Here is a 141,351-nt window from a genome sequence, read left to right as displayed (position 1 = left end):
TGCATGTCAGTCACCTGCTCCTGATGTCCGTAGGGACAGGCACGAAGCGTGCCCTGGGATGGAGGGATCAGAATGTTGCTTCCTTTGGGAAGAATATAGCATTTTTTCTCAGTTACCAGGGGTCCCGAGGTCAGGGGTCAGAGCATCCTGGGTTACAGAGCCCACCAGTGTGGGCCAATCTGACCCTTCATTAAATAGCTTGGGAATTTTCCTTCTCTGGCTCAAAGCTTATCCACATAAAGTCTCCAATTTATCCCTGAAGCAGGCTGTCCCTGCACCCTCTGTCTTGTGGTAAGCCAACCCACTGGCCTGTGCTGGGTCTGTGCTGGTCTTTCATGGACCCTGGCCCAATGGGTGCCTGGTGCTGGTGATCAGGTTGTCTCACCAGGAGGCTCCAGGGTCTGTGTCTGCTTGGGACTGCTCCTCTTAGGTTGGCTGAGTTTTGGAGAAAGATCCTCCAGGGTCTTGCCCAGAGTGGCAGCCAGAGCCCTAGGATTGTCAGAAGGCTCATTTCAGTTCTTCATGCATTTGCCCATAGACCCTCTGCTGGCCTCTGCCTGTCCCACTCTACAAAATGTCTGGTTTCTCAGACGTGGGACCTGCTGACCGGGGGTGGGGGGAGCTGAGGGGTGCAGAGCTAGGAGGGTGGAACAGTCTGCTGGCTGCTGGGGCACCTCAGGCCTCTGTTCTCAGGCCTTCTGGGCTCTCAGTGCATGGGTTGGGCTGTGGTGGGCCAGCCCACATCCCCCATTGCTACTGGCTGCCAGCTCCCTTCCTTGCTGGCTCTGGGCCCCTGACCCTGCAAGCTTTGTCTCGATACTACATTGGTGGGAAGCTGGGGGCCAGGCCAGTGTTTGCGTCCTACCTCTGTTCCTTACTTGGAAGCAGAATCCCTGCATAGCTTTTAAAAGTCTTCTTTAAACAAAGAGTCTATTTGTCGCTTTTTATTAAAGGGGTGTGGGGCAGGTGCCCAGGTGGGCTGTGCATCCAGGTGGGCCTGGGATGGATCCAGGATCAGCCGATTTATAACCCGTGTGACCTTGGGCGGCCCCACGCCTCTCTGAACCCTGCTTCCTTATCTGTTTACAGGGAGTGAAATTCCCACCTGGCAAGGTTGTTGTGGGGCACAGATGAGGTAATGCGCCATAAAGTGCCCGCTGAGCTCTTGGCACAGGGCTGGTGCAGTGGAGAGTGGCCTTTGTGTTGCTGTTTGTGTAGGTATCTTATCTGTGAGCATGCCTGGGCGGCTGTGGGGCCATCTCCGTGACTTTTCCCGGGCAGAGAGGCCTTGGGCTCCGTGGACTCGGCTGTGGATCTGGGTCACATATTCCAGTCTGAGTTCCAGGGCTCCAGCTTCCTTATCTGTCCTCCCGAGACTGACTTGCAGGGGGCTGGGTGGGTCCCCAGGAATGCGATCCATCTCTCTGGCCCCCCCGGGGGACTTGATCTTCCGCCTGTGATAGGCCACCTGCAGTCTGGAGAGGCTGCCCGCAGGGCTGGGCTGTCAGCACCAGGAGGGGCTGCCTGTCCCCGCAAGACCAGGCCTGTGCTGGGAGCCACATCCGGAATTCAGGGAGCAGCTTCCTCGAGGCGCGTGTCTGCTCTTGTCCAGGAATGTCCTGCTGCCTCAAAGTTGGTGCTCTCCAGGCTTCTTTTGCAGAGTCCCTGTTTTGTGACACCAGGAGAGAAATAGTGTGAATGTGTCCCTCGCCTAACCCTGGGGAAGCAGCCCCAACAGCAGCCCCATGTTCCTGGAAGGAGGTGCTGCCACAGGGACACGAAGGCTCCAGGTCCTGGGGGCCTCCCCTAACGGGGCTGACTCTAGACTCACTGTTTTCAGGAAATGGGCATGACACCCTATCCCAACCAACCGAGTGGCAGAACGAGGCCCACAAACAATAGTGAGATCCAGGCCCTGTCAGCCCAGCCCCAGAATGGGGGTGGAGAGGGTCACCACCTCCAGCTGCGGACATGGTCATTCTGTAGAACATGCCAATACGGAACAGGAAGAGCTGCTGTGGGTGCAAAGCACTCATGGGGTCACCAGGTGTCCGTGGCCAACGCCAAAGTCTCCTGGTCTCTGTGGAGCTCAGATCTTTCTCCTGTTTTTACTTCCTTCCTGGTCCCGGGACCCAGAAAGATACTCACCTATCCCATGAGGGCAGTTGGTGGACCAGAAGGTGGTCTGCTGGGAACTTAGGGAGGTGGGACCAGTGGAAAGTGATTCAATAGCTCTGGAGGCCCCAGTGTCCCCCTGTTGCCATGGACTATAGTGGTTGGAGCTGTGCCCTGAGATACTGTGCCGAGCAAAGAGACCACAGGACTCAGGGCCCAAGCTCCACTTGGTCGTCTTGCCTTGCAAATAGACGAAAGACAGATTAGGACTTCTAGCTCAGATTTGGGCATGGCACACAGGCCCTTCTGTTCCTGGGCCTCAGTTTTCCTCACTTCTTAATGAAGTGGTCTGCAAAGGTCCTTTCTTCAGGAGACCAGCAGTCTCTCTCCCACTTTCACGCACCCTAGGGATAGCAGCCTCCAGGCTGATTCTGGCTCCCCCTCTGCCCTACCCAGACTCTGGCCAACAGCAGGCCAGTCTGAAACTGTGTATCTGCCCTGCCTCCCACTCGGCTTTTCCCAGAATCTCTGCCCCACCCAGGCACGAGGTCCCTCAGGTGAGAGTCATTTAGGGAATTTTTTAAGGGCTGATTTGGAGGTCTTCTATCTGGAGGAGATGAGGCTCCCAAAGCATGACCTTCCGACCAACGTCACTGAGCACTCATGAGGAACGCATGTTCTAGGCTGTACACACCCTCCAGGTGATTCTGATGCACCCAGGTTTGAGAACCAGACGCTGTAGACGGCTGCATGAGGCCAGGTGGTCACATGTCCAGGCAGCTGAGTCAGCACGGCTGGTCAGGTGGAGGCCCACACTGGGAAGGCCCAATGTGCATGCCTTGTCCCTAAGCCCTGAGACCAGGCTTGCAAGGCCAGGAACTGCTGCCCTTTTCACTCATGGCCTAGTGCTAACAAGCAGCAGTGCTGGCCTCAACTAATCAGCGGCCAGGGAATTCAGAATACAGAGGAATGAACCCAGGTCTCAGTGGAGCTTGTGTTTCTAAGCTTAGTAGATTGCAATAGAACATTTATCTAAGGTGAAATTCAAAGCATTTTTGTGTTAAAAACCCATAGCCAAGGCAAAAGCACAAAGCAAGTGGGCAGAAGATCTGCAAGGACAATGATAAGGAGCCAGTGTAAGGCATCCACATCTGCTTATCCTAAGGGTCAAAACTTTTTTTAAAAAAACTTTTTTTTTTAAGTTTTTTAAAAATTTGTTTTTTAAAGCCAACATGGGGACCTTAGTGAGCAAAGAGGTGGAGGCCAAAGGCAAATGCATTCCTCCCAACAGAGGAAAGGCAGCTAGCCCACACCTAAAAGCAGGTGTGATGTCCCAGGAGCAGGCGGGGCCTCTGAGGCAGCAGGCAGGGAAGGCAGCTGCTCCCTTTTCATTGTCCACTTGGAAGCTGCAGCTGCCTAATGAACAGAATGGGCACAAGATTCCTGCAGGACATCAGGGAGATAGAATGGAGTCCTGTTGTCCAGCTCAGAATGTGGCAGGTGTGGCTCATGTGAAGGTCCCAGAGGACCATGCACAATTTGGTGTTCCTGCAACCCTGCATACATCAGAAAGAATGCCATGGTCTGCCCAGTGCAAAGGCGATCAAAGCAGCTGTGGGTAGTGGATGTCCCTATCACACAGGGACATGCGAGGAGAAGTCAGAGTGGGTGGGTGAGCTCCTCTTCCTTTCTGCCCACATCTTACTCATGCCCTTCTTATCAGAGCGTGATACATGGCAAACTGTGTGAAGTGTACAATGCATACCAGTGACACAAGCCCCACAGCACCTCTGGAATCATGTGAGACTCTGGGGCCTCAGCACCTGGCTTCTGAGCAGCTGACCCCCAGGTCCCTCCGACACACACCTGCTTGTCTCCATCACGTGGCTGTGCTTGTCCTTAAAGACAGGAGGCTCTAGCCCTCCTTCCCTCAGCACAGGGAGAGGCTCAACTTTGCTGCAGGAATCTGCTGCTGGTTCTGTTTCAGGGGATGGAGGGATAACTTGCCATTCACTGATGTTAGTGGTTTCCAGTTTTGATCCTTAGGATAAGCAGATGTGGATGCCTTACACGTGTCCTGAGCAGACCTATGAATACATTTCCCTGGGTGTCCTGGGAGCAGAGCTGCCGTGTTCTGGGAAGTTGCCCAGGTGAGTATGTAGATTTTCAGCACCCTTACCAAAAATGTATGATTGTGTTTATATATTTAAAATTAAAAACTTTCCCATTAAGAAAATTCCAACTGGGCATAATGGTGTATATCTATCATCCCAACAGCTCTGGAGGCTGAGGCAGGAGGATTGCAATTTCAAAGCCAGCTTTAGCAACTTAGTGAGCCCCTAAGCAACTTAGTGAGACCCTGTTTTAAATTAAAAAATAGAAAGGGCTGGGGATGTAGCAGAGTGGTAAAGCATCTCTGGGTTCAATTTCCCAGTAACACCCTCCCCACACACACAAAAGAAAACTCCAGGTTTGAATGCCCTCACTGGTGATATTTATCAACATATTTGAGAAACAAATAATTCTACCCTTCACGCTTACAGGAAGCTGCAAGCAGGAAACACTTTCCAATGTACTGCAAGAAGCCAGTCCACCCTTGATAACAGAGCCTGTTTTGCATGGCACGAGAAAGGAAAATAGCCACACAAAAAGATACCAGCAACCCTCAACAGTGTATGAATGAGATAATTCATCATGGCCAAGTTGTGTTTATTCTGGAGGCAAGAGTGGTTGAATATCAAAATCAACTAGTGTGTTAGTCAGCTTTCTGACACTGTGACAAAATACCAGAGAAATCAGTTTGCAGGAGGAAAAGTTTATTTTGGCTCATAGGTTTGGAGGTTTCATTCCATGGCCTCATGGTGCTGTTATCTCTGGGCCTGTAGTGAGGCAGCACATCATGGCAGGGGCCTATGGTGGAGCTGAGCTGGTCAGCTCAAGGTGGCCAGGAAGCAGAGAGAGAGGGAGGGGAGCTAGGGGCAAGGTGTCCCCTTCAAGGGCATGCCCCCAGTGACCTACTTCCTCAAGCTAGGCCCCACCTCTTGCAGTTTCCACCCCTTCCCCTAGTCTGGTCATTTATGAATCTATCAATGGACTAATCCACTGATGAGATCAGAGCTCTCACAATGCAGTAGGCTCCCACAGGCCCCACCTCTGAACAACGCAGCCTTGGGGACCAAGCCCTCAGCACACGAGCTTTCCAGGGACCTTTCGGTTCCAAACCACAACACTGAATAATCCTCAGTCTCAATAGGGGAATATCTTGTGGTCAGGTCACTAGATGAGAAATAGTGGTAAAATTCAATGTCCCTCAACTAGGAACACAGGGAAACCTCCCTAACCTGATAAATGTAACAAAACCTACAGCAACCCCCTGGAAAGCTTCTGCTCAGGTCTCTGTCCTGTCTTCACTCCTCATCATTCAGGGTCCCAGCCAAAGCAGAGTTAAGCAATGGAAGCAAGAGTCTAAGGATGGAAGGGAAGAAACACATTGTTACGGAAAAGCTCAGGAGCATCAGGATGAATTGCTAGAACTCCTTCGAGCCAGGAACATGGCTGGATACAAAACCATCCATAAAATCAGCTAACTCTTTCTAACATCAATGACAAACTGAAATTTAGAAGAGATGTCATTCGTAAGCAATGAAAATATGAACTGCATAGGAAAAACAGCAGGTGAAAGATTTTTATAAAGCAGCTGATCTGCAAGTATCGAGACTCAGCAGGATCCAGGTAAATGGCACCATAAGCAACTGTGTTTTACCCGGCTGGAGGCCCTGTGTGGTCGGGATGTTGGCTCTGTACAAAAGCAGTCGTAGATTTCATACAGCTCATCTAAATCGTCCGGGTTTTATTTAAATAATTAATTCAATTTTGTGGATCAGGTCAAACTGATTCTAAAATTTGTGTTGTGATGCGGAGAGCTGAGCAGAACCACGCTGCCTCTGAACACGAAGACGAGATCAAGTAGGGGTGTGGGGGGAGTCCTTACAACACCATGATGATCTCTGCTGCGTGACCCCGATGTTGGGGAGGGACACAGGTGGGAGAGACAGTGCAGCTCAGAGACAGGGGCCCCCCTGAAGTCACCGGGTCAGGACTGTGGGGCAGACAGGGAGATTTCCAGAGAACGGTCCTGGAACTCCCGCTATCCACACCCAAAGAGAGAACAGCATGGCTCTCTTTCACCTCCTACCCTCACCTTGTAAATTCCTAAATGTCAAGCAAAACTATAGTCACAGAAGGAGAATTTAGACTGACTTTGAGTTGGAGGTGGATTTCTTAAACAGTCTGTAAAATTGAGGACCATAAATAGCCTCAAAGTGCATTCACAGCCAAAAGGGTACCTGGTGTATCCACACCACGAAACGCACCATACAGAGCCTCAAAGAAGCCTGGGAGGGGATAGTTCATTTATTAGAAGTTAAGAAGCAGCAAATCAAATGTGCACGCTGCAGCCACAAAGGACTGTCAGCCACAGCACAGAGCAGGGCACCGATTCCCTGGGAGGAGAAGGCGCTGCCGAAGGAGAGCCTGACGCACCCTCTTCGCTCCCTCTCTGCACGTGGCCTCCGCTCTCTGCTGTGGGCTGATGGTTCACAGCTTTAGGACACAACTTCAAAACCCAAAAGGAGCTGGTTTTGCTTCATGCTGGGCTTGGGCCGCCTGGAACACCCGCCCCTCCTTCTCATCTCCTGCCCACTCTGGCTGGCCCCAGAGGCACACCTGTTTCCGCCCCACTGTTGACCAGCCAGTGTCCCGCCCCAGGAGCCCTCTCTCCTAGGGTCAAGCGTTTGCGCATCCCTCCCTTCCTCCCTTTGCGGTTTTCCATTGACTTTGGCTGCTGCACACAGACAAAGCCAGGCTCCTTGAATCCCTTTGCAAGAGCAAGGGTCTGAGTAAACAGGCAGCCCCGAGCAGCTGGTGGGTGCCCAGTGGGGCCTGCAGAGCAGGCAGATCTTCCCAGGAAGTGGGTGACCTCACCCACCTGGGAGCCTTCCTGAGACCTCCTGGGAGGACAGTCTCCACGTACAGGGAGCCACTGCCCAACATGAGAGCTGCCAGGAAAATATGCTGACCCAGCCTGGGCTTTGGGCCCAGCTTCAGTACGTATTGCTAACCTGGTTCCCGGCTCACCCGCCCCTGTACCCTGCAGGCTGACAGTGGGCAGAGTGGCCTGGGCCCTGTGTATGGATACTTCTTGGTGTTTCATTCCAGAAGCAAAGTGTTTGCTTAAATTCTAGCAGGAAAAAAAAGCAGTTCCGGGATGTCTTCTAGCAACACCCTTTGGGAGGAACTCATGCAGGGTGAAGGCTGGGCATGGCAGGAGGAACGAGCTTAATTCCAACCTTGTTGGTTCCTGCTAGGTGACCTCAGGCTGGATCCACGCCTCTCTGGACCTCAGTATCCTGTCTGTACAGGGAGAGGGTCTAACTGCCTCCCTAAGCACTTTCTGGGTCAAAAGCCTCAGAGGCGAGATCAGCTCTGGCAAAAGGAATGGGACCGATGACCTCCTATCTGTGTGGATGGGACACAGACCAAGCTAGAGCCCCTGTTGTGCAGAATAGGGGTGACCTGTGGTCAGACTTGGGGCTTTGCTCTTTGGAAGCCTGTTCTAGATATTGTGGGCCTAAGATGAGGGTGTCCATGGAAGGCCCCTTTGAGTGAGAGTTGGTTGGGGGTTGGCCTGTCTCTCTATGCAGAGTCTGTGGAGGGTGTTCCCAGTGCAGTGTACAGGTGGGGCCCTCTCTTCTCAGGGCCTCTCTGGTAGGGCTCCCACTGGACCTTGAGCTCTCCTCCTGCCCCACTCTGATCCACAGCAGAAGCTGTGCAATTCAAACCCCCAAAGTGTCAAGGAGTGTATGAGTCTTCTGTTGCTGCGTAACAAATAGCCCCAAGCTCATTGACTTAGAATGACAAGGTTACCTTATGGCTTCTGTGGGTTCTGGAATTGGGGGCAGCTCATGGGGCATTTCTGCTCTGAGTGGTTGTGGTTTGTGCCCTCTGGAGGCCTGGCTGGGCAGGGCTGGCATTGCCAGGGAGGCTCTGCTGGGGCTGGATGGATGACATCTGACTTAGGGGCAGGTTAAGCATCCTCACAGTGTGGCAATTGCCACAGAGCGGGTGACCTCAGAGGTGAGATCAGCTCTGGCAGAAGGAGTGGGACCCATGACCTCCCATCTGTGTGGCCTTGGTGTTGCACCGTGACTTCCTGGCATGGTCATGGGAGGGGACTGTGTTAGGATGTGGGCATAGGAGGCCAGAGCTCCTGAGGCCCCTGCCGGGTCTGGTACCATAAAAATGGACAGACTCTTACAGAGGGGGAGAGCAGAGTGACAAGGTATGTCATGTCCCAACTGTCTGTGAGGTCCGCCATTCGTTTTAGTCCCTGATGAGACTCTGATGGGGAGCCCTCTGTTCTTAGGGCATCCTATTCTAAGACTGAAGTCGTGGGCAGCCCTGAGGGGACCAAGCATTGTTCTTGACTTGGGAGGGAGGAATGGAGGTTGTGGGGTCTCGATGGACTGGGACTGAGGCACTTTCTCTGTGGGAGAGACAGGAGGGCTCCATGCTGGCAGGATCCCCATGTGGACAGCCACGAGGGAGCCAGAGTTGGTGTGGGCATCAAGCCCTGGCTGCAAGCATACCACTCAGTGTGGCACAATGACAGGACTGCCTGAGGGACCTCCCCCTGCTCCCAGAAGTCCTGGGGTCTGGGTAAGTGGGGCCTGACCCATGCTGAGCTCCAGGGCCCACCCATGAGGACAGAGGAAGCCAGAAAGTGTCTGACCTGGACTGATTGCCAACCAGGAAGGGTAGATCCCGAAGATGGATCTGGTTTGATTAGAGAGTTTTCTGGGCTGGTGTGAGACCCTGGCTCTTGGCCCCTTTGCCAGTTGGCTCAGAATCTGCACCTGGAAAGGAAATGGAAGTCAGGAACAATTGGGAGGAGGCCACAGAACCCATATTCCAGGGCTGGAGGGATCTAAGGCCACCTTCTTGTGAACTCGGATGTCTGAGCCTGGGCCTGAACCTGCTCCTGGGTCTGTGGATCCTGCTGCCGATCTCACCCGGGGAATGCTCGGCCACTTCCAAACAGACAAGAGAGCTGGAGAGGAGGCGAGAGTGACACCTGCCTGGCTCTTGTCATTAATCCAGGCTAGTTAAAGACGGTCATCTCTGGCCAAAGCCCTGTCTCCCCCGAGGACCGAGGCAATATGGAAGAAACTGCTGGCTAGGATCAGCAGCACCCAACACGTAGTGCTCAGCCCACTTGATTTCTAGGAAGAGGTGGTCTTGGTCACACAGTAGCTGGGCAGCTGTGCTTCTGGTGGGGTGCAGCTCACCGTGGCACCTCCTAGTCTCCTGGATAGTGTCCCTGTGAGGCTGCTCCCCCTTCTCCCCACCCCGCTGATCTCTGGGGTGTTCCAACCGGCCTTTGCCTCACGGCTCAACTGAATTTTAGGAGAAGCCATAGAGGATCCAGTTTGAGATCTTGGGTCAAAACTCTCTGTTTGACTCAGCACTGGCTCTGGAGGTGTGCAGAGGCTGCGGCTGTGTGAGCTAAGACGAGGGGAAAAACCCACCCAGCCTCAAGGCTTCCTTAGGACTGAATTTTCAAATACTGCTACATCCTGTGTTTTTTTTTTTTTTCCAGGAACTGCGACAGCCCCAGGGTGTAGATGAGGAGCCTGGGCTCAGAGTGGGGGAGAGAGACAGAATCCCCAGTGTGGGCCGGGAACTCTCACATCCTCTCTGCTCAGCATCATCTCCCCCCAGCCCCCTTGAGAGTTCCTGCCTACATTTCAGGGCTGGCAAAGCACTGGGTGCAAGGGATTGAACCCTCACACACCCCAGCCCTGCACACAGGGTCCCAGAATCCTCTCCAGGAAACCACAGCGGACGTTTATCTGAGCACTTGACGTGGAAGCTCACTGGCCTCATCACTTAGCGACTGGGAACTTCTGGATGTCATGGAGCATGCCCGTCAGGGTCCTCCAGAGCGACAGAACCAGTAGGTGAGACAGATTTATTATGAGGAATTACATGCAATTACAGAGGTCAGGAAGTCCCGCCATCTGCCCTCTACAAGCCGAGACCCAGGGAAGCCTGTGGTGTAAATTCCAGGCTGAGCACCAAGCTCTAAGACTCAGGGGGGCCTGTGGAGAGTCCCACCCCTGGGGATGAGGAATTGAGCTAAGATGTTGAGCTCAGTCTTGTTCTTTAGGGCTTCCAGGGGTTGGTACCCTGTGCTTTGCAGAGCCCACCAATGCTGTGCTAATCTCTTCTGGAAACATCCTCACAGATACACCAGACATTCAGGCAGCCTGTGATTCAGTTAAGTTGACACAGAAAATCACCTTGGAGTCCTGGATGTGGACCTCCTTCCTCCCCTCCTGGCCCCCTGGCCTCCTCATCTGTCCCCCTAGGCTCCCCTCTGTCTCTCTTTGCTCATTTTATAAAACATCTCATGACTCTTTCCAGGATTTACTGAAAAGAAGAAAGAAAGAAAACAGAAAATATTTCTCTTCTCAACAGTTCTGTAAGAAGTAAAAACGGTTGAAATCAACCACTCGAATATAATAAAATTGTTAACCACTGTTCATGTCAATCTTTCCTCCAGACTATAAGTTGAGAGAGAGGGGCTGGGGATGTGGCTCAAGTGGTAGCGCGCTCGCCTGGCATGTGTGCGGCCCGGGTTCGATCCTCAGCACCACATACCAACAAAGATGTTGTGTCCGCCGATAACTAAAAAATAAATATTAAAATTCTCTCTCTCTCTCTCTCTCTCTCACTCTTTCTTTAAAAAAGAAAAAAAATAAGTTGAGAGAGAATTTTGTAAAATTTGGTTCAGAAAAAGTGTATATTGGTATCCCCCCCCCCCAAAAAAAGATGTAGGCGACTAGGGGAGATGGAGTAATGGAGTATTAGTGTCCCAGTGACTTGTCAGGCCCCCCAAAAAAACTGAGAAGCAAGTATTATGAAAACTGATACAGACCAACAACAGTGAATAAATCATAATTTTGTTGTGAAACTAAAATGGAAATTATCCCATGAACTTAATTTCTGTCAAGTGAAAAACAAATTTAATTAAAAACTACTTAATTTCAGAGTTAGACAATTGACCCAGGATGAATTGTTGGATTGATAGTTTGCTTTGGAAAATACTTTCTTGTTGAACATTAATCAACAAAGATGAGAGCATAATAAATTATCTGCATTCAAAATGCCACTGGGCTTAGCAACTCAGGGAGACTCTGTCTCTAAATAAAATACAAAATAGGGCTGGGGATGTGGCTCAGGGATCGAGTGCCCCTGAGTTCAATCCCCGGCACCAAACAAAAAAGAGAGCCACGGGGTCTGCACATCCTCACTCTGCACGTGCACACACATATGTACCTGCACACGCATGTGCCAGACGTGTACATGAACAGGGATGGACACATGTATGCACAACTTCTGTCCTCTCCAGCTTGCTCTGGCTAACCTCTGGCTCTCACTGGACCAAGTCTCCTTCCTGGAGTGTCCAGGTCTGCTCTGTGACCTAAGTCCTCATTTGGGGCTGGATAGGATTTCCACATTCTTGCCAATATTCTCTAGTTTCCTCTGGAAGCCATTTTCCTATAAGAATCACAACCGCGTTGGTGTGAGGTTATCCGCAAAACATGCAAGTGCCCAGCACTGGGCCCAGTGACTGCTCAACAAGGCACCTGCCAATGTTGTCCCTCTGCTGCCCCTTACCAGGCAGAGATGTAGAACCCAAGATGCAGACCTGGTCTCGGTGTCCCCTGCCAGCTGCTAGGCCCTCAGCCCCTCTGCGCAGGCCTTGCTCATTGCCCAGTCAGTATTTCCAGGGACCACCCTCCCTTGAGGTCTCTAAGAGGTTCCTGCAGACTTGACAGGGGTGACACATCCCTTCCCCAGGCCTTTGGCCTGCTCCTCTGCTAGCTGCTGGGAGGTGTTGGAGGTACCTGGTGGGAAACTTGGGGGCCCCTCTGAGAACAGGTGTCCTAGAATTCTAAAGCCCCCTCACCTGCCCATCTGCTGCTAGCTCTCCCAGCAGAATTGGGGCTCCTGTAGCACAGGAGGGCTCTGGTCACTTCCTCTTCCTCTCGGTGTGCTCAGGCTGGGTGGGGAGGAGGCAGCCCTCCTCCAACCTGACGGCAGCCCCTGAATGCAGTCAGGCAAACTGTCTGTCCTCCATGCCTGGTTGGCACCATGCTCTGTCCCTGCCATGAGGACGCCACGGGGTTCAGGCAGTGTTCTTTGTCTGCTTAATGAGTGCGGCTGCCTGGGTAAGCCGGACCTTGAGTCTGGGCAGGCACGGACCTGTTTGGTTCACTGCTGGGTCCTTGGCCACACAGGACAGCTGGGCCCCCTGGTCTCCTAAAAACAGGGTCTCAGCCTCCCTGCCCTGGGCCAACAAGTAATGATTAACGTGGGCTGGCTCTGATCCCTTTGTTTCTCCGGGCTGGGGCCAGGGCTGGGGGTACAGGTGGCTGGGGCCACAGCCCCCACTCCTTTTCCACTGCCTGTCTTATCTCTCCCAGGCCTCTCTGGTTTCAGCCTCTTATTTATCCTGACTTTAGGTGGGTTTATCTCTGGCCCCTGGTGGGTCAGTATGCCTCCTGGGATGGGCTGAGAGGGATATAGCCCACGAGGGGGTTCACACCTCCCTAGAACCCACATTCCAGAGCCCTGGGGATGACATGTCCAGAAGATGCTGCTATGGCAGCTACTGTCCCAGCTGCGTGGCTCTGTCTCCTCGTTTTACTTCTTTGTAAGGGTGCAGTTGCCTAATGCACAGCAGATAAGCCTCCATCCATGGTCATTCAGGAAATGATGTGGGCAGGTGGAGATCAATGCCATCACATCCTGGGAAGGACATATCAGGCTGGGCAGTGGTCATGCTGCCCATCCACTGAGGGCACTTAACAGCTACACTTATTACTGGGGCTTTTGACTACAGAGACACTTTTTTTTCCCACCCCCAAAAAAGAAGTTTCTGGAGCTTCCTTACCCTTTTCTTCTCTGGCAGCCTCTGCCCAGAGCCTTGGCTGCAGTGGTGTTCTGGACAGATTGGCTGATATCCCAGGCCCCCAGGGCAGCAGGCTGGACCCTCTCTGGTGCTTCCTCCCTAACCCCCTGGCTCTGTTCTCTGTCTGGCTGTCCCAAGGCCCCAACCTGTCAGGAAGGTAAATGCCAATCCAGCAGGGCCTGGTGCTCAAAGCCACGGCCAGGAGCAATAGTGCCAGAAACAGGGCAGGAGCCACCGGAAGTCTGATTAGACTCTCCCTGAAGCTGGGAACGTAAATATTGGTGGAAGTCGGAGGACCGAGTGATCTCTGGTAAGATATGACATCACTTCAACACCTGTTCTGCACAGAGCCGGGGGTATGTCCTACACACTGGCACCCATGCATGAGACTGATAGGTACAATCGCAGGGCCCAGGGATAAGAGCATGCCGGGCAGGGTGTTTGCTAAGCTGGCAGCACCGGCCTCTGGGTCCTGGCCTGGGAACTCACCAGGCTCAGCTGTCCCGGCCCGACTGGCCTGGCCGGCAGACACCGGGTCAGTGACTGTTCTCCGGCCTCCCGGAACTTATCTTGAGTCAATAGAAACGCTGGGCAGCCATGGAGGCTATTGACCGGGGCGCACAGACAAGGGCCGCATTCAGGCCCACCGCCTGGTTTCCAATGAGCTCAGCTGCTCCACAGCTGGGGCCAGGGACAGACTCGCACCCCACCCGCCAGGCCTGTTCTCCCCACTGGTAAACAAGGGGGCAGGGGCCAGGGGGGCAGGCTCTGAGTGCCAGGGGAGCAGAACCTGAAGTCATGCCAAGTTGCCTGAGAAGGCCAGGAGCCCAGGTACAGGATAGAGGAAACTGTCAGGGCTCAGGGTGGACCCTGGCCATCCCCTGCTCTTCTGCACTATCCGGGACACAGTTACTGACCTCTGCCCTGGGGCACAGTGTTTCTAAAAATTACATTTGATGGTCAAAAAACTTGGGAGTCTTTGGAGTGAGGAAGAACAGAGGGAAACCCAGAGACTGGGCCCCAATATTTCTGGGGCTTCAAGGGATTCGGGGGGACCCTGTACCATGGTTAGTGGATGTCAGCCTTTCCTCTGGCACTGCTGAGTCCTGAGTTCTTGGGCAGCTTTGGACTGGATGAAGAAGCTGAGGACAGGCAGACATCAAGGACTGGAGGACCCGCTGCCCACTACCTGGCCAAGCATAGGCACATGCAGGAATTGCATGAGAGTCTTACGGAAGCTCAGCTCTGACAGGAGTCTGGGGGAGAGAGAGCCTGGGCTTCTGCATTTCTCATAGCCCCGAGGCTGCTGGTGCTGCTGAGCCCTGGCCCCCTTCAAGCAGCTGGCAGGAGAAAGTGAGGGTGGGAGGCCCCTGGCAGAAACAGGGATGTATGCATTCAGGGATGTGCAGTTTGTTCTGAAGAGTGTCAGGGCTGGAGATGGAAATGGGAGGGATGACCAGGAGGGAGGGACGCGCAAGGACAGGGGTGCCTTCCTGCAAGCCAGCCCTCGGGTCACATGTCAAGAGGTCTCTTTATGGCAGGACTCCCCAGGGCTGGCAGCACCCCACCCTGCTTCCTGAGCTTTTCCTTCCTGGAAAGCCCCTATGCTGGGATGAGTCGAGAATCCCCCATTCACGTCCACCCAGAGGCTCAGAATGTGACCTTATTTGGAAATAGGGTCTTTGCAGATGTAATTAGTTAAGAGCCTGGAGATGAGATCATCCTGGATTTAGAAGTCAGCCCTAAATCAAACGACAGGTGTCAGAAGCAGACACAGAGAGATGGCCACATAAACATGCAGAGATGGGGGTATGCCTACCAGCCCAGGGACATCAGGACTGCTGGCCACAGCAGATGCTGGAGAGTGACTGAAGCAGATCCCCTCATAGCCAGAACCTCACTGTCACCCTCCAGGACCATGAGAATATATTTCTTTAAGGCTCAGGTTTGTGGTCATTTATGACTGTGGCTCTTAGAATTTCACATGACCCCTTTCTCTGAGCGTGTCATGAAGCTCCTGCTCCTTAGATAGTCCTGGAGATGTTGCTGCCACCTTTCTGTACCACACCCCTGACTCGGCCCTGCATCCTTGTCAGGGACTGGGCTGGGGAGCAAGGCTGACAACGTCTTCTCTCCTCTTCTCTCCCATGGGACTTGTCACTTGCCTGAAGCTGCAGGTTTCCTGGCCTACCTCTGAGCTCATTGCAGCTGCCCCGGGCAGCTTCCATGCATCCCCCAGTGTCTGCATGCCTCTCACAGCTGCTCAGCATAATGACTTTCTCTGGTGCCACTTACCCTTGCTCAGCCTCCCTCTGTGCAGCTCCAAGTGCCAGGCCATTGATGCCACCCTGAACAAGGACAGATGACACTGAGTTCCATTCTCCATGGGACATGTGAGGTATGTTGTATGCAGATCCTTGGGTCAGTGGCAAGGTGGGACCCCACTGCCTGCAGGAGAATCTGCTCATCTCTGCCTTGTCACTTTCGCTGATCTTGAAGCCACCTCCCAGAGCAGCACTGCCTACACCGGCACTATTTAAGCTCGATTTTGGACAAGTAATCCCCTGCTCAGGCCTGAAGAGGACATTGACAGGTAGCCACAGACTGGAAATTTCCCAGGGTTGGCAGAGAAGATGGTTCCTCTCATGTAGCTGCAAGGGCTTGGGGCTGGGCCTGTAGTGGGAAGGAGGCATGGGATTGGGCAGCACCTGGCAGACCCTGGAGTACCCACTATGCCTGGGCCGTGCTGCAGGGATGGGCCAGCACTCATGAGGGAGCCAACCTCTGACCTCAGGGACAGGGTACAAGGGCTAATGCTCCCGGGGATCACGTGAGGGCATTCTGCAGAGAGAAGTCCCTGATGAAAGCTATATTCCTGAAAAACATGCTGAGTGACAGAAAGTGAGCCCCAGGCTTGAGGGCTAGAGATCAGGAGGGTCAGGGCCTGGTGAGGAGGCTATCTGAGTTTTTAGGTCTCTTCAAAACCTGCAGGAATCAGAGTCCTAGTGAGAGGGAGGGGCTTTCCGGGGCCACACTGAGGTGACATGGGCATTAGGGCCCAGGTGTGTGGTTGGCAGGTGTGGGCTGCCCCCACCTTCATCCTCAGGCAGTGCTCTGAGCCCTCTGTGTGTCCCGCTCTGCCACCTCTCCATGTGGAGGGGTCCCTGGTTGACCTGTGTGAGCCCTGTCCTCCCTGGACCCAAGAAAGCATAGAGACAAGGAAGACCCAGTTCTCCCAGCTCTGTGTTCCTGGGAAAACAGTTAACTTTGTGAGCTTCACTGTCCTCATTTGTGAAGGGGGCTAGCAACTCTCTCAGCAGCTGAGTTCTCTGAGGGTGACATCACCTATGTCTCTACCCATCAGGTACCTGTGGAGGGAGGGCCATGGAGCACGTGATCTGCTGTGCACATCAGCACTCAGGATGCACTGCAGGAGATGGCTGCTGGGCGGGGACGTGAGCCTCCTGGGTACCCAGGCCCTACAGACCTGCCCAGATCCAGGTTGCTGCCAGAGAGCCCAGGGAGGCTTGGCCAGGCTCAGCATCTGAGGAGCCCTGCAGATCACCCTGGAGCCTGATTGTGGTGATGTCCAAATTGGGCTGGCCTGTCCTTGTGACCTGTACCAGAGGACACAGGTGTCCCAGGAATCCCTAACTAGACTGGCCCAGGCCCTTTACACTCCCTTTGAGTAGCAAGCCCCCCCCCCACCTTGCAGTTGTGAAGCTCAGGGACCCTGAATCAGGTGTCCATTAGCACCTGCTGGCTCTAGCTGCCAGCCTGTGCCTAATTACTTAATTTGCACTAATTCTCATGCCATTAATACATGATACCTAAAATAACATTGCCTAGAAAACAGACTTGTCTGGGACACTATTTTCATCACTTTTTGAGAAAAAGAAAAAAAAAAAAAGAAAGAAAAGAGTCACGTTGTCTGCATTTCCAGCTGTTTCCATTTCTTCCCTCTTACTTGCTCTGGCGCTAAACTTAGAGACAGGAGTCCTGGGGGAACTTTAAAGGGACATTGGCCTCTCCAAAATCCTTTCTTCAGCAAGGGTTTCTGGGGTTAACAGCAGCTGTCCCCAAGAGAGAGGCAAGGTGAAGAGGTGGCAGTGTATTTCTAGCACCCTGGTCCTGCTCTGTGGCACACAGCTGCAGAGCTGTCCTGGATGCAGAGCTCAAGTGTGCCTGGCAGTGCGTGTGCGTCCTCATGGCGTGTTGTGGCATGTCTGGCCCAGGGGCCCCCAGGTCCGGTTGCATCTAAGACTTGCCTAATAAGCTGCACTGGTGGTGGGAGTTGCTGGGCCTGAGGGGCTAAGCCCCAGAAGTGCAGGGGCACAAACACATTAGGGGCCAACCTCAACCTGCAACACCATGAACACTTGGCTTCCTTGGCCTCTCTGTGGCCTTTTGGGGTCCCTATTGGAACCAGAGCAGCCAAGATTCTGATCACTCCCTCTCTTGGCTTATCTATGCCGGGCTCACTGCTCTCTCCTTCTGCTTCCTGAGATCTCTTCTAAACTAAATTACTTGAGCCCCAATTCTGGTCCTAGGCTCTGCTTTTTGGGGAACCCAACTACATTAGCTTATCTGTTTGCATGCATATACAGGTGAATGCAGGACAGGTATGGACCAGGTACCTGTGTGTCTGCATGCACATCATGTTTATAGGAACCTTCACACACATCGTGTTTATGGGAACCTGCTCAGGTGATACACAAAGTGTGCCCTAGAGGAAAAGATGTCCATAATGGGACCTGACATGTTACCTTCTATGGCAAACAAGGACCTTGCACATATGGTTAAGTATCTCAGATGGGAGAGTGCTCTGGAGAAGCCGGCCAGACCCTATACACAGGCCAGTGTATAAGTGGGAGACTGGGCAAGAGGGCCTGCAGACAGGAGCTGTGTGTCCAGGGCCCAGTGAGACTGGGCAGGGCAACACAGGAAGAGGGGCCCCTCAGAGCCTGTGGCTTGCTGCTATGCTTGAACACCTAATGCCTCTTTGTTAGCCTGTGAAGGTTGAGGCCCCTCTTGGTAGATGAGGATGAACGGGTCCATGCTCTGCCCTTCCTGTTTCCTTTGGTGGCATTTAAGAGAAAATCCAATTCAAACTACCTCAAGTGGATTGGAGTTTACAGGCTCTGAGATGGGAAGATTGGGAGCCAAAGCAGGTTTCAGGGTGGGTTTGATTCAGCCATCCAGTGTGATGCCATCCAACACTTGGCTTCACGGGCTTCCCAGGTCTCCCCAGGCTGCTGGCTGTATGCAGATATGGATTACCAGGGTAGGGGTCTGGGTGTAGGGATTGGGGGTGGCATGTGGGGTACCACCAGGAACCTAGGGGTCACTGGGGCCCAGGATGGGGATGGGCATTTGGGGTAGGGGACTATGGGCTCAGGGAGTTGGGGTGGGGGCCACAGCTAGGGGGATGGGAGCTTGGAGAATTAGGGGTCAGGGGTGGCAGGTAGAGGGGTATGGACATGGGCACACTGGATGGGGGTGTGGAAGCCCAAGGCAAGGGTGGTGGCAGGAGGCATGGGGAAAAGAGGTTAGGTGATATGAGGCACTGCCAAAGAGTGGCAGTCAGTGTATGAAGGCTATGTAGTGGGTGTGGGGCATGGGGTTACAGGGCAGGTATGAAGGGACACAGGTGGGGTGGCCCACCTCTCTGCATGCCTCACACATTCTATTTATTCTCTTTCTTTAATAGAGATTCTTGTCTGTGAAAGCACCACCCAGAAACCCAGCCTGGCCTCGCTGGAAAGGACAGTAGCAGTCACAGTGGGGACAACCCAGGGACAGTGACAATCTGGGCCCTATACCTGTGGCTGCCTGTTTCTTTGACTGCTGGTAGTAGGGTGCAGTGGGGTTCTGGGAGCCTTGGAGTGGAGGGACAGCTATGGGTGGTGTTCCCAAAGAGGGTGAGCCTGCCTGGGTCTGGGTTGGGCAGGTCGATTGTATTGTCTCCTGCTTCTGGGATCCACTTCAGGCTGCCCCCTACCCCAGCTCCCCATCCCTGAGTGTAGTGAAGAGCCACATTTCTGATCCCTTCTCTGTTGGTTGCTGTGAACCCGTGTGTGTGCACACGAGTGTGCACAAATATGTGTGTGTGCTTGCATGTGCAATCTGATGATGGGGTCCCGTGTGCACACGTGTAGATCCTGCAGTGTTCACACCCTTGTGGACTTGAGCTGCCGTGGGTGGATGGGCACCTGTGTGCCTCCCCTTGCGAGTGTGTGCGTGTGTACGTGTGTGAGTGTGAGAGAGAGGGGGTGGGGGGACGGGGCTAGGGCACGCGGAGTTGAGGAGGATTTTCCCGGAGGCCGGTGTTGATAAACTGCCAAACTGTCTCCATTGTCATGTCAACCAAATATTTTCAGCTTCCACGCCCAGAACCCTCCGGAGCGTGCTGTCTCCTCCCTGCTCGAAAACCCCGGGCCAGACTTCCAAACCGCTAGGCAGATTTCAAGGCCCTTTTTTTAGCTGCCGAATGAAAAAAAAAAAAATAAGCAAACACAAATCTGCTGATGGCGGCCGCCTCCTTTTCTGGAGAGTTTAATTTCTGAGCTTTGATCTGATACCAGGGCCCTGAGGACTTGTTATTTCTAAATAATGAGCCGAATGTTTGTGCTCCGAGCCTGAACTTTTCTGGTTGGGGAAAAATAAGACTTTCCATAGACGTTCTTTGATGCGGCCAGTGGCTTGGGGATGAAAGGCCTTTCAGAGGGCAGCGGTGGCGGGAGGGGTGGCCAGGGCCCTGTGGTGTAGCTCTGGGACAGTGTCCTCAGCAGGGCCCCACCCACTGGCCCCACCCTTGGGAGGGGCAGGCCCATCCCCACCCATGTGGCCCTGGCACTGGGGGCTAAGCCCAGCTTCACCTGCAGCATAGCCCACCATCCGTGGGGGCCTCCTTATCAGAGGCCCCGGGGGTCTGAGGCTCAAGGCAAGGATGGACATTGGAGCCCACTTCATGGAGTTGAGGCTCCAGGACAACCTCCTGCTGTCTTGGGTGGGACCCCTGCTGTGAAAATGTGTGGATGCAGCCGGTTCACACTCAGCCAACAGAACCACAGGGACAGGCTGCTCCGGGTGTCCTAAAGGTGCACTGGGGCACTTTTGGGAGACTTAGAGAAAGGTGCCCCCTGCTGGCAGATGCCGGCTGCAGGTGTATAGCAGCAGCCAGGAGAAGAGAGAAGGTGTCCCTGGGCCTCATCCAGTGTCCCTGGTTGCTCCCGTTGGGCCCATGGCTCTGTCTGAGTGGGTCCAGCAGCATGCTCCTGCAGAACTTGGGTTCATGTCCCTGCCCCTGGGCCATGAGCTGCACTATCCCTGGGAACTGACAAAGCAGATCAGGGTGCAGGCTGAGCCTGGTGCCCAGCCATCCCTTAGCCCCAGCAGTGACTTCAAGCCCCAGGAATGGCTGATTTCATACTAGGGATAGCATTTCCCCTGGGAAAGAGCCATGCATGCTGGACAGGCCTTGACATGAGAGGTCGAGAGGCAGCATCAGTGGTCCCCCAACACGGCTGTTTCTTAGAGCTTCTGCTCTGAACCTCGTTCCCTGAATCTGCTGGCAGATCATGGACAGGACACTAAAGGCTCTGCCCAGGCCAGGTTTGGACTAGCTGTGGCAAGTGCTCCTGCTAGTCCCCTGCTCTTCCCACCATCCATGTAGTGCTCCTGGGGAAAGCCCTACCCCTGAGATGCACACCTGGAGCACCCTGACCTGCCTTGAACTTTCTGCTTGAGGTCTCTCAGGTGGGACCTGGGATCTGGATCCTGTGTCACCCATCTGAGGCCATTCCTGGACCAATGTGGGATTAGGACATGCTTTTAAAAATTAAATAATTTTGTCCAATGTGGTATCCATACCAGTATCCCAGCGACTTGGGAGGTTGAGGCAGGATGATCCCAAGTTCAAGGCCAGCCTGGGCAACTTAGCAAGACCCTATCTCAAAATACAAAATAAAAAAGATTGGGGATATAGCTCAGTGATAGAGTACCCTGGTTCAATCCTTAAAATAAATAAGTTAGATAACTTAATTAACGAGTAATACACATCACAAGGTTTAAAATTCAAAGCAGGTGTGGAAATAGCAAGGCACCCTGTGGATAAACTAATGAAATCTAGATCATATTTGTTGCCAGTATGCCTATATTAGATCATTAATTTTGACAAATCTGCATACATGGGAAACAGGTGTGGGATACTGGAACTCGGTACTGTCTTCAAAATTGTTCTGAAACCTAAAAGTATTCTAAAATCACAGTTTCATTAGAAGGTTGGGGTGGAGGTCACAGAGGGCCCATGGACCAGTCTGAGGCTGGTGGCTTTGCTTTTGTTGCCACTACAAAGTGACTGTGACTTGAGCAAGTGATAGACATGGAGACACAGCTGGACCTGTTGCAATGGCACATTTGGAAGACGCAGCACGTAGACCAAGGGTGAGTACCGAGGTTGTAAAGAAAGGTCCGGTTCTGGCTTGTTTTGAAGGTGGAGTCAAGAGTATTTTGGACAGGTTGCCTGTAGGGGGAGAGTTCAGGCTGAACCCAGGTCCTCACCCAATGGTCTGGAGAGAGGGAGCTGCATAAGCCGAGGGGGCAGCAGGAGGGGCAGGTGTGAAGGGAGAGGGCAATTTCAAGGCAAAGACCTGTCTCTCGGATTCAAGTCTGGAGTGGAAAATTGTCCCTTGACAGCTTTGAGTGTTTCCCTAGGACTTTCTGGAAGGAAAACAGGCCCTGAGCTCCGATCTCCTTCTCTCAGCACTGTGGACTTCTGCTTCTTAGCATTATCCCCAGCCTCCCTGTGCCCCCTGCACTGTGCAATGCTGAGACTGAGTGTCCTTCCTGTCCCTGGACCCTGGCTGGAGTAACCCTCTGCTCTGATCTTCATCCTTCTGCTCTTTAGTAGTGCTAAGAGCTCTCTGGGCCTCTTTACTCAGCTTCCAGCAGCTTCCAGCAGCTCTGCCCGAGCCAATCATGGCTGTGCAGTTGCTTTTGAGGATGGGCAGATTGGCTGGCCCCTGTGTTTCCTGCTCTGCAAACCCTGGGCCTGGACAGCTCTCGGATACATTTGGAAAGATGTCTTTTCCTCAAACTTAGTTGATCAGGGCCCCCAAACAGGGCCCATTCTTTTTCAAGAGTTCCCTTTCATTTTATGGATCTATTAGGATTATTAAGAGTCATTTAGCAATTTTCTATTAATGAACTTCTAGGTCCTTACAAAGAATGCTTCAGTGCATGACCTTGTTCGTGGACCACTTTGCCCATGTGCAGTGGTACCTACGTTGCTGGGCAAAGGGCATATGTATTCACATTTTTAAATTGATATTGCCAATTTGCTGATCATAAAAATAGCACTCATGAACTCCTGTCAGCGGTGGGCAGTGCTGTTCACTGTCCTACTTTTTGCTCTTTATCAATCTGAGATAATAAAATTCGATCTGCATTTAGTTTCAGTTTGCACCTCTTGTTATGCACACGATTGGACAGCTCCCTCTGTTAATCAGCTGTTAATTCGTGAATGTTAAAATTTAAATTTGTTGATTTTAAGCCTCTGGGCATTGGTATCCCTTCCTGCACTTCCATGGGGGCTCCTGATCTTCCTCCTGAGGTCCTGGAGGCCCTCTTCCTCTTCCTGTGTTGGAAAATTAGCTTCCTGTTGAGTTTTTAATGTCCTTTCTTAGACAGTTGACTTTTAACTTTGGCTTGTAGTGTCTCCGTGTTTTCTTTGTAAGTGTTTAAGTATTCTGCACATTTCTTGCTCTGCTTATTCCTACATTTTTTTTTTTTTTTTTTTTTTGCTGATTTCACTGCTGCTGAAATTTGCTATCCAATTTCTCCAACTCTGGTAACTGAGGCCAGGACTACTAGAAATTCTAAGTAAACGGAACAGATGGCAGATGCTTGCTAAGCACCTACAGAACATTCCGGATGTTTTTGAATGGAGGTGCCTCTAGGAGTGTGGCAGGGATGTGGATAGAAGAGTCATCTTTGCTACTAGTTGTTCAATATCTGAAAAAAAGATGGAGACAGAAGAACGTACCTCAGAGGGCGATTGGTGGGTGACTCTGGGTGAGAGGTACGTGCTGGGTTATGAGCACAGACAGGTAGGATGGGCTTTGGTGCCTTCAGGGCCAGGCCTTTCAGGTGAGCAGCAGGCGGTATTGGAAGGGGGTCTCTCCCCAACAAAAACATAGGCAAAAGACATGAACAAGCAATTGCCAAGAGAAAAAACTTACAATGAACATATGAAAAAAAAAAAAAAGTCCTTCTACTGCTTAAAAAATGTTTGGTCCAGCAAAGTGGCACGAATTTCTTTCCATAGTAAATGAAGAAGATGTGACAAGAAGCACATCCCACGCCCCTGGAGATGACGTGTCTGTACCTCCTGGAGTTGCCCATTAACACAGCTGCAGTATGGTGACTTGTCCTGGAAGCCCCAGGTGAACTCTGCTATAAGGAACCCTTATGGACATAAGCAGGATTGAACACAGCAAGGAGTGAAGTCTGTTGTCCAGGAGCAGGAGATTGGGTGAATAAGGTGTGCACATCCCTGCAACAGAACTCCAGGTGGCTCTGCAAAATTGTTCAGAATCTTGATGACATCGATTACCTCCTGTTACACACAGACACACAAAAAACAGGAAAACAGACCAGTGTTGAAAAGTTAGTGGGACTATTTTGTTTCCTTGTTTATACATACACAAGAAGGACATGTACCTGTGTCATACCTGTGTCATGTAGATGGATGTCTGTACATGTGCATGTGTGGGTATTTATGTGACATAAGACATAAAAAAACAAAAACAAACAGAATCTATATCAGAGCCACACTTGTCCACATACCCAGACAACAATCAAACAATAACTTTGTTCCTGGCCAAGTTTAGAGCCTGGCCTGGTCCAGCCTGCACAGATAGCCAGCATGTGCTCCCTGCCCACTCTGCCCGTCGCCAATAGCGTGGGTGAGGGTGACCCAGCCCTTTCTTTCCTAGGGTGAATGAGAAGCAGCTGAGGCTGCTGCCCACCATGTACTGACCATGGGTGACAAGCAGTCCACTCCACCTGCTAGGGCAGGCTGGGTGGGGCAGGACCCTGGGGCTCCCCTGCGTCTTTCTTCCTGGCCAGATCATCTTACAGGGAAGGGTCCAGGCCTAGGCTCCTGAGACATGGTGGAAATTCTGACTTCTCTTTTGCTCCTGTGCTGGATATCCAGGTGCAGATGGGGCAGAGGCCTCTCCAGTCAATGGGGGCCCTGGAGTCAGCATCAGCTTCTGTCCTCTGGATTCTGGGCTGTGGTCAGACAGTCCATGTCCACTGTTGGGCTTACGCCTCCTCCATTTGCCACTGGGGTAGAGGAAACGGCGCCGTCTGTCACATGCTCACTCAGGTATTTGACCCATGGGCGTACTCTGGAGCCTGCCCCTCGTGCCCAGCATGGCGCTAAGCACTGGACATTTAATGAAGAACAAGGAAGGGGACAGAATGAGGTATGGGTCTGAGCAGGAAGAGCCTGCACCACAGGGGACCCATCAAAAGCTGCTGCACCCTTTATCTAAGGCCAGTGATGAAGCTCTGCAAACCAGGCAAGGCTTGGATGCTTCTGGCTCTAGCGCCCTCAGAGCTCTCACAGGCTTCTCCCCACAGCTTCTCTGTATGGGCCAGCTTGGGCTTCCTTATAGCATGGCGTCCCAGGAACCTGCGTCCTCCAGTGCCTATGTAAGACAAGGCCAGCACTAACGCCCTGAACCCCACATTACGTACATTGCTTCTGCCGTTGTTACAAGCCCACCCACAAATCCAGGGCAGGGAACGAGGGCCCACCTTTCCCAAACTGTCTATAGGAAGAGGCTCTGGTCGAGCAGCACTGCTATGCAGCTCAGGTACAGGTGGCTGCGGGGCCAGCAAGAGGGCAGAGCGGAGGCAGGTGTGGGGCCAATAGGATGGGGATGCAGGGCCCCGAGGGCCAGGCCATGCTGAAGACAAAGGAGTGCTTGTGAGGATCAGTCCTGATAAATTTCTTGTGCTGCTCACAGAAGTTGCCTCTGGCAGCCACCTGAGGAACATGCCTAGAGGTGATGTTGGGCGCAGGAAGACCATCCACACCACTGCTAGTAGAGGAGGGTGCGCTGTAGGTCCCAGGGCCATGGGCTTCCTGACATTCTTGGCCAGATCCAGATGGTGGATTCCTGGTGTGTGTCCCGCAAGACACACCCGCCAGGTCAGTCGGAATGTATTCAGTAAGACAATACCCACATGCAATTCAAGCAAAGACAAACATCTTGTGCAAAGCTCGGGGCACACAGATAAATGCAGGAGAATTCCTGAGGCTTCCCATCAGCCAATCAGATAGGGCTGCCCTGACTTACCACGCTGGGAAGTGACCTAATACCATTACAGCTTGTTACTGATTAATTTTGTTTGATGTGGGAGGCCGCACCAATTTTTAATAAGGGCTACTTGTAATTGCAGACCCACTGAAGCTTCCAGAATCACAAAGCACATTTCAGGGGATTGAAAAAAAAAAAAAAACACTGGATACGGGCTGGTCTACACAGCGCTGCCTCTGAAATCAGATGCCAGCTGCTGTGTATGGAAAACCTGCGGCTCCTATGAGAGAATGATGCAGAGCTAGGAGCCCTCAGGCCTGTGGTTTGCTCATAAATCCCAGCTTGGTGACTTTCTCACCTCCTGCCAAGGGGTGGGGATTTTAGCCTGTCTCTTAGAAAAGGCTGGAGAGAAGAAAATAAATATGGAGAAAACTACAAAGTCTCCAAAGCCTATGAGGCCCTGGTCCCTGCTGTCTGTGTCCTTTCAGAAGGAGCTGTGACTACAGCCCAGGCAGCCACATGGAGTGCCAGGTCCATGGCAACTGTTGACTGGAGTCTCCAGTTTCCTGTGGCACATAGTGGGTCTCCACTTCACCACTCTGGCTGCAGGTCTCACTTCTGGGCAGGGCCAATTCTGCAGGTGTATGGGGACTTGACCATCAGTGCCAGCCAAGTGATGGTCATCAACGTGGATGGACTAGACATGTCAGACAGATGGCTTCCCAATGCCTGGGGTGTCCAGGAAGTAGGTGCAAAGATGGAGACCAATCGGAGGGAGTGCATCTGCCAGAATGGCTGCAAGTCCCAGAAAAGCCAATCAAGCTGTCTCTGCCAGTATGGGGCTAGTGCATGAGACTGTCCTGAGGCAGGGGGTGAGAGGGTGGGGTGGGGTGGGTTTGGGTTTGATTTCCTACTGTGACTCAGTAATGCTTTCAAGGCCCCAGTTTCTTCAATCTCTGCCTTGGTCAGCCTTGTTCCAAAGTGTGCTTTCCCACATGCACACAAAATAGCTGCTGCAATTCCAGGCTTCATAACCAAACACCACCCTTCCCAAGGAGTGTCTGTCTCAGAAGTCCACATAGGGATTTGCCCTGATGGGTCCGCTTAAGTTACACACCCACCCTTTAGTGTGCACACGTAGCAGGGGAGAGAATTAAGCAATGGACACGTAGGTCATGGACCCCTGGGGAAGGGTGTGTGGGCAGCTTGGCCCAGAACGTGAGCTATGGGTACTGGCTGAGGTGGATGGTGGGAGGGCGCAGGAACTCTGCAGGCTGGATGCCACAGGAGAGCACTTGGGATTGATTTTACAGAAAATCCAGAGCTAGAAATGCTTTGGGGCAGGAGGGAGGGAGGGAGGGAGGTCCATGTCATTGAGATGGCCTGGGAGGAGGAGCCAGTGCCATGGGGTTGGACAGGGCAGCAGCTAGGAGGACACCAGCCACTTATGTGGTAGTGCTGTTGTGCCACCCAAGCTTCTATGTGCAGACTGAGGCACAGAACTGTAGAGCTCTAAGCCACACAGACAGCGCAAAGCAAGGCCTGGTCACAGGTCAGACCTTTTCCACGGGACACAAAGCACAGAGAGGTGGATAGGTTCTTGGCAGAAGGGGATGGTCCTGGAGGCTTGGGCAGGTTGGGGAGGGGAGGAGAAGGGGTGTGAGTAAAGGAGGGGGAGGGGAGGAGAAAATACAAGGGAGAGGGGAGAGGAAAGGGATGGGTAGGAAGAAGGGAGGGGGCAAAGGTGGGAAGAGAAGAGGAGGAAGTGGAGAGGGGAGGAGAGAGGGAGATCTGGGAAGGGGAGGGGAGAGAAGAGGGGAGAGGAGGGGGAGGGAAGAAAGGCCCTGCCCCAGAGCACTGGCTGGGCTCTCCAGTCTGGACTGGAACCACCCTGCGGGCTTCTGAAAGTTGTCAAAAATGATATCTGTGTTGTCTCCCCACCTTCTGGGTTTTTTGCCACCTTTCATTTGGGCTATTTTGTAGAGCTGAAGCTATTGCCAGGGAATCATGTCCCTGGAAATGCAGGCTAATTCTGTCTGGGGTCCTCGGCTGTGCACAGCTATGCACTTGCAGGATCCCCCCGCCCCCCATAGCCACAGTCTTACCTTGGAAAGTGGTCCTTGAATGTTCTCATAGTGGGTCTGGGGCCACGAGTTGTGGGGATGCAGAGCCTGGGAGGGCTTCAGGGAAAGGGGACTGGAGATGGCATGTCTGGGGCACCTGGGATGGGCTCATGCCTTGCCCTGCTTGTTTGTCCTTTCAGATATGCCCCACATGGTGGCCTCCCCAGATACAACCCCATACCCCACCCTCTATGGGCCCCTGGAAAGTTCACTCTTACTACAGAGTTAGTGGCTGGTGGTGACTTTCTATGAAGATTCTCAGACATCTCTGTGGACATAGTTTTAAAATCAGAGGGCATGAAATGGGTGGACCCACAGGATCTGTGGGTACAACTTCAAATAGCCTATCTTAAGTTCAAAATTTCTTCAACATTTCTATTTTTTAAATAGAATTTCATAGAAATTTTGCATTCCATGACAGAGGACATCTGTGTTTTAGTACAAAACGTGTATAAATGGGTTTCCCCTGGTAAGGGGACACCCTGGAGAGACCTGTTAGGATCAGTCTGTGCATTTCCAAACCCTGACTTGGCAGGAGAGCATGGCCTTATTGGGGTCTTTCTCTCTGAGGTCCTTTGGCTTCCATCCTGCTTGGCTACAACTAAGAGCCCTGACCTGGGGACCCTCTCAGCCGGAATGGGAGCAAATGTGGAGACTGCTCTTGGCCTCCATTTCTGCTCAGAGACTCAGGGAAAGGGAATGGACAGGTGGGCAAATGGGAATTGACCTGGGTCTGCGTCCTGTCTGAGTGCTGTGTCACAGTCTCTTCTGTGTCCACAGGACAGTTGTCTTCCAAGCCCACCACTTCCAGATAAGAGAGCTGCCGTAGTAGGAAGTCAGTCAGGAGCTTTGCTGGGTTAGCGGGCACCTAGTCTGGAGTCAGTGCCCCTCTGGCCTGGAGTCAGCACCCACCGGGCAGGGGTCATCCTTTGCGCAGTTCAGGAACTGGGGTGGAAGTGACAGGCAGAGTCTTGCGTGTCCAGGAGGGGTTGCTCACGCTTTGTGTTCCAGCCTAGGTCTGGTGCCTCCTGTTCCTACCAGACGTCTAGTGTTTCTCTGTCCTAGCAAAATGGACGGTCTTAGGATCACTGAGAAAACCAGCGTCCAGTGTTCCAAAAGGCCCTGGAGCACTGAAAAGAGCCCTGGAGGCCACCCCCTCAACAGCGGGAACCCTTCCTCCAGCCAGGCCAGTCACTGACCCCAGCCCCAATAGTTCATACGAAAGGGCGTGGCCTTGTAGGGGCGTGGCCCCCGAGAGGTGGGCGGGTCCCGAGCAGGTCTGGGACCCTGGGGTCGCGGCCAGGACTTGGTCAATGGGGCGTGACCCGGGTGTGGCCGGAGCGGTGGGCGGGTCCAGGATATGTGTCATGGGTGTGGTCTAGGCGGCCGCATTGCCCACCGCACGATCCCAGCCCCGCTACAGTGCCGCGGTGCGGCTCATCCCTGGCGTTCTGCTGCCGCCTAGTGGCGTGGTGCGGCCGCGCACCCTCTTGGCCTCACCTGCGGAGGGCAGGTGCGCGCATGCTCCTGGAGGGAGGCTGCGGACATCGCGGACGCGGGTCGCTCGCTTTAAACGAGAGGGTGGGATGAACAGGAAACTGCCGCCCTGCGAGTCCCGCCGGGCTTCAGCTTCCATGGTCAGACTGTGCAATGACTTCACCCTAGGTCAGGCACATCGCCACCTGGGTGGCCCCCACGCGGCACCTCGAGAGCCTGGCCCTCGTTTCGCAGTCTGATGACAGATTCACCAGGCTGCTTCCACGACAGTCCTCACGCGCAACCGCGACGTGAGGGTCGGCGCCCGGCTCAGCCGTGTACCAGGCTGCGCGTTTTAGCCTGGGTGAGGGCGAGGGACGTTGATTCATCAGTGTCATGCAATGCCGTGCAGCGCCAGACAGCTCTGCTTCCTGCCACCCAGGCGTGGTTAACCCGGAGGCTTGGGCGCAGAGAGTGGCTTAGCTGTGGGGTGGCCAGGGGCGCCTCTCAGTTAGCTCCAGTCTGGCCTTCTGCAAAGATTCTTCAGGGGCTGCGGGCTCTGGGCGGGGCATGGTGTGATTTGGAGGCCCCTCTGACTGCAGGAAGGCTGGTGGGGGCACAGGTACCTGGCCCCAGGTGAATGGTGTGGGTGCAGGGCCACAGAGCAGCTGTGCAAGTGGCCATGCACCCTCAGTGTGAGGCCTAGGGATTTACCGTGGGATCCAGGGAGGATAAGGGCCAACTGCCAGGTGTCAGACTGGAATCACCCACAGGTGCGATGGGAACTGGGCCAGGTGACTTCTTAAATGGCCCTGTTTTTGAGCCTGGTGTTACATTGCATGCATTATCTCAGTTACTTAGCACAATAACCCAGGGTGTTTCTTTCCTTATCTCACTTCAGGGCACAGCACCCTCGTGAGTGAGGCATTATTGCCCTATTTAAAGCATAAGGAACTGGCTCAGAGAGGTGATAGGGTCAGAGTTTCCACAATGGTAAGGAAGGACTCTGCAATGACTTCACCCTAGGTCAGGGTGTGGGTGTGTGAGCAATTTAAAAACTAAGGTCCAACTCACGTAACATAAAATTCACCATTTTGAAGTGAAACTCAGCGGATTTTATCCAGAACATTTTCATCACCTGAAAAAAAAAATACTGTGTACCCCTTATCATCGCTGGCACCATATCCTGCCAGGGAGTGCTGTGGTTGGTGACTCTACTGGTGACAGGTTGAGTTGACTGTGCCCTGTGTAGGCCCATGGTCTTTGAGGCAGGTCTGCACTGCAGCCTGTGGGTACTTAGCTCTTTTCATGGCTGATGATATTCTCCATGTGGATGCCACACTCTGCGTATTCACTGGTTTGTTGTAGACAGTTGGGTTGTTTGCCTTTTTTTTTTTTTTTTTTTTTAGCTATATGAGTAATGCTACTGTGAACATTTATGGACAAGTTCCTAGTTTCAATTTCCTGTGTACCTAGGAGTAGGATGGCTGGGTCATAAGTCTTTATTCAACCTTTTCGGAAAATGCCAAACTGTTTTCCAAGGCAGACGTGCCATTTTGCATTCCACAAGCCACACGTGATGTTCTCAGTTTCTCTACACCCTCATCAACCTGTATTATTTCCCCCTTTAAAAAAATTTTTTATAGCGGCTTCGTGGGTGTGTGCCAGTGTATCACTGTGGTTTTGATTTGCATATCCTGGAATATTGCTTCATGAGGTCGTTGGCCATTTGTTTTATCTTTTTTTGAACAAATGTCCAGGCAAATCCTTTGCTCATTTTAAAATTGAATTATTTGTCTTTGGATGGTTGAGTCCTAAGTCAGATTTTCAACCTCATTGTTTCTCTGATCGCTGCTGAACCTACCTGGGCACAAAGTTTTGTCTGCTCAACAAATATCCCCCTTCAGTAAAAAGCAGTTTTCTGGGCAGCATGTGAGTCATTGCAACCTGGGTGTGACAGCTTTGGTGTGAAAACTTAAGGACAGACAAGTCACAGGGAAGGAGGCAATGGCTCCCATCTCCCACCTGCCTCCCTTTTTCCTCCTGCAATCCTCACTCAGCATGTTCTGCCCTGTCCTACCCTTGCACTTCCCCATGAGATGAGTTGACCAAGTTACCCCCTGGCCATGTTACCAGGGCACCCTGAAGCCCCAGATGAACTTCCACAGCTTGAGGTTGCACCTGGCACCAGGGAGAGCCCAGCTGACAGCAGCACCCAAACTCTTGACCTAGGAGAGAGGCCACCAGAAGCAGGGCAGTGACTGTAGAGCATGGGGTTGGATGCAGCTCCCCTGTGACCTGGGTATGCATCTCCTGAATTCCAACCTGTGCCCAACCCAGTGACAGGGTGGACTTCCCAGGCTGCTTGGGGGCCCAGCTGAGATCAGGCATGTCATGGACCTAGGATATGGAGAGACTCAACACACAGAGAGGGTCCTGTTCTCTCAACCTGAGAAGTGAGAGATTATCCTCAAATTTTCTTTGGGGGAAGCTGGACCGGTTAGACAGACTCCTGCTGGGCCTATCTTTTGGGGGAACAGAGACTACGCCTGCCCCTTTCTGGCATCTCCTAGGCATGATGTGTTAGGTCCACGAAGGTGACTTAGGAACAAAGTACCAAGCAGCCCTCCCAGTGACAGCAACATCAGTCAGGCACCATCGAAACCGCCTGTCAATCAGCAGGGTCTCCTGGAAATCCTGGATCTCAGCCAGTTCCCCCGACCAACTCCAATGGGACAAGGGACTCTAAAAACTCCTTTTCCTGTCCCAAGCCTTCCCTTCCTGCCCTAAGCTCATAAAAATTGCAGTCTGGTCCATGGTTTCTCCTCAGACCCTCTTCCTGTCCACTCTGTCAGTCTGATAGAGTTCCGCCTGGGAGCTGAATCTCAATAAAGCCTCGTTCAGCAGCCTTTTAAGATCTGCCTCCTTTTTTTTTTTTTTTTAAATATTTATTATTTTTTAGTTCTCGGCGGACACAACATCTTTGTTGGTATGTGGTGCTGAGGATCGAACCCGGGCCGCACGCATGCCAGGCGAGCACGCTACCACTTGAACCACATCCCCAGCCCAAGATCTGCCTCCTTTTGGTTGCCGCCATTGCCTGACTTTACATGATGCACAAGCGTTGAGCTTAGCAAACACTCACATGGTTCTGTGATGGGCAGCTGGGAGGTGGCGGCAAGGCAGAGCTCAGGGTGGGATCCAATTTGTGTAACAGAAATTGGATGGAATCACAGGCCTTGGTCTGCAGGGCAATGAGAACAGTGTTGTGTGGAGTGCTTCTGGATTTGGGATTGTGAGTGGGAGGTGAGGCAGATTAAATTGTTTAAACACATTGGCCCTGACCTTTGTGGAGAGCCTCTATTTAGATCCTTGATTTCCGGCCTGGCTATGTTGCCTATCTGAACAGAGGGTGTTAGTACAGAAATGGATGGACGCTCTCCTGAGGACTGCACCCTGCAGCGGGAACCCCCCTAAACCCTCCCATAGCTGGGCTTGACCATGAGGAGTCAGAGTGCAGTTATCTGCAATTAGAGTTCCAACACTGGCCTGGGCTGACCCTGAGCCTCCAGAGTATGTGGGGTTAGGGCCATTATCTTGACATTATCATGACAAGAACTGACAGGAACAAGGGACTAATAAGGAAATTGCACCTTAAACTCTATTATCTAAAGAGCTTAAAACAAATGTGTCACTCTTCAGCCTAACAAAGAACTGTCACTGCAGGTGGGGCTGGAGTTCATCCATGGACATCTCCTCTGGCACTGGGCTCTGTCTGTCTCCGTTTCTCCTGACTAGACCAGAGTTCTTCAAAGGTACTGATGCACCTTGATCTTCTTCACAGCCTACCTTCTTGTATGCATTGAACATTTGGGACAGAACAATGGAATCCATGAATGTCAGAATGCAAATTAGGAGTCACAGCATCTGTACAGAGGGGAATCCAGGGTTTTGTCATTTGGGTGTATTGCTTTTTTTTTTTTTTTTGAGGGGGGGCTACCAGGAATTGAATTCAGGAGCACTCAACCACTGAGCCACATCCCCAGTCCTATTTTGTATTTTATTTAGAAACAGGGTCTCACTGAGTTGCTTAGTGCTTTGCTGTTGCTGAGGCTGGCCTTGAATTTGCTAATCTCCTGTCTCAGCCTCCTGAGCTGCTGGGAGCTGGGATTACAGGCATGCGCTGCTGCACTGTGCTGGGTGTATTGTTTTTAGGAAATAATCTTTGGTCTTTAATCAGTTGTATTTGTTGGAGTTGTTGAAGTTCCTTTGGGTTCCTCTTGGTGCAGATAGATGAAGGATAGGCCCCTGGGTCCTGGGCTTCCCTCCCGTCCACTGTGGGCTGAGAGACTTTGCTGTCTGTACCAGGAGCAAAAATCTACCCATAATCCAAGGTCAGGTCAAAGGTTTCGCATTCACTCACCTCACATCACTCAGGGCCTCAGCATGCGTACCTATAAAATGGGGACACATGCTTTCAGCAATATTGTGGTCTTAAGTGTCCCCAAAGCACTTTTGATAGAAGTGACTTAGAAGTCTTGATAAACTATAGCAAAGTCCTTTGAAATACAGAGCTCAGCTTTGAGAAACTAGAAAAAAAATCCAAGATAGAGATGAAAGCCCTGTCAGAGGTGTCTGAGCTGATGGATGGCTGTTCTCCTGGTCCGTGGAAAGAAGAGGCAAGGATTCCTGTAGGTGGAGCTGGACCTGCTGGCCCCTGCAGCCTCCTTCTCAGGCCCTCCAGGAGGCTGGATTCTGGTGGTTAGAATTTTCTGCTGAGAATTACAATGAGGAAACTGTGGCAGTGGATTTAGGTCAAGAATATACACCATGAGGTGAGGAACACTGAGGGGAGGAGTTGAGAAAGTGAGGTCACCACTGAACATTACCAGCCCCCCTGGGGTTTCTAGAAGAAGCGACCTCCATGAGGACATATCTCAACAAGGCCAGACAGGGCATCCAGATGAAACTACTACATGAGCTCTCAATGACAATACCCCCACCCACCCCCAGAAGAAAAGCACAATATTCAAGAAAATGCAGTGGCATGATTATATCTTCAAGAAATTTAGATAAAAGAATAGTCAAATATCCAATAGTAAGAAAAAAATTGAGACAATTAAGAATATGGAAAAAGGGAGTTTAAAAACAGGACCAAAGGATGATATGTTATGAGAAAAACCCATCCCCACCAAAGAAACTTCCTAAAATGAAAAATACAGTCATTGAAATTAAAACAATTTAGATATAACCAGAGAGAGAATTAATAACTGGAAGACTGATTTGAATAAGTTACCAAGGATAAAATAAATCGATGATAGCTATAGAGATAGATAGGTAGATGAAGATAGATGGTAAGTAGGTAGATGATAGGTAGGTAGACAGATAGATGATAGATAGGCTAAAATGCGGTGATACACGTGTGATTGGAGTTTCCACAAGAAAAAATTAGAGAAAGGAAACTTCAAAGAGATAATGGCTGAGGAATTTTCTGGAATAAATCCAAGAATATTTATAGAGACACAACACTGTCCAAAGTCTAACAAAGCAGAATTCACAATGCTTGGCATCCAGTTTAAGGTTAGCACTCATATAAAGCAGGAAAAGATGATCCGGAGTGAAGAGAATGATCAGTCAATCAAAGCCGCCCAGAACTGGCATGGACATTAAGTTAGCAGAGACACGAAGCACTTACTATAGCTGTTTTGTGTGCTCATAGAAATTAAGTAGGCATAGGGAAGGTTTACAAAGGGCCTAAGTTAAATTTCTAGAGGTGAAAATGATCAGATCTGAGATGAGAAGGACAGGATTTGCAGCAGATGAGGCTCTGCAGAAGACAGGTGGGTGAGCTCCAAGTCCAAACAGCAGAACTGCACCAAGTACAGCAAGCAATCAGCAAGTGGCTGCAGCATCCCTGAACCAGGGTTGACTTCTGGCACCTGATGTGCACACAACGGAGAACCCCAACTGGGAAGGTGGGCAGAGAAAGATTTTGAAGAAAGAACAGCTAAAAACATTCTGAATTTGATGTAGCAGTGACTACTGACTTCTGAAGAGGCCCAGTGAGCCCCAAGCTCAAGAAATGTGCAAAAAGCCACATACTACGGCACATCATAATCAAAGCATTTAGAAAAAATGATAAAAGGAGGACCTTATATCTAGCCAGAACAAGAAGAAGATGCTTCGAATACAAGGGGAATAAGGACAAAGACGGCTGTAGGTTTGCCATCAAAGGGCAGAAGGGACTCCCTAAACCTGGCAAGGTATCCACCTGCTTTTAAAATCCAGCAACAGCTAACACACTTCACAATGAAACACCAAATGTTTCCCCTCTTGTGGCCGGGATGTCAGCTCTTGTGGTCAGTGCTGTCTGAGTCCTCACTAGTGACACAAGTAGATACCCCAGAATGAAAATGGAGATAAACACCGAAAGCCCATAAAAATGGCCAAAATGCTACTCCGCACTGACAGGGACGTATGTGAGTGTGGACGAGCCTCAGAGCCCTAAGTTAGGAGCAGGAAGCCCTGCTCTGCAATGATGTTCCAGAAAGCAAAAACTGAAAGCTAGGACCCACAAGACCAGCCCCCACATCGGGGCCAGGCCCCCTGAGGGGCTCCAGGCAGCTTTTTGAGTTATGGAAATGTTCCACGTCTTTCTTCAGTTCTGGGTCATGGAGGGTATGCATTTTTCCAAACTCATAATAGTATACTTAAAAATTGTGTTTGTGCATTTCACTGTAGCATATTTCCCCTCAAAAAACAAAACAAAACAAAACAAAAAAAACCAAAAAATTGTATGTAAACAGCAAGCTCCCGCTGCTGATGGCATACCTGCTGAATTGTGTAGGGTGAAATGTACAGATTATGCAACACACTTGGAAATTCATGAAGAATTAGGTGGATTCCTGGGTAGCTGGAGGGACAGAACTGACACAGCCAACATGGCAAGATGTAGCAAGTGGCCCTGAATGGAGGGTCTGTTGGCATGCACTGTGAAATTCTTCTAACTTCCCTGCATGCTTGAAGTTTTCTAAATAACATCAGAGGGGAATACCAGGGATGGTAAAGGTCAGGACTGACTAGCAGGTTCAAGCATGGCCACTCCTTGCTTTTGAATCAGAACAGGGAGAGGGAGAGTAGGATATGCCTTTGGCTAGGGCTGAGCAAGGCAGATCACCCCTGGCAGAAAGAATTGATCCCTGCAAACGCAGGAAGATGCAAAGGGATTCCAGGAGGACCACGTGAGACACAGGAACCAGTGGTGAGTGAAAAATGGCCAACATCTGGGAACATCTGTTTGCGTTCTCTCACATAAAAGAACAAAAACAACAATGAGCAGGCGGGGAGGCTGGGCTGGAGTCTGTATCAGGCATGACCCTGGGTTGCCAACAGCACATCTCTGGCTAAGTTTAAATAGAATCTAGAAGTGGCAAAGCTTGGCCACATGTGGGCATCCCACGAGGCTCCCGCCTGGCTCAGGAGGGCGTACTGGCACTTTGAGACAGTACTTTTGTGATCTGGTTTGCTGTTGATTGTTTGACATCCCAGGTCCACACCTGGCACTGGTCAATCCACTGCCAAGAACCGGTGACAACAATTGAAACCGTAAACCTCACACATTCCCAAGGCCTCCCGGGGAGTGAGACGCCACAGATTCTGTTACATTGTCCTTGAAGAACTAGATCCCTTTAACTTGGAACCCAGGTCCCTCTGCATGGGTGACTGCTCCATCCTTTGCTACCCAGTCACTGACAGGAGCACCATTCTGGGAAGTTGGGGTCAGGCCCGTGCCTGGCATGTGGCTGGAGATGCTTCTTGGGTTTGCTCAGGTTTGCTCTTACCAAGTCCAAACCCAAACAGGGAGCTCCAGCAAGTGCCTGCACAGGTCACTGAGATTGTCCTTTCAGCCTCTCTCCTGTGAAGGCTATACATGTCCTTCCAAGCTCTGCTTTGCTTCGCCCTGTAGGGTCTACTGGGCTGCCCTGTGGAAGCTTTCTGTGGTCCTTGGAGAAACACTCCATGTGGCCTCCAAGAGAGCTGCTCTGTGTTCTGGGGTCTGGGCTAGAATGTCAGCCCATCGGGTGTCCCCTGTCCTCAGTCCCCTGTCTGCCCTGGTCAGCCCCAGTCACTGTGGGGTTATTTCAAAGCTTTGTAAGAGTTAGGGTTTATCATGGGGAAGTGTCTCTCTATCTCCAGGAAAAGAGATGAAGATTTGCTTTGATGTCTGAGTTGACACAAAACAGCCACACCAACTTTTCATATGTCAGTGTTTGTGATATATATATATATATATATTTTGTTTGCTTTTAACTTTTTGCGTTCCTGTGGTTATAGTGTATTTCTCCTCCTCCTCCTTCTCCTCCTCCTCCTCCTCCTTCTCCTCCTCCTCCTCCTCCTCCTCCTCCTCCTTCTTCTTCTTTTTTCTTTTTCCTTTTTTTTTTTTTTTGGCACTTGGGATTAAACCCAGGGGCACTTAACCACTGAGCCACATCCCCAGCCCTATTTTTTTGTATTTTATTTAGAGACAGGTTCTCACTGAATTGCTTAGCGCCTCACCTTTGCTGAGACTGGATTTGAACTCTCGATCCTCCAGTTTTAAGCCTCCTGAGTTGCTGGGATTACTGGGGTGTGCCACTGCACCCCACTAAAGTGCATTTTATGTAAGCAAGTTTTTTTTTTTCATTTTAGAGTCAGATTGGATGGTAATTTTCTTGGCTTTTCTCAGATTAAAGGTTGAATGAGTGACAAATGTGTGTCCCCACAGTGAGGTGAGGTGAGGTGGGGACAGAGCAGGCCACTCCAGTGCACCAGGGCTGGTTCCAGGCCCATGGGAGGGAAGGGGCTGCTGGCAGCCCTTATGGTGAGTGTCAGGGGCCCCGTGGGTGCTTGACGTCAGAGATTCCAACCTAGACAGGAGCACAGTCCACTCGGGCTTCCTGCAGGAGGCGGCCTTCCAGCTGAGCCTCAGAGCACAGGGGGCGCTGGCTGAGCTCCAGGAGAGAAGCACCTGGGAGCCGAGGGGCTCACAGCCTTCTCTGGCAGAAGAAATGCGAGAGGCTGACAAAGGGCCAGGAGGATGGGCTGGTGAGGCGGAGAGAGGACTGGGCCACTTTTATTTATTGAAGTCACAGAAATATTTTTTTAAAAATGAACAATTGTTTCAAAAATTCAAAGATGGGCCAAGAAGGGCTACAATGTTTTAAAATTTTATTTCAAAGCATTTTGTCAACCAAAGGTTGAAGAAGCTCAAGGTGTGCCAGGTGGTGACTGGTATGTGGGTCACCATGCAGTGATCACCACTGTTGTGCTGATCCCCACTTGGCAGCCTGAGATGCAGAACACACACATGGCTGCACTCCCGTTGTCCGTGTAGTAGAGGTGAGTTCTGGAGACCCAAGTCCAGATGCTGGAGACCCACCTGGATTCTTGAAGCAGGAAGCACCTTGGGCTCCCTGGGGAGATCAAAGCCTGTTCTGAGCAGCCGCAGGGGAGAGCTGGTGGCCAAAGGAGGTGCAGGGGGCCTAGGCCAGGGACATAGGACATATATGCTCCATTGGAGGTTTAGGCCTAATGAGGTTTGGGTCTGGCCTTGGTGTGCACTGTGGGCCTGAACCTTCTGTCTAGGGACTCAGCCCTCAGGGCTGACTCAGTACGAGATTTTCTCCAGTGCATCTGGAAAGTTCTCTCAGGCCCAGAGATCATGTGTATGGCACATCCTCAGTGTGTATCAGTATCAGCAGACACAGGACCAGTGCGCCCAGCCATAAATATTCCTCAGAATGCAGAAGAGGTGTCTGTATCCGCCTGAATGGAGGGACGATCAATCTTGATGTGATTATGGATGTATAAACAAACAAATGACATGATTTCTTCTGTGGTTTGCCACCATTGCATGAGCATAGTGGTTGCCCATAGCCCCTGCCCCAAATTACATCTCAATCAGTGTTAAAAGGCATCTGACATTTCCCTTTGATTTATGTACTAACCTTTACATTCAGCACAACCCGCGCTGATTGCTTCCAGGGCTGTGGTGGCAGCTCCCAGCGGCCTTCCCCCAGCTCTTCCCACCGGATCCACACTGAGTGGGGTCCTGGAGGACAGGAACTCACACATGGAGACCCCAGGCCATGAGCAAAGCCCCGGCACATCCCCTGGCAGGAACTCTCCTGGGGAGCTCTGGGAGCCCAGATTCTGTTGTTTTGTAAACTCATGTCTCAAGACAAATCAGATTGAAAAGGCACTGTGAGCAGCTGTGTGCAGCCACAGGCGGGGGGCCAGTTCCCAGAGACCCCTGTTTGTGCAGCCTGTCCACAGCTACCCTGACACAGCCCCACACCAACACACTCATAGAAAGCTGGTCACTCCTGCACACCCACAGCACATATGCACAATCCCATGGGCACACCTGCACACACACATGCTGGGTGGAGGCTGGTTCTTTTGATCACTGACACATGGCAGGCAGTGGCACCCGGGCTTTGATCGCCTGCAGGTTACACCCTATCCCCAGTAGCAGAAAGGCCAGACCCTGGTTCCAGACACTGCTGAGTACCAGGGGCTGTCAAGGATGCATAATCCAGGCCTATTTCAAAACCAATGGAGGGTTTGTGTTTGTGCAGCTTATGGGGAATTCTCACCCTTGGCTTGTGAGCCACAATCCACTCTGGTGGGGATAGCTGTGCTTTGAGTACATATATGACTGTCTCATTGATCATATTTATCTTATCATGGATATATTTCTTGGGCTAAAGCATTTATCTCATTGTCAGGCCAAGTGTTGAAACATTGGTATAAATCAAGACTCCTTCAGTTGAAAGTATCAGACTCTCAAGTCAAACTGTCATAAGCCCAATAGAGTATGGTTGGCACAGGTAGCTGGAGAATAGACAGCTTTAGGCATGGCTGGATCTGGGTGCTTTTCTCAAACCATCAAGGATCTTGTTTGTCCTTACCATCAGACCATGTGAGTTCCCTGTGCCAATCTCGGCAGCATGGGGAAATCAGTGCTCTATGGGTGCAATCGTGTACCCATTTAAGGACAAAGAACCGATATTGGCCTAACTGAGCCCTGTGGACACAGCAGGTGGGCTGACCTCAGAGGGCATCTAACTCTGGTCTCCTGGATACGTAGAGCCTCTTAAAAGGGTAACTTAAGATGGTCAGTACAGGAGGGAAGAAGGAGGCTGTCCTGTGTGGCTCACACCCACCCTCCCAACTCTGTCTTCTGCTCTGAGGAAGAGCCCACTGACCCAGGCAGGAGAGGACCCTGATGAATTTTCCCTGGTCCTTAGGCAGCCAGTGTGGACAGGCAGCTCAGCATCTAAGAGGAGAGCCAGGAAAAAGAGAAACAAATCTGAGCATATGGACCTGAAGTACCTCCAGGCCCACAGTTTGGCCAGAGGCCGAGGGAGGAGCCCACACCTCCCCTGGGGGCAGGAGGATGGCTGCTGTTCTGCCCCCTCGGAGGCCTCAGTTTCCCTGAATAGGCTGGGGACCCAAATCCACCACCACCTTTTGCTGGTAAGAGGGTCAGAAATTCTTTCAATGTGCTTTAAGCGTTGAGGATGGGACCTGAGAAGCTGTTGCTTCCAGGGGCCTGAGGGGACCCCTGGTTCTGGACTGGTCCTGATGGGAGCTGTAGGCAGAGTGAGGATGCCCCCCAGGTACAGCTGGGGTGCGGGGGGGGCAGCACAGCATGAGTCTGGCTGCCCAAAGCCAAGACCAGCCCTGTAGAGAGGAGGCCCTGGGCCTTTTGTGTCCAGGGAGGCCTGTGGTTCCTATAGCTGATCCATACTGACATAAGGAGTGTCCATACAGGACATCTGGGTTAGAAGGTTATCTGAAAGACCATCCACTCAGATGAGTTCATCAAAACAGAAGAGTGAGAAAAAATGTTCCCAGCTTTTCAGAAACTACAGACACACATGGCTCCCTGTATCCTGTGTCTGGGAAAGACAACTCACATCTTTGACGTGAACAATGGCTTTCTGGGAGCAGTGAATCCTGGAACATACCAGGTGCAGGGTGAGCTCCAGGTTGGGCTGGGAGGGTGAGCAGGAGGCACAGTCTGGGGCAGCATGTGCAGGGAGGGCCCCTGCTGGCCTTGGTCCTTCTGCCCCTGGGTAAGCATCTTCAGGAGATGAGGTATCTCCGAGTAAGGCTGTTGATGATGGTTTGTGCCCCTGACCACTCTCACCTTAACCCCAACCCTAACCCCAACCCTAACCCTTTTCCTAACCCTTAACCCTATTCCTAGCCTTAACTCTGAGGCTGAGAAGATGAGAAAGTTTTGTAGAGAAAGGGGCTACGTGGACAGGGGCATGATGTGTGACAGATCAGGCCACACTAGCAGCCTGTGCACATGTGCCTGCAGACAGGTGGGTGAACCTGCTCTCTGCACCAGTACACTGCATGCATCTCTTCGTGTGTGTGTGTGTGTGTGTGTGTGTGTGTGTGTGTGCGCGTGCGTGCTCTGCATATATGTGTACCTGGGGGCAGGCGGGGGGATCTAGGCATGTAGGACAACATGTATGTGTGCACATTCTGCCTTTATGTCTCAAGCTGTAAATGCAGATCCCAGCCAGCCAGGCCCATGGCACTTAAGTGTAGAGGGGGCTCAGGGTCAGGGCCACCACCAGGTGGAAACAGCCTGTTTCTGCCTCCTCTGTCTGAAGGTGGCCTGGGTGAGTCTGGCTGTCCCTGGGTTGGACCACAGTAAAGCCATGGTCTTTGTCAAGCCTGTTACCCCACTACCAGAGGAGGGTGATCCCCTGGTGCTAAGTACGGCTGTGTAAAGTCTATCCTGCAGAGTCCCGCAGGAGAAGTGGTGGTACTACCGATGCTCCCAGCTATGACGCTTCCCAGGTAGATGCCCATACCAGAATCTTCCATTGACAGAACTTCCTGGGCCAGGCTGTCTAGCTTTTGCTGTCTTAATGCATCTTCCTGGGAGAGGGAGGCAAATGAATCCTTTTGCAGGATATTTAAGGAAACTTTCTCCAAGTTCCCACTTATCAGGAGCTTCGGCTTGACTCCCACCCCACTGTGCCAGCCACTCCTCTCGTTCTGCCTCCTCCAGAGTCCAGGTGGCTGCTCTGGTGCTTCCCTGCCCCGAGGTTCAGGGGTTAAACAGGTCCAGGAATGAACTGTCTTGCCTGTCTCTTGGCCAGGGAGCAAAGAAGGCCCCCTGCTCAGGACACGGCCGCTCATGTTCCTATTGAACCTCAAACTCCTGTGGTCTGTTGGAGGAAGCACACCAGGATCCCAGAGTAGGAGGTCACCTTGTTGAGGCCTGGCCTCTCTCACCAGCTCACTGACCATGTATAGCACTGGACACAGGGGGTGTGCACAGACGTGGCCTGCCACCATGAGGTTACATAGGAAGCAGTAGAGACAGAGGCTAATGAATGGCTTGATGGGTGAGATGTTCCTTACTACCTGGAACCAACCATCCTCATTCGTGTTTCAGGAGAGAGTTGGTCTGGTCCCTTTCTTCCTGCCCCCAGTGCAGAAACAAACAATGCAGCGGTCACTGACCTGTGTTGCAAGCTCACTTTACGGACTCTGAACTGAGTGGGGTTGGGGGTGAGCCCAGCAGTCCTGTGAACTCCAGGTTGGAAGGAGAAGGTGGAGGCCGGCAGTGGTCAGAGGGAGGTCAGTCGTGCGAAGGTGAGATGGAGTTGACATCACAGTGGCTGCTGTCAGGATGGCGGTGGTGTGCCCCAGGGTGCCAGAGGCTTGGGATATGACATGGCCACCCCTCCTAAGGGGAGGCTCCTGACCCTGGCTCCTGGATTTGACAGACTACAGGGCTGAGTTGAATGAAGTTCTAAGGTTCCCTCTCAATTTCCTTTTCTTTCAAAAATGGCAGAGCCGTGCGACCTCTCTCTGTTTATTATAAATCTAATACTGCAAGTTTCAGTTGAGTGAACTCGCATCTTATTTGGAATCTGGGTCTGCAGTCCCCTAAAGCTGGTGGGAATGGAATTGTGCAGGCGCGTATCAGGCCTGTTAATTTGTGTCGACAAACGGCCAGGCCTGACGGTAGAGGTTGGTTCTGAGAACCATCTCTCCAGAACAGCAGAGCGGGAGGATCAAGCACAAGACGCACTTGGTGTTTTTCCTGGGATGAAAACATGTAATTTTGTAAATATTTATGGATTGCTAATTTGTTGGAATAGAAAATTGCCAAAAAAAAAAAAAAAAAAAAGAAAATTGCATCACAGGTCAAAGGCTGTGAGCAGTTTCTTTCCCAGGTTTTTCACAAATGGTGGCAAGGGCCACTCCCTGGGCCAGTACCAGAGGAGGGACGGTGGGTGCTAGGGTTTCCTCCTCTACAAGGCTGCCCCCACGGTGACCGTACATGCAGTGGACATCCATCCCCAGATTCTGGGTCCCTGAAGTAGTGGTCACAGCTGGTGGATGGTACCTTTAGGTCAGGTCGGAGGTGCTGGCATCCTGAGCATCTGGAGTGGGGAAGACAGGCTAGGATCAGCCCTTCTGCTCCCACCAGCTTGGAGCCTCGCTTCTTCACTATGAAGGTCCACCTGGCTCTGCTGTCAGGTGGGGCTGCTGGGGCTGGAAGGGTGCCTAGGGTCTGGGCAGGGGTGATGAGGAGAGCGGGGAGAGGAGTAGGTCAAGGGCCCCGTCCTTATGTGCTGGCTCAGGCCAAGGGTCCCTCTGAGCCTTCTCCATCCCAGGCTCTCCAGAGGAGAACTACACCTTGGGCAGGGTGAAAGCTCGGAGCAGCCCACCAGCAGGTGCCCCTGAAGCTCTCTGGCCTCCTGCTCACAGTGGGCCCGTGTCTCCTCTTCTGTGAAGGATGCAGATGGGACCCTTCGAGGAGGAAGGAGATGCCAGGCCCATGGAGCCCCCCCTGGGTTCTTGGACCAGCCCTATGAAGTCTCACAGAACCCCCCACTGGGTCACACAGCCTGCCAGTGATGAGTGGCCCCTGGTGGCAGTTTGCTGCAGGGTGGCTGTGCCCCAGTTTTGCCTCTTGCTGCATATCCCCTGGTGTGTGGCTTCTCAGTGCCCCAAGTACATCCCAGGGTGTCACTGTCCTAGCTTTCTAGCGTCCTTGGAGATGAGCATTCTCAGAACAGGGCCAGGCACACTGTAGCCTCAGCAAATGCCTGCTGCTGCTGATGCAGCTGGGGTGACCTTGGGGCTACACCTGGCTTGGGTTTGCTGGTGATGTCCCCAAGTCACTTCCTCCTCTGACAGCTGGATGGACCCATGGTGTGGGTGAGCAGGGTAGGGCACCCAGCACATGCAGAGGAGAAGCCACCCCAGTGGGACTCCTGGCACCCCACCACCCGCATTGGAGCAGCCTGTGGGACATCACTGTGTTCCCTCCACGGTGGGCCCTGGGAACAGTCTCTGTAGTTGGTTCACTGTGGAGCCTGATCAAAGAGTCCAACAAGCCTTCTTCTGGCTACGTCACTGTCTCCAGTGGGTTGTCAAATGGGACCCCAAGTGGCCTGCAGTGCTCGGCCACTGGTAACACTCATGGATTTGTCACCTTAATGAAAGCATGAATTGCACATGTGCAGAGGTTCTCCTCCCACCAGCGGCCCCCAGACTCATGGCTGGTGGGGTGGATGAGGCTCCCCTCCTTCCCTCTCCTTCACTGACAGGACTTGGTCTAGTCCTGGCCAGGTTGGGTGGCCTCCTCCTCAGTGCGGTCCTACCTGGCCTTGGTTCTTGGGCAGCTGTCTTCCTGAGGTTCCAGAGGTTCCTGGTCCCTCTGATCCCCAGGGATCCTGAGCCACCTCTTCCTTTTACACACTAGGAGACATGGGTCAGCTCCCCAGGAACATACCCCAGAGTCTGCTGGACTGAGGCAGGAATTCCAATCTAGCCAGCTGGGATTTCTTAGGTCTGAGAGTGACCAGCGGCCACTGCATCTGCCTGAGGGGCAGAGAAGGGATTTCAATGGAGCCCAGAAGGGCAGCAGAGAGGCCACCCAGGCCTCGGTGAGCCAGATAGGGGTCAGGCAGAGAGAAAGGAAGGGTCAGCGTGGGTGGGAGGGCAGGAGCAGCCGCAGCCTTGGGAAGTTTGTTTTCTGTTTCTTACTTTTGGTGAGAAGCCTGTTTGGATTCCTCATTCAGAATGTTTATGTGGAGAGGTTTCCCGCCCCCCCACCCCCACGCATCAAGATAAACTCTCCCTGGTTTGGACTCACACAGCCACGGGCCCTGCCTAGGGGCACTGGATGGAGAGTTTCAGAGGGATCCCAGTGTCTTTCAGACCTTGTAGCCTGGGAGGTGGGAACTGACCGTTCCACAGAGAGGGCAGGACTGTCCAACCCTGAGCAGGAAGCCAGCACAGATCCTTTGAAGAAGCCTAGAAGAGGGGAAACAAGCACAGATCTGGAGGAAGACTGCCTGGTTTTGAGTCCATCTTAGCTCAGGGTTACCCCTGGCCCCTGGCCTGCTTGTCAGGTGGGAGGTGGCTACAAGGACGGACAGAGCACAGGGTCCCAGGGAAAGAGGCATTGTTCTGCCAGGAGGGCAGCCGGGAGCCAGTTTCCACAGACCTGTTGTCTAGGGAACCAACCTGTCCTCACCTCCTTCTCTGGGTCTCAGGGCCAGGGTGGAGGACATGAGGCAGGAGCCAGATCTGGCCCAGTGCCCACTGGTTCATCATGGCGGCCCCTCAGCTGAGCCCCTGCAGGGTGCTGGGGCAGCACGTGCTTTAGGGAAAGGGCCCCGGCCTCCCTCACCCGTGCTGGGTAGTGCGTGCTGTGGGTGAGGAGCTCCAGGACAGATGGGCCCTTGAGGACACAGCTGCGGGGCTCCTAGCCCAGTATTCCCCCCTCTTTAGGGAGACCAGGGCCATCATACCTCCAAGGCCACCCTGGGGCAGCAGCTCTGGGTGGGTAAGGCGTGGGTTGGTGCTGAAGGGCACCCCAAACACCATCCTTTCCAGCACCTCACCCTGTCAGCAGGTGCATCTGGATCAGGGTGCCCGACACCATTTCATGAGCACAGGACACAGAGACTGGGAAGAAAGGCTTGGGGACAAGAGCAGCAGCATGATGGGTACATTGCCAGTGAATCAGCTGTGGTCAGCAGGGCAGGGGGGGTCATTGACCATTGCCAAGAGTCAGAAAAAAATGCGGTGTTTCAGGGCTGGGGCCTTCTGGGGAACAGAGGCGGTACAAAGGGCCCCCTTGAAACCTTTATTCTTGCAATCAAGTTGGAAAGATTTCAGTCATGTCACTCAGAGTAGCTGGAATGAGTTTATTAGAAGAGATAGGAAAAGGGAAAAAGAGGGTCTCCAGAGAGAAAATGGGTCCTTTTAGAGAGGAGAGGGACAGCAGGCCTCTCCTGCCCTCCAGTTTTATTGGGAATCCCAGAGAAGTTTCTAGAGAGTCCTGCCTAGGTCTACCTTTTGACTTTTGACTGACAGCACAGTGACACCTGACTTTCAAGTCCCCACTGCCATGACAACTCTAGGTCACTTTGGCCCATGCTGACTGGTTCTGTTTCTTTGGTGCTGGGGATTGAACCCAGGTCCTTGTGCAAGCAAGGCAAGCACTCTACTAACTGAGCTATATCCCTGGCCACTGACTGTTCCAGTTGGATTCTTAAACATATATTCTTACAGGTTTTTTTATGTTTAAGAGGAATTATCCTTATCTCCCCGAGTTCCTGGATCTGGTCTGTGAAAAGGGTCACAAAAGTCTCCCCCTTCAGGGTGACTTAGGTTCCTCTTATCAACCTTATTTCAGGTCTGTATTTCTCCTGCAATTATTAGGTTGCTGAGGAATGTGACATAGCCTGTCCACTTAAGCCAGCCAGGGCTGTATGTAAATTGCTTCTTGGAAAAGAAAGCATGTGAGCGTCAGCACAGTGGGCCCAGTTTATAGAATTATTCCCTGTGTTCCCACCACTTGCATCTATCTATCCCCTATCAGGGTGACCATCCCACCAGACTCTGCAGGAGTTCAACACATCAGAGAGAGAGTCACAGACTGGCACAGATGAGGGAGCTGCATTTGAAAAGCGAAAGGATGTTGAATCCAGACTGAACGGGGCTGGGGTAAGCATGGCAGGGCCTTCACACACACCATGTCCTTCCTGTACCTGCCTGCAGCCACATTAGCCATTCACCTGTCCTGAATCCTTCCTGACACAGGGCTAGGCTGACCTAAAATGCTTCTTTCAAGGCCTTGACTTTTAGCAGCTTTGGTGAGCTTTGCCTAGTCACCCACTGAGCTAGCCTTGCACATACCCTCCTCTCAGAGAAGCCATCTAGTAGCACTGCAGGAGGCAGACGGACAGTCATCCTGGTTGCATGGCATGGGAACTCCACGTGCCCTGGATGACTGTCTGTCTACCTCCTGCCATGCTGCTGGAAGACTTCCTGTGCCCCTGTGGTTCTTGGTTGTACCCGGCACAGCTCATGAGTATTTACCGAATGAATGAATAACAGTCCCTGGGAGGCAGGCCAGACTTAGCCAGTGACAGAGACCAGGAGTCCATTTCAGTTTGACATAGAGGGAAGTGTCCCAACCAACCACATCGTCAGCCAAGGAGGCCTCTCTGGAGAGATGCAGTAAGGCTGGACCCCACCAGTCAGAAATGGGGAGAGAGTGCATCATGGGGTTGGTTTGATCCCTTAGACCTGCCTCTTTCCTCTGTGGGAAGCTGCACACAGGTGTGATTCTCCACCTTCCCCAAAGCCATCAGGGGCTCTTTTCTCATTCCTGCAGCATTTGATGGAGGCCCTTGATCTCAGTTGCTATGAGAAGGGACACCTAGAATCAATCTCCTGGTGGCTTGGGTGAGGGAACTCGAGGCCCCAGCACTACCCAGCCAGGAACTTTGGTCGGGACTAGGTAATTTGCACATGTCTTCCCCTGAGCTCCTGCTCAGCAGCACCTCCCAACTTTGTTAATGGAAACCTGGTGATCCATAACACGCGTGTGGCAGACATCTGCTCGGGGGTAATGTGGTGGTAATGTACATATCGATGATCAATCTGCGGATTTGCAAGAGAGGCATAAAGTATTTAATTATAATTGCATTGGGCCAGGCTGCGTGGTGGCAGCGACATTTGAATAGGTCACAGCCAGCCCTCACCCCTGTTATGTTGTCGGTATTAAATGCCATTCACTCTAGAGGCTGGGAACACTTTTGAAGTCGCAGGATATCACACACTGGCAAATTGAAAATGTCCCTTCGCTTTTAAAAACATGATTGATATTCTTTGCAAAACAAATGCTACACTTCAGAGTACACAGATTTTGACTGGTGTGGCCCATTTGCCTCATTTGGCTACCAAGTTGGCATTTGTCCATGTGTGCAGAGAAGATGGGCCACTAAGAACTCTCACTCAGAGGCTGAGGCCTCCAAAGACAACCTGTCCTTCTTAGGGCAAAGGGCTTTGCCTTTTCAAATCAGGCTTTGCTAACTAGAATGAAATGCAGGAATAATACAAGATCCCAAAAGATAAAATGCAAATTTTATTTGCTCAGTTGGTTACAGAAAAATATATCTTCAGATACTCTCTATGCCATACACTATGTATAGTACCATCTGTGCCTTATCACCATCTAAATTATATCTAGTATAATTTAAATCAATTCTTTTAGCACATCCGACAAAGGGATATAAATAACAGGAATGCAGACAGACACAGGACACATACCAGCAACACACATGTGCACGTGGCCCTTCTGACAACCCAGACCAGATAGTGCAGAGGAAGGGGCCAGCAGGGGGCTTCATGCCTGTGCTGCAGTTCCCACCCAGCTCCCAGGGCCTGGGAGATGCCGGGAGGTGGTGTGTCCTGGCTGAGGTCATCCTGGCAGGCTGGGGAGCCTCATGTGTAAGCCAGCAGAGGTCTGGTAATAGCAGTAGCATTTGCAGAGGAGAGGCCTCATTCTCAGGTCTTGTTTCTGCTTTCAGGAAAGGGCATTTGAGGCTGGCTCCCTCTCTTCCTGCTGGGCTGAGGGCGGCTCCTGGGCTCAGGCTGCCATTGGCAGGGCCTGGTGACCAAAGGAGCCGGCATCTCATTAGTTTTCAATGTGGAGTAGGAGCCCAGGCCGTTCACAACATCTGTCAGGAACACTTTCCCCTCTTCCCCAAACAAAGGTGCACACAGTCTCTATTTACAGGGAGGTGAGCAAAGGAGTACTTGGAATTAACAAAATGTCAGGCCTCTGAACAGAAACACAGCCAGGTCCAGGCGGGCCTCACACGTGACTCGGGTCTGCCTCAGCAGCCTGCCTGCCTTCATTACTCAGAGCCCATTTTTAAGAGAGTCTGATAATACAAGACTATAATTCCCAATCCAGACAGCCAGCCTCTTTGGGTGTGTTTTTTGCCGTTCACAAAATTAGCCAATCATTGTCACCTAGCGAATCCGATTAGGTGTAATCCATACTAATGTTCAAATTAAGTCACAGAAAGCAATTAACTCTGCGAAAATGGGCTGGTGAAAAATGATAAGGTTGGTCAAATAGTTTCACTGTGCATAATTGTGTTTTTAAAACTGCTTGTCTCTACACAGTAATTAAATCATTTACATTTCAAATGGAGTGTGCCCAGCTCAGATGCTTGGCTCTGCACCTCCATGTTCGGGGCTCTACCAACAGTTTGCTGTCCATGCCTGCATTTCTGGGAAGCCAGCTGGTGCCAGAGCAGGAGTGGATGCCTGCTCAGAAGAACTGGCTTTGCCCAGTGCCCTCCCAAATTTGGGCCCCTCCCACCCTTCCTTTCTTCTTTCCCATATTTGTATTTGTGCAAGGGGCATTTTAAACCATCATCAAAACATTGCTGACAACACAAGACACATCTGTTACTTCTGATCCTATTAGCCCAAACACAGGGCATCAGGAATGTGGGGTCATTATTGTTCAAGGGGATCAGTAAATGTCTGTCTTTATCTTTTTTACCTTATTATTTTTTAACCTACAGGGAGGTGTTAGCCAACTTCACTGACTGCTTGCTGAGCACACACCAGCTCTGGAACATGGCTGTCCACGAGTCTTTCTCACCTCACCAGGAATGAACTGCTATGTGGCTCCAGGGAATGTTCCCTGCATTCTTCCCGTGGAACTGAAATCTGAAAAATCCACAAGCAAACTCCAAAGTCAAACTGGACCCAAGAGGGTTGTTCCTGCTGGGGAACTTTTCTCGGAATGGATAAAGTCACTTCACAGTAAGCAGCTCTCCTAAGGCGGTCTTCTGCCTTTGCCTCCAACCTAGGAACTCAGGGTCCGACTGGGGAAAAAGTTCAAAGTTCGTGGCAATACGCAATCAGGGGGCTTCATGGCTCAAGGTGGGGCTGAGACCTGCTTCCTGGGGAGAAACTAACCCCAGATCCCAGGCTAATTCTGTAGTGGCCACCAGAAAGCAACCTCAGTCTCATCTTTCACTGCCTCGGAAGTGGAGGTTCATTTGCTGGGGCTCCAACGGGGGAAGGTCCCCTCCTGCACGAGACATGGAGCCCTGAGCCCTGGAAAAGGGTCTGGAGAGGACAGGATGTAGTCGATGCTGAACTTGATGTCTCTGTGGCCCTCTTTTCCCAGGGCGGCAGGGCCGGCGGGGGCCAGGGCCTCGCGGCCCAGGGCAGGCGCTCCGTCTGGGGCCGGGGACCCGCGCGCGGCGAGTTCAGATGGACCCAGGGACCCTTCAGCGGCCTCAGTGCGTAGTGCCCTAGGGCCCTCTCGCTTGGGGCCGCGTCGCCGGCGCCGGCGGCGGAAGTTGCCGTTCTCGAAGAGGTCCAGCAGCGACTCGCAGCCGCCTGCAAACGTCCAGTAGTTGCCCTTTCCTTTCTCATGGCCCTCGGTCCTCGGCACCTGCGCAGAGCCAGGGTCAGTGCGCTCGACGGACCTGCAAGGCGCCGCTGGCCCTTCGGGGTAGCCTTGCTTGCCCACAGGCTGGGGCCCCCTACCTCTGAGCAGGAGCTTCCCAACAGCTCCAGTCACCAAGGGATGACCGGCCTGAGTGTCGCCATGGCTGGGCACACAGGGGTCACTCGGGGGTCGTTCGCGACGGGGATGGGGTAGGGCTCACCTTGACGAAGCAGCTGTTGAGCGACAGGTTGTGGCGGATGGAGTTCTGCCAGGCACGCTGGTTGGCGCGGTAGTAAGGGAACTTGCGCATGATGAAGTCATAGATGCCCGACAGGGTCACCCTGCCCGCGGGGCTCTGCTGGATGGCCATGGCGATCAGCGCGATGTAGCTGCGGACAGGGCGTCAGGCAAGCGGGCACCGGGCAGGGCGCGGGGAGCCAGGCAGCCTTCCCGCCCGGTGGGCGAGGCCGACTGCTCCGCCTCCCCAGGCAGCCAGCGAGGGGTTGGAGGGGGAAAGGGAAGCGCTGTCCTGGCTAGAGACCCCGTGCACACAGCTCTGGCTTCCACCCAGACCCTGGGACCTCTCCTGCACTCGGAGTCCCGCCAGGTGGAAGATCCAAGCTGCTTTCTCGGCTACCCCCCAAAGTGCGCGCGGTTCTCTCCCAGAGCCCGCCCCAGGGAAGAAAGCCCCTCTCTCCCTCCATCCCGGACAGTCTCCGGCTTCGGAGCCCCTGGCTGTCCCCAGAGCCCCGCCACCGGCCTCCTCAGGCACCTGTACGCGGGCCGCGTGAGCCGCTTTTCCTCGTCTGAGCTGCCGGCGGGGTAGTCGTCGGCGTCGTAGTTGAAGCAATTGTAGGGGTACTGCGAGCTGTCAAACATCGTGGCGCTCTCCGCGCCCGGGGCCGCCGCCGCCGCCGCTGCTGCCGCCTCCTCCGCGCCGCCCACCGGCCCCCAGCTCTGCACTGGGTCCTCCTGGGCCGGGCACGGGCCAGCAGCGTCTGCACGGAAGCGACTGGGAGCCTGGGCTTCTGGGGACCCCCGCGCACGCCCCCACCCGGTTCTCTGGCGTCCAATCCCGGTGCGGGGGAGGCCCCAGTCACAAGCAGAGCGGGAAGCGGAGCCGGGCTGTCTAGGCGACCCTCTGACCCGCCGAGGGAGGAGGGAGAGAGAGGGCGTGTTGGGTGGTCCGATGCACTGGGCGCCCACCCGCCTTCACTCCCCAACCCGCACGGTTTGGAGGCTCAACCGGGAGAGTGCCCCGGAGCTGGAGTTGGGGACTCTCAGGCTGCGCTGCTGGGTAGCTTGTGCAGTGGGTGCTCCCTAAGACTTGGAGGTCGTTCCAGTGGTCATGAACTCTCAGCAGAGCCCACAGCCAGAAGCACTACCACAGAAAGCTGGGCAGATGCCCCCTTGGCTGCCCATAGTGGGGGTCCAGGGCTGATGTGTGGGGCTCATTGAATATCCCTGGCTTGGGCACTGCATTAGGGAGAGCATGGGTGGAGATAAAGGGTCCAGTGTCTCTTCCAGAGCAGGATGCCCTTGCATCACTGTCCACCCCTGCCAGAAGTGGCCTTCTCCAGGGGCCCTCCTTACTTGGGGCCCACAGTCTGGGGAGGTGGGCCTTTCATTTGAAGAACCTCCCTTGAGCTGGTGCTTCTAATTCCAAAGCTCTGATTCCAGAGTGCATAGGTAATTGCAGAAGATACAAACCCAGGAGGAAAGAAGTAGGACATTAGGGGTCTTTATAGTGGGCAGGCTTCCCAATAATCTGCAGAAGTCTGTCTGAGAGCCTCCTTCAGAGTAGCACCTTGAGTTCTGAAACACCCATGCTCCTTCCAGCTAACCACTCCAGGAGCAGCCAGTGCCTCTGTCACCCTGGCTCCCAGCAGCTGGAGGTCCTGCTTGTAGAAGCCCAGGTACTCCAGGGCTCCTAACCCACTGGGGTGGACATGCAGTTGTCACTGGGGTAAGCAGCTATCTGGCTTCTGCTCAGTTCTAAGTCACAGTCAACAATTAATGGTATTGTCCTCTCCATTAGATGTCAAAATTTAGATGTCAGAATTTGGGAATATAAAATTGAACAGCCCTGCTCAAAAACAGTTTGGTAAGTTTCTTTAAAAACAAAACATGCAGCCAGGTGTGCCAATGCACACTTGTAATCCAGGACTTGGGATGCTGAAGTAAGAGGATCACAAGTTCAGAGCCATCTTATGCAGTTTAGCAAGATTCTGTCTCAAAATAAAAAAATAAAAAGGGCTAGAGGTGTAGCTCAGTGGTCAAGGATTCAATCCTTACCACTGCAAAATCGAGGAAGCAAACAATAGCCCCTACCCCAAAAAGTCCTAAATATGCAACTATAGAACCTGCTGGTTGTACTCCTGGATCCTCAACCCAGAGGGCTCCCAGGTCAAGGTCACAGAGAAACCTGCACACCAATGCTCAGAGAAGTTTTACTTGCATTATCCCCAAACAAGAAATAAAGCAGATATTCTTTTTTTTTTAATTTTTAAATTGATTTTTAAAAAATAAATGACAGTGAAATGCATTACAATTTGATGTTCTTTTTTAATATATATATATATGTATGTATATATATATATATATATATATATATATATATATATATATATATCTGTTGCTGGATCTTTATTTATTTATATGCAGTGCTGAGAATTGAGCCCAGGGCCTCACATGTGTTAGGCAAGCACTCTACCACTGAGCCACAACCCCAGCCCGAGGCAGATGTTCTTAAACAGATGAATGGTTAGGTGAACAGTGGCACATCCATACCATGGGATAAGACTCAGCAATAAAAAAGAAGGAAATATCCATTTGCTCATCCACTAGGTGGATCTCCACAGATCAACCTCAAAGGGTTTCACACTTTACAATTCCACTTTTTTAACATGCAGGAACCCAGGTAGAAGCTGGCATGACCTGGCTTCACCCCACAGTGCCTCCTTTCCAGCACAGGCTCACACAGGGGGAAGGGGAGAATGCAGAGTGACCCAAAGGGAGGAGTGTAAGGTCATATGGTGAGGAGGGCAGGTGGCATGGGTGGTGCTGTGCAGCTGTCCTTGAAGAGATGGTGATGCTGTGCAGCTGTGTGTGGAATATCAGAGGCTATTGAGGACCTCTGATCTCTGCTGAAGGCTGTCACTGTCCTTCAACTGCTGGGACACCCAGGGTGGGCTGCAGAAGCACAGGTTCTCCTGAGCCCACCAAGGCAGTGGCTGCTGGGCAAGGAGCCATATATGGGGAGGGTAGGCATCTCTCAGAGAGGCCCAGCACCTGCTTCCTTGCAGTGGGCCACCCCAAGGGCAGGAAGAAGCAGTTGGACTCAGCCTGTCAGTGGATTGCTCAGAGTGGATAAGGTCAAGTATGTCCAGCAGTGTGTGTGTGTGTGTGGTGGTGGTGGGGGTCACCAGGGAGCTCACACACAGCCACGCCCCCTCCCCGACTCCCCACCCCAGGGATGCTCAAGGGATATGGGTTTGGGGGGTGAAAGGAGGCTGGTCAGGCTGGGGGAACAGAATTGTCCCATCCCCTCTGTCCCCTGAATCCAGAGGAAAGGGCAAAGGGGCAGGGATGGGGCAGCTGCCTGGGAAGGGGCTGGAAGAGCCCCTGCCTGGAGGGAGGAGTTGGTGCTGAGTCAAACAGTGGAGGCAGCTGCCCAGGAGGGAGGGGGAGAAGGAGGCTCACTCTCACCCCACAGGACCCCACCTAAGAAACCCCGGACCAGAGACTGCTCCGAGTTGGAGGAGCAGAGAACAGCCAGCCCCACCAGTGGCTCGTGATGTCATCAAGTGTCCAGCAAAAGTCGCAGCCCTCTGCTACCTGCAAGGCCATGGAGAGGAGGAAGTAGTGGGTGACGGGGCGCTGTCAGAGGAAGACCCGGCAAGGTGGCTTCTCTCCGCACAGAGCGCCCAGAGAGCAGCCCAGGGTGGAATCTGACACTAACGCCCCCTGGTGGCGAGGATTGTGCAGTGGGAGCGGTTAGTGCCCGGATGGAGCCTCAGTTCCACGTTGGTACCCCGGCACAAAAAGCCCGTTTGTAGCCCCAAATTCACAAGACACTTAAGGGAATAAAACCAACGCGTTGTTAAGAGAGTTCCAGCAGAGCCGGATGCATGCAGGAGATAAGCATGGAGTCACTCACAGGTAACTGAAAGTCACCGTGAGTGGTGCACAGCAGAGAAGCTACCTGCTCCCATAGAGAGGACCCTCGGCAGAGAGGCGGAAACCACGGAAAAGAACAAATGTCCCCAAGTAAAACTGTGACAGAGGAAATGGCCTCGGGCTCCTTGAGTGAGTGAATGTGAGGGTCGGTCACTAGGACTCCCCAGACCTAAAGGCAAGACTGAAAGAGGCGGGGGGGGGGGGCCACAGGGAGTGTGCTAGGGACAGGTTGGGAGAGGGACAGGTCCAGCAGGAGGGGATCAGCAGAGAACAGGGTGAGGAAAGCTTGATGGCTAGAAATTTCTAGAACCAATGAAAGGCACCACCTATGTAGCAAGCTCAGAGAAGGAGTCCCTTCATCCACCCCACCCCCAGACAAAACCAAACTCAAAAGGAGTCAGATCTGAGTGTGAACCTTCAAACTATAAAGCTTCTAGAATGATCATTGGCTTGGCAAACGTATCTTTGATTTGGCAGCAAAAAATATGATACATACAAGAAAAAATGGCTGGACTGCATGTCAAACCGGTCAGAGCTCCTTGTCCCTGAGGAATTAAAAGGTGAACACAGGCCAGGAGGTTATTTGCAAAGCAAACCACCCAGACTTGAAGATGGCCCTGAAGGGGCCAAGAAAAATACAGATGGCAAATAAGCACTTGGAAAATACATCCAACACCATTAGGCAGGAGGGGAACGTAAACTAAAATAACAAGATACTGCACACGTTTATTAGAATGGCCAACACACACACACACACACACACACACACACACACACACACACACACACACACACACCACACACCAGGCAGTTTTATGAGTCCATCTGGCTGACCAGGGACCAGATATCTGATCAAACACTACTCTGAGTGTGTCTGTGAGAGAGTCCTCTGACAAGACCAACATTTGAAGGAGTGGACTTTGAGCAAAGCAGACAGCTATACAGTGGGTGGGCCTCACCCAAGCAGTTGAAGGCCAGACCCGGGGGTGGGGGTGGGGGTAGTGAGGTCCCCAAGGAAAAAAAAGAGTCTCTGCTGGCAGAGCAGTTGCAGTTCTTCCCACTGGCAGACCCATCAGTTTTGCTGAGTCTCCACACTTAGTGGATCAGTTCCTTAAATTCTCTCCCCCAATTTCTGCACACACACACACACACACACACACACACACACACACACACACACATTCTGATTCTGTTTGTCTGGAGAACTTAACTACCTGTCAGGTGCCGGGGTGATGGGAAACAGCCTGGACTCTCATTCTTTAGGGTGAGGGTGCAGTTTCTTCATGTCACATAGGCATTCGCACCTGGCCAGCCACCACTTCTAGGTGTTTGCGTGGAGAGTCTTCCTGTGAGCTTATATGCTTTGGTGACTTTATTTGTTGTTACTAAATCCTACAAAGAACCACAAGTTCTGGGAATAGATGAACTGCAGTGGGCCCATCCTGTGGAGTACTACTCAGCAGTGAATAGAAAACCCCGCCATTCCTTATTGTCCCAAACTCATGTTGCTGAGTAAAAGAAGCTGGACTCAAAATTCCCATCATGTGGTGCTGTGGGGGGCAAAGCCATAGAACACAAACCTCCTGTGACTGCAGGGCTGGAGTGAGGGGTTGGGAATTGAATGGCTGAGCACTGGTCAGAGCTCATTGTCCCTGAGCAGCATGGATATCAGGGTCCATGTTGTCTTCTCTGAGAACCTGGAGACCTTGGAGAAGAGTTGCTGCGTCACACCATTAGGCCAGACCCCACTGAATACAAAATCAGGAAGCTGGTCCACCACGGTGCTGCACACAGCGGCTCAGGATGCACAGCACACACACAGAGGGCCAGGGAGGAGCCGAGGCTTCAGTGCCTCCCAGCATGTGGCAGGGGAGCTGGCCGAGGTACCAAGTGCCAGGACTCCCAGAATGCACAGCAAAACGGAGACACTTAGACACCAGGTGAGTGTGAGCGGGAGAGGATGAAGCCACGCCCACCTCCACATACCTGTCGGGGGCAGAAGAGCTGGGGGTGGGGCAGCTACGGGACTAACCGGGGACCACAGGCTGCCCTGGCGTTTCCAACTAGAAACAAGGCTGCAGCCCACCCCCCACCCCCGTCCCTGCAGTCATTGTTCCTCCAGCACCACATGCAAGGTCCCTTGGGGCCATCTGCTCTAAACCTGCCCAGTCTCCAGAGGCCCCTGTTGGAGGAGGTAGACTGTTGACAAAATTAATCAACATGATTCAGAAGAAAAAGGGACCGTGGGGAAGAGCCAGAGCAGGGTCAGAGCTCCAGGGTGCTGTGCACATGTATGTGTGAGTGTGAGTGCATGTGCGTGTGCACATGTGTGAGAACCTCAGTAGGTGAGTCACAGAAGGCTTCGTTGTGAGAGGACACATGAATAAAGACCTGGAAGTGAGTGTGTGCACACCTGGAGGTGCAAATGTGTGCACATCCACAGTCCACGAGGAAAGAGCCGTGGGCTGAGGTGCTGAGGTGAGCACACGTCCACTAGAGGGCATGGGCTGGCCACACCTCCTGGCACCTGTCCTCTGTCTCTTGGCAAAGCTGGGAGGGGAGGAGACGGCTGGGCAGGCAGCAAACGTGTGTCCCCAGCAAGGTTCTGGCTGAGCTCACTCTACATGATGCTCAAAAGCTTTTTGAAAATTCACATCTGCCCAGAGGCTGGGAGAAGATGATCCCACGTGCCAACATGCTCTGGGTGTGCGTGGACACTTGCTCCTGACTTTGCTCTGGGTGGGACTTGTCAGGTTGGTGTGGTAACTTAGGACAAAGTAGCCCCCGAGGGAAAGAAACATGTATTAGGCACTGACAGAAACGCCTGTCAATCAGTGGGATCTCCACACTAATGCCTGCAAATCAGCAGGACCCCTGGCCAATCCTGGAGTTCAGCCAACTCCCCTGACCAATTCCAATGGGACAAGGAACTCTAAAAACACCTTTTCCTGTCCCAAGCCCTTCCCTTCCTGCCTAAACCCATAAAATCCCGGTCTGGTCGAGCTCCCACGTGGTTTCTCATCAGACCCTTCTCCTGTCCACTCTGCCGGTCTGATTGAGTTCTGCTCGGGAGTGAGTCTCAAATAAAGTCTCGTTCAGAGGCCTTTTTAAATCTGCCTCCTTTGGTGGCTGCCTGCCTTGCCTGATCTTACAGGATTGGGTTCAGGTGTCTCTGCACGCAGGTTTCGGTGTTTCAAGTGTGGGTTCGGATGTCTCCATGGATCGTGGTGTCTATGGCTGACATCTTTCCTGGTGAGTTCACTGTCAGGCATTCATCCTAATTCCTCCCCTGCCTCCGTGGGGACAGGAACTGTCCATGATCAGGCACTGTGAGGTCAATCCTGGGGTTTCCGCAGGCTCTGGCCACTCTCCTAGGTATTGCAAACCCTGTATGACTCAGCTACTGTCAGGCACCAGGTGTCCACAGGGGATTGTCATGCACTTCAGGGATTGAAGTATGTGTGACCTGCCCCAGCAGAGCGACCGGAAATCATGGTGCAAGAGTTGGGGGTGGGTGGGGCCATGACCACCAGCTTGGGGGCCTGGGGAGGCAGAGAGCGGGAGTGATCCTGTGTCCCCTGTGGCTTCAACTGGGAAGCTAGGAAACTCTGCTCCTGGGGAGACTCCTGACAGCCCATGGATTGGACAAACTGCTCTCTGGGGTCAGTCATAGAACAGGGGACTGTCTGCTTTTTGTTCTAGGATCAGTAAAGAGGCATCACAAGCCTAAGAGGGGAGATGACCCCTGGTCCCACCTGACAGAACTTGCAGGAGTGTTCGGAGCATCCCAAGGTCTCTCTCCTCTGCTAGAGAGAGGGAGGAGGGGTGAGGGACTTCATGGAGGATGTGAGCAGCCACATGCCTGGTGCCCCAGTGCTGTCCTCCTGCTGCCCACCAGGGGCTGCCTGAGGCCCAACTCACTGAGAAGTGGGCCAAGGAGTGGGTGGCTTCAATTTCACGTGTCCCATGCTTCTCAGGCAGAGAGGCCCATGGATGCTTGGGAGGGAGGACAGAAGAGACCCAGGACTGTGGTTGTCTAGGGACACCACAGGGAGGGCAGGTCCCAGCTGTGAGAGGGCAGAGAATTGGGAGCGGGCTGCACCCTGGAGCAGGGGTGTCTTCTGAGAGGTGCACACGAGGGGAAGGTACCATCTCCCAGGTCCCGGGTGCCGGTGGCTGACAAAGGCTTGCTCAGGCCCAGCCTCCCCATTCTGGCTGGGACTTGGCTGGGCGGGAATGGGAGCCCTGCAGGCCACCGGAGGGAATGTCCTCCTAGGCCCAGGTGGAGCTTGGCCTTCATCCTGGATGTCACAGTCTGGCTGGTTGAGGCTTGGACACAGGCAGTGGCTCAGGGAGTGGAGGAGTCGGGTTGCTGCGTGTTCCTGCAGGTAGGTGTCCCTGGTCATCAGATCGTCTGATGACCCCAGTCTCACCCCACTCAGAGCATGCTGTCCATGTCCCCGCCTGCTGTGGCCCCATGTGCTCTGTCATCCCAACCCACTGGGGCTGACTCTCCATGGGTGGCCCCGTTATTGCTGTGTATTGTCCCCCATTGGGCTTCTTGCTGGGATGGCACCCTGCAGACAGAGATGGCGTTGTCCCTGTCCCATTGCTATCACCGAGGACAGGGCTCTACACGGCAGGTGACTGGCAGTGATTGGAGCTGATAAATAGAACCATGGCTGTAGGCCCAGCCAGACACCAGAGACATGCAGGCCTGGTGCAGTGGCCCTGCCTTGGGGACCTTTGCGTTCACACACTCATGGCTGTGGCTGGGGGTCTGTCCATGCTCAGGGTGGGGCTGGCTGCTGTCGTCCAGGATGGTATAGGACTCTCTCAACCTGGAGATGCCCATAGGGATCTCCCCACCTGGGGATGACCATGGGGACCTTGTACTTCCTGGACATCTGGCTTCAATTTCACCAGTAGTTAGATGTTTCTCTGCATCAGCTGGGCCCACCACGATCTATAAATTCCTGTCTATGTCACTTTCTCTTCCAAATGTCGCTGGGTTTTTTTATCTGATGCACAGCGTCTCCTATGAATGAAACCAGGCTTCACTGTGAGTGGAGACAGGTGTTTCCCATCCTAAGACTTCACAGAAAGCTTGCAAGCAAAGCCGACTGTGACCTGGAAAAGAGACGGAATGCCATCGTGTTCGGACAGCGTCAGCTGGCTGCATGGGGCTGGAGTTATGGCCTGCATGCCCCCTGGTGTTCCTGGGACTAGTACCCACCCAGGAACATAAGCACCTCCAACACCAGCAGAGAGGTTGCAGGGGGTGTGGAACTGAGCCAGTCAATGACGGGGCTCCAGGATGAGAACATGTGGGCTCCCTAGACTGCAAGGGCTCAGGCCAAGCTGGTGCCTCTGTGCCTCACTGGGGCCCAGGAATCTGTGCAGAGAGAGAAGGTGAGCCTGAGGGTCAGAAGGCACCAGGCCCACAGGGTTGCCCTTCAGCATATTCACAGGGGACCTACGGCTGTATGGGCTATATACGCTGTATGGGCTACAGCCTGCAGGCTGGGGATGCCACAAAGCAGAGTGGTGTGTGTGTCATGGAGCTTCCAGTCCACTAGGGCAGCGGATGCTGTCTGAGGAATCTCAAGATTATAGGCATGTAATTACAGAGGCACTCAAGATGAAGCTGAGAGCTGAGTGTGAGGGAGTGCACAGCGGGGTGGGACTGGCCCAGCCTAGGATGTTTGAGGGGCGCTTTGAATGGGAATAAACAAGGTGAAGGGGTGGTGCAGGGTAGACAGCTCCCAGCTGTGCAAAGGCCCTGTGGTGCCAGGGAGGTGGTGGCTTCGGAGGCTTCCAGAGGTTAGCTTCCACTGCCCTCCAGATGTATTCCAACTCCTTGTTCGTGTCGAGGGAGAGTGTCTGCAAGTCTTCATTGCTGGGTTGTGTTCAGAACATCTTGGCACTCACTAAGCATTGTGCCTTTGAGAACACATTTATTCACAGGCATTGAGGGGGTCAGGACCGTTCTAGGTCCTGTGGGATAATGCAGGGTCTGGCCAGGGCTTTAGGCCTGGTGGTAAGAGGCTGGTGGGTACCTGAAGCCCTGGACAAGGGGAGGACTAGGCTGGAGGGCCCTGGCTGGGTAGCAGCCAGTGCCTGCTGAGGTCAGCTCTTGCTTGTCTCCAGCCCTCCTCTAGATGGTGCTGGGGAACAGGTGGGAGAGGTGCCTTCGACCTGGCCTCCCATGGCCTTGGGAGACACCTGGTGGTTGTGGGCATGTGAGGAAGGTCCTGGGACCCTGGGCAGGCAGGGTGTAATGGATGTGTTTTGAGGAGGCTGGCTGACCCTAGCTCCTTGATTAACCTCTTGGGGTTGCCCTGACCTGGCCAAGCCTGGGGACAGTCCCGCCTGGTCCCATCTCCTACATAACCTACCCTACACCTTTCTAGGCCTCTTCAGGGCTCCATTCTCATTTCCCAGCTAGCTTCAGGGCAGGAACAGCTGCCTCTTAGAGGGGGCACCTTGCAGGAAGTTGCTCTTGTCCCACAGGGATCCCCACATGGGTGCAGGGACCCAGGACTGGAGACATTCTGCCTACCAGAGACCCCGAGTGCTGTCTCAACACTGTCAGCTGTGGGCTGGGGATGTAGCTCAGTTGGTAGAGTGCTTGCCTTGCATGCACAGGGCCCTGGGTTCAATCCCCAGAACCAACACTGGTCAGCTGGATGGTGGACTGTCACTGACACCTGGGTTGGACAGGTGGACAGATTTAGATAGAAGCCAGCACTTTCCTGGTTGGCCTTATCCAGCCTTATCTGGCTGGGTATAGAAATCTGTCCTCCTGGCTTGGGAGCCAGGCCATACCTCTGTCCCTAAGTTCCAGTAAAGGGTGCTTTTGTACAGCTGGGGTCTGTCTACCTGCTCTCTGGCCTCAGGCATCTTCCTTCTTTGGAGGCCGGTTCTTGCCAGGATGAGGCTTTTCTGAAATGGAGGGCCTTGGAGTTCTGCTCTGCTGTGGTCCAGCCTGGGTCAGTCTCCCCATTTCCCCTCTCTCCACCTGGACAGCAAAGGGTCCCTATCTCTTCTTTTCATCTCCCTGGGAATCTCCTGAAGGCAGCACTTGGGAGAGGTTCCGTAGGAACTGGGTGGGCATGGGCAAGGTATGGAGGGTGCGTCTGTTCAAGGTGGGTGGAAGTGAGGCTCCACCTGTCTGGGGAAATGAGACCCTGAGGGGAGCCCAGGAGCCTCAGCAAGGGACCAAGGAGCAGTGAAGGACTGCATAGGGGGTAGGGGATGCTGAGATCTGGGCTCTTTAGCCCTCGAGGTGACTGGAGTGCAGGCACATGGGTGCAGGGACCCAGGGCTGCAGCCCTTCTGCCTACCAGAGGCCCAGAAGCCTCTGCTCTCACCTGAAGGGCAGTTGGTACTTTGTTTTGTGCCCACCTTAGACTTCTGGGGTGGGAGCTGGTAGACCAGCAGTCTGGTGGTCCATTCTGCCCATAGGACAGAGGTCATAGCGAGCCTCAGGTAGATATTTGTTTGTGCATTTATTTATTTTAATTCGGGGAGAAGGAGCCACTGCTCTAGCTGCCCTGTGACTTCTGCCAGGAGGTGGGAGGCCAGCCTGGGCAGGAGCCCTCTATGCCACTGCCTCCCCCTGCTCACTCCTGGACACTGCAAAATAAAGCCCAGGTCTACTGAGGAGGTCTCCTCCCGTTTTCTAAAAGTCTTGCTTGAATTCTACTGCATTCTGTTCTCAGGCTGCTCTGGTGGAAGGCCATCTATGAAAGCACCTCGGCCCTGCCCTGGGGGGTTTTGTTGAAGCTGCTCCTCTCCTGGCCTGGGCTCCAGTCAGGTCTTGCTCCCTCAGCCACGCTCACTCTGCTGCCTGGCATTGCAGGTTCGTGCCATCCTGGAGGCCTGCGGGGTTGATTTTGAGGACTGGGAGAGAGCACAGGGTTCTAGGTGGTGGGCAGGTGGGGTTTTTCACTGTGTGCTGAACCCAGGGAACCACTTTACCTATTGGTGCCTCAGTTTGCAAAACTGTGAAATGGCTCAACAGGACAGTGATTCTTCCGGGAGAGCAACAGCGAGGAGCAGAGAGAACAGGAGATGGGGGCTGCTGGAGACACTTGGCAGCCAGCACCGGGGCCAGGGCTGGCCCTTTCTACCTCTGCCCAGTGTAGTCAGAGTTTCGTTTGAATTTGTACCAAAGCAATAGATCATAGCGTTCAACGTCTTTAATGACACCCTAGATGAAGCCAAGAAGACAGTCCCCTCCCCCAGCCAAGCCCGGAGAACGTCCATGTCTGCAAGTTTCCCGGGTGTTTTGCTGTTTGGGGATTTGCCTTCCTGTGTCTAAACGACAGGCCTCGGCTGCACTGTCTCAGCTTCACCCCCCGTCTGTCAACTTTCCATGCTGGAAAGGTCTTGAGCAGATCCCCCCAGCGGGTGGCGAGTGGCCTGACTTGCTGGTCTTTTCTTGGGTGGTCTCTGCTTCCTGGGGCATGGGAGGTGCTCTTTCCCGGCTGACCTTGCCGAGGGCTCCTGTGTCTGTCCAGCAGAGTTGTGTTTCCTTCTGTTCATCATGCCCCTGGTGTCCCATTTGTCCACGGCACCAGGATAGCAGAGTCTCCTGGAACCCCCATCATTGTCATTCTGACCCTTTGCCTCTTTGCATTCTCGAATCAGGTCCTGCTTTTGGAGGACCTGTCCTCCGGTGCCAGCTTTGCACTGTGCTCAAAATGTTCGCTGAGCACGTCTGTCCACCCTCATGGCCACTCTGATGTGCTGGGGATGAGGCTGTCTGGCGGCACTTGGAAGGAATCATTCCATCACCCAGCAGACCTGGAATGGCCCTGGAGAAGGCCACATGCAGGCAGCTCCTAGGCATCCTCTGGTGACATTGCTCACCCTTCTGCTTCTACCTCTGGCCCCCTTCTTTGGGGACTTCCGTGATTTCGTCTCCTGTTCCTTACAGTTTCTTCTTCCTGTTCGGGTCTCTCCTTATCATAATGCTCCAAGAGTCCTTCCCGTTCTCTGGCACCCAAACTCTTCCCTGTCTTGTGCGTGTCTCTGGGTGTCACTGAACTGTTCATTCTGTTCTGTGCTCTCCAGAAGGACTCTGAGGTGGCTGGGGATTCCTGCTGTTGGCTCACAGTCAGCAGCAAGGAACCTGCCTGTTGGACACTGGCTTGTTCTGCTGGGCAGGGCTCCTTCTGTACACTGTCCTCCCTGGCTATTCTCCCCTACTCTCAGGCTGTCCCCTTGCCCCAGCCAAGGATGGCCAGGGTGTGCCTCATGATAATTTTTTTTTTTTAATGGCCAGCCCAGACATCCCAGAGCCATCCTGCAGTGGGCAGGGCAGACCGAGCATGCAGAAGGCTACAGTAGTTCAAGCCCCTGAGATCAACCTCTATCAGCCCAACCCCTGGAGATCTTTTTTTTTTTTTTTTTTTTTTTTTCTGTGTTGGGGATTGAACTCAGGGGCACTCAACCACTGAGCCACATCCCCAGCCCTATTTTGTATTTTATTTAGCGACAGGGTCTCCCTGAGTTGCTTGGCCCCTTGCTATTGCTGAGGCTGGCTTTGAACTCATGATCCTCCTGCTGCTGGGATTACAGGCATGTGGCACTGCACCTGGCCCCTTGAGATCTTTTGAAATGCTATTTCAGTTATATCAGTTGTCTCAAGAATGCTAGCATCTTAACTTCCTGAGGCCTTGTAGGCTCTGTGCTGGGCTGACCTGGTGCGGCCACCAAATGGCCTCATTTGGTCTTGAACGCATGTTTATCTGTGCCTCTGACTGCTCTGCTGTCCTATGACCTCTCACATCATAGCCCAACTGTCCTGTGGACCTATAGAGGACTTGGGAGGGGGCCCTAGTGACAGCCCCTCCCAATCTGACGTTTCGTGACTCCTGGGCGTGTGACCCAGGACAGGTGACAGCCTGGCTTCCAGCTCGTGGCTGACACCTGTATCCCAGTCCCCTGTAGCCTGAGGTGGGGACTTGAATACATTTTGGCTGTACTAGTTCTTCTGGGCAGAGGTGGGCTGGCTGAGAGGAAGCTAGGGGGGTGGAGCTGCCCATGCTGTGGGGACACTGGACCTTGTGCTGACAGGATGGGAGGCAGGCTTTGGGACCCCTTTATCATCCTGCTATTTCCTTTAAAGATCTGTCAGTCTGAGGCCATTTACTGGTTGGCTGTGTGAAGCCCACATCTGAGCCCAGCCTGACTCCAGGGTCCAGGGGCCTTGTGCCCTTCCTGGTCTTTAGGGATTTCTGGCTCTGGCTCTGCCATGCTGGGAGTCTAACCTGCCTTACTGCTTGTCTTCCCCACTCTGGGCCTCTTCCCCACCTGTGAAATGAGAAGATTCAAAACAGTGCAATGTGGCTTTGGAGAAGCAGCCTCCCGGGGCCCAGGGCACAGGGAGCCTCCCTCAGCACAGAGTGCCCTGGGCAGGGAGGCGAGTAGCCGGCAGGGTGACAGGCAAGGAGGCACCTGGCAGGAGGAGGACCCCTGGATTCTCATGACTTGGAAGTGTGGGGGTCTGGGGTGAGTCTCTGTCACATCTGCTTGTCGACCTGCTCTCTGGGTAGACTTGTAGACTTGCTAGGCCTTCCCTGCAGGCTTGGCCTGGTGGGTCTCAGGTTCTGGGGCCAGTAGTGGGAAGAGGCCTCTCAGCTGCCCCCGTTTTGGAGTGGTTCCTGCTGGAGACACGGTGTGTCTGCCTGACAGGGTGTGGCCCTCTGGGCCTCTTGTGGCCTCAGTGATCTCCACCCAGTCCTCAGAGGGCTCTGCAGCTGCCCTGCCCTCCCCTCATGCCCATCCCTGCTTTCGGGAGTGCAGGCCTCGCCCGGCCTGTTTATCCCGGGGCTGGCAGGCGGCTCCCCGGCAGCAGGCTCTGGGCTTTGGGCCACATGGGCATCGGGCGCGCTGGGCCTTGGTCATGTCTGGCTCCAGGCCTTACCTTCTGGGAGGACTGGCGGGCGGGCAGCTGAGCACCAGGGTGTGAGGGCCTTGCCCTAGTGAGGCCGAAAATACACGCTTGCCGTATCTTTATTGCACTTTTACCACATCGCAAACTACTCCACAAAGATGCCGGGAAGGTCGGCCTGCTGCTGTGGCCCCTGAGGACCCGTGTGACGTTCATACCAACTGTCCAGAGCAAAGCCGTGGGTCAGTGGTGCCTGCTGCAACGGGGAGGGGCAGGGCCACTGCTGGATACTGGGAGTAACTGGTCATTCACACTCGGGTGTCCATCTGTCCACACGCAGGCCCTGACATCCACCGGGAACCCCCTTCATCCCCAAAGGGTCTCTCCAGCCTCTAAATGCGGAGGCGTGGGAGGCAAGAGCAGAAAGAGAAGGTGCAGAGTGCAGGTGCCACACAGGACCAGGAGAGAGCCCTTGGGCAGGGCTGGAGGTGACCATGGCCCGTGCAGACGTCCTTCCCTTGGTACATTGCACCTTATGTAAATATAAAACAGTGAAATAGGCTTCCTTTCCCACAAAAAGGACCGGAGGCCTCTACTGCAGCCACAGGCAGCATATCCTGCCTGTCCTGGGTCTTGGAGAAGCATGGAAGTGTCCTGTTGGAGCCTCTCAGGAGGCTGCGCCACTGGGCGGCAGGTCACTGCAGGGACAACCCTGTCCTGTCCACGACTTCACGGGATCATGATGTGGCATGTGCAGCCATGCTCCTGGGTGGGCAGTGCGGGTGGTGCAGGTCACTACCTCTCAGTGGAGGTTCTGTGCCCAGGGTCCAGGTCGTCCTCCACCACGCCGCGTAGCCCGTCTCTCTCCACACAATCACGCACGGCCTGCAGCACGATGCGCAGCCGCCGGTCCAGGGCCTCCAGGTGTAGCCGGAACAGGACGGGCGCCACCCTGTCCCTCTGCAGAGACTCAGCCATCAACAGGCTCAGCTTGTACTCGTCCTTAGCCAGCAGCTGCAGGCGCAGGTAGGTGGACTTCCTGATCCTGCGGAGAGGGGGCTGTGAGCATGGGCTGGGGGTGGGGCAGGTGGCCCCAGGGGAGGGGTGGGGGGAAGAAAGGCCGAAAGAGACCTGGAGGGAGAGAGGAAAGCTGAGAAAGTGTGAGAGATGGAGACCGAGAAAGAGAAAAAGACAGAAAGAGATGGAGAGAGGCAGAGGGAGAGACAGACAGATCCGAGATGGGTACCTCACTGGCCCTGCCTCTCACCTGCATGCGGACGGGGCCCCACCTTGCAGGGATGTAGGCAGGCACCCTGGGCCCTAGGGCAGTATACAGGCAAGCTCACCCAACTGGCTGGACCTGGGTGGGTGGATCCTGAGATGTCTTCTGAGAGAAGCACAAACCACTTGGCCCCGTAAGCCCGTGTCCCCAACTGTGGGAGGGGCAGGGGGACGGTCTGGTAGCTGCTGCTGGGGTGCAGGGTCCTTGGTTCTAAGCTAGTGTCTGCTCTGGGGCTTGGCAGCTTCACAGGGCTGTGGTGACAGGAGCCAGCCTAGGTCCTTGTGGGGGTCCCTGGAGCTTGGGGTTGTGGATGGGTAGGCAGAGAACTGATGGCCATGGTGTGGCTATGGGCTGCCACCAGGTATGGACGCCTGTCTCCTGTGTCACGCAGGGAAGTAGGGAGATCTGGGCCTTCGCCTCCAGGGGAGGCCTGGGCCCTACCTGCAGCACTGCTGTAGAGGTACCAGGATGGAAAGCTCGTCGTGCGCGTATTTCCCAAACCTGCCGTGAGAGAGCACAACCGTCAGGTCCTTAGTGGGCTGCACAGGCTGGGCAGCCTTTTTGGAATGGATATCCTCCTGCCTTGCTAACTGGGGGCCACTCTCTCCCAGATAGAGCCTGTCTGGGCCTATATTCCTGGGGCAACAGAAGGGGACAATGGGACACACCTCCCAGGGTTACTGTCATAAACCCAGCACCTGTCAAGGCCAACTGCCATCCCTTCCTGTGACGGGGACCCTGTTGCCTCTGAATGGAGGCCTGTATTTCACACAGGGATGGGTCTTGGGACGCCCCTGTTCACCAAGGCCTGCTTCTTCCTGCTCTGGGCTAGGCCACCCACAGGGCAGAGGTGGCCAGCCTGTTGGGCTCTTAGACATGAGGGCACCCACCCTCTTCCGTTGTCCAGGTGGATGATGAATGTCTCGTTTCCAAACTTCTCGAAAGTCTCGTAGTGGTGGCGGTCCATATTGCCTGTGGGGATAAGCACAGGTGCTCAGAGGCCTCTGGCCTGCTGAGAGAGGTGCCTCCTGTCCACCCCAAGTATGGCCTCCAGGGCCACAACCCCGCAGAACCGTAACTAGTAAGGTGCCAGGCAGGTCCACTGGGAGCTCTGGGTTGGCACAGGTGGACCTGGGCCCCGCATCCCCAGTGGACAGCACATCCTACGGGACATACCCATGAGGAAATCAAAGATGGTCATATCCATGATGTCCAGGATGCGGTGGCCGCTGTCGTAGGGCGGAGTCTGTTTCACCTCCTCACAGTAGTCGGGGTCAACTTCCCACCTGCAGGAGAGCCAGGGTGAGGGGAACTCCTCCATGGATAGGGAGGCTGAGGGAAAATTCTGGGCGCTGCAGGGCTCAGAACAGCACGAGCCAGTGGGGCCACTCTGGGCAAAGAGGGCTTGGGATGTGGGCCAAGTGCCTACAGAGAGACGTGTCTCGGCTGTGGGCTATGAGGTTGCAGTAATAGGATTATGGGGCTGGGAGGTGATCATGCTCCAGGTGGAGGCCCCCGCCAGGCCTGAAGCTACTATCAAACTCTATCAAACAGTGGAGATTCACTGTTTCAGAAACAGTGCCTGGACATTGCACTTATCAGGATACCTTGGCTGAGAGAGTAGGACGTGTTTCTTCTGCATAAGGAACAAGAGGAATTGGAAGCAAGGGCCAAGCGCAAATACTAAGTCATGTTTTGAAGGACCCAGCGGTAAGGCCAGTGCCTCGGGGGCTTCTAAATCTCACGTCAAGGCCCTTCCCAATCACCTAGCCCACTGTGCATCGCACATGCTACTCAGGGTTGGATTCATGGCTGGCCCTGCCCTGCCTCCTGTCCCATGTCATGAGAACCCGAAGCCCTCCCAGTCCTGGTGTCCTAGTCGCAGAGTGGACAAAGTCATCCCAGGTGCCCGGGGCCCAGCACCGCACTCACTCTGCTTTCTTGCGCTTGTGGTAGGAGCGTCGCCAGGGGTTGCGCCAGGTCTTCCTCTTGGCCAGGGACAGGTCGGGCAGGAAGGCTGCCAGGGAGCCCTCTATCTGGTCTGGCCTCCCACAGAGTGCGTGCTCTGTGGAGCAGTAGTAGGAGCACTCCCCGTAGAAGCAGATGTTGTTGGCTGGTGGGAGAGACAGACCCCATCACTTATAGCTGTCCCCACGTGCCACCCCTGGCCTTTCAGGGCTCTGCCTGGAGCTTCTTAAAGGCAGGACTCACTCCCAAGCTCACATGGCCTCAGTGATCACCTCCAGCCCCGGGCCATGAGTCAACCCTGCAGTGGGCTCCTAGGCCCCGCAGCCCTGGAGTCTGAGGCCGGAGCTGGCTGGCTTCTCCTTGCCCCAGAATCCAAGGGTTGCAGTCCATGGAAACTCCAGATTCTCGTTCAGTAGTTCCCAGAATGATTTGTACCATGAAGAAAGAGAGAATCCACAAAAATGGGAGAATCTTTGCAAATCCCAAAGCTAATGGGGATGTAGTGCTCAGCATATGTCAAGGACTTGTATGATTAAATAATAAAAAAATCCAATTAATACATGGGCAAAGAACTTGAATGGATCTTTTTCCACAGAAGACATACAAGTGGCCAATGAGCTCATGAAAAGATGCTCCTCAGTGGTCATCGGAGAAATGCAAACCCAATCCACAAGGAGAAAACACCTCACACCAACGAGAACGGTCTTGATCATTGCCAGAGTTGACGAGGATGCGGAACACTGGAACCACAGTGCCCTGCTGGGGGCAGTGATGTGCACAGGTGCTTGTTTAACAGCAGCTAGCATGTGACCTAGCGGCCCCACCTGCAGGCATCTACCTAAGAAAGATGAAATATATTCCCACCCCTTGCTTGAATGTGCTCACAGCAGCACTGCTCACAGCAGGAACTCAGCCCCAAAGCCACCAGCTGACCAACAGCTAAACAAGATATAGGATTTTCACACAACCAAGTATCATCCATCCCTGGAAGGGAACAGAGTGCTGAGAGCCTGCACTGCAGACGAGCCATGACAACATCTTGCCCAGTGAGAGAAGCCAGGCAGGGGAGGCCACACGCATGGGCTCAGGGGCATCTCAAGTGCTGGGGCAGGCTCTGGGGTCTTTCTGGGGTGGGGGAAAAATTCTGGGATTGGGCAATATAGTGAATGTACTAAAACCACGGAATCATGCACCTTGAAATGGTGAGTTTTATGGCATGTGAATTATACCTCAATTAAAAGTTTAAAAACTCCAAGCTCTTTGCTGTCGTGGTTTATGGTACTCCTACTGGGAGCTCTGGGATGGCCGCATGCTGATCATAGCCTATGGATGGTCTGCTCTATGCTTGTATTTGTTTACTGAGTGAATCTGTGTTTTCATGCTCTGACTTGTTTGGTGGAGAAACCTGCACATGCATCGGGTTGTGGAGACAGGGAGGAAGCCTCTGGTGGAGCAGGAGGGGCCCTGCCTGGCTCCCTGTTCCTTCCCACTCACAGGGTCAGGAGAGTGGCCAGTGAGGGTCACAGGGGGGGGATGGAGAGAGGGGAGGGTGCTGGCACAGCTGCAGCCCTAGGAACACAGGATGTCCCAGCTGCTGTCCTCCCCATGAGCTGCCCCCCGCCTCTCCCCTTCCTGGCCTCCACCACAGCACCAAAGCTGGATAATTACCATAGGTCCATCTTGGGGGAATCAGCTGCACTGCTCTGGCTGCTGACACAAGTCAATTCATTTTCAGGGTGCCATGAAAGTTGATCATGTGGACAGCCACGTCCTCCTAAGCCAGTTCTAGACAGTATCACCTGAAGAGGGCAAGGATCCCTCCTCACCAGCTCTAAAGGGTATCTAGGGTGGGGTTGGGGCTCTGAAAGTCAGGGTTCCTTCCAGTTGCATGACCTGGCTGAAGCAGCACACATCTCTGCTCAGTTCTTCACCTGTGTGTGAGGGTTGAGCTGTGCCCGCAGCCTGGGAGAAGGATCACATAAGGCAGCTATGTGAAGTCCAGAGAAGGTGACCATGCAGCAGAGAGGACTGCCCCATGTTGAGGGGTAAGTGGGCATACTTTTCACTTAGTAGCTCTAGTAGACAGAGAGCTAGGGGAAGGCTAGGGCCCCTCTGATAGTGTGCAGTGGACATGGGCTCCCAGGGCCTGGTTCTGACCTGGGGCCAGGAGCACACAGCCCTCCTCATGAACCCAGAAAGTCCTGGCCTGCATGTGCAAGGTCCAGGATGGGCCTGTCTGAGGGATGGAGGTTGGTTCAGGAGGATGTGGGTCACCATGCAGGAGATGACATGACCACCCATCCTGGAATGAGGACCACAACGTAGCACAGGGCAGTGGACATGCCTATCACAGGGATGACCCTCAAGCTGCTGGCAGAAGACCCATGTCGGAAGCCCCATTCTTCCTCAGTGTGTATTTGAATGGGACTGTGTGGATAGTCTTGATGACCATCTGGGCAAACTCAGGCCAGTCTGGAAGAAAAAGGGCCAATTTAATCCTGGGTAAAAATCTCTATGCTTCGCAAAGCCCCAAGGAGTTGGGGGCTTTGAGAGCTGCCCATGACCTGTATCCTGCATGGGGGAGGCCACACAGAAGCATCCACCTTGCAGAAATTTACAGAAAAGGCCAGGGAACATGTTCCTTGAGCATATGGAGCTTTAGAGTCTTGGGCTCTGACCTGGCCCTGCCCACAGCTGTGTGGTATCAGGCACTTAACTGCCCTCTCTGAATGCGACTTCCACAGACCCCACCATGCCTGGGCTCACCGAGGGCTGTAGCCCGCTTCCTTCCTGCAGTGACCCTGGGACTTGAGGGCCACTATTGTTCCTCTATTGTCCAGACTGTCCTCCTGGCCACCTGGGGTCTTCTCTTTCTTGACCAAACCCAGAGGCAGTCCTCTGCCCCGGGAGACTTGGCTCCTAGTGAAGCAGCAATGACAATTTTGGCATCGGGTGGGTCGGGAAGTGCAAGCAAAGCAGAAGTGATACTGATGACTCTGAGCAGATTTGTTTTCTAAAATGAGGTCAAGGCTGGCTCCCAGACCCCACTGCTCCAGAGGAAGCCACACGTTCCCAAAGGCTCTGGGAAGAATCACGCTGAGAGCAGCACATGGCGCGGGAGTGGGTGGGATCCCGGGGGGGCTGCACTCTGAAGTGGCGCAGAGTTCGAGAGCGCATTGTCCAGGTGCAATGAGCCACTGGGGCCTGGGGCCATCATGGAGCTTCTGGAGTATCCTGGGTGAATCTGCAGCTGGCAGAAAATGTCATTGAAAGCCAAAAAAAAAAAAAAAAAGCCAGGGCAGATGTCTGTTGTGGAGTCCCTGGTCCCCGGCAGCCCTAGCGAGGCATTTAAAGGCGGGATTTCAGCAGTGTCACAATCAGCCTCTGTGGGGAGCTCCTGGGACTCGGAACTGATAGTTCCCTGCTGAGGGCCAGGAGGGGGACCAAACACTAACCAAAGAGGGATGCGGTAAGATCTTGATTTATCTGTTTAGGTTAAGAAGTGGCTCAGGCTTTTGTTTAAAAACAAACAAAAATCCACAGTCCTTCTCTCTTAGATAATGACCTAAATCCATTGATACTGAAAATTCTGCAGTGGGTGGCTTCAGCAGCTTCAGTGGCTTCGTCCTTGGGAGCCATTTGGGTTGCTGCACCCCACACCCCACCTGCCACCCATCAGCAGGGAAATCATGCCCAGCATGAAAACCTCTAGCTTCTCCTTTCCTATATCCTCTAACCCCAGCTCCTCTGCTTGGTCTTGAGCAAGTTACTTAAGCAGGTCCATGTGATGCCTGTGGACAGGTGAATGGACCAGCAGAATGTACACATCTCCCCAAGGCACAGTCCTCCACTGTGGAAGGAACAATCTCCAGAGATGCGAATAACGTGGGTGAACCTTGGCAACAGAATGGTGAGGGAACAGACGCAAAAGATATGAATTGAGCCTCCAGGTGCTTCACACCACAGGGGGTGGCTGCCCCGGGACATGCAAGGCAGCTCAGGGGGCCTGGACGTGAGCTCCTGTGCTGGTGGTAGAGGGCGCCACAGCATTGGCGTTCAGTGAGTGCCTCCAAGCTTAGCTGGCTAAATGCTCTGTACCTACCACCATAGGCCAACGCACCTCAATAAAACTAAAAGCAAGACAAGGACAACCTACCCCATAGGCCTGTCTGTGGAGCTGGGGAGGAGCTGCACTGCTCTTAGCCCTTTATCTGCTGTGCCTGTCACCTAGACCCTCCCTGCCTGCTCACCCAGAGATGGCCCAGCACTGCTGGGTGACAGCTAGAAAGCACAGTCCTGCCCCATGTAGTGGACTTGTCCCACCTGCCCATGCCACCAAGAGAAGCAGCCCTCCATGGGAGTGCTGTTAGCACTGTCAGCTGGGGTCCGGTGCTGTGGGGTGCTGGGCTGTCCTCTGCCCACATCCCTGAGGCTGAGCCTGCACCTGGGACTCATGACATTATCTGCCTGTGTCCTCAGTCCAGGCCCATCCTCAGCTTATCAGGTGCTGGGGAGTTGGACCCCTCCCTCTCTACCCCTGGACCTGTGTCATCCTTTGTTCTGAACTGAGAGCCTGGAAGGAGGTCTTGCTGAAATGCAGGGCATTGGGTCTAAGAATGTTGGTAACTGCTCACCTGGTGGTGGGCACCGAAGCCTGGGGGGTGTTATTCTCTAACTATTTTGAACCTTTGAAAAATGTCACTGCAAAAGTCAAAATAAAGAAAAAAAAATGAAGAAGACTCACAGGTCTGAGTGCTGCTGGTATCTGCCCCCTAGAGAGCTAGGGGAAGGCTAGGGCCCCTCCAATAATGTGCAGTGGACATGGGCTCCCAGGGCCTGGTCCTGACCAGGAGCACACAGCCCTCCTCATGAACCCAGAAAGTCCTGGCCTGCATGTGCAAGGTCCAGGATGGGCCTGTCTGAGGGATGGAGGTTGATTCAGGAGGATGTGGGTCACCATGCAGGAGGTGACATGACCACCCATCCTGGAATGAAGACCACAACATTGCACAGGACAGTGGACCTGCCTATCACAAGGATGACCCAACTGCCAAGCTCTGAGGCTGAGGGGGGCCGGGACTTCAGAGCTTAGGTCCCTGCAGGAAATCCTAAGAGAAGGCCCCTTCTTACAGCACCATGTACAGAGAACTGCCTGTGAGTGACACCCTCCCGTCTCTGGGGCAGCTTAAGCACAACCCACCCCAAAGACCCCGCCAACACACAGGCTCTCATTGGGTCCTTTGATTCTGTCAGGAGGGGCCGGTAGAAGGCCGGGGGAGTGGGGAGCATTCTTCTCTGCCCTTTGGGGATTTCTGTCCTATTTTTCTCTCATTAGGAGGCTCTGAGAGGAGGAGACCAGATGAGCGTGCAGATGTGTGCTGGAGGACAAGAACAAGCTCAGCTAACGTATGGATATGGATTCCGGGCCTCGCTTCTGACAAGCTCACCAATGCAGTTAGGAGACGGGGCCAGCCACGCACATTGATCTTTTATGTGCCAGGAAGTCTTAGGACACAGCTAATCGAGGCCCTTAATTGGATTTATGTGCACGAATTGCGGAGCTGGGCATGTGGCTGGGGCCCTCCTGCAGTGTGAGCGTCTCCAGCCGGCCTAGTTCACACACCCACCACTTCATTCCGCTTTGCAGGCATTGCTGGAACCACTGGGCTCCTTCAAGAATGGAGCAGAAGCAGGAGGGCTCCCCAGGGCTCAGCAGGCACAGAAGAATTGGTAGGAAGCAGCTCAGCAGGGGCCCAGTGCAAGGAAGAGCTCAGACAGTGAGGTCAGCCCCAGTCACCAGGTCTAGAGCAATAGGGCCCAGGAGTGAGTGGGTGTGATCAGTGCACACTTGGGGTTCACAAGCAAAGTGTCAGGGCTTCTATGAGCTGAGGATCTCTGTGATGCACCCAAGAGTCCAGCACCTGTGCTACCTCCAGGGGCACAGATAGGGGGAGCTTCTACTCTCACTAGTTGCTTCCTTGAGGGAAGGGGCTGCTGGCCTGTTTCCAGGTATGGATGTTGCTGGAGAGTGTCTGGGAGGAGGGAGGACAAGGCCACTAGGAGAGACTAAGCATATCCGAGAAGGAGCTCCTTTGCCTTCTAAACCCAACAGTGAATAGAGGTAAAAAATAATTTCCTGCCTAGCACAGGGCATGTGAGTGAGGAAGACCCCCAACTCTGGTTTCTGGAGCCTTGTGGATGGATCAATAGATGGACAGGCTAGGACAAGTAAAAGCTGGCTAGAGGAGTGGCCTTTGTATGACCCCTCTCTAGAGGCTACCAAGGGCGTCACCTGTTGGGAACCCCATGAAGGGCCGTGCATAGCTACCTGGAGAGACAAAGAAAGTTCTCCACAGCTTCTTGTCTCGAGTGACATCCCGAATTTCTTTGGTCATGTTGACCATCCTGCCGGCCACAGGAGGGACTCTGCGGAAGTCCAGGATCCTGGCAAGAGAAGGACGGAGAAAAAAAGTCTTCACTCTCTGTGGTGGATTCCTGGCAGCCCAGGCAGAGGCTGATGAACCAGGCCTCTCCTGGCCCTCGCTCAAATCCGGCTTTGGGCCGTGGCTCTGCCTGGCACCATCGGCAACAGGCCGAACACACCCTGGAAGGACGAGTCCTTGTGCAATTGCCTCAGCCTTGCCAGGCACCTGGATAACTAAAACATGCCCTCATTCTAGGGCTAAATTTAAAACTAAATTAAATTACATGAACCACTCTTAATGGAACTCTTTCTGAGCTCCACGGCACGCACTGCCACTTGCTTAATTAAATGGAGATGCCAGATGCAAACGTTTCTTGCTGACACAGGACTTAGGATAGCTGCATCGATGTCCTCTGCAAAAGTGGCCGGGCGTGGAGGAACAGGTTGCATACCTGGGACCCAGGGTCAGGCTGGCTATGTGTGGCAGCATGCACCACCTCCCACAGGCAGGCATACCCTGGGCTCTGCTGCCCTGTCTTATAAGCACGTCGACTGGGGTCCATGTTTTCTAGAGAGCAACCTCACGGCTTGGGAGCCCCCATGGTTCTTTCCACAGAAAGGCTTTCTCTCAGGTTGGGCTGTTCTGGGAAAATGCAATGGTTGGAAATCCTGGAGATTTCTGCAGTCACCACACAAGGTTTGTGATCATACATGGATCACCCGATTCTGTTAAAATGCAGATCCTGGTCTGTGGGTGTGGGGTGGGGCCCAGACTCTGCATTCAGCCAGCTGCGGGGGTTGGGGATGGTGGTGGGGGTGACACTACTGTCCACCTAAGGCCCTGCAGAGCAGCCAGGAGGCTCCAGATGCAGAAGTTCCTTTCTGCTGCTGCCTGATGGGTGCTCTCTGACCTCCAGATCCCTTGAACCTGACCCCAGGGTCAGACTGTGGGCTGCCCCTTGAGGGCAGACACTGACCATCCCATGGGGGCTCCTGTGCGTGGCCTCCACCTCTCTGTAGCCAGGTGGAACCTGAAAATGAGCTGCATCCTGCAGGTCAGAGCTGCCCCTCAGGAAGCAGGGACCAGGCCTCAACTCGTTTTGCTGTGGGCACCACTTTCTTCAAGTAGTCTTTTTTCCCCTCAGAGAACTCCCACCCTGTGATCAGCCATATTAAAATTCACGGCTCTAATACTTCTTCCTCTCTTCTTTCCTGCTTTTCTTTTTCCTGGGTTCTCTGAGACCCCAAACCTACCATTCCTCTGGATGCTCCTTGCTGGGCATACAGGAGGCACCTGCCTAGGTGATGAGCCACAGTGAAAGGGCCCATCTCTGGGTATGTATTTCTCTCAGGGCCTCAGTTTTCTGGTCTGTGGAATTGGGGTGTGAAGGTCTGCCCCCCCAGGCATCATGAGAGTTAAAAGAACCAATTCTAGTAGGGTGCTCTGAACACAGACTGCAGAGACCGCCACGGGGAAATGACAGTGACAATACACTGTGGACCCCAGAGGCCAGGCCTGTGCCTTCTCGGCCACTAACAGACCTGTGTAATTATGCTTGATGGGTGCCTGGCTCTCAGAGGAGGGGGCTCCCTTGTGCAGGTGGGAGTGGCTGCTCTGTGGAGGAGGGGGCTCACCTATCCAGGTGGAAGGCAGCGATCTCCGCATTGTGCCGCTCGTAGTCAGAGAAATAAAAAAAGTCGGGGGGCGTCTCCTGCTCCCTGGTTTGCCTGGAGAAAAATGGGGAGAACAGAAAGGGTTTGTCACTGATAAAACCCTTGGCTGTATGCTGGACACACTGTGTCAGTTTTCCAGAGCTGATTTAAACGTCTGATGATTTTGCTAACCCGTTGTCACAGAGTCACTGTTGAAAATTAAATGATGCAAACTTACCATTAAATACATATACTTAAGGGTAATAAGTGCTTAGACCTCACCGTTGCCTAGCTGCTACCTGCTTCACTACCCTCTGCAGCCTGGGCTGCAGGTGGAAATTCTGCCTGGGAGGCTGGGCACCTCCTCCCAACCCTGGTTAGTAACTCAGGAGCAGCTGTGGACAGATGGAGCGCTTGCCCCGGGGTGGACAGGAGCATTGCACCATGAGGTTGGTACTCCCCAAACCAGCTCCTCTGGGAGCCCACCTCCTGCCAAATGGCTTCTTGGTTAAGCAATGCCTCTGAGCGGCCCTGCTGCAGAGAGAGGGCCCTGAACTGGACCAGACACACACCTCTCCAGGGCGTGGGCTTGAGTTGAGGTTGGGGGACAGTCTGTCTGAAGATATGCCCTCCTGGATCACTGTTACCTCTAAAAGGGAGGCTGGGTAGCCTTCATAGGTCTCCTTTGTGTGGTTTTCTGTCCTACAGGGGCATATGGCACTGGGGCCTGGGTTTCAATTTCTCCACTGCCCCGTCCAGGGGTAATGCCCTCCTGTTTCCTGTTCTTGACTTTGGGCCCTCCATTCTTGCCCACAGTTCTCTTATACGTCTCGCTTATACATCCAGGGCTAAGTCAGCATTTCCACGTGTGTGTCTCAAGGAATGTCCAGCCTGGACGTCCCAGCACTCAGGGGTCCTCAATCAGAGAAGTTAAAGTTTGGGAAACAGGGCCCCTGGGAGAGTCCCCTTGCGCATTCCCACTGTAAAGGCCTGTAGCCAGCGTGTCTGACCCATGGTCTCAGCCCTACACAGACTGTGGAGCCCACTTTCTGCCCAGCATATCATCCTGACCTGCAGTCCTGAGAAGTCTTGGTTTAAAGCCTTAAATGCAGCCATTTCCCAGCCTCAGTTCCAAAGGAAAATCCTTCACAAAACTTTCCCCAGTGCCAGCAAAGAGGAGCCACATCATTCCTGCTGCCTTCCCTGGCTGGTACGCAGACAGAAACACTGGAGCAGTAAGGCACCACCTGTGATATCCCAAAGCTGGGCCACCAGCTGCTCTGGCAGGGTCCTGGCCCCTCACCTGCAGTGGATGCTGGCCAGCAGCTCCTCCCTGGAGCCCTGGCTTCCTCGCTGGCATGCTGGAGGTTGGTTTCCGGACTTTACTGCTGCTTGGGTGGCCTTGGACAAGGGACAGACTGTGCTGGGCCTCTCCCTTTAAGTTCAGGGAACAGCCAGATAGGATATGAGATGTCATGCCCAGTGCCTATCCATTCTGACTTTGAGCCTGGCTTCTTAGTACCAAGTGGCCAACTGTTGAAGGCCTGCCTGGCCGGAGTAGGCAGCCAAGTGCAGTGTCCCTGAGTTATGGGCAGGTGGGTGCCCTGCCAAGGGAAGAACTAGAGGGCAGCTACCATGAGAGACCTGGCTCCCTTGGGTCCTTGCTGCTCATGGGGAGTGTATCTGTGACAGAGGAAACTCAGGACTACAACTCTCCCATTTATAGATGGAGATGATGAGGCCATAGAGGGGCAGGGACCTGTAGTGCTAGTGATAGAGCCCAGACAGCCCAGAGCTCCTTTGGAGGGTCCCATTGGTCTGTCTGTTGGGTCACTCAGTAAGGCTGGTGCTTGCTGTGTGTGTGTGTGTGTGTGTGTGTGTGTGTGTGTGCAATCATAACCCTGGTCTGAGTCACAGGGGCAGGTCCTTCCTTTGTGGGCACAGCTAGAGGGATCAGTGCTGTCTGGGATTCCACTTCCCACTCTTGTGCACCCCACGCACAGCAGTCTTGGGGCTTGGCAGGAGCTCAGGGCTGGGGAGCTGCACGCTGGGCTTCTTGGTCCAGCACTGCCTGGGCCCTTCCTCTCAGAAGCCCAGGGGCCTGGCTGGAGTGAACAGGGTGAGGGTGGTTGAGACCCAGGCTTCCCAGGGCTGCTTAGGGAGGACAAGCAGGGAATCCACCAGCTGGCATATACCAGGGAAGACAGCAGATTCTAACCAGGAGAACCAGGCCCAGACACAGGTCTGTGTCCCCTGTCCAGGGTGCCGGTCATGTCACCTTTCAGGCTGCCTCTCTGGAGCTGCTCACAGTGCAGGCTGCACTCAGCCTGCTACAGGTGAAGCCGTCTGTGCTTCCTACAGGGGCAGGAAAGTTTCCATCTGTAAACTGTACTGAAACTCTCCCTGCTCAAGTAACCACACGCAGACCTGCTTTGAAGGCCTCCATTGCTCTGTAGACTTTGAATATCCCCAGTGTCTCAGGTTCTGGGGTGTTCAACAAACTCCGGGGGAGACAGGGACAAGTCATAGGGCTCTTTCAAGTGTTTGACTTTAAGAATTTGGAAATGTTAACCTATTGTTGCTCAAAATCCCATCAGAGAGCAGCAACTTTGTTGTCATGAAATCTGGGTCCACTGTGCCTCTGCCTGTACCAACAGTCCAGGAAACACGTCTCAGGCCAATCCAGTCAGGGGAACTCCAGCTTAGGATCTGCTGGCCGCCTTCTTGGGTGCTGGAAAACATGGCCTGGGTCTCAACTTGCTCCAGTCCCACGTCCTTCACAAGTTGGCACTGTCATTCTGGGTAGGCTTGGATGCTCCCAGCAGTGAGACCCACACCCTGCCCCAGTCATGTGCCCATCCTTCAGTTTCCCTGGTCTGAGTCCTTCCTTCCAGATGTGCAGGTGAGCTCAGCCAGGCCTCTCTCGGCTCCCAACCCCAGTGCTGGCTGAGGTTGCTGCCCGACACAGCTAGGCCCCGTGGAGACCCATTGTGGTGAGCTGTGGCTTCTGGTCGGGGAGGATCCAGTCCAGGCTGCAGGCGATGGCCATACTTTATCTGGGCTCCTCCCCAGCTGTCCTTAATGGTTCCCTGAACATCACTGGCCCCAAAAGAATGGATTTCTTCATCAGCCTTTCTAGGAACCAGTGGAGGAGGTGACACCCCAGGAACTAACCATTCCACACGATCTATGGGTACTTGCTGGAGAGGACTGTGGCTGGGAATGTCCATGGCCTTGCACCAAGTCTCCGTGCAATGCAGTGCAGATAGCGTACTGTGGACAACGTACATTTCCTCTAACCAGCTGGGCTGGGGGTCCTGGCCATCAGTGTGTATTTTCTCAGACAAGAGAGTGGAGGAGATGGCACATAGGGCCTGGGGCACTGGTGGCAGCAGCATGAGGCCTCTGCTGGGTAAAGCTCCTCACTTTGAGGAATCTCCTGGATTTGAAATTTATTTAAAATTTCATTTGTTTTTTTTTTTTTAAAAAAGCACTATAGGTCACAGCAGGCTCATCAGTCCACTGGTTGCAGCCCTTGGCTCTGTGGTGGCAGCTTCTATGGGAGCCCTTGAGACTGAACACCAAGCCCTTGTATTCAACCCAGAAGCCCTAGCTCCCAGGAAAGCCCGTTCCCAGAACACAGTTCTCCTAGATTGTCATCACTTTTAACTGGAAATGATATGGACGGAAGTGAGGTTTCCACCCTGCGAGTTTTCTGGAGCTTCATGTGTGTAGTGTCTGAGCCCAGACACGGTGCTCAGTGCCAGCCCTAACCCTAACCTGGCCCTGGCATTAACTCTGTTGTGGAAGGCAGAATTATTTTGGTGGCAAATGCTGGCATTGACCACACTCATATGCTAGGTGGGCAGAGCTGGCTTCAGTCCCTGGGGACAGCCTGGCATGGAGACAGCGCTTGGTGGCCTCAGCAGCTAGCTGGTCGACCTTCCCTCTGTGATGCAAGTGTCATTCATTCTTTACCATACAGCACTGCAGCCATGGGCCACGCGTGGCTATAGGGAGTTCAAAATGTGTCTAGAGCCACTGAGGAGGCAGCTTTTAATTCTATTTTTTAAATTAAGTCAAATCTAAATGTCTAGTGGCTGCATGCTAGGCAGCAAAGCTCTGTGGACTGCCTGAGGCCTCCCTGGCACCTCTGATATCTCTGACTGCCCTCCCTCCCCATCTTCCTCCCTCTGTGCTCTCAGGATGTTCCCCTGGCCACCACCTCTGGGAAGCCCTTTGGAATCTCAGTTCTTTGCATGATGTCTCCCACCCATTCCCAGGAACACAACCCTGTCAGCAGTGGTGCAAAGCTTCAGGGAACTGTCATGGAGCCCTTCCTTTCTCCCTGCCTTGTATACCCAGTACTTGCAGAGAGGCATCAGGTCCACTTCTGCTGGAGCATAGACAGTGCCCCAGTTACATCTTCACTCTGCCACTGACCAGCAGTGTGGCCCCAGCCCTGGCAGGAGAAAGATAGGACCTGCACCTGGGTGGCCTGGGATGCAGTACACTCCAGAACCCCATGGGTACCCAAGATGTAGTCCACACTGGCAGGTGCAGGCTGGACATCCACTCGGAGTTGTCCAGGCTTGCCACCTTGGAGCTAGCCCTTAATGATCAAAGAGCAGCAGGGCCTTGGGGGAGCTGGGATAGGCAACTGGGGTCTAGGGAGGGACTGACCAAGTGAGGGACTCGGGGGATGGGCCAGGACATTGTGTAGCAAAGTTCTAACCACATACTACAGGCAGGCTCACAATAACAAGCAGGCAGAGGCACGCACTAACACTCGCACACGCACACCTTACAGAACCGAGCTGTCGGAAGGATCTTAGGAAGAAGGGGTGGGGACATGTTCCTCTGATTTTTCTGGGCACATCTGCACACAGGGACTGGAAAAGAGCAGTCAATGGCCGTGAAAAAATAGTTTGATTTCCCACCACAAAAAGAGCTTCAGAGCTCCTGGGCAGATGTGTGACTTGCCTACCTGAGTCAATTGCACAGATCTGGCCATCAAAGCAGAGCCCACCCAACAGCTCCTGTCTAGTGGCACTCGCAGGCTGGGGCAGTGGCAGAGAATTCACCCTCGCTCTGGGCCAGGTGCATGAAGCATCTAGCCCATGGCCCCTGTCCCCTGCCAGTAGAGAAGGGCTCAGGGCCCCTGGGCAGGGGACACCTTGGCCCTGTCTGATGCAAGCAGCAGAGCAGCCCTGAGGACAGCGGAAGCAAGTGGCTTCCAACAAATGAACCTTGAAAAGCCAAAGGATGCAGGGCCACCTCACACCCGAGCTCTCCCACCCTGGCCTGTCGCTGTTCCATCAGGTACAAATGCCAATTCAGCCCTTGGGCCTGCCCTCCTCCTGCTTCACCTGTATCTACTGCCCCTCCATTGAGGACGAGCTGAGGCCCAAGCAGGCCCCCAGCTTTTACAACACTGTGTCTTGTTGGGCTTCCCTCCTTGGTCTCCTTCCCCCTCAGCACTTCTACACGACCTTTTCCGGCAGCCTGGGACAGAACACTGCTCCTGGCCCAAAAAGCATTTGGCACATGCTACACTGGGCAGCATTGTGTGGATGCAGCGGAAGGGCCTGGGGGCAGAAGTGTTCTGCCCTGCAGATGCTGTGCCCAGTGAGATTTGTTTAGGGATGGGCATTTCATGAGCTGAGGATGAACAGGGAGCTGATAAGAGGAACAGGGCAGCCTCCCTGAAGCCTTTGGGGCCTCATTTCTTCCAGGGAAGCCTCCCTGAAGCCTTTGGGGCCTCATTTCTTCCATCTCTGCCACCCCCATGTCACCTCCACAGTATCTGTGAACAGACCACAGATAGAGCAGAGGCAATGTTTGTGGAGCCCAACAGTGAGGGATCCTTCAGCCAATGCCCTAGTCACTCTCCTCCCTCACCCCTGTGGCCTTTTGAGCACATCACATGAACACCTGAAGTCCAGGTGGCTCTCAGCCTTGTGGCTCCAGGAAAGGTCTGGGCACTTCCCTGATGTCTTTCTGATGTCCCGGAACAGTTCCTGTTTCTGTATCACTCACCTCCTCAATGATCCCAGAAGCAGGCAGCTGTCCTAGCCCCACTGTGGCCCCATATGCCACCTGCAGGCTCTTTGGCTTCCAGGAACCTTTCTCCTGAAGGGCCCAGAGGTTCAGAGAAGTGGTGAGGGGTGCTGTCTGACTATGCTCTCCTCTCCCAGGAGTCTCCAAGGTTGCTCCGGCAAACCTCTCAGTGCACCCCAAATCCTCTCTGACCACTGTCAGCCCCTCAGCCTTGTTGTGCCCTGAACTGTGTCAAGAGGGCAGGAGGAGCGCTTACTGGTGGTTATGGTCCTCAGTTTCCCTTTGTGCATGATATGACAGAGAGCAAGATCCTTAAGGGGTCCCAGGTATCCCATAAAAGAAAGGAAGGAAGGGGTTATTCCAAGTTTATACCCCAAACAAACTGCCTGCTTCTAACATAGTGATCAGGCAGCTCCCCCTCTGCCCCACCAACTTGGTCTTTCCCCAGGCTGCCTGCCTTTCATCCGGGCAATCACTGGATGACATCCCAGGACACTTCTCAAGATCCCACTTCGATATGTCACAGAGGGCAGTGGAAGGGCACAGGCTGCCCTCTTCTCCTTGGCTGAAATCCTGACCACCGCTCCCCACAACCTGGCCACCTGCTGATCCTGCCCACTACTTGCGACATCCTGACCACATCTCTGGAGAAGAGGCCATACCCTATGAACCCGCATTTCTTAAACTGGGTCCTGGAGCCCAAATGCCCTGGAATGTGTGTTATAAGTGATTATAACATGACCACCCCGGACCAGCTGGGTCACAATGGTGGGGTAGGGGCTGCAAAAATCTCGTTGCAGAGATCTCCCATGATTCCATGACTTCCAAAGCTAAAGCTATCACTGTGGACATCCCTGTAGGCATCCTGACGCTCTCCAGAAATCCTGACCCTCATTTCCTGATGCTCCAGGAACCCTCACAACCTCTGAGGGACACAGCCTCCAGCCCACACAGGAACCAAGACAGGAAGATGAGCCCAATGTACACCATGATCCCACGGACAGGGCAGGGCAGGGAATGGGCTCATGGTGTAAGGCCTTGCTCAAGTGGGGCTGCTACAGCTCCTGCAGAGACCTCTGGGGAGCCAAAACCTCACAACTCCTCAATGGCTGGCATTTACCCCAGGTTAGAAGCAGACCTGTGCGTTCTCAGATCTGTCTAATCAGCCTGTGGCAAGAAGTCCCAGCTCCAGGATGTTCAGAGAGGGCGTGGCCACAGCTGCCTCCCATGCTATGGCCATGTCCCTCATCTGAGAGACATATTTCTCTTCATCTCACCTCTGCAGAGGAGAGTTGGTCCCTGATCATGGCATTCCACCGGTAATGCACAAAACTCCAGGAAAGCAAACAGCACATGCATGCTGGCCCAGGCCCACCCTGCATGCTCTGTAAGAGCTCTGTAAGAGCTGCAGCTCTAAATCTTGACCTGAGGTGGGATCTGTTGCACCCATAGGCCCATGGTGCAGCCACGTACCTCTGTTATGTGAAGATGTGAAGAACTTGGGACAGCCACCATGTGACCCCAGGGACCACTGTGAGCCACAGAAGATTTTCTTAAATGGAGACCTGGTGCTTACAGCAGAGCCTGGCTGGGAAAAACTGGTGGCTGACTTTCCTGGGTGGTGCCATCCACTTGGCCTCCCTCAGGTCCTTTCAATGACCCTACACCATGGGCAGCAAAGTGGGGCCTCAGCACAGGATGTCTGGCAGATCCACCTCGGCCTGGTCCCTGGGGCTATCTGCAGCTAGTTGCTGGGGCCACTGGGATATGGCTGAACCTTCCTAGCCCAAGTCTCTTCTGCACCCAGCTTTCCTCAGACCCTCCCTCACGGTCATAAGGTCCTTCCAGCTTTAGGAGCAACCTGAAGAAAATGTCACATTGATGGAGCTGTTGAAACTAAATTCCTGTCCTGGACCCAGGTGGATACATGGCTGGGTGGGGGTCACCCATGTCTCTAGTGACACCCACTCAGCCCCAGTGCAGCTGGGAGTCATCTGGTGAGATGAGAAAACTCCCAGAGCTGGCCACACGTAGATCCTCAGATTGCAATCCTGGAGGTGGTGTCAGTTCTGACCACCAGGCTCTGAATATGTGGTCCCATGTGACCACCTCCACCTCCAGGAGTCACTGACAGGGTGGGTGGTAATAAGCAGCTTCTCTTCAGGGCAGCCTGGTACCCACTGAGCCTCAGTCATTACTCCTTCCTGACTGTCCTCGAAGCTCAGCCTTATGGCACTGGGTGACAACTTGGCAGTTCCCTGGATTTGGTGACAGCCAGGAAAATCCCAGTCCCCCACATTGCCACCCCCACCCTGGAACACCCCTTCCACAGTCAACCTGCCTGAACATTAGCACTCTCCAAGCCTGTGATGGGGACAGTGCTTTTAGGCCAGCCTGGGGGCCTTCTGTGTTCAAGGCAAGTCTTGTGATGGGCCCAACACGTGTACCCCCCAGGAATCGACACTGGTCAAGACGAAGGACTGCCACTCCCCTCCCTGAACTCAAGTGACAGTGGCCAGTCCTGCCCTAGCAGGCCAGGTACAGCTGCTCCAGACACCTTCAAACCTATGCTGGTCACTGGCAAGCAGATGCACTTCCCAGAAGGCCAGTTCCATCCTCATTACCATGCCAGTTTCAAGGCTGACATCAATACTTGCCAGGTGGACGGAGAGAGGCCATGCCCTGGGCTGCCACCTTCTCTTGGCAGTTTTGAACATCGCCCATGTGTTGATCTTTGTACACATCGCAGCCTGCTCCCTGGACACACAGGGGAGGAACGGTAGGCACGAGGCCTCTGCCAAGGCCAGGTGAAACCCTCCTTTTGTTCATGGTGAGAGTTGCTGGGTCCAACATGGATGACGTTCAGGTTTTGAGATCAGCTCCAGACAGCTCCTTAGGAAGCCATCCCACACTCACGAGGTGCCTGGGGTCAGGGCTCTGGGTCTTCCCCAGATGCCGCTCATAGGCTGTAAGCTCCTCGGGGTGGTGCCCAGTTTAATTGGTCCTGATAAGGTCTCCAGGCCACGGTGGCACCTGAAGGAGAAGGCTGTACTACCCAGTAGGGCACAGCTCAGGAAAGGTGTGTTGAGGCCTCGAAGGGAAGCTGTTGGGTGCTGAGGACATTCTGGGTCTCACTGTTTAAGGTCTGCACCAAAACAAGGGAGGGGAGACAAGGCCAACTGGGGTAGGGGAGCACCAGAGAGGAGGGGGAAACGAGAACTGAGCAGCAGGGTCCACTTGCCCTCAAGGCCCACACTACTGAGGTAGCCACTGCCTAACTGCTGAAGGGTCCTGGCCACTAGCAAAGGCTAAAAGGATGCTGGTCTCAGAGCTACTTCTGCTGCTGTGGGAGGCATCTGGGGATGTGCTGCTGATCAGGGGATGCATTGGGACATTTCTGGGGTTGCCAGTGACAAGATTGGGTCACTCCCTTACACCTGCGGGCAAAGAGGGTCCTATGGAGGCTCTGAGGAGGCTGAGTGGGTGTCAAGATGTCCTACAGAGCCAGCAAGCTGGTGCCCCTGATGCCCTCTCATTTTGCATGGAGGTTGTTGGCCTCCTTCCTAACCAGGGACCAAAGTGGCACCAGTGGCTCAGCATCAGGCAAGCTTTGGAAAAGTACTGAACCTGCTGTGCCAGGTCGAGACAGACCGGTGAACCCAGTCACCTGGCAGTCTCCCCTTGCCCGGTGTCCAGGGATGGAGTGCTCAGGTGTGGAGGGCAATTGAAGGGCGTGGCCTCTTCTTCCAGAGTAAAAGCAAGATGTTATCTGATACTTGGCTGGCTGAGCACCAAGAACAAAAAAAAACTGCTGTGATCAGGGGGTGGGAGGGACAGAGCAGTGGGGGCCAACACTTCCTGGAATAGGAGGGTCTTGTCTGGGTGCACTGGGAGCTCAGGGTCCAAGGTCACTGTCCCTCTCCATCAGCCTGGCCCACTGCCCACCAGCTGCAGCAGTGCAACCTCATGTTTCCAATGCAGCTTCCCCAAACCCACAGGGTGGAGAGGAGGCACCACTCAGGACAGAGCCTTACCCACGGCCTCACTGGATCAGGGAAGGCTCTGGTGCTTTCTGCAGGGGGTGGGGTGGGTGGCAAGAAAACAAGTTCAAAGGAAGGAGTTAGTGAAAATCAATCAACCCATCAACTTTGCACTGGGTGAAATAAGGGGCCCCCTGAGGCCCATTGAGGGACTTATATCCTGAAGCCCACATGCAGATCCTTGAACCTGTATGTCTTCCCCATAAACCTCACAGGTGTTCGCGGTGGGTGACAGCCAAGGGATCGACAATCTGGGTTGGAGAAGGAGCCAGCTGCTCTAGGTTGGGTCAGGGTATATAATGCACTAAAGGTGCATCATATGGTGACATACAGGTGCCTCCCAGCCTGTCTTGACACCTCTTGTTTCCAACACATGGGGCCTCCTAGGTGAAGCAAGTGCCCTATAGTTGTTTCCATGGGGCTCGTCCCCCACAATGGCCCTTGGGGTTCCCATGGGCCCTGGGCCGGTGCTGAGGGGTGCTGGGCTTCCATATCTTAGAGGAGGGGTCTGGGCTCCACAGCCCCACAGTACAGGTGAGAGCGCTGCAGCTGGCAGTGGGGAGGGGCTGGGTATCCATCCAGGTCCTTGCTTGAGTCACAGCAGGAAGGTGCTGGCAGGAGACCCAGCACCTGTCATCTGTTCTTCATAAGCCACTCAACTGTGCACAAAGGAGCCACCAGCTGGGTGCTGGGAAGATGCTGGGTGGGGGTCCTGGGGCTGCAGAGCACTGTGACAGCCCCTCCCTGAGTCTTCTGGGCAGAAACCCCAAAGCAGACTTGAGACACCTACACCCTGTGGTCAAGACCCTAAGAGGCCCATGGATGGGTGTTTCTAGGTCCCTCCATGACTGCTCTGAGATGGTGCCCCGCCCCCTCCTGGGGTCCCCCAAACTCTGGAGCTGCCAGCCCCTGAGGCCTCTCAGCATTGCCCCTGAGGTCAGAGCAAGCCACATCTGACCATGCCTGGCTGCACCTGGCTTCAGTACTGAGCAGGCAGGGAAAGGAGCCAGTTTCAAGGCTAATGTCAATACCTTCAGTGGGCTGAGGGAGAAAGCACAACTATGGCCCAAGGTGGACGCCACAGTGAAGGACAGGCCTGTGGATTCTACAGCTCAGGAATCATGGAAGGAGGAAAAGGAGAACCTGGAGAGACCCAAAAGGGCCAGGACCCCAGCAAGATGTTAGCATACCTCTCTCTGGACACCTATGAATGCCTGGTGCATCTCTGATACTTGGAGGCCACACAGGACCCCAGAGGCTACTTACTAGGAAGGTTGGCATCATGAGGAATGCCAAGTTGTGGACAGTAATGTCAGCTGACACTTCCTAGAGGAGCTCTGCCTTCTCAGGAGCCTCCCACAGCCTTGGACCATCTACATCCCTTCCTCTCTCAGAGGTGAATACTTACATACCTTCCTTTAGAGGAATTTCCCTTAGCTCTGACAAAAACAAAGTAAGCATTGATTGTGCTCATTCATACTAAAGTGAGAATGACTTCCGGTCCCCCAAAGATATCCAGGTCTGAATTCCCAAGCATATGCCATGGTACCTCACAATGACAGAAGGGACTCTACTGATAATTATGAAGGATACTGAGATGGGGGGATTCTTCTGATCATTCAGGAGAGCTTGATGCAAAGCTCCAGGGTCTTCCCAAGAGGGCTTGAGGAAGATTTGATTACAAAAGATACTGCCTTGCTAGCTTTGGGACTGAGGAAGGAGCCATGAGCCATGGCAGTCAGGTACCTCTAGCAGCAGGGAAAGGTGGTGGAGATGGGTTCTCTGGAGCCTCCCAGGGGACATAGCCTGCTAATTCAGTTAGATTCTAACTCCTCATTATGAGAAGGGATCTGTACTATTTGAGTTGCCAGATTTGCAGTGTTTGTTAGAGCAGCAACAGGAAACTAATACAGACTCTTTGGCAACTATGGCAGAACAGATGGGCAAAATAACTCAACTCCACTTTGGATCATGTGGGGCTCAGGGACCCTCCATGCAATGACACATGGTTTCATTTAGGTCCCCACATGATCCAGGAATTCTCACTGCAAAATCTTAGATTTCAGCCCCTCTACAAAGATAAGGTGACAGACAAGGGTTCTGGGATACAGCTGGACATCTTGGGGAGCCCCACCCCAGGGCAAATCTCAGGGAGGCCAAAGCCCAGAGAAGACAGATGCTTCCTTTCTCCTGTAAACACAGCAGATCCCTGACTCACCAAAAGAAGGCATGGAGGCAGCAATTAGTCTCTCCGTCCCGGGTAATCTTCTCATCACTCACAGCAGAAAACAGCCTCCTTGCAGTAATGGGATATATTAAGCTGTTTAATACCAGGTTTTCAACGGGTGAACGTTCTGGAAGGTGAGGGGGCTTCTCCTTGGCAGTAGCTCAGCATGACGTTGAGTCAAGTGCACCAGACACTTTGAGCTAAATTTGGCTTCGCTTGTTCTAGACCATGGGGGTGGGGGGTGTTGCTCATCTGTCTCATTTTCCCCTCGGGCATCTCGTTCACCCCCCTGGTCTCTCTTGGGTGGGGCAGAGTCCTCAGTGGTCAGTGCCATCTGAGCTGGGGGCGGCTTTCAAGCCACTGTGGCTGTGGACAGGAGTAGACCCCTTTGGGTTGGGCCACACCTGCTCTTCACAGAACTTCTTTCCACCGTTGGGGGGGCAAGTTGGAAAGAACTTGAGAATGAGGATGGTAAGAGCCCAGGAGGGGTGGGGAGGGCAGCGATGTGTCTGAATTATTTATGCACTGGCTGGAATAGATCACTGTCAAGTTCCCAGAAAAGGAATTCCTCACAGTGAAGGGAAGACGGCCTAATATACAGGCAGAATGCACTCTCTAAATGCCTCTGTCCTGGAAAAATGGGCCTTTCACAAGTGTTTTGTGGCAAACAAGGTTATGTTGAGACTTTCTAACCCCGAGGTGAAGGGGCCCTATGGCAGGAACAGCTATCCACTGATTCTCCCAGCAGATTTGCCCCTGGAGGCTCCTGGAGGGGGCAAAAGCTACACCGGGAGTCAGGCAGCTGCCTGGGAGTCCTGGGGTTGGTGCCCTTCTGCAACTCAGATTGCTGGCAGGTGGCACCCAAAAAAGCATCCAGAGCCAAGTTCAGGGAGGAGGTGTCTCTGCTATGGGGCCCTCAGTGGTGAGAGGGGTAGGGGCATATGTGCTGAAGACAGAAACAAGAAATGGCCCTTGTCAACAGGGCCAACACTGGCGGATGCGGGAGAGACATAGTCTGGAGCAGTGGAGGCTACACTGCTCCAGTCTGGCTTTAGCAATGGGTTGTCTACACCTGCCACCTGACTTTGTGATGTACTTGTTCTTGCCTGTGGAGACTTCGGCCTCCTGGAGCCCAGGGCTGCTCCCAGTCTCCCAGATTCTCCGTGGAGGCGTTGGGGTCTCTTAAAGGAGGGGTGAGGGTGCAAGCCCCGCTCTGAGCCATGACTCCGGTCCCTAGGCCTAGTCTCCTGCAGCTGCCTGGACTCTGGGTGTCCCCTTCTGGGCAGAGGAGCCTGAGCCCACATAGCACCAGAGAAAGACTGGGCTACCAAAGGCCTCGAAGCACTCAGAGGTTTCCAAGGAGCCTGAGGATGGGGGAGGGCAGGAGGCGCCACGCCAAGATTGCACAGGGGAGGATCTCCTACTGACCTCTTCATTTTAACAAAACCCCTTCCACTAGTGGGAGATTTTGAGGACCACAGGGGACTGGAGGGTCTTCCTCCTGGGCTCTGTTACCCAGTGAGACCTGCGCATCAGACCTTGGGGGCTTTCCCATAGGCTCTAGTGGCCCTTGTGCATGGTCAGAGCTTCAGAAGGAAGCAGGGACATGCAGGCTTTCCGAGGACCACTAGGAACCCTATTAACTGGTCAGACTGACCCCCTACCCCGGCCTCCTTCACCATGTCTGCAGAAACGGGGATGACAGCTCTTCAAAGTGGGATGCTGGAACAGAAAAACGACTGGTTTCTTTGAGTGGAAATTAACTGAGAAGAGACTCTTCACCCTCTTATGGTCGATTTAATGAAATCAATAGGAAGAGATTAAAAAACTAGTAACTATAAGGAAAGTCTGAAATCATTCCATTAAAAGATAATTGTGACAGTGTAGTCTCGATTTCAAAAGCAAAGGGGGAAGGATTTATTTACTAGAAAATGTAAGCTCTACTGTGGGTTATTTTTGTTGTTGTTGTTGTTTGTTGGTTTTCCTGGTGCTGGGGATGGAATCCAGGGCCTCACTGTGCTAGGCAAGGGCTCTACCACTGAGCTACACAACCAGCCCCTTTACTGTATTTTTTTTATAAGTTGTTGATAGACCTTTATTTTATTTATTTTTATGTGGTGCTGAGGATAGAAACCAGTCACACATGCTAGGCAAGCGCTCTACCACCGTGCTACAACTGTGTTTTTAAAAAACACTCCTGTCACTTATCCAGGATTCAAGACCAAGGTCAAGGGGGCGTGGCCAGAGTGGGAGAGGCCGATGGAGTTGGCGGAACCCTTCTTCCACCTGTCTGAAAACAGGTGTTTCTTCTGTGTTTCACCCCTGTGGTTCATCATCTTATTTAATAAAAAATGATTTATTTTATTTAATAAAAAATGATTTATTATTATTTAAAGGCAATAAAACACCAGATGACACTAACGACGAAGCTAGGGATTAAATATTTAGCGTGAATGTTATTGCGTCATCTTGTTTTTCCCTCCAAGAGCCCTGGGTGTTTACAAAGTATCAATACGGAAAACAAACTGCATTCAGAAGTGAGGAGCTTGCCTTCCAGCCCATTTTCTGGGCTTGTGGAAGATCTTAAGTCTGCAGAATTTCCTTTTGGGGCTTCAGAAACCACCAGATCTGATCAAACCACTTTTGAGCAAAATTTCCTGACTTTCATTTTGCTCCCCTGGTATGAGGAAAAATGAAGAGCATATTTTCTCTCCCTTCTTTTCATCTTTCCTCTTTTCCATGATGACTAGAACCATGGCCCACACACCAGCATGAACCCAAAGATGTAATGATCAGAGAAAAACAGACGCTTTCGATATCGCTGTGGGGAGAATGTTTCTGGAGAAAACAACTTGCTTGCTTTCATTTTTGTAATTTCCAGGAGCCCCCAGAGGAACATCCTCCCATGTGGTCAGGCAGCTGGGTTGAGGTCTGGACAGAAGAGTGGCCAGAGAGGTTGGGGGCTGGCTTCCCAGGCTTGGCCTGGCAGCTCTGGGCATAGGCCATGGGCACACGCTGTGGCCTACCCATTTGAGGTTGGGCATGGTGGGCATGGTAACAACTGTGCTCTGAGGTTTTCCCTCCATTTTAACCACTCGTTCACCTCGCTGTCAGGTTTGCACAGCTGCTACCCTTTATCTTATTAAGCAAAAAATTCCCTAAATGCCGTGCCAGAGCAGGAAGATGGCTAACTGTTGTGGCCAGCTCAATGCCATTCTGGTCACAACTAAGGCCAGGGGCATAGAGTGACCCCTGGATGCCAGAGGACCCATGCTAGCAAGATTTGGGACAAGCACAGTGTCCCAGTATAAGCAGCTGGGACACTGTGATGACCTGTGCTATGCAGATAGGACCTGGGAGAAAAGAACAATCTCTAGTTACCTCATCAGTGTCGAGGTCAGGCCCTCGACACTGGGGCCACAGAGTCACGGACACAGCTTTGCAGCAGCATGACTGTGGGGTGGTGGTCCCCCAGCGTGCCAGACCCTTATCTGTGAATGGACAACGATGCTCCTTTATGGGGTCACATGAGTGTTAGCTAACAGACCCTTGCAGCCAGCTCAGTCAGCCCTGGGCTTGGGAGCCATGCATTCGTTGTTAAGCTAGTTACTTAATATTGTTATAGTCTGAATTTAATCCACACAGGTTATAGGTTATAGATTATAGATTAGAAATTATAGGCTAATGGAATATTAATTAGTAAGCAGAACAGGATTATGATAAGTGTTAAAAAATTAGTAATGTTAAGTTTCTCCAGTCTGCCCTAGTTGTAAGATAGAAAAAGTAACAGTACAACAATATAATCACTGAAAGACATAAGATTTAAGTTGCTAACAATAAGATATATAGATAATGTAAGGTGATAAGTGTAAGCTCAGAGGTCTAATATAGTTACAGATAGTTACAGATAAATATAGAGATGGATATAGGTTACTAGAACAGTAGTTAAGTATAAGAAATAACTATGTAACTCAGTGTAGCTATAGGGACTCCATCTTCTTGGTTCTTGTGAGAAACTTGTTACATAGGCTGTTCTCAAGGTGTTATTTTAAAATTTTCTTGGTTTAGACCTATACAAATGAGGATATAGATCCCCATAAATGAATATATGGTTTTCTGATTTTGCTCTGCTAACTTCAAAACCCTGTATTCTGCTTGCTTGCAATTTGCAAAATTCGACAGAAAAGACCCCAGGGGATGATTTTCTTCCCTATTTTTCTCCCTTAAGTACCTTGGTTATAAACAACTCAGAGCTGCTGTTCTTTCAGAGAGCTACTCAGTCTCTGATGAAAGCAGTTCCTGGCCAGGTAAAATTGGCAACTGGCAAAAAGATAAAACAAAATTCTTTGATTTGTTTCAAATTTGGACCTTGTGTGTTTTCTGAGTGGTCTCCCATAAGGACATTAGTCGTTAAGCTAGTAGTTGTTCCTAAGCCCCCCGCCCACCATCCTGAGCTGGGTGGCTCCTAGCCAGCATGTTCTGTGCTCACAGTGGCTGAGAGGCGAGGAGAGGAAGTGACTATCCTGTACAGGTTGACATGGGCACTTGGACACAAGGAGAAAGGCCTGCAGGATCCCAGCTGAACAAAGCAGGGTTTTGTGAGGGAAGGTCTTCGTGAGGGAAGACCCTCCTTTCAAGGGCCCATGTACTCCTGATCAGTGCACCCCCTGCCCCACCTCCCCCAGGATCATGTGCACATCTCTTGAGCTCTTTAACATCCACTTGTTCTGGGTGACAATGCCTCATGGGGCTGGCAGCCATTCTCTGATGGCATCCCGAGTCAAGGGGTAAGGGCTAACACAGTATAACTGGGAACCAAAGGCTGGGAGGGCTCAGAAGGGTACAGATTCTTTGCAGAGGCAGCACCTATGGGCTTCCTTGGGCCTCCTCATCTAGCTGGGCTTTCCAGAGCCTCTTTCAGAATTGTCACTTATTTGTTTTTCAGATTAATAAAATTCATTTTTTTTCTGACTATAAAAATAATCCAGGAAGCTGGAAATGACCTGTGTGTCCACAACTCGATCAGCAAGTACGTGATGGTACCTCTGGGATGCTTGGGAGGGATGCAGCCAAGTGCTCTGAAGAGGTACCAAGACCCAGTGTGGTACCTGGAAAGCCCTGGTTGCACTAACAGGGCCTTTGCTCTTCCTGCTTCATGTGCAGTCATTGCCCTAGCCCACACAGGCACACACACACACACATGAGCACACACATGCACATTCATATGCTCACATAGAAGCACTTGTGTGCACACTGGGTGCCCATGCATGCCCGTGCACAAACTCATGCATAAGAATATGCATATATAACCCTGCTCACTATGCACCCTTTCATACTGGTGCTGCCGTATCTTGCTTGGTCCACTGGGGCCCCCTCCTTTCTGCCTCTGCTCAGCTCTGGGCCCAGGGTCTCAGAGCCTTCAGCAGACACCAGCTGCATCCTGCTCAGAGCTGGCACTGGCCTTGAGGGGGTGGACTGTTCTCTACCAGCCCTGGCTCCCCACACCAGGTCACTCAGTTTGCTTTTGGAAACTGAGGCTGGAAGCATCAGCCAGAAGCTCTGGAGATGTCCAGTGGCATTGGGCTGCTCTGGACACTGATTCCCTCCATCCTCACAGCCAGCACTCTGCCCTGCCTTTCAGGGGCTGTGCTCATTCCCCACTGACCCAGCATCCTGGGAACTTTCTCAAAAGCACATCGAATCACAGCACAGCACCCCGGCCCTATAGCTGAAGTCCTGGCATGGTCCTCAGGGATCTGCATGGCCTCCAGTATTGCCCCAACCTTGGGTTCTAGACACCCACCTGTCCCTAATGCAGACGCCCTGGTGATCCCATGTTCTGCACACATTCCTCCTCAGCGCCTCCCTCAGCATCTCCTCTATATCCATTAAAGCCCAGGTCCAAAGAACTGCCCATGTTTAGCCCTGCTGGGGAGGCAACTCTGTGCCCTGTGGCCTGCCCAGAGGGGTGCTCTGCAGAAACTGTGGGAGGAACCCGTGGAATCATGGAATGAGGCTGCTTGTCTTTACGCCCATCTCCACCATGCTCCTCAGCTTGAATCCTCCCCCTGGGATTTGCTCCTTTCAGAAGCTTTCCTGCTTGTTTACTCTTTATCAACTGTCTCCCTTTGAAACTTAAGTCCCACTCTAGGTGGGACCCGATGTGTCCTGCTTACTGGGGAATCCTGACCTGCCAGGTGGGGCTGGGGTTGTAAGGAAGAATGGAAGAACATTCACATAAGTCTTATGAGGGACACCTTTCAGACAGGGCAAGAAGGCTCCTTGTGTGCTGGAGCCCACTGCCTAGGGCGTGCAGAGCTCCCAAGCAGCTCATCTGGCAGGAGGGGGCTCAGGCTGCTGCCCACTGATTGGGTTGGGATCTGACTATGGGTTTTGGCCTGGCTTCCCTGCCAGGGAGGATGCCGAAGCTCCAGAAAGCCAGGAGGCTCTGCCATGGGCCCTGGGTGGGGAATAGGCCTGGAGGTCGGCCCAAGCTGAATGGAGACACAAAAGGGTCCTTGTCCACTTCTGGTCAGGCTCCGGCCACTGCTGGCTCCACACCCACAACTAGCGATTGGGCAATCTGTTTGCTTTTGGGGCCTGGTGAAGGCACAGTGCAGTCAAAACATGAATTATTTATCAGCAGGACAGCAAATCCTTGGAAATTCCTCACTACTGCCTCCAGGGTCCTCAAAACCCTTTTATTTCCCTAAGCCTTAGTCTGAAGGGGACGTGCCTAGAAGGTTTCCACCATGATCACTCCTAGGAGAATTGCTCCTCAGCCTACGTGATCCACCAAAGGCCTCCTGCTCACCTCAATGACCCCAAAAGATAACCTCCATGCCCAAAGACCTTTCACAGTTCTCCTGCTCACCCCAAGACTACTTCAGGTCTCCACTTACCCTAAGATCACTCACGGGTCTCCTGCTTATCTCAAGACCCACCAAAAGATAACTTGAAGACCCCTCATGTTGTCCTGTGTACCCCAAGACCCACTCAGAGCTAACATGCACACATCAAGGTCTCCTGCTCACCCCAAGACCCCTCATAGGTTTCCCATTCACCTGAGACCACTCCAAAGTCACCTGGTCACACTAAGAGCTACTCAAGGGTCATCTGCTCACCCCAAAATGCACTCAAAGCTCTCCCACCAGTGTGGCTAGGCAACTGAGATTTTTCTCTTCTCTTTCCCTCCAGCCCACACACTCTTGCCCTAGGGGTGCAGATCTCTGAGTAGAAATGTGTTTGACCCACAGCCCAAGTGCTCTCTCCAAGGACTGTGCCGCAGCCCAATCCTGTGTGTCCAGCACAAGAGCAAACCAGGCTCTTATGACAAGTAGTTGATCATCCTCTAAGGTGGTCTGTCCTGGGACCTCATCTATTCCTAGGTGGCAGGTCAATGGGGGTCTAGTGTCCACTCTCAGGCTCTGGACTCCCATTTCTTCTGATGGGCCTTTGTGTGCTACAACAGTGTGCAAGGCCACAGGGTCTGGGCTGTACTGAGTTTCTGCCACCAAAACTATCTCCCTTCATATTTGGGCACCAGAACTTTAAGGTTCATGGAGGAAGCCTATGCTAGGTGCGGTCAGCCATGTCCATTGCTGGGCAGGTCTATTCTTTAGTCTTCTTAACAATTTTTTTACAAGGGCATCTACCAGAGTGAACACACTTGGATCAGGGACCATGTGCAATTCCACTCAGACCCCTGCCAGAGGACCAGAGAGAGCAGACACTCTGCTTGGGCAGCCTCCCAGGTGGTCTCTGGTTGTTCCTAAGTGCTGCCCTGTACCTCTGCTGAATTGTTTTATATTTAGGGATTTTGTCTGCACCAGGCTGGGCTCTGCATGGGCTCTGGCCTTTAATCCATGCTACATCAATTCTTGGTCCTCCTGAGGGGCATCAGCCAGTGGGGAGCTGTGCCCCAAATCTAGACATCTTGCATCCAACTCCCTAATTCCCTGTCAGGGCCAATGGTCTCCCATTCTGCTCTTGGCCTGTCCATGACCCAGACAGGGGACCAGCCAGGATTCTTGGCCACTTCTGCCATCTTGGGCAGTCTTTGTTCTCCTTCACTCCCTCCTTCATTCAGCAAACACAGGTGCACACTGCTGATGGAGTTAATGTGTACCCCAACCCCCAGTTCTTTCTTTATCCTCTGAGGAGTCATACATTGTCCCTCAGACACATGCCAGCTCCTTCTCTGCCCCTGATGGTGACCAGGTTTCCTGTCACCAATCAAATAGAAGCACCAAGAAGGGACTCTAGGGACTGTGGCATCACATCTAGTCTCACTGATACAGTGAGAGCTCTGTGCCCAGCTTCATGCCCAGTGCTGGGGTGGGGACCCTTGCTGACCTCCTGGTTGTGGCAGGGATCCCCACTGATGTCCTGGCTGAGCACTAATGACCTCAAGACACACCTCATATCTACTGAACTTAGGCTGGACCAGAATGGCCTGTAGGCTCTTGATCTGTCACCTGTCACCCACATTTCCCAACAAATCAATCAATGAGTGCTGGCTTCATGAGCCCAGCATAGAGAAATGACCCGACAGGCCCTGGGTTGGGCTACACTATGGACAGGAGTCCTGCACAGAGAGGGCAGAGGGGCTGGAGCAGTGGGGAGGCCACCTGGTGTCCACATCCGTGTATGCTCAGCCCCACTGTCTTCCTTGGGGACCAGGCTTGGGGTCTAGAGTTAGAGTTACATTCATCTCCAGCTCAGCTATGAGCTTACTAGGGACATTGCAGAGTCCCAATTAAGAATGTCAAAGGGGCCATTTCCCAGGGCTTGTGAGGACCCCTGGAGGTTAGATACTAACAGCACTGGATAAAGTGCCAGAGTGGGGGTTTGTGGGGCCTTGGGGGTGCAGGTGCTCAGAGGGTCAAGGCAGCTGCAATTAGGGTTAAAGTCTGTAACAGCTATGTGAGTGGACTGAGCAGCCTGTCAACATGTCCCAGTGACACACTGGGCCACCATTTCAAGGATGAGGACTCTGAAACCAAGGGAAACTGGCAGGGCCAGGCCTCCAGTATGTCCCATGTCACACACACCTCACCTGTGGGTACCTGAAAGGGATGGTGGTCCCTGTGCACTATACAGGGCCTGAGGTGCATATCTAATGGACCATCAACGGAATGTTAATCAAAGAACGTGGTCACGGGTCTCCCAGTGCCAACATGCAGCAGGGAGCTGGGCCCTTCTGAAGGACTGGTGCCAGTCACCACAAGGCCTCAGTGGAGACCTCTCTATGTCCTGTGCTTGCAGTCTGCAGTGGCACATGCTGCAGGATGAGGCACGGGGAAGGCTCACTGTTAAACTCTCATTCTGCTAATACTCCACACGCCTTGCCCTTCACAGACGCTGTAGTACTGTAGGAACGTGTGGCTACCATAGAGGGCCTGCCCCATCCTGTCTTGCCTACCCAGCCTCTCAGCACCAGGGGAGGTGTCAGGGGAAGCCTGCATGTCCCCAGGGCCTCCCTGCACCTGGCCACCAGCTGCCACAAGCACTTCAAGGACAAATGTGACCTCCTAGTGAGCTTCAGCCCATCATTTCCAATGTGCCTATACGGGCTCTAAGCAGCATGTGTAGTGATTTTGTGCTCCCCTAGGCCCGTGCACGGTGTCCTCCTGCTTATGTCAGCCAATGAGTTTTTGCTGAGAAAGGGGACCTCAGGGAGGGGCTCAAGGTCACAGACAGCCAGTGTGTGGATCACTGCTTCCTAGAGATGAGAGAGTCAAGGTTGATGGCCACTAGAGACAAATGATGCCTCCAACTGGACATAGGTTGTGCATTTGGAAGGGGTCACTTCAGCTGCAGGGTTGTGGTCATGGGCTATATTAGCTTCCTGTTCAGATCGGTGGCCCTAGTGCAAGACCTCCAGGGGAAGCCTGACCCAGGCCCCTGAGTCTGCATGCTGCATCTGACCCCCTCCAAGAGAGGGGAGCCTGCTGCCACACTTGGCTCTGTGGGGCAATTCCTTGCTATGGTCCCAGCACCATTCTGGGACAATGCACGACATTGTAGAGGAGGAGGCTGTTCACGATGAGCCCTGGTCTCCTGCCTCTGCTCTATACACACTCTGCTGCCTCTAGAACAGGCCCTGGTGTGTACGGAAGGAGGGCTCGGATTTCTGCAATAGAAATACCCTCCTGGCCTGCAAGTTTCTCAGCAGCTGCCTGTGTTTATGCATCTTGGCTGCGAGGAATTCCTAGGCCTTGGGACAGCTGTTCACAGAGTCTTCTCTGGAGACACAGAAACAGACATATATGTTTCCATTCTTTGCAAAAGGAGAGAAAACTAGACGACCTGGGAGGGAGGGCCCTGCAGCCCACAGGGGGGCCCACGGCTGAGTCAGAGCCCAGAGGCTCGGCCAAGACCCAGCAGGGAACGGAAATCAAGGGAGGTGGACATAGAGCAGAGGTGGACATAGAGCACGGGGACTCTGCCCCGAGGACCACAGCTCAGCCCAGCTGCACATGCAAGACAAACTGGAGTGTTCAAGGTCCCTTCACCAGGAAGCAGTGCCTCCAAATGCTCCATGGGGGGGTGGGCAGGAGCAGAAAATTCCAGGGCCTCTCTGAAAAGACTCCCAGCCACAGAACTGAGGATTCAAGCTCCTAGCCTGACCTTTCCTCAGTGGCACGTTGCCCAGAGGGCCTGGAACCAAAGCCAGGGGCCCTGGACTCAGGCCCTGGCCTGTACTGCTCACTGTTTACCTTTAGTTGAGCTTCAATTTCATCCTCCCCTCCTGGGAGGGGGCCTCTGGCACCACAGCCTGGTGGGTGAGGAAGAGCATCTGGGATGGGAGGAGAGGCTGCCACCGAAGATCCTGTGGACCACCAGTGCACAGCACGGTTTGGGGCACCTGTGCTCGCCTCTATTTCCCCTCGTGGACTATCCAGAGAAGGCATTGGCCAGAAGACCTGCTCTTGATTTCATAATTGTGACAGTTTTACACACCTACATAAGCACACCTGCTGTTCACCTGCTCTCGCCCCTGCTCCCGCCTGGTGGGCTAGGTTCACTGCAGAGGGGCACACAGCTTCTCCTACCACCCTTATCTCTGTCCCTCGTGTTCTTTAGCATCTCCACGTGGCTGGCTGAGAGATGGTCCCTCTGAATCACTGGTCTGTGATTCTTGCTCTGCCTCTGCTGTCAAGGCAAGGCCCTGAGTGGTTTCGTCTGCCCTGAGGCATGCATCAACACGAGGACTTTACAGTCTCTGCTCCACTCTGCTGAGAGGCTGATGCCTAAGGCAGTGGTGTGGCTGTGGCACTGAGCGGCTCAGGGTGTTGTATAGATGGACAGTTGGGTAGTTGTATGGTATTGGATGGTTATAGACAGTTGGGTGGCATTAGGGTGTTGTGAGTATAAATACTGCATGGCTGTAGGGTGCTGGGTGACTATGGGCAGAGGGGTGACTGGGCCTTTGGGTGCCTGTAGGGTGTTATGGGTATAGGTAGTTGCATGGGTTTTGAGTATTGGGGGACTAGGGTATTGTGTGTATGTAGGCAGTGGGGTGACTGTGGGCATTCGAGTGACTGAACCATTGTGTGACTTGTGGGAATTTAGTGACGTGGCATTTGGGTGCCTGTAGGGTGTGGTGAGTGTAGGTAGTTGCATGGCTCTGGGTGTTAGGTGGCAGTGAGCAGCTGGCCGGTGATGGATAGTTGGGTGACTGTGGGTAAATGGCAGAGCTCTTCGGCACACATCACTTCCTATAACCTTTACAGCCACTCATGTGGAGGCCTTGTTTTTATTCTGCTTCAGTGGCTCAGGCAGATGGACTTCACAGAGCTCCTCTCTGGGTGGCTCATAGCTGCTGCTTTCTGAGAGCCACTGCACCAGTGCACCTAAAGTTCTTCTTCCCACTAACAGTGGAAAGTGAGAACCTAAAACCCAACAGGGCCAAGAACCAGTGGAATGGACAGACTAGCTGTGGAGCAGGGTTGCAGCCCCTCTGCAGAGCTCCACCCACATCCATATTTCCCCCTGAGACATGGGTTCTGGGCAATGGTAGGGGCCCTGAGTATTCCACTCCAGCCTCACACAATGAATATAACCAGGCCCAGAGTGGGCAATAAGTTGACAGAATGGCACAGCAAAGGGTGTGGATCCAAGACTTGACCCAGCAGCATTCCTTTATGCTCCAACAGCATTCCTTGCTCCAGCAGCATTCCTTTATGCTCTGCCTGCACATCTTGAGAGGGACCTTGAAGGCCACCAGCCACCCAAGCTAGAAGCCTCCCCGCCTGCCTTCATGCACCCAGGTCCTATCATGTGGTACCTTGAAGGTCTCCTCCAGCCTTCCCACCCCAGCCACCCTGCACAGCAGCCAGAGGCCCAGTACTGCTGACTGCTGCTCCTGGGGACAATACCAGGTGCTAGCCCCCAAATGCTCCAGGAACTGGCCCTGCAGCCTGTGCTCAGACCCAGGACTGTTAGACACCACAGTGGCAATGGGTTGTTCTGCAACTGCACTTCAACATGGTACTGCAGCCACATGCAACCAGCGGGCACTTGAGGTGCAGCTAGAGATGGAGCAGCCGCAGTTCAATCTTATCCCATAACTGACTTCATTGTAGGCTGCCGTCTGCCAGATTGGACCCTTGGACAGCCCAGCTCAGCCCTGTGGAGGCTGTCTGTCCTGGATAGTGTCCACCTAACCTCTGGGCTTTTGCACAGGCTGGTCCTATGCTTAAAGGGAATGACCTTCACTTGACCTTCACACTCACAATGAGGCTCAGCTGGAGGCTGCTTCCACAGCACACTGCTGCTTGGGCTGTTCTTCCCTCAGCCGGACCCTTCTGGGCAGTGGAGCTTGTGGGTACCACCCCAGCTTGCCCAGGCTGTCACTCATTCTGCACATACCCATGAGGAGCAGACACTGGCTGCCTTGAGGGCTGGATATGCACTGCTCTGTCCTGACAGCAGGAAATTTAGAGAGCCACTGGAGAGGAACCATGACCAGAGCTTAAGGCTTCCCCATGAGCCCTGGGTCTGAATGATGTCTGTGTTCCCATCAGGAGCTTGATGAATGTTACAGAATTGGTTGGATGAACACTTCTGTCGGGAGGTGGTCATGGCTGCGTCATGGCAGCTGTGGGCATGCCTGAAACGTTTCTTTCCAGGAAGCAGTTTGTGCAAAGACGCTGTGGGACGTCCTAGTTCCATGCCCCATGAGTCACCCAGTTCTCCGTTGCCTTCAGGATAAAGTAGGTCTGTTCCCAAACCATTCCTACAGCCTTACACCTGCACAGGCCTTGAGACTTTTCTACAAGACCTTGTTGACAAGTGGGTAAACTGAGTTCTGGTGGGAAAAACATTTCCTGGAGGTCACAAGCAAGAATGGAGGCTCAGACCACTGAAACATGGACTGACTCATCTGAGTCCAAAAGCAGCTATTCCGCCAGCTCTGCCCAGATGTACCTGCATCATGGTTCTCCCAACATCTGTGTGCTCCATTAGCATAAACACTGCTCCAAGAGTGCATGCAGCAACAAAAATAAATACAATGGACACCTAGGAATCCAAGCTCATGCTTGGATTTCAAAGTCTACCAATACATGACCACTGACCCATTCAGAGTGTATCGAGAACTCTCACCACTTAAGAGCAAACAGACAAATAACACAACTAAAGAAATAACACAAACTCCAAATTGAAGTCTCCAAAGAAGATACACAAATGGTCAAGCTTGTGAAAAGGCACTTGATGACACTAGCATTAGGGAAGTCAAAACACCATGAGATTCCAATGGACACACACCAGGATGGCTAAGATCAAGATGGCACAGCTGCAGTACAAACCAGACTCAAGTGGTTGAACACAGTTGCTACATGACTTGGCATCTGCTCCTAGGTGCATGTCCAAGAGGACAGAAAATGTCCATGCAAAACTTGAGCGTGAATATTCAAAGCAGCGTTACTCACTGTAGACAATGTTGTTGTTATCACCAACCCCAGGCCCAAAAGCAAGACGTGGCTGGTGTGTACAATGGAAGATCACTCAGCAATAAGAAGGAACAAAGCCTGATGCACACCACAGCACAGATGAACCGTGAAACACTGTCATGTGAAATAAGCCCAGTCACAAATAAGGCACACTGTACAACTCCATGTCTGTGAAAGTCCGGAGTAAATAAATCCACAGAGGGGCGGAAAGGGGGATTAGAGCTTGTCATGTGCTGGGGGGATCAAGAGGGCTGGTGAGCAATGAAAATTTTAAGGAATTTCTTTTTGGAATAATGAAAAATTGATTCGAATCGACAGTGGTGATATGGCACAACTCTGACAATAGACTAACAGCTACTGAGCTGCAGACTCTCAGTAGGGGAATTTATGGCCCGTGATTACATCTCAATAAAGCTGTTTTTAAAAAAGCTTAAGTACTCACGTTAGCACAAAAGCAAGAGTCTCCAGGAGCTCAGGGCTGACAAGCTGTTACATGTTTTCAAAGTCTACCAAGACATGACCACTGACCCTTCCATAGTCTCTCTCACACCTGCCCATCATGATGAGGGACCCCCAGGCACTGCCCTGGGTGCTGTTCTCTTGATGCTTTCAACTTACACCCGTTACAATCCCAGAGGCAAAGTTACTCTGCCCATCTAATTAATTCCCAATACTCTCCTGAGAATGTATGCAGTGCAGGACTTTCTCCCAGGAGAACGTCCTTTCTTAAGAACTGTTAATCATCCATGGATTTTAATTTCTTAATATGTTGGTTAGGAACCACAGCTGTTTTCGTATTCAAATCACAGTCACTGGGGAATAAGAACCCTACAGGCATGAGCCTGAGGTCATGGGGTGAGGAGGGTTCCAGGTGTCTGGGAAAATCTACAAGACCTACCAAGAAGACCAGGTCAGGAAGACGGTGGGTAGTGCAGTGATAGCCTCTAGCATGGGTCTCCACCTCTGTTCCCACCCCTAATACTTCAAAGGAGGAACCCAGGTTGGCTTCAGGGCGTGCAAAGCCTTGCTCTGGCCAGCCTTGAACACATTCCCCAGCTGCTGCAGGATCTCGACCTTGTTTCCACGGCCATATTCTAACAGGCCTCAACTTCCCATCAGCCCACGTCTCACACTAGCCTCACTGCCTGCTGCCATAGCCTAGACTCTCTGAGGTCTGTGCCTTTGATATCTGGAGCTGCTGGACCCCTCCCAGGACCTTCTCTATGGGGTCCTGGAGTCAGGGACTGTCATGGAAAGTTACTTGGCCTCTGAACTCAGCTCCTTGTGTGACCAAGGTGGGATATGACAATGTCCGCCAGGTAGCGGGTGGACACTTAGGGGACTCTGTGTCTACCTGCTTCTCGGAGCTCCTGTCCCCTCATCTTCATGTAGCAGTGGGCAGTATGTCCTACAGTTATATGGTGGGGATGAAACCTCGGCATAGAGCCTCCAGGCTGCAGGAGCCCATGGGATGTGGGTAGCAATAGCCCTGCAGAGCTGCAGCATAAGACACCATGGCTGCTGCTGCGCACAGCTGGCCAGCCCAGCTCTGCAGGAGAAGCACCAGAACCTAGAATCTCTCCACTCTCCACTGGCCAGGTCACCTGAGCCCATAGGACTTGCTCTCCCAAAAGTTCCAACCCTATGGAGCTCTCCCACACGCCTCCCAGCACAACTAAAAGCATCAGCAGAGTGGAACAGCATCCCTCAGAGGACAGCAGAAATCTGTCCCCCAGACTTACCTCCCACGCCCACCTCCAGCACAGCTTGGGGCCTGGAGACATCACTTACAGCTGTTGTCCTGGATTCTGGATAGCAGCTGCCTGTCCAGACTCATTTATTCACCTGACTCCGCCTGGCTCCTCAGTGGTGCCCCTCATATTAGAGAACGGGGGCCTTAAAATAGCTCACTGGAGAGGCTGAGATCTCTCACAGCTGGCCCTCCTAAGCCAGAGATGTGAGATGTAAAGAAGCCACAGGAGGCCTGTTCCCCACTACCCTCTGGGATGTCCCAGGAGGACCACACTGGCCCCAGCCGCACTCCCCTCCTGTTTTGCGGGTGTCTCCTGCCCAGCTTACAAAGGTCAGGTGGGGGCAGCAGAAACCAACTGGCTGTCCACACTGCTTCTGGTCACGAAGGGGCTGTGTTCAACTGTGCACCTCACTGGGGCCAGTTCGTAGTCCCCTGCACGGGGCAGATTCAGAGGAAGGCAAGAACTCTACTTCCAAGCATGAAATCAGGGAAGAAGCCCCATTATCTCATAGCTAACACAGACTTGTCAGCCCCAGCACACACTAACCAGCCTGGGCTGGCCCCATGGTGAGAGGGACAAGGGTGGAGAGCCTTCATTTCAGCCCAGGGCATGCTTTCCTGGTCTCTCTGTCATTTCTATGGATGGCCTTTCCGTGGCCTGTGGCAATGTGTGGTGCTCAGTCCCAGGCTCCTGAAGTCCTGCAACTGAGGCCGGTGGAAAGGATCCTTGGGAAACCTTCCCTCTTTGAGTCTTCCAAAATATCTTAATGCTTCTGAATTAGTTACCATTTTTAAACATTTGAATGTTAAAAAGGAAAATCTCTGCATCTCTAGCTTATCTTGAAAAGTAGAAATCAGGCCAGATGGCTGAGATCTGATGAGTCAACGGACAGCTGGCCCCTTCTGTGGGGACCCACACCCCATGTGCCACAGTCCCTGTCTAGCCCCTCAGTCATGTCTGAGACCCGTGTGTGCTCCTGGGCACTTGGGTTGCAAACTGTGCTTAAACAAGGAATCTCCCGTCGGTGCAGAAATGCCTTGTTTGCAACTAACAGAAGACATGGTGCATGCTGGGACCCCTTGGGGTATCCAAGCCCCATGATGATCATAGTGGACGTCACAAACCACGAAGTCATCTCCTTTCCTGTGGGGTCATGTGTTGCTCAGTGTTCCATGGGACTTTGGTGACATGGTTTCTGTTTTATCTATTGTAGGCAGACAGTCAACTCTAGCTGCTACCTCTAGCCTGCCTTTTTTTTTTTTTTTTTTTGACACTCAGCTTTTCACCGTTCCTGTATCGTGGGCCACCAGGACCACAGGACAAGTGTGAGACAGAACAGCCACCTGAACAGCCCTTTATGAGTCGGAGAGCCCACGTCCCCATTCCAGAGGTTTCTTTGGTGTCCACACCCCCATCTCTTATAATTGAAAACCCAAACACCCGCACGGGGAGGGTGACGCTCTGACAGGTACAGAATGCTGATGCAAACAGGAAGAGCGAGGGTGCAGGTCACTCTGGCTGCCTCTTGGGCGTCTACCACAGTCCACCCCAAGATCTTTTCTCAGAAAACACTGCCTCCCCGACTGCACACTCCACCCGCCCTTGCACCCGCCCAGCGGCGGCACTTACTTCATGGGTTTGAACAGTGCTTGCCCGTAGTTCTGGAACGTCATGATGAGCTTGAGCTGCGTGCCCCCCGACTTCATGGCTGCAGGGAGGAGGGAGAGAGAAACAGGGTCACTGGTTGCCTCAGGCCCCTTACTGGCCCTTATAGGGCCTGAGGATAGGTGGGCAGGCCAGCCCAACACTCTATCTAATCAGCTGGGATCCTCTGGCTGAGGGCCCCTCCCCATTCTGCCTGGGAAGTGGGGGGCTTCAGCAATGATGTACCCTTGGCTGGCACAGGCTCCCCCGTGGTCCAGCTGTGGGAGCTGGGTAGACTCCTACTGATTCCAGCTGGAGGTCTCAGCAGGGGTGTGCATAAGTGTGTCACAGCACCAAGGGCCTGGTTTCCAGCAGGGATGGCTAGGTGTGCTTACCTGCTAGCACAGTTATACACATACACACACACCCCTACATACATGCATACCCTTCACACACCCTGATATACACACAACACCTATACATTCCTAAACACAAGCATACATATATACACCCCTACACATATTCCACACATGCATGCACTGCTATACCTGCCCTGCGCACAACCCCATTGTGGCCTGGACAGAGTGGAGATTCTCCAGCGAAAGCTCCTGGGATTTGTAGGAGATTGCAGAGTTACTCGAAGGAGATTATAAAGACCCTTAGGTGGGAGGCCCCTCTGTCATCAGGACATGGTGGGCACTCATTTCCAGCATCTCATCAGCTCAGAAGGATGAAGAACTCCCCAAAGAACCCCTTTCCTGACCTTGGATTTTCCTTTCTGCTAATGGAGCAGCAGAAGGAAGGACGTTTTCCAGGTTGGGCCACAGTGAAGGCCCCGGACCACCAGGATACAGGGCTGGGAAGGGGGTCACCCTACAGCACAAGCTGGCCAGGACGATGCACACAGGAGCTTGTCTAGCCTGTGCAGAGGCTTGTCCAGTGTGTCCTGTGTCCATACCGCACCCTGGCCACACGATAATGTCACAAGTGTGTCTAAGAGCCAGGTGTGCAGGCTACACATTACGAATCACAAGATGACTTCAGGCTGCTGGAGGCAAGAGGCAAAGTGGGCATGTGCTGGTGCCTGAGGGGTGGTCTTTCTGGGAGGAAGGAACAGAGCTCGCACTACAGAGGCAGAACAAACACATTGTCCTTGGAGGAAGAAAGCTGATGCGCTTGGGCCTGAAGAGCTGTTGCTGCTGCCCACTTCAGTGGGGGTGGGACCCATGGCAGGTGAGGGCCCTAGGGGGTTCCCAGGTGCTCACCTGGCAGCTTCAGGCTAAGGGTGGAAGCCAGAGCCCGGGAGAGGTTGGGCTGGGGCAATGGCAACAGAGGAGGGTGGATATGAAAAGATGGGGGTTCTGAGGAGCACTTTGATGGAATGGTGTGAGGTGTGGAGATGTGACCAGGATGATCCTTGGGTCTCAGATAGAGCCATTGTTTGGCTGGAATAGAGCAGAGACAGAGAAAGCCCAGTTAGGTGGGGAGGGTGGCAGCAACCTGGGGGAGATGCAAGTGGGCCAGCAGCCTGAGGTTCTGAGCACTTCCCACAAGTGAGAAAAGCCTCAGGCAGCAAGGTCACCTGGGGGTAGAGTGCAGAGAACAAGGTGTGCACCCGTGCTTATTTAGGGGGAGAAAAGGCCAGCCAGGGGTTGAGAAGCAGTTGTTGGTGGGTGGGCATGGGGGGCGCAGGCCATGCTGTATGTAGGAACCTGCTCAGAGGAGCAGGTGAGATCATGGCAGCCTGGCCTGGGAACTCTGGGGACCCCAAAGGGAGGGGAGTAGACAGATGTGTTTCCCCTGTCTGTTCCTTCATGTGGCTGGTTGGCATGTATGTGAGCTACGAGGACAGGACCTGGAGGGAGCAGGGCCAGTGTAGGGCCAGGTTTTGCTGGTGGTGGCCACAGGCATAGGGCAGGATGCCAGCAAATGGGTCAGTTTGTAGGTTTGGTGGAGAAAAGTCCAGCGGGCTCCCTGTCGACCCTGAGGTTGGAGTTTGCTCAGCTTTCCTAGGCTGGGGCACCCCAGAGGGGAGAGACCTTCACTTTTCCAGCCTCAGTTTCCTCTTCAGCTAAAGGGGGCTCAGGAGGCCTGCCCAGCCTCTTCACAAAAAAGGGCTCCAGGCTGGGAATGTGCATGGTGCTACTCTTAGGTTAAGTGGAGGAGCTTGCTTATGAGGCCACTTGACATTGCAGATGTCATGCAAGGTGCTTGACCCAGACCTGACCTGGGCCCAGCCTGGCATACTCCTGGGCAGCACTGGCCACTGCCCAACAGCTCACAGTGTGTGATGGGCTGGGTGCTGCATCCAGAAGATGGGCTGACATCTTGGCTCTGCCAGGCCAGTGCATGGTGTGGTGTGAGGCCATCCCTCCCAAACACAGGAAGGGACAAAGCACCCTGCATGGAACAGGTGCACTGTAACACCGCAGGACGTACTACATCCTCCTAAACAGAACCAAAGAACTTTCAGTAAGCACAGCATGGTGCTTACTATTTATAATCAGAACCATTTTCTTTTAAAAACTCGGGAACACAAAGCATGGGTTTTCAAATTCGAATGCACAGACAGGCACCCAAATCCCTTGTTATCTCTGGGAGTAGAATTCAGATGACTTTAATTTCCTACTTTTCCTTATCTGTGCTTTCTAGATTCCTACAATGAACATTTACTACATTTTTCATAAGATGAAAAAAGAAGTGGCCCGATTAAACCCCATTTGATGTTCCTGTTTCCATTTAATAACCAGGGTTGCTGGATTTAATTATTCCTGCCTGGGCCAATCCGGGATAGCACATCAACTCTTTCCAGGGCTTGTAATCCTGGTTTTTAAAATAACCAAATATTATGCAAATCTGGTCAGTTTAATCATTCTTGTCTGGAAGCGAGGCCCATCTGCCTTGCCATTCCTGGCCCTGTATATCACCAGCTCCCTGTAACCCCCATGGGGCAAACAGATGACTAGTATAAAGGGATTAAGCCTCCGGTGGACCCATGTGCAGGCCCCAGGTTCAAGAGCAGATGGAGATGCCCTCACTGATAGGCCTCCTGCTTTGCAGTCCTAACCTGCTAGGCTGGGCCTCAGGAGCGTCTCAACTGAGCAGCAATTCCAGAAAGGCCCAAGGCCAGGTGGAGATGGGGCTGTCCTGGCACACACCCAGTGCACCTCTCTGGAAATTCTTTATCCCAGAATTAGACCCAGACCCAGGTGACTAGTCCAATGAATCTCCACCTGAAACCTTCTCTCCATCTTCTTCTGTGGCCACACAAATCCAGGCCACACCCCACCCAATCAGCACATGAATCAGAGCCCTGCTGGCCTCTAGGCAGTGTAGATGCCTATGCTCCAGCCACTTTCCCAGTCCTCCCCCCACCCCTGGCTAGTCCCACCTTCTGCAGACCCAAGATGACGGCTCTGTACCTTCCCTGGCATCCCTGAATAGAAGTGTTCCCAGACGTGCTTGAACATGCATTGCTAATTGTTATATTTCTGAGCGCATCATTCGCTACACACATTAACAAATGCTAACAGAGTGCACTACGTGTTCATTCACAATGCCCATTGGCACCATAAATCCCATGACCCCCTATGGGCATGGGCATTTTGCTTATGGTCTTTCCTCAGAATATGTCAGAAGGAAGGAGATTTTTGCATGTCCTGAAGAATCCTGAGAAATTCCTTAAGAAGGTAAATTCTATAAATGCACAGTTATCGCTACAGGAATACTAATGCATGAGTCGCCTGTGTGACCAGCAAGCCAATCTCCAGAGGCTCTAGCACTCTGCTAGGAACTCCCCAGACGAAGGACAAGGGCAGCCCTGGGTGGAGAGACTCACCCAGTGTGAGCTGGGCCTGGCCAAGGAGCAGGAGCTGCCAGGCCCAGCTCTGCCATGTGTGCAAACACAAGGCCTCTCCTCGGTGCCTACAGAGGACGGTCAGTGATGGAGTGCAATGCCAGAGCAGCCCAGCTCAGCACTTGTTTTCCTGTGGGAAACCAATAGTCTCCCCGTTTCTAACAGGAACCCCAACCTGTATTTTAAAGGTCCCTCTCCTGACTTTTATAAAAATGAATTCTATTTTTTAAAGACCTCTGGATCACACAAGCATGTCCACGTGTGAGAGGCTGCCCTGTGGCCAGCTGGGCCTCCAACATGGCCACCCTTGGCCATCTCCTCTGAAAGGTGGGACAATGGCTATCCTTCAGGTCACAGTCAGGTGGGTGGTTCAACTGTTTTTCAGTCTCACTGCCTTGTTTTAAGGGCAGGTATAGACTCTCTCTGAAAGATTAATTAAGACTTGCTCTGAAAGGGTGGGCTCACGTTTGGAGAATGTGACACCTTGTCCTTCCTGTCCAGCCTCACATGTCCCTGGGTTAGAGAGGAGGTCTGCCATGTGACCTGGACTCTGGGCATTCTCACAGAACCCTTTATCCCCACTGTCCTTGGGCCCATGGAAAAGGGTGTGGGGTGTACCCACCTCGCCACCACCTCGCCAGCAGCAGCTTCAGGAAGAGGCTGAGCAGGAGCCAACACCAGTTGTCGGCTGGGTCTTTGTGCCCCCAAATCCTGCTGTGAAGCCGGGGTGCTTCAACCCCAGAGGGCGCAGCCCCATCAACACAATCCAAGACCCATGGGCACACACTCCAGGCCTGTTTCTGTCCAGCTGTCTCCCGCTTGAAATTATCTGTCACACTTGTCCTCCAAGCCGCTTATTTTTGGGGGTGGGGTGGGGGAAGTAACAGTCATTTGAAAAGGAAGCTATAATGCTGCTCAGTGTCCCTCCATGCAATAGGAAGAGAATCAGCCTGAGGCCACCAGCACACAGCTGTAGGTTATGGAGGTATTTGAGGTTGCAGCTGCAGCCTCTGATCAGCACGGAGAAAATGGATGCCAGGGATGTCCCAAGTCCTCACCGGCGAGGGCTTTTTCTCCTGGCCTTCAGGCTGATAACTGGAGGCAGCTGGGCAGGGGCCAAGCTGCCTCCTCCCTGAACCCTGCGGCATGCTTGCAGGGCTTGGTCCTTTTAGGACACTTCAGGCGCCTCCAGCATTGGGTGTTGGTGTTGGCTACCTGGCATCTCCAGGTCTCTCTGCAAGCTGAGCCAGACCCTGGGGCTGTGCCTTGCAGCAGCAGGTGCCACCTGTCTAACTAGACAGGGCAGCTGTGCCCAGCCCCCCATCCTAGGCAGCTCTTCCCGGGCTGCCCCAGCCAAAGGCCTTTTGTTCCTCAAGCTGCCGACCAATTATTCTAGAGTCTAGCTGGATTTGCCCTCCCCTTGGCAGATCAATTAGCAGGAGGGCTTCTGTCCTGGGAAGCAGGCTTCCTTTGTTCAGCGAGCTCTCCCACCCTGGGCTTTGCCCTGATCTGGATGGAGCAACTGTAAAGTCTGCATCTTAGGCCCCAGGCTGCCTGAACCCTCACATGCCAGTGCACTTTTTTTTTTTTTTTTTTTTAAAAAAAAAAGCAATTCCAAGTGCAGAGTAGTTAATTGTGTCATTTATTTTTTGCATCCATAATTGTGCATGATAGAGATTTAATTATCGTGGCCCAAGCAGAAGGCGCAGCAAGTCTGACCTAAAGCTGAACAGAGATGGATAAAGGCTGAGCCTCTTCAGAGGCAGCAACGGCTGCTACCAGGCAGCCAGGAACCTGCTATAAATGACCCTCTGTGGCCACAGACAGCTGTGCCCTAGGCCACACAGAGCCTCCGGAACCTGACTGAGTGGTTCTGAAAGAAGAAATTTACTGGAACTACTGTGAGGAGAGGGCTCAGGATCTCCTGCACACTGATCTCCATTACAAACAATATTGCTGGCTCACACTCAATAGTGAGAGGAACAACCTGAAGATTACAGTAACCGCCCCCGGTGAACAGAACCCCAAGGCAGAAGTAAGTGCTTCCAGGGGCAAGCCTCTCCTCCTGAAGGCTGCAGTCCCCTGGCTGTAGAGTGGGGGTGGGAAGGCAGGGCTGACTTTCAAAGGCTCCACCTGCTCTTGGTCACAATGCAGCCAGGCTGTGCTGGGCTGGCTGCCTTGAGCAGCTGGGTGTCCATCAAAACCTCTGGCTCTTAACACCCAGGAGGACCCTCCCAGCAGCTAAGGCTGAGTCCGCTTGGCCAGCTACCTCCAGGAGGAAGTGTGATCTCCAGGGACATGGCAGGGTGGTCAGGCCAACCCCTATTGGTGGCTCCCAGCAGAGCAGGACACTTGAAGGGCCTGGACACCTGGAGGGGCTGCAGGGGTTTTCTGTTGGGCATCAGGATTTCCTGCTCACTCAGGGAGTGGGTCTTTCCAGGAGAGTGAACTCATGGTGGGAACTCCAGAGCTGAGGCTGCAGGTTGAGTGAGGCCCTGGGAAGGTGGGTGCTTGCCTAGTCTTGAGCTCCTAGGTGGGGAACTTGACTCACCATGAAATACTGCTGCCATATGGAGACCCCTGCCTGGCTCACTCTGCTGGATGCTCGTGCTAATGCCTGCAGCCTCTCTGCAGTGGGGCAGGAATCACCCCAGAGAGGTACCACAGGACATTTCTTCACAACCCTGGGCAACAGCGTTTGGAGCTTTTGATGAGGATGTGCAAGGGATGCATGCACTACAGGACACATTGCCCAGCTGGGTGAAGCTAGATCTGTGACCAAACATACTCACTCCTCAGAGGAACCTGCATCTCCATTCTGGGAGAATAGCACTGGCCACCAGGTCAGCTATCAGCTTCTGTTCCCAGAACATCCAGGTCCAGTCAAGTTGTTCTCAAATGGTTTGTTTTAGACTCAGATGGCAGGTCCACGGGATCTAGGTTATGACACCCTAACTAGCAACTTCAGATTCTAATCACAGCCACCCCTCTGGCCAGAGTGCTGCATCCTGCCTCAGTGACAGGGCTGTCCATCACTCCATCCCCTCAACACCTGCTGGCACCTGCAGAATGATGTTTCCCTCCTGTTCCCAATGGCCCTTACCCCAAAAGGCAGAATTAGAATCAGCTTGGTCATTGTGGTCTTGGAAAAAAGGGCATGAAACCCTCCTAGGCAGCCCTCAGCACAGACCAACGTCCAACCAGAGCCTGGGGCTGGGGTCCCCTGGCAATCAGCACCATCCACTGCACTGGGATGTCAGGCGCCCTCAGCCACTGCCTTCTGGGAGAGCTGGGCCATTCTGTTGAGAGGGATAAGGATACCCAAGGTGGGCAAAATTGGTGGTGACCTGGGGACCCCAGCCTCTCCCTGCTCTCTGGGTTCAGATCCCACATCTCTGCACAGGGTAGGATCCAGAGAGCATGTGGCTGATTGTCCTTGAGGGACTATGAGCTGCAGCGGATACCAGGCCTGCTGGCCATGGGGACCACAGCCCTACCTCCACACAGCCCTGTCTTGCAGCCTTCTGCAGCACACTTCTATTCACCAAGAGTGTGGATGTGCCCTCTTGACGGTTGCAGGGTCTGCAATCACATTCACTTCTCAGAGGAACCTGTATCTGTCTATAGTAACAGCTTCTCATGGACTCACCCCAACTCCAACTCCCAAGGAAGTAGCCTAGTGGGCAGAATATTCCCAGGAAATCTGCTGGATGGACCAAGTGGGTTGACCCAATTGGACATGTCTTTAACAGCCCCATCTATTTTCTGGAGCAAGTGACATCTTCTGTGGCTGCCTGTAAGATAGTCCCTGTCATCCACAAGAACAGCTCCCAGCTCAGTGGAAGCCCCCCAATTTTGCAAGGAATGGCCTGGGGTGAGGAGTACTCAAGAGTCTTCCTGGACAGCACAGGGGTATAAAGAAAGATCACTTCAGCTCTCCACTGGTGAATGACCCAGTGCTGGGGAGTTGTGAGGCCCAACTTCTAGGGCCAGGTGAGAGCCCTAGAAGGGCCAACAGTTCACAGAGCCACAGACAGACTCTAAAGAGGCACCTGCAGGCCAGTGAGTAACTCCTCATTGCTCTGTGTCAGCAACTGGACAGAATCCCAAAACCAAGAGAGCCCTTTCAGCAGAACTGTTTTTGAGACACATAGAGACAGGGCCTGGAACTGCATCCCATAACACGTGCAGAGGCCTGCCCTCCACCTTGGCTATGTGCACCAGGACCATCCCTGCAATGCCCCAGGCCTCAGCCTGTCCCCACTACCTCCCAAGCCACAGATGACTAATGAGACCTTCACACAACCACCTAAAAACCATGGCACCAGACCTCCATGCTCAGGACTGCTTCACATGACTCTGGGAATCAGACACTGAATAGCTTTTCTGTCTGATTCAGCAGATCAAAGCACTTGATCAGAGTTGCCTTCAAACTGCCCTACCCTAGATGCTCAGGCTCCGACTGGGGGGAGTGAGCCCTGGTCACTGCCTGACAATGGAGAATCCCAGGAACCCCTGGCTGAACCTGAGGTTCTGGGTGCTGGCCCAGAACCACAGCAGCAGCCTCGGGTCTCAGCTGAGTCGTCTGCTGAAGCTCACATGCATTAATGCAGAAAGAGTCCTGGCTGGAGGAGCTGCAGTTACCAGGGATGCTCCTGTCCCTCTTACTGTCCTCACCATGCCATGGAACAGGAGTATTTCCACTGCTGTGTGCATCCCAGGCCCCCATCCATCCCAGGAAGTGAAGCTCCAGGAAGGAGCAAACTTTCCTAGACCTCCAGGAGTGCAGGCCTGGCATCCCTCAGCCAGCACACATGCCCATGGGAGGCCAGACACCTACCTACACTGGTGATCTTCTGAGAGCCAAGGTCCTGCAGCAGAGCTTCGATGGCCGGGTTGTGCCTGGAGTACAGTTCATAGCGGTTGATGCCAATGTGGAATTTGAGCCAGTTGGGATAGGAGTCCAAGGCCACCTCCCCAGTGGGGAGCAATTCTTCACCTTCAGCACCTTCGCGTGGCCTACAAAAACAAAGATGTCACAAGTCAGCCAGAAAAGGAGTGTGCAGGACCATGAGGAGCCAGGGGAGTTGGATCTGAGGCTGGATTTGTGACTTCAGTTTCCAAATACAGGTTTATCGGAAGGTGCCTCCCCCTTGAGAGGACCCTGCAGTGTCTGCACTTTCCTCCGGGGCTGCGGTTCTACAGCTAATAACACACCGGAAGGCCTGTAATTCCTATTTACCTTGAGAGACGCCACAGACGGCTATAACTACAGCAAGTCCAAACCCAGGGCGTGGGCGCTATCCCTGCACGTCTACCCTAGGGTCGCTGACACTGCCCAGCAGGAATGAGGTCAGCCAGGGTGCAGGGGGTTGCAGCCCTTCCTAGAGCATAGGAGAAAGAGCTCTGACTGGGACCTAAAACCACTGGCACACCCCATGGGCCAGACGCCTTCCCTAGCTCTCAGATTTTGTCCTAACAACTGGGAGGAGGAATGAGATAGGAGCTAAATCTGATTTTGAGGAGAGCAGCTCTAGGCGGGGAGCAAGGAAGCCTCCAGCACTCACTCCAGTCCAGGCTCAATGGAGGATCCCACCAATAAGGCCTGTCCTGCTTCTTTGGTCATAGGGGTGTCTGGAGGAAGAACTGACCTCTGCCTGCCTGCTGGGCTGCAGGGTGAGTGGAACTTTCTTAGCTCTAATTCACTGACAGGCAAGCCTTTTGGGTCCCAGTTCTGTCCTTTGGTGGACAAAAGAGGGTGGGCTAGAGGCCTCCCAGGAACCTCTCCTAGCCCACTTGCTCTGTACTGTACCCTCCCCATGAATACCATAGGCTGGGACCATTCGTCTGATGTGAGTTTCTGAGCATTGCCTTGAATCTGGCCAGCAAAGCTCAGGGGCCACCAAACAACCTCATAAGTAGGTGCAAAGCACAGGTTAGGGCCTGGTCAGATTTCAGGTAGAAAGGGTTTTGCTGAGATGTTTGGAAGCCTAGTCTTTCGTCTGTTGCTCCGGTAACCTTTGCAGGTAGCTATTTGTTCTGACCTTGCTGGTAGTTAATATTTCACTGCTCTGGGCCAGAGCATCTGTTTATTTGGATCTGTAGAGCTGAGGGAAAGACTTTGGGGGAAGGGTTCAAAGCAAAGCAATTCAAACATCCTGGGGCAGCTTCTCTCTTGTTACAAAGCTGCGGCTTCTCTGCAGATGGCCCAGGGCAGCCGCTGTCCACACCCTTCTAGGAACAGCCTCTGTGCTGCACCTAGCTGCTGCTGGCACACACTCTTCTGTTAATTTTTGTCCTTAGCAACTGGTTTTAAAAGACTCCAGGGCTTTTCAAGGTGTCCACCCAGAACAGTGTCATCAAGCATCTGAAAGCTGGCAGTCCAGCACCTTCTTGAGGGGAAAGGAGCCTCACCCACTAACTCCCCCGTTCTCTTAATGCATTCATTCACCCATGCCAGAAACTAGGGCTAGCCAGCACTCTTTCCTGTAAGTGGAGCACTGGGCTCCCCTGGCTCTAGTGTCCAGCGCCACTTCCACCCCAGGGCTAGGGAACCTCCCAAACTGCTGTTCCTTCAGGGAGGAAGTCATCCTAGAGACAAAGGCAGATCCCGAGCAGGAGCCGGGCTGCCCCGCCCACCAGGCACCCGATCCCTCTTCCACGGGTTCCTGAGCCTTCCTACACAATAATAACCCCCCAGGGAGTGGAGAGTATTTTCCGTAGTGCACCTTTATCCTGAAAGGGTGAGCGACTCCCTCAGGGGTCGGACCTGCCAGCCCCACCCTGTTCACCCTCAGTCCCCGCTCACCAGTCCGGGTTCTCAGCTGCCTTGGGGTTGAACCTGATATCGCTGTTCACATTAAACAGGACGTCGTCCTCTGTCAGAGGAGGAATGGCCCCGCGGTAGAGCGGGTGCTCGAATAATCTGGCCAAGAGGGAGCCCTCCCTGCTGGGGCCAGGGGGCGGCGCGGACCGCCAGGGACCGGGGTCTCGCAGCAGCGGCTTGTGAGCAGGGTCGCGCGGTCGCGGGTCTCCAGGCTCCTGCCCTTTGGAGGCGCGCTCAGCCGGCTCAGCTGCAGGCGGCAGTTTCTCCAGAGAGTGGGACGTGAGGTTGGAGGCAGGGTCTGAGCTGAAGTCCTGCAGGATGCGCAGCGTGTGTTTGTTGGGCCAGCCTGCGTCGCCCGCGGCCGAGGGCTCCCCCGGGCGGCCCCGTGCCTGGGCCCAACCGGGCGCAGCCGCCTCCGCCGCGGGCTGAGCGCAAGAGCAACCGGGTTCACCAGAGGGCCGCTCGGCGCGGCGCTCCAGCTTGGGCAGCAAGTCCAGCACGATGTGCAGCGCGCAGGCCAGCAGGAACACCATCAGGATGAGCACGCGGAACCTGCGCACCAGGATCATCTTCATGGCCACGAAAGCGAGCGGGTCTGGGACTCGGGCGCCCTTCGGGAGCGCGCTCCACTCGCGCTGCTCAACCGCGGCTCGACACGAACGCGGCGCCGCCTCGCGGGTCAAGGTCCATTCGGTGCCGAGAAGCTACCAGCTCCGGGGCTGTCCCCGGGCGTGAACGACGTGGAAGATATCCGCCACCAAAGCGCCAGCTCCCCAGGCCATCTCCGGGCCGTTCCCTCTCGGCCTTTCGGGAGCGGCCAGTGGTTGTCGTTCGAGGAACTGGGATCGCGGGTGGCAGGGGGCGCAGCCGGGTGAGGCACCTCGCTCGTAGCGACCGGCGCGGGTCTCTCGAGTCGCGGCCGTTCTCATGAGGCGCGCAGGGCCGGGACACAGCTACCCATCTCCGCCCGGGTGCCACGCATCAGATCCACAGAGCGTTCCTCCCGGCGGGCTCAGTGGGCCACGCTGGGTGCCCGGCGGGCGAGAACGCGCGAGGCTCCTTTCCTCAGGGCTCGGCTTGGTCAGACTGTGGCCGGAAGACTGGACCGGGGTGAGGGTCGGGAGGGGGCGCACGGAGCGGCCGGCGAAGCCGGGCAGGTGCAGCGGGTGTCCCAGAGCGCAGCGCCCGCACGGCCGAGCTCTCGGCGCCCCGCGCCCGGCCGGCAGATATCCGACCGCCGCGGAGCCGCCCCCCGCGTCAGCGCCCGCAGATTGGCGGAGCCGCAGCCCCGCGAGGCACTGCTGGGCCCGGTCGCTCGCTCGCTCTTTGCTTTCTCCTCCCCTCGGCCGCGCCCCGCGATGCCGCTGCAGCTCCGGGCCTTGGAGGAGAGGGCGCTTCCTCTCCAGTTTGCAGAGAGACCGAGAGGCTCCACCGAGGACCGCGGTAGCGAGGGCGACCGCCACCGACTCTGTCCAGAGGGGCTCCGGCCTGGCTGCCTCTCCAGGACCTCCGCCCGCCCGCCCGGGCCGGCGCTGCCGCCAGCTGCAGCCTTGCGGCTCCTCCCCGAAGAGCCGGGGGCCAGAACCAGGCCAAGTCCCTCCCCGGAGCCGCTGGGCGTCTGCGCCGCCGGATGAGCTCCCCGCCGGGCGGCGACCTTGCGCCCCACACCCCTGTCTCGGACGGCCGTACCGCAGCCGGCGAGAAGGCAGAGGGGGCGCCGGTGCCGCCGCCGCGGGAGAGGACCGGAGGACAGCGCTTTGGGCCCCAATCCTAAAGGAAGCCAGAACAGCTGCGAGGCTGCGGGGCGCCGAGGCCCTCCCTACCCCACCCCATCCCAGGGGGACCACGCCTGCGTTTTAACCCTGGCTGCCCGGCTCCCAGCAAGGCTGGTCGGGCACTGGGACGTGGGTGGAGGAGGCGGCACTTTCCTGGCGGTGGGCGGGGCGGTCAAGTCCCCACTGCCTTCGGACCCCCCAGCGATTGAGCGGTGCACACCCAAGGGGAGTGCTGCTGACATAGCTGCCTCTTCTGCGGCCACAGGCCTTCTGGATCTCAAGCCCCCAATAAGGAATAGGAATCAAAGCAGGGGGAAGGTAAGTGGGGGACGGTCACAAACAGATCCAGGCCAGGCAGACAGGCCCTGGGCCCTCAAGGCCTCTGTAGAGCAGGTCCAGGAAAGTCCCCACCCAGCAGCCTCTCCTGCAGGTCTGAGGAGAGAGGGGCTTGTGGGGTGGGGGCCAGGCTAGGGAGCCACTTCTTTGTCAGGGCTTGCTGTATTACCTGGGCTTCTCAATGCCCTCTCTGGGCCTCACTTTTCTCTCATGTGAATCCAGAGCTTTGGGCACATTATTCCCGAAGATTCGCTGTTGAGTCTGGTGCTTGTTCCAGTGCCTAGCATTGTGTAGGCATTGGCTCCCCAACTGAGTGAAGGAGAGATTTCAACCCAACTGGCCACTTGAAAGGGTGAAAGGGCCAAGTTCAGCTCCTTGGAGCATGAGGAGAAGGTTACATTGGTGTAGGGAGCTAATACCAGACAGTAAACACAGGTTGGACCTAGAAATGGGCCCCAGGAAGACGAAGTTCCAAACCCTGGAAGGGGAGCCTGTTCCTCCCTCCCTTCTGCCCACACTGACTGTGAACTCATGTGTGGACAGGGTTCCAGAGAGGCCAAGGAGGCATAAGAACTGAGGCAGAGGGTGAGAAGGAAGCCCGCAAGGCCTGGGGTAAGCAGGGAGGAGCTGAGGTCTGAGCCTGCTTTCCCCAATGTCAGACTGCAGTCCCCGTCCCTCCCATGGCCTCTGGGTACCCAAGGTGGAACTGTGACTAGTGTCCTCAGGGAGAAGGGTGGTGGGTGGCCTGACTCAGTATATGGAACGTAAATGTGGGGGCCTCCCTGAGGCTTTCCAAGCCTCCCAGTGATTTTTATGGACTCCCATCCAACCACTGGATTGCTCCCTTATGGAGTTCTTGGTCCCCCCCCCCCCCATAAACATTGTCTAGCAGTCAGGTCATTCTAGGAGACCCTTCCTCCCAGCCCTACTCCTGCTCTGCTTTCCTCACAACACCTGTCACGGTTTGATGACACTTTCTTTTTTATTATTTGTCCTTTGTTTCCTCCCAAAATGCACATGCTCCACTTCGGAGTCTCTGATGTCTGCTTGCTCACCGTTGCACCTGGGGACAGAGGGCAGAACAGGTGCCCAAGGAAGGGACAATAATAGGTCCATCTTGTGGCCAGAGCTAGCAAGCTCAGGAGATGTGCAAAAGAGACCTGAAGGCAGAACACACCCTAAAGGGGAGCACAACGCCCATGCCTGCTTTCTTTTTTTTTTTAAATTTTGATTTAAGCAATAATTTGATTTGATTCAATCTGTTCATTCATAGAAATCACAAAGAACAAAGAACAAACACACAGATGCACCCACAGATGCGCGCGCGCGCGCGCACACACACACACACACACACACACACACATGAATACACGTAAACACACAGATTCAGAAGCACCCAGACACATACAGACATATTCAAAGGGCCTGAATTGCCATCAGGCCTCCACCTCTTTCCTCTGTGGGTAGAGGCTCCACCAGGCCAGGCACAGCATCTTTTGAGGACATGTTGCCCCATTCGAGACCAGGGATGGTTCTGGGCTTTTTTTTTTTGTCCTCAGGCTGAATCCCCAATAAACGGCTGATGGTTCCAGGAGTTCCAGATGGTTCCAGGAGTTGTGGATTCAGCAGAGAGGGTGATGCATTCTGTGAGGAGTCTACACTATATTGTCCAGGGAAGATTGAGAGTTACATTTGGATAGAAACTTGCACATTTGGGTAGAATGCCATACCAGGAAATATGTCAGTGGTGCTCCAGGTAGACCCAAGTGCAAGGTTCCTGGACATGGTCAGCCTGACACTTGGGGAAGTGCAGGGGCCCTGGTGACTAGAGCTGAGTGAGGGACCTGGGGCTGGGAGAGAGGACAGGGCAGGGGTAGTCTGTGGGGTGATAGAAACCCTTGTGAGGCCTGCAAGTGGCTGCCAGATGGTGGGTTGTGTCTGGAGCATGATGGGCCTTTGGAGAGTGGTGACAGAGGGCAACTGGGCTCAGGAGAGGCAGATGCCTGTCTACTGTGCTGGGGAGGTGACCTAGGTGGGAGGTGGCTTGAAGATGGAATAAGCAGTGGACTTGGGAGAGCAGATGCGTGGAGGAGCAGACTTGGATGCTGGAGTTGGGGGGTGGGGGATGAATCATCTCCAGGAAGGATGCAGAGGAGAAGACCAGAGGCTGAAAACACCCTACCCCCCCCCAGGCCAGGAGGTACAGGGGTCTGTGTGGGGATTCAGGAAGCCCAAGAAGCCCCAAAGGTGTTCCTGGAAGGGCCAGAAGCAGTGCTGGTTCCATGGGCAGAGGAAGGAGAGACCAGTGGTCTGGAGGAGGCCATGTGGAGGTCACCTGGTCTTTCTCAGATGATCCTGGAACAGCTTGGGTACAGTTGGAACGGGCCCTGAGAGGGGCCAGGAGCCTTGTGATGTTGGGAGGAAAAATGATTTTCTCTGATTTGTGGTACTGGGAGGCCTGGGGCAGGTGAGCAGGCCTGAAGACTATGATTTGCTTTCAGATATAAGTATCCTTGTCCTTGAAAACAAAGAAGGAGGTATAGGGGAGATCCACCATCCAGGTGCACAAGGATGACATCGCTGTTGGGTTCAGGGGAAGAGTCCTTTAAGGATGTGAATTTCCCTTACAAAAGGGTAACTTCTATTCTTATTCTCAGAACTTTTTTGGTGGCTCCTGTTTCTCAAACTAGTTCAACATAATCCTATGCTAAGCAGGCAAAAAAATTTGGGGCACATATTCTGGTCGCCATAGTCATATTTGGGGACATATTCTGGTCTCCTACTGTCATAATTGAAGACATATTTTGGTCTCCTAAATGTGGAAGGGAGCACAGAAACAGTAGAGGCTGGGGACAAGAGCAGGATGACCCTCCAGTTACTCACAGGGTCAGGGGCCCTGGACACCTCTGGAGCTCTCCCAAGGAAGGTCTGAGAGGACACAACTCCTTCACACATCTCGCTGTCAGCTCATGCCAAGGGAATCTACCCTAGGAGAACTGGGCTGGGTATGCTCAGCTGCTGCCCTGCAGAGATGGAGGAGGGGGGGGGCAGGTTTGCAGTGGTGGGTGCAGGTCTGTTGAGAACCCATTGGGAAGTTCTGTGACAGGGCCAGAAGACACACTTCCCAGAGAACTGGGAAGGAAGAGGAACTTTCCAGGCAGAGGTTATGGGAGGGGCTCAGGTGCAGAGGAGAGCCTTGAGATCCTGTCACCTGGGCGGCTGGAAACTGTGGCATTGAGGAGTCATCTACACGATCTTTCCCCCCTAGTTGATTGCTCTTTTGAGTCTGGGTTGAAGCAGGACTCCTGGGAGGAGCGGGTAATCCCTGAGCCCCTGGTTTGCAAAGTCCCCACTGGTTTGGCTGAGGGACCAAGCTGATCTCAAGAAAAAGGCTGCTCACAGGTAGACAGATGGCAACGGGGAGTGCAGAGCAATTAGTATTCTGCAAGAAGAGAGAAGGAAGCACACGTGTGAGCAGGTGTGTTGGGGCACCGGAACAGAACTGCAGAATCCATGTGATCGTTGTTTAGTAAGCGGGCATTGATGTACAAGAGTGGGAAGGGATTGGGCATGGAGTGTGGGGTGCATGGTGGGCAAGCACAGAAGGAACTGGAAGAGAAAGCCCTCCTGGATCAGAGGCCAGGGGCATGCAGTCCGCAAGCAGATGCAGCTCTGTTTATCCCTGTTCCCCTGGTATCCTCAGGTCTCGCTGAGGGATTAGCTGCAGGATGGCAAGCTTCCACCTACTTGGCCAGGGAACATTCCAGAGGGCCCAGGACTCCTTCTTGGGTTGGTAGAGGGGGTACAGTACAGTCTGAGAGATGAGACAGTCCCCTGTGCCTTCCACACTGGCAAGCTGGCATGGCCCAGCCGTCGGGTGTGGAGAGGGAGGCTGCTGGGCTCAGAGCTGCACTGGCACCTCTGCATTCTCACATGAGCTCTGAGGCCCCCTCAGGATACTCACCATGAGCTCTGAGGCTCTGGAGCTGCTCATCCCAGGCAGCTCTGCTCAGACTGTTCTGGGGACTTGGGGGGTGGTTGGGGGGGCCGGACTAGGTGGAGAGGCAGCAGGTGGTGTCACCTCTGTTGAGCATCCAGATGTTGTTCCAGGTCCTTTACAGAGTGTGTGACTTACTCCTTGTCTGAAACATGACTATACCCCCATCTCAACCTCCCACCTGGCTTCAGGGTGCTGGTGGGGAAGTGGGCCTGGTAGTGGAGAAGATGCCATTGTTATGGGGGAACCACTTCAGAAAACACTGTTAAGTCCAAATTCAAATCAATGAGAGTTTTATTTACCTGGCCAGAGACTGTCAACCACCCATAGAGACTGAAGCTCTGTGGGAGAACAGCAATTTCGTGGCCTGTGTCCTGGGAACTTAAAGATGAAAACCACAACTCAGGGGCTTTCCTTAGTGTCATGCAAGCAAGCCAATCATAGAAGTCAAGACAGCAATTAACACAGCAACTCACAATTGCATCTTGGGTTTGAGCAGGTGGTTAGCAGGGGCAAGAATCTACTTCAAAGTCTTGGTCACCAAGACCACCTTATCCTGGGTTGAGTACACTTTGTGGGGTACAAAGTACAGAAAACAATATATTATAAGAAAACAGCTTTCATTTCAGTTTATCAGAAACAGCACTTATAACAGTTTTTTTTAATAGAAGGCCTGTCTATGGCAGTTCTTGCTTTATAATAGTCTTATCTCACATGTCAAAATCTTGTATCTATAATCTATATTTTTTTTACTATTTTCTATTACCTATCACTTATACTCTTATTGATTGTATTTATCAGTTCACACCACAACAGCCATCAAGAGAAAGGGAGCTGGATAGGAGCTGGGCCCTCTGGGCTGAGTTGGGAGGAATCTGGGGGCTGGCTGGGGAGCATCCTGTGGACCATCACAGACGTCACTGGCAAGCCTCCTTGTTTGTTATCTGGGCCGTTCGTCCCCCAACCACTGCCTAAGAGTCCTAGGAAAGTAGAACTTGGCTTTAAGTAAAAGCAGCAGATCAAGAAACAGGCAAATAGAACAATTAAAAAGCTGGTTTTTATTTTGTACAGTTTATATCCTTCAACTTGGTGACTTCATTTCTGTGATACATGGAATACTCACAAAAAGTGACCCACTTTGTACCGTAAGGAAAATGTCAAGAAATTCTAAAAGGCAGATGATCTACGTCTGCCCCTGAAGCTGCGCATAAACACGGGAACACACTTGTGTAATCTAGTGTGCTCAAGGAACACACTGCAGGATGACAAAACCCAATGTTAAGCTTTAGAAATATCTCTACGTGGAAGAATGAATCCGACATTATTACCCTATGTGCGTATATGGTTATGTGACCTGTGTAACTCTACATCGTGCAACCAGATGAATGAGAAGTTATACTCCGTTTATGTATGATGTGTCAAAATGCATTCTACTGTCATGTATGAGTAATTAGAACAAATAAAAACAAAAAGAAATACCTCTACTTGAAAATTAATATCACAAATAAAGACACTCATACATAATTTGGGGGGTTATAAAGGAAACCAAAAGGGAAATTATGGACTATTTAAAAATGAATGCAAATGAGCACAGTACCTATTAAAACCTGGAGCATGCCACCAAAGTGGCCCTCAGAGGAAGCCGAGCGCAACTGCACTTATTAGAAGTGCTAATGATTGAAAATAGGTGAACTCGGCTTTCAGGCTGAGAAATTAGAAAAGGAGCAATAAAAGAAGCCCAGATGAAGGCGAGCATTTACATGGAACAGACAAAAAATGAATTCAAGGGAAACAAGCCGTGGTGGTTTGATTAATAAAGTGAATACTTCTCAGAAATGACCAGTGAATCTCCATGTGAGATTAAACGCTTGGTGGGATTAAGAAAAGAGAAGGCAAAAAAAAAAAAAAAAAAAAAAATTAGTGCTGGAGGAATGAGAAAAGAATTTAACCAGACACCAGACAGGCAGAAAAGTCAAAATCCTTTATAGACAAACAGAGATATGAAAAATTGTGGTATATATGTATAATAAGAATTATAATGCATTCCACTGTCATTTATTTTTTTAAATCAATAAAAAAAGAAAAAGAAAAGACAAGACACCCTAGACTGCTGTATTTGATGATGCAGAGGAAATCGGTGCTTTGAAAGAACATTCAGATCACTAGCATGCGTTCAAGAAGTAGTGGAGAGTAGAGCGAGGGCATCCCTCAGGAGAAACTGGAAGGGACTAAACTTGGATCCCTGGACCAGAAGCTGTGGGCAGTTCCACCTGTTGTGTCAGACAGAAATTGTGTATGTTAAGAAATTGTCCCAAAGAGAAAGGGGGAAGTAGAGAATGTAATTTCAAGAACTCTGGTGACTGCTGTTGCCCGGATGAGAAGCCATGAAGGCCTTTTGTGGTTCACAGACTAAAGAAGAAAGCATCTGACATCGTGCCTTAGAACCCATGAACGGCAGGCTGTCACCTTCTCTCTTACTGGGGCATCTGCTGGAAACCTGAGCCTCCTTGCACTCTGCTAACAGAGACTGAGGTACAACCTGGGCATGTCATTGTCCTCCAGGAAATTTTCCTTCAGGAAACTGCCCACAGCTTCTGGTCCAGGGATGCAAGTTTAGTCCCTTCCAATTTCTCCTTTCCTTCATCAGGTCTCTTGGCTGCACCCGCTCACCTGTCTTGGTAACCGGATATCTGATGATCCCATCTCCTCATCCTCCTTGTCTCTCCCCTCTGGGAACTTAGTGGCTTCTCCCTGGCACCCTTGCTGGTCTTTGCACCTCCTTCCAACCTCCTGACCTGGGCCGATTGGCTCAGTCCCAGACCTTCACTCCCCCAAGCTGACTCCTGGGGTCCTCGTCAGTGTGATCCACGCACTGACAACCCCACACTGATGTCTCACAGCCTGGGCTCTCCCCAGAGCTCCAGAGCTCTGCTTGAAAAACTGATAAGAACCTTGAACCCACCTCTCCCAAATTGAAATTTCCCCCAGCACCGCTCCTCTGTAGATTCTGCTAATCTGTGAGTTGCTTAGGCTCCACATTGTGGAATTTGACATGTTAACATGGATTTTCAAAATGTGTCCCAAATCAGCGTTTCCTACCACCCTCTCTCACCTGAATTCCTACAGCAGCTCTGAGCTGGCCTCTTGGTTTCCCACTGCCCTACATCCCCAGGGTCCCCACCTTCTGTTTTCCACACCAGCATCTCGTTAAGACAAATAGAGCAGGTTGTTTTTCCTGCTCTAAGACTTTTAACTTCCTTCTCAGAATGAAGTCTAGGACTATGGCCACCAACACTGTCCAGGTCCCATATTTCTCTGCCCAGCCTTGATAGTCCCTCCCTCTACTACCAGGAAAGCAGCCCCACTTCAGGGCCTTTAGGGTCCCCCTCTGCCTAGAGCAGTCTGTCTGCCTCCTTTCTTCTCCCAGATCTCAATTGCAAATGTCACATCCCTGGTGCCAGCCCCACCCATAGGGCCCTCTCTGTCCCTCACCACTATAACCTTATCACCAGTAGACACTGCTCTGGATTTTGTGGTTTTATTTACATGCTACATATTTATCTGTATATTTATCTTCATTGTATCTAACTAAGTGGGAGCATAGAGGAGACAGACTTCATGGGTCTCCCAGCATCCCTGAATCTACCCTGAGAGAGCAGCTCACATCAGCCAGGCCCCAGAGGTGGACCCCATGATAGAGCATTTTTGATCCTTTTCATGGAGGGAAGGCATAATCTTATACAATAAATGATGTGTTAAATTTTATGAAAGAACCACCTTCTCTTTAATGGGAAAATAAATTGAGAGGACTATGGAGCAGCAGGCAGGGATTCACATAGGCCTAAGCTGGGGTAAGGGGAGGGTGTCTTATGCTTTAGACATCCAATCTACAGGATGAGTGATAAAAATGAGTGATTAAAACTGTTACCAACTATGGGGTTCTTGGATTCAGAGTCGTAGAAACAAATAGTGGACCTGGGGAGACACAGCTAAAGCTTTATTAAGGACATCTGCCTGAGCTGGAAGAAGACAGCACAGGAGGACAGAGACCCCAGGCTGACCCAAGCAGGAGCAAAGGTACAGAGCTTTTATGGCATCTACGGGGGGCGGGGGGCAGGACCTGGTCTCTTGATGTAGCCACAGGTGGAGGTGGGCCTGTCCCACCTGTGCTGTACTTCATCATACCTTCTCAGGCCTCGAGTGTCTGGTCACTGATCACTACCTAGGTGTGTGTGTGTCACTGTGCTAGCAAGGTCCAGTTGACTGCTCTATGGCCTCTAATACCTGGAGTGGCCCTGATCATCTGGGACAGTCTCTGATACTGTTATTTTCTGAATAGTGCAGACCCTGCTTTGTCTGGGTTCAGCGGGGGTTTCTGCTGACCACATAGTCTTGGAGGGCTGGGCTGAATTTCCCTGGCGCGTTATCTCACTCCTGTGACTTAGAGATGGTCGCCTTTTAACTACTGATTTTTTAATATGGCTATTAGGCTGTGAGGCCAAGAGTTGGCTTGGCTTCTTATTTCCTCTGAGATCTCTCCGGGGTCCTGTTTTTCATGGGGTCTTTGTGTCAATACCACAGGTTAAGGGTTATAAAAACATGTTCACTGGTGGGTTAACCAAATTGCCCTCTGCAAGCCAAAATGGTGTCACGAAAATCACCCACAACCCATAATCACAGGGCAGGAGAGCATCAACAGACCACTTTGGTCAGTTTAGTCACGGGGACCTTGCCGCCTCAGTGCAGGAATGAGGTCCCTGCCCCTGTACAGAGCAGGTTGCCTGGCCCGTGATGCATGCCAGCAGCTCCTTGAAGAGCAAAGCTGCAGTCTCGGGAATTTCAAGGAATATGTTACCCTCATTCCTGAATCCACCATTGACTCCCACAGTGGGCTCCAGCGAGCCATAGGTGAAACTCACCAATTCATGGCATTATCCCTGAAAGACAAGGGGGAGGACTTGGGCTTTAGGGTCCACACTGTTTTCTGGGAAGTGGCTGGACATCAGACTGGTCTCTGCTCTGGGCAGAGTGACCTTCCCCTTGAATGTGCCTCTGCCTTGTCCTCTCTGCATCCACACTGTGGATGCTTTTCTTCGTCCTCCTAGACTAACTTGCCTCCTCTCCTACCCTGGACCCCTCCACCACTGTGCTCTGCAGTTTCCTTCTCCATTGTAACCTGGGCAGGCTTCCCCTGCCCCAGCTGCTGCAGCCCTGCCTGGTGCCCTGTGCCCAGCACCACCCTGCAGGTACTCAGCCATGGGCATATGAAGAACTGATGGTGGGCAAATCAAAGGACACTGACGCCTGTTTATCCTGTGCTCATTGTTGGTCACCTGTTCTCTGTTAGAGACAGAGGGGAATAAGGACACGATCCAATGTGCTCAAACATTCTACAGCTGGAATAACTCAAGACTTGAACCAAGAAGTTACTCATAGCAAAGACCAAACTTACAAAATGCTCTTCTTGTGAGACCTCAGCTTGGGGCAGGAGAGGTCAGGGCTGGGACGGCAGCACCTAGAGGCAGGATATAGGCCAACCTTGGGAGCCAGAGCTGTGGGGAGGGAAGAGATGCCTAGTGGTGATGGCCTGCTGGAGGATGCCCAGGGGGGGAGTAATCAGTGACCTTTTCAAACAAGGGAATGGACAGAGGCTGCCCAGCTAGGTGAGACCTCCCCACTAAGAACCATCATAGATGACAGCAGCCCAAAGGTGAGACCTGGTAGCATAGGGCAGCAGCAAGTTGAGTGTGACCCAGAGCACTGTGCTGGGAATGGAACCCAGGGCCTCACACATGCAAGGCAAGTGCTCTACCACCGAGCTGCATCTCCAGCCTTTGTGACCGTTTTGTGTAAATAAACACAAACCCCTTCCATGCTGCACTAGAGTCAGGGCTGGGGTCTGATGTGAACTGACCACTTGCTGTTCACTGTGTGTGTTCTGGTAGCTTTTTTTGCAGCATTAGCATTAGGGGATTCCATGGTGTATTGGTCATTAGGGGATTCCATTGGTCATTGGTCACCAACGGCTTGGCAATGCTGGAAAGAGCCACATTGGGAAGCATAGGATTGGGGATGGGACGCCAACCTATGGCCTCATTGGTGGATTTGCCATCTTCCTGTGGGTTCAGCATATTGGGACCCAACCTAAACCTCTGAGGGCCTTCCCTGGGCCATGCTGAGACAGGCCGGAGAACCCCCATGCTGCAGGGCCTATGAAGAGATCCTTAGTTGGGCATAGGGCTCTGGGCCTCCATTCAGCAGGGGAGATGGGCAAGTGGGACTAGACCAGACAAGAGGGGAGCCAGAGGCCACCTCCACCTCCTGGCCAGGGCTCACCCAGAGTCAACTTCAGGGATACAGTCCCTGTGCTGGGTTTAAAGCTTTTTGAACAAGGAGCCTGAATCCCCACTGCAGGGCTTCCCAACATGCTGAAGGGACAGGTGGGGTGAGACGAAGGGACAAGGGTGAAGTACTGAGGGCCTGGGCAAGATGTGGCCACGTGGGTGAGCAGGGTTGAGGAAGGCCATGGTCAGCAGGGAGCCCAGCTGCACCCCTCACCAGCTAAGTGACCTTGATTATAAATCTCAGCCTCAGGTCCTCCAGAGAGGAGCTGTCCTTGTCTCACTTGTCATAAGACAAAAGTGGCTGCCAGCCCCAACTGCACATGAAAAAAGCGAGGTGTCCCCTGGTCAACTGCGTGGCTCATCTGTGGCCTTCACTGGGCCATGTCTTCTGCCACATGATGCCACGACTGGGTTGGGCTTTCCTGAGCAGGGATGATGCTGTTGCCCTAGGGACCATGGGAGGTGGCAGCATAGACCGGAAGCACCCTGAACACTGTGGGACCAATGAGTAGGTGAGTGCCCAGTAGCTCGGGGCTGCTGCTTGCTCTGCTTCCCACATGTGGCTCTGCTAAGCAGAGTTCAGGTGCCTCAATATTGCATAAGCATGTTCAGACTTCTGCCAAACTCCAGATCCTGGACTAGGAGCCAGGCCACAGGGAACCCTGTGCCTGCCTCATAGCGGGGATGTGCTGGCCTCTGGGAAAGCAGACAGGTAGATGCAGAACTGAGATTTTGGAGTATTGCTTCAGGACAGCTGGAGTTGTCCAGAGGCCATGGCCCCTCAGCACAGAAGGACCTAGGTGAGGACATAGTTGGAGATGTTATTTACAGTCTCTCTTTCCTTCAGGTAGATCAAGATTCTGGTGTCCTTGGGTGCTCACTAACTAGCATATAGAATGCAAAGGTTGATGAGATTTATAAAATAAAATACTCTTATCTCCCTGTTGCCAGTGACATCATTCTGTCTTCCTCAGTACAGGGGAGTTCTTTCACAGGAGGCATTTTGTAAAATTAAAAGGCATTTGCCAAACATTATTTTTAGCATGAATGCCATCTATGGACTTGGTGATCAGAGATGATAATGTGAATGATAGACAAATAAGACTGAATATTTAGAAGCAAATGCAAAATTGGAGTAAGAGAATAAATTATAGGGAAATGTATTCAAGGCCGCAGATTTCTGAGTCAGGAGCAAAAGACTTGGATTGACACCATGTGACATGGAGGGCGTTGAGGAACGGCTTAGTATTCAGACTCCCTTTGCCCTCAGAGTGGCTGTGCTGAGGGTAGGGGTGTAGGGTGGGCACTGTTCAGGCTCACATCTGCCCCATGTCCTTCTCTGCAAATCATAATAATTGCACTTTTCCTCCAGCCCCCAATTGGGGGCAGCCCATGCACCTGCCCTTGGTTCCTCTGGACCCTCTTGCAGTTCTATAATCTATAAATACAACAGCCCTGGGGAGTCATGGCCAGAGGGTCTCCTGACAGGACACTTTCCAGGGAGGACACATACCTTCAGGGTTCCCTAGTGAGGGTCACATGTCCCAACAAGAAAACATGCTTTTGCTAACTTTACCATGGGTAACAGCAGCTGCAGGACAGGGATGTCACGCTCCTCCTGCACTGGCAGATCTGGAAGAGAGACAGAACCTCCCTGGCATCTGTGTCTGATTGCAAAGGTAGTGGCAGGTGAACACACACTGTCACTTGTCACCAAGCCAAGAGGCCTCAGAGCTGAACAGCATATTATAGACGCCTCATTGCTGCTAGCTGAGAGGAGAAGGGGCCCTGGCGCTGACGAGGTGATAGAAGCAGGTGTGAAGAGATTGCAAACAGCAGCCTCAGGTAACCTTCCTGTTGGAAAGCAGGCCGAACTGTTATTCAGGATCTCATGGCCATTGCCTGGCTGGCCTAGTATGGCTTACAGCTTTGCTGAAAGGCAACATTGCCTTTTACAAATGGGCTTTTGTCACAACTCTGTGTGAGGTTCAGGGATAGAACGGCGAGGCCCTATAGGCAAGAACCCAGGTCGTGCCTGGGCAGAGCTAATTCTCTGGCCCTGTATCTGCCCTAATCCTCCTGCTGGTCTGGTGGGTGTCAAGGGAACCATCACTGAGCTCCAGGCTCCACAGCCCTGGTGCAGCCCAGCCCCAGGGGGACTGTGTGCCAGCCTTGTCCTTTGCCTGTGCTCCACCTGCGTGGAGTCCTGTGGCCAGATTTCTTGTCAACAGATCAATCAAGTCAATTCCTCTTTGTCAACATCCAGGATCCCTGTCCAAGTCTTCCTGGGCAGAGGCTGCAGCCCACTCTCTCTGCTCACTCCAGCTGACTGCTCCCTGGACAGCTGCCTGACCCTTTGGGTTCATGGTGATCGTGGCTCAGATCTGCACCCATCAGCATATCCTTGCTGGTCTGGTGACAGACTTGGAAGGAGGATTAGCCCTCTGCTTCTGTCCCAAATGGCCAATGGCTTAAATGACTCTGAAAGTCAGTGCTCCTCATTCCTGTTCCTCTCCAAAAGCTTAAATACAAGTGTGGGGCAGATGGTGAGACTCCTGTTGGGGGGCGCAGATCACTCTTGGTTTTACTATGTCCCTTGATTCTCGTGGGTAGCACTGCAGGGACCCCAGCAGAGAGGGGCTCCTGAGATGACCACCCTGAGCTCCACAGAAAGCCCATGGTGTGATGACCTCTCTCCTGTTCCTCTAGGCAGAGCGTAAAGAAGGTTACTGTCCCCTTAGAGGACCTGATCATTGTCTACATTAGTGCCAAGGCCATCTGTGTGCTTGATTTTCTCAGTGGGACCCCTGGACAGGGCTTCAGGGTGCAGGTTCTCCTTACCTACCCCTCAGGTGACCCAAGGGAGTGGCCCTGACTACTGTGTCTAGAATGGGTGTTGAGTTGACCCTCCCTGTAGAGCAAATCTCCGACTTCTGGCTCTGCCTCCCTCTTCTCTCTCTATGGCATTGTCCCCCATTTGTTGCGACCTCTACACTGATCAGCCCTGGGGACAGGGCCGAGGCTGACAGAGGCCTGTCAGGCAAAGGGAAAGTGGGGTTCTGGGTGGGGTAGGGGATTAGGCCACACAGCAGAACAGCTGATCTTCCTAGAGAGCTCTGGTTCATTCTTGGGGTGGGGGGCAGGCAGCAGCCAACAGGTCAGTTCCTGCCAGAGGCCACAGGAGGAAGCTGCCCTCTAATCCTCCAATGCCAGTGGTTTGGGCAGGGCCACAAAGGTTGCACAGAAAGCCCAAAACCCCGACCCAGCAGGCCCTGGGATCTGGGAGAGAAGCCCACGCCCAGCCCAGGTATGCGTTGGAGGTGTGCCAGGGAAACAAAGGCGTAGCCTGGCACAGAGACGAGGTCAGCATAGGAATGGGATGGGGCAGAAGCAGGTGTGGAAAGGGGCCACTGCAGGGTGCTCTGCTCTTTGCTGCAGCTGCCAGTGGCCCCCCTTCCTTTGCTGATGTGCTGTGCCTGCTCCTCAGGTGCCAGCCATTTGTGCTGCTGTTTCAGGTGTTGAAACCACATTGGGGGGTGGGGTCCTTCATCCCTTTTCTAGTGAGGGGAGAGACAGCAAAGAAGGGGATGGACAGCCCAAATGCCAGGGTCCATATGCACGTGGGGATCCATGCAGCTCAGAAACAGGGGCTGCTGGGAGACTTCCCCCTGGGCAGGAAGGAAGGGCCTTCCCAGGAGAAGAAGGAGGAACCGAGCCCATGGGGCTGCTGTGTTCAAGGGAATGTCCCAAGAAGAGGGTGCAGTGGGGTGAGGAGAGGTGGACAGTGACAGAGAGACTCAGGTCTGGGTTTCTGGCTCTGAGGAAGACGTGGCTGCCTGTGCAGAGCTTCCTCAGCCAGGGAGCTGGCAGGGGAAGGTTGGAAGAGAGTGAGGGCCAGGGGTGGTCACTCTGGCCAGGACAGTGGGGACAGTTGGATGAACTTGACAGGACAAGGTTTCCTTGGGCTGGTTTACATAGGGAGGCTGAGGACACACTCCAGTCACCCTTCCTGTCTCCAATACTGGGACACAGAGCCCTCTGATAAAGTCTGTCTTCCTAGATCAGAGTCTAGTCTGAGTCCCTCAAACAGAAGGCGCCATGCTAGTTTTGGAGTAGATTAAATCCCATCCTCTTGCCCTAAGTAACCCAAGGGCTGGCTGCTCAGGGTGCCACAGCCTCCACCCAGTAGCAATAAAGTCAGCTTTTTACAGGAGAAGAGTTCAATTCTGTAAGTGATTTCCTGAAGACATCCCCAGAAGCCCATGCCCTGCTCTCCTGTGCTGCAGAGGCCCTCCTGCATGCTGCCTCAGTCCTGGCCAAACCTCATCAATAGAGTCCGGGTCCACTGAATCTGGGCCCACAGCCTGACTCCTCTGCTTGCAGAGTCTGCTCCTTTCTCACCCTCTGCAATATACTTACCTTTTGTCTATGGAGACCTTCCCCATTTCAGAAGCCCCTCCTAGTAGTCCAGTTGCCCTTCTGAGAACCCCCTCCTAGTAGTCCAGTTGCCCTTCTGAGAACCCCCAGCACCTGCACAGCCGAGAGGGCTCTCTTGAGCCTGAAAGCTCCCCTCCCACTGATTTGCATCAGCATGAGACACAAATGGGATCCTTTTCCAAACAAGGGCCCAGATTGGGCACAAGCCAGGCTGCCCTGCCGGGTGGAAGTGTAATGGGGTGGGGAGATGAAGAGACCCTGGCTCAGCCTCCTGGCAGAGTAGCAACTTCTGATAGAGGTCCCTGACATGTCATCGCTGGCCCCAAGGCCCTGGGGTGCTAGAATAGGATAGTTTAATAAAGTTAGTGAATGGTGCTGGGGTGCTCAGAGGGGCAACTGGACTACAGGTGGTGGTGCACGCCTGTAATCCCAGTGGCTCAGGAAGCTCAGGCAGGAGGTTCGTGAGTTCAAAGCCAGCCTCAGCAAAAGTGAGGCATTAAGCAACTCAGTGAAACCCTGTCTCTAAATAAAATACAAAATAAGGCTGGGAATGTGACTTAATGATTGAGTTCCCCTGAGTTCAATCCCCAGTACAAAACAAAACAAAAGTTAGTGAATTGAAAGCTAGGGGTGGGTAAGAACTGTCCCTCAGTGGCCATGATAACAGTGTCCTAGACTGAGAGGCCCCAGAGCACAGCCTGAGGAGGAGAGGCCTGGGCAGGCCAACTGGGGGAGGCCTCACTCTATCCTCTATACCCTGAGGATTTGCTACATGCAGAGTTGTACCTCCACCTCATCTCTGGGCTCAGGGTCCTGCTGGGGACCAGGCCCAGGACTCAGGGAAGGTGGAGACACAGCCACGGCCATGGTAAGGGCAGGAGGTGAATCTGCCCAACATGGCCAGGCAGAGGCAGGTAGAGACAGGGCCTCGCTGGGACATGGCACCTTCAGGGAGGGGTGTATCTGCCTCCCCCAAGCTCTGGCACCTGAAGAAGGGGCACGTCCTCTGCCAGCCCATCCCTGGGCAGTCAAGGCTTCCAGAAAGAGTCATTCAGTCCATGTAAATTCACCAAGGACACTAAGGGCCAGATTTCTCCTCAATGGGTTTGCTCCTCCCTCCTCTTAGGGGGTCCCAGCACAACAGACCCTCCCCAGTGGTGCCGGGTTTCTGTTCTCGAGACTAAAAGGCTCAGGGGTTACTCTAGTTGAACTGGGCTGACTGGGCTGCGCAAAATAACCACACAAGAGACACAAATACCTTTTTGTTTGGGGTCGCAGTGACGGCTCCTCTGACCTTACAGGAAGAGAGAGAGTGAGAGCACATGCTGACCCCTTTTATTGAGAAGCTATTCAAATGAGGCAAGGGGTCAGGTTTCAGGGGGCTGAGTCTATCTTCATGATGTCCACTGTCAGCAGGTTGACTGACACCTAGGTAGGCCATACCCAAGGGCACAGTAAGAGAAGGGGACACACACAAGGCACTTCCATGGAAGATTCTATCCTAAACAGGGCAAGGGGTTATATTACAAAGGAACAGGTCAACGTAGCTTCACCCATGGGGCTGTAGCAAGACATACTCAGGAACGAGACACGGACCCTCGAACCCAAGAAGGGTGAGGAAAGCTCTGCCACATTTCTGTGACTGAGCACCTCAGCACCCAGCTGGGTTGTGACTCAGTCACGTGTAAGGTTGGTCTCTCACACAGTGGCAAAACCACCTCTCTCTGTCAGGAGGCCCTTGAGGGTGGGGATCATCTCACCCACTTGTGTCCTCCAGCATGGCCCAGGATGCAGCCTACAGCTGGGCATCAGTGAGGACACTGGCTCTGTCCTCTTGTGTTTCCCAGGCTGACCCCCTCATCCACCTTGAGTGAGGGTCTCTGTGCTGCTCCTGCCTCTATGTGTATATTCTTTGTGTGTCTCCTGCCTCCTCCCTTTTCTCATTGAGGCCCAGCTAATGTGGCCTCTATTTCCAACACAAGGGCACTTTTTGGGAAATAGAAATGACCTCTTGTCTCAACGAAATAAGACCACAAACAGTCCAACATTACCACTTCCTGCTGTTGTGGCCCCACTGGGACAAAGTCTGCAGGAACAGCCAAGGCTGGTGTCCTGGAGGCCAGGGGAGGCCACTGTAGGAAGGTTGCTGGAAGCTGTCAGGAGTCTGTCTGAGAGGAGACTGCAGTGGCTACAGTTAAGATTATATATATACATACATACATACATATATATATATATATATATATATATATATGTAACTAGGGATTGACCCCCAGGGCCTTGCACATGTTAGGCAAATGCTTTACCACTGAGCCACATCCCCAGATCCTTTAAAAAATTCCACTTTCACCAGGTGCAGTGCCACTTGCCTATAATCCCAGTGGCTTGGGAGGCTGAGATAGGAGGATCAAAGGTTCAAAGTCAGCCTCAGCAATGGCTAGGCACTAAGTAACTCATTGAGAACCTGTCTCTAAATGAAAATACAAAATAGGGCTGGGGATGTGGCTCTGTGGTTGAGTGCCCCTGAGTTCAATCCCCAGTACCAAAAAATAAAAATAAAAATCTACTTTTGAGACAGGGTCTCACTAAGTTGCTGAGACTGGCCTCTCAGCAAGTGCCATTCTCCTGTCTCAGTCTCCAGAGTTGCTGGGATTACAGGTCTGTGCCATTGCACCTGGCTAAATCACAGTTTCTAACTTCCAACTGCACTCGGGGCTGCTGCTGATATTCCTACCGGAATGAGTGTTCACTGTCTTAATTACCTCTAGATGAAGGGTCCTGTCAGCATGAATATAATATTCCTGACAGTGGCTTTCAGTCACGGGGATGACAATTTCCACCTATGAAACCTCAGTGCACAGAATCCGGCTATGGAGGATATGTACCCTGAGCTGTCACTGCCAGCTCAGGTCCCAGGATTCCATCCTGCATACCCCACTCCCTGATGCTCCTGGTCCAGACAGGACAGACTGCTGTGAGAGAGTTAGGTGGGCATGCTGGGACTTGGATTAAGTGTTCGCTGATCACTTGCTGAACCAAAATGGGACACGACTGGTGTGGGCAGAGTGGGATCCATCCATGGGTGTCAGAATTGAGCTGACCTGGCTTCCTGCAGGAGGAGCACCTGGCTGCCCCTAAAAGTGCAAGAAGGTTTTAAAAATGAGGAATAGGGTGAGGGCCATGTGTTGGGAGTATCTAGTAGCCACAGGATCTTAGGCAGGACCACCTTGTGATGATGCCCTGAGGAGGGAGGGAGAAGTGTGGTTGCCATAGACCTCAGCTAGAGGCATTGCTGGAGGCCATGGAGCATCCCCTAGGCCTCCCCGGGCCATCACTCAGGCCTGCCTAAGGCTTGCTTGGCTCCCCCCGGGGTGGCCTGATGCTACTGGAGACCCCTAATTGTCTATGAGGTGAACCAAAATGCCTGGTTCCTATCTTGAAGATGCCTCGGGGCTGAGCCCCATTGTTCAAGGTCTGCTTTCATCTCTTCTGTGCCCAGGTGGACTGGCCTGTTAGGATCACACACATGTGTGCACATTCCTCGGGGCATATTCAGTGTGCAGCAGAGCAAAGCATAGCTGCCTTGGCTACAGACAGAATTGCCAAGCACGTGTGGACTCTCCAGAGTTTGCAGGCTTCTTCCTCCCCTTCAGTTGCCTGCTCTGGTCCACAGATGGCATGCTGGTTTCCTATCTCCAGCCTCTGTACATGTCTTTTTCCTGAGAGAGCCTGGGCATGGCTGGCACTGCTCAATCCACACTTGGGGCTGTCACAATGGATAGATGAACGGAGTTGGGGAGTAATAACTGGAAGCAACCTGCTGCCTGGCCTGATGTAACCTCCCACTGTGCACTCCCACCTGGCCTACCTGCCTGTATGTATTTGCCCACAGTCCTGCTCCCACCTGTCTCCCTGCAGGACTGAAGCAAACAGGACCCCTACTCCCTTGCAGTTATGGGACATTTATTTAATATCTGGAGCAACCTGGTCAATAGTCTAGGCACCGGTGCCCAAGACAACCTCACCCTGTTCTGGGGAGGCCTTGAGCCTTTTCCAGGACAGGGTAGTTTCTTGGATTCAGAAGAGCCCCTGGTGCCATGTGTCCTGATGGCTTTGGCTGTAAGAGGCATTATCCTTAGAGCTGACCAGTCACCTGACTATTCAAAACCTGAGAAGGTGGCCAGCTCTGTGGTGCTGTTGTGAGGCTGAGTTGCTGTAGGGCCATGGAGATCTGTTCAATCTTTCCTGCTACTGTCTTAAAAGGATTTTGAACATAAACCTTTGCACAATGTAAGGAGGATGCTTACTGTATCTTCCTGCCTGACAAGAGGGACTTCCAAGAGTCTCCAGGCAGGATGTTTTCATTGCTGCTCCCCTGTGCACTGAGACCACTCCTCTCCATGGCAGCAGCAGAATGTTACCAAGGACTGGCCTTTCGATACCTGACATGCTAGAGTTGAGATACAGGGTCCAACAGAGGGCTTTAGGGCAGAGGGTATAGGTGTGCAGGTGGACATCTGAGCTTGTAGGCATATGTACATGTGTGCACACACCTATATACATGTGTACAGGTATATGCTCATGCATGAATGCACACAGTGTCATGTATGTATGTACACAGGCAGAAGTAACCTATGAGCCTCCATGCTTGTATTGCAGAAATAGGAAGATATGTACACTTGCACATGTATGCACTTTTGTATACATATACCTTGTGTTTGCCACACAGGTATGTACTTGTGTACACACATCCACATAGCCACACTTGGCAGGTCTTGAGTGTGCACAAAGGCTAGGGCCAGCAGGAAACATGCATCATAGGCAGAACTGGGGACTGATCCAGAACTTGCATGGGGTACCATGTAAAAGACAGGAATTAAACAGGCTCCCCATCTCCAGAATGCCCCAGCTGCTCATATCAGCTGGATTTCCTTGCAATTTTCTCTCTGGGTGGGAACCGACCCTGGAGACCTGGACCTCCAACCTTACCCTACCTCCTTCTCCAACATCCTTACTTGCAATAAAGTCCTATGGCTTGCTTCCACCTGAGTTTCTCCTTGGAACAAGGAGCCAGAGAAAAGCATGCCTTGTGTTAGCACCTGAAGGCTGAGGTAGAACTGTGAGTCTTGAGCTGAAGCCTGGGGCTTGGATACATCAAGGTACAAATCCAGGGAGACTGAGCTCCTAGGATGGAGGACATCAACCAGCAGCCAAGGCCCAGGTGCTGTAAGTCGTGGATGTCAGCCTCTCTGAAGACCCCCTGCCTCTCTCCATGGCCTGGAGGCTCCTCTTGGAGTATCCAAGTGGCAGGTGGTGCCCAGAGTGAGGGAAGTACAGGGAGGCTTGAATCCTCTCATTGAACCCTCCAGGGAACCCTTCAGGGTGAGGTAGCTGGAGAGTCCAGGGCTTTCCTGATACAAACTTTACTTGCATCCCCAACTTACACTTGAATGCCTATTCCTCAGGGAACTGGGACCTATGGCAGCCAGATGCTGGTCATCCACTCCCCAGCCCCTCCCTGTGATGCATTCCTTGGAACATGAGGGAGAATGCCAGTATCCAAGGGACTCAGCCTTGTGAGGTTGCTTCTCACCTCTTGCCTTGAGGAGCAGGGAGCTGGGGGGGGGTCATCGTGGGCACTGGCTTCCAGCTGGCATAGATGGCATGAAGCCCATGGGGGCATCTGAAGAAGGTCCCACATAGCACTGCCAGGCAGAGAGTGCAGGGCCCAATGCCCAGAAAAGATCAGGCAAAGCTATTAAGCCTGGAATATGTTTCCAGCTTCCCCCAACTCAAAAAAAAAAAAAAAAAAAAAAAGGCAGAAACTTTCTCTAGGCCAAGGATAAATTGGCTAAGGACAAATGCAGCGTGATGATCATTCATCATCGCCAGCCTGGAGAGGACCTGGGAGCCCGTCCTGGCCTGCGACTCAAGGTCAGAAGCCTCTGCTTCCCTCATTATTTCTATTTTTAACAATTGCATTCAGGCCTCCTGCAAAAATAGCAAGAGGTGAGACCATTTCAAACACTACATGCTCACTTTTTGTCAAAAAACCACGGGATGCAGGAAAAACTGGCCAGGATTTGAGCAGCATGGCACTGCATCCTTCCCTGCACAGTTAAAACACACCCTTAGTGATGCTCCAATCTGTTACCCAAAGAGTAGACTGAGGCCAGAGGCCATTTGGTAAGCAAGCCCCAGAACAGATGTCCTGGCCCCTCTAAAGTGCAGGGCTGGGGGCCAGGAATGGAGGCCTGGCTGCAGAACCAGGTTGACAATGCAGTTTTGGGCCCCACCAGGCAAAGAACCCTCCAGGGCAGAGCCACTGTCCAATGGCTGGCCAACTTCTTGCCCACCAAATGCAGGGGATGTGCCTCCAAGCAGCTCTGAGAGCTGGGCACTGCCCACCATCCCTCACAAAGAAGTTAGCACAAGTCCCTTTGGGAGGTAGCTGAGGAAGGTGGATGCACTTGGAAGTCTCCTTTGTGCACACAGATGCACACATAAGTGTATGCATATGTGTGTGAATGTGTGTGTATACATATGTATTCAAGTGCATTTGCACAGATGCTAGCACATCTATGCATGAATGTATACATGTGTGTGCATTTAAGAGTATGTGCTGATGTGTGTGAATGCACACGTATTCAAGTGCATGTGTGCAAGTGTGAGTGCATATGTGTGCACACACTCATTCTCAAGGCCAAAGGAACCACTTCTTTGAGAGTGTCAGGAGGTTCCAGCAGCAAAATGCTTCCCGTTGCTGGGGGTTTGGGCACTGGCCCCCTCTCAA

At 53.1% G+C, this 141,351-nt stretch overlaps 3 protein-coding genes across 4 annotated transcripts; 1 reads left to right on the top strand and 2 right to left on the bottom strand.

The window, feature by feature from the left end:
• Window positions 1-48,535: 48,535 nt before the first annotated feature.
• Window positions 48,536-51,878, bottom strand: Foxl3 (forkhead box L3). Its single transcript, XM_078023543.1, is given in 4 exon segments — window positions 48,536-50,539; window positions 50,542-50,898; window positions 51,116-51,284; window positions 51,668-51,878. Coding segments are annotated over 4 exon segments (708 nt in total). The 5' UTR covers window positions 51,775-51,878; the 3' UTR covers window positions 48,536-50,464.
• A 14,203-nt stretch (window positions 51,879-66,081) lies between these two features.
• On the bottom strand, window positions 66,082-118,244 carry Fam20c (FAM20C golgi associated secretory pathway kinase). Its single transcript, XM_005339823.5, has 10 exons — window positions 117,652-118,244; window positions 115,684-115,862; window positions 106,973-107,051; window positions 77,287-77,379; window positions 75,556-75,671; window positions 69,192-69,372; window positions 68,436-68,545; window positions 68,150-68,231; window positions 67,701-67,760; window positions 66,082-67,022 (listed from the first exon to the last, which is right to left on the bottom strand). Exons 1-10 carry the CDS (start codon window positions 118,242-118,244, stop codon window positions 66,773-66,775), a joined length of 1,743 nt encoding a protein of 580 aa, XP_005339880.1. The 3' UTR covers window positions 66,082-66,772.
• Window positions 118,245-118,596: 352 nt separating this feature from the next.
• LOC144367412 (uncharacterized) lies at window positions 118,597-125,255 on the top strand. Of its 2 annotated transcripts, none has more exons than XM_078023542.1 (2): window positions 118,597-119,762; window positions 124,849-125,255. In XM_078023542.1, the coding sequence occupies exon 1, from the start codon at window positions 118,597-118,599 to the stop codon at window positions 119,527-119,529; it is 933 nt and encodes a 310-aa protein (XP_077879668.1). In that variant the 3' UTR covers window positions 119,530-119,762; window positions 124,849-125,255. The 2 variants fall into 2 exon arrangements, with proteins under 2 accessions (XP_077879668.1, XP_077879667.1); XM_078023541.1 differs by having other exon boundaries at window positions 120,324-125,255.
• The last annotated feature ends 16,096 nt before the right edge of the window (window positions 125,256-141,351 follow it).

Source organism: Ictidomys tridecemlineatus, chromosome 10 (assembly GCF_052094955.1).
Source record: "Ictidomys tridecemlineatus isolate mIctTri1 chromosome 10, mIctTri1.hap1, whole genome shotgun sequence".
NCBI lineage: Eukaryota > Metazoa > Chordata > Mammalia > Rodentia > Sciuridae > Ictidomys > Ictidomys tridecemlineatus.
This window is presented reverse-complemented; position numbering and strand designations above follow the sequence as displayed.

What these genes read in the sequence shown, in the direction of transcription:
- Fam20c (XM_005339823.5), bottom strand. Translation starts at nt 118,244, where the DNA reads ATGAAGATGATCCTGGTGCGCAGGTTCCGCGTGCTCATCCTGATGGTG. An exon ending in GCAGCTGAGAACCCGGACTG is followed by an intron (nt 115,863 to 117,651) that starts GTGAGCGGGGAC and finishes TTGTTTTTGTAG; the next exon opens with GCCACGCGAAGGTGCTGAAG. An exon ending in CACAAGCGCAAGAAAGCAGA is followed by an intron (nt 68,546 to 69,191) that starts GTGAGTGCGGTG and finishes GCTCTCCTGCAG; the next exon opens with GTGGGAAGTTGACCCCGACT.
- LOC144367412 (XM_078023542.1), top strand. Translation starts at nt 118,597, where the DNA reads ATGAGGCGCGCAGGGCCGGGACACAGCTACCCATCTCCGCCCGGGTGC.